This window comes from Leucopleurus acutus (genome assembly GCF_964270905.1).
Source record: "Leucopleurus acutus genome assembly, chromosome: 5".
In the NCBI taxonomy this organism is placed as follows: Eukaryota; Metazoa; Chordata; class Mammalia; order Artiodactyla; family Delphinidae; genus Leucopleurus; species Leucopleurus acutus.
Window position 1 is genome coordinate 90,351,956 of NC_139147.1, and position 144,179 is coordinate 90,496,134.

General features: G+C 37.6%; 1 pseudogene across 1 annotated transcript; it reads left to right on the forward strand.

Moving 5' to 3' along the window:
• Positions 1–44,769: 44,769 nt before the first annotated feature.
• On the forward strand, positions 44,770–98,647 carry LOC309961777 (acyl-protein thioesterase 2-like; annotated as a pseudogene). Its single transcript has 3 exons — positions 44,770–45,335; positions 97,129–97,223; positions 98,515–98,647. The product of its transcript is annotated as an acyl-protein thioesterase 2-like (transcript).
• The last annotated feature ends 45,532 nt before the right edge of the window (positions 98,648–144,179 follow it).

The following is a 144,179-nucleotide window of genomic DNA, read 5'->3' on the forward strand; positions in this document are numbered from 1 at the left end:
ATCAGGAACCTTATAGCCAAATTCAATGTCTGTAGAGATGATCAGGGCAACGTTTAGCATGGGAAGATCTAGCTAGATAAGAAGGAAGCCCCAAGCTGACATAGGAAGTCATCCAATCTTGACAGTAGGCTAGTAGTTAGATGGTTGCCTCATTTCTTAGCACTCACATTCTCTTTCATTTCACGCACTATACTTAACATCCGCTTTTTGTTTACTAAACCAGCAATTTTTCACTTTTCACTCCAGAGCTTTGTACATGCTTATCTTTTTATTTAGTCACTCTAGCTTATTTTTCAAATCTTGGCTAAACTAGGATTTTCAGAGAGAAGATAAAGTGAATGAGACAAAGCTTAGAAAATTATGAATAGAAAAATTAGAAATATCTCAACAACAGATTACTGGAAAACTATAACAGAGGAAATAAATTCAATTCAATAAGTATTTTTTCAGTATCTACTATTTTTAAGATTGTTTTAGTCAAAGGGACTACAGAATATCTGGATTTGGAAACTGAAATCAAGTAGGGGTACAGATTAATGAATTAAGGTAGTGCTTTCTGTGTTGTTTAGAAGGTAATATATCTGCAATTCATGGTGCTTATTAGGCAACAAGCAAAATAATAAAATATTGCTATACTAAATTTAAAGGAAATAAATAGAAAATGTTTTTCTTAATTAGGTATCATCTTATGCTATATTTTAGCATAGATGATCTCTAACATCTGTCACATATAGAAATGATTATAGAAGAAAAACTTTAAATGGAGAACATGGTATTCCAGTGGCTTCAAATTGTTTTCTGAATTAAGAGAAGAAATTGAGTATTTGATTTTAGTAACAGCACATTTTGATGGAGGTCACTGAGAGTGGTCTGAGAAGCAGTGAATTAGGGGTCAGACTTCAGGTATGCTCTCCAGGGGACAGTAAGATAAACTTCATCGCAATGTATATTCCTCACTCCTTGCCTTGTGCCTCCAGTTACATGGAGTTTTAAGGGTAAATAGCCTAGCACTACATACAGAATGTGTTCTCAACTCTGGCTATATATTCGAATCACTTGGGGAGATTTAAAACAAATGTAGATGACAGAGCCCATCCTAGACCTATTCACTTAGAATCTCTAGGGTGACTCATGGGCATGGCCATTTTAAAAATGCTTCCTAGTTGATCCTAATATGTAGCTAGTGTTGAGAATCACTGATGGAAGAGATGAAAAAGAATCACGAATCTCTTACTCTAGCAGTTAAGAGTTTTGAATTATTATTCACACTTAGGGCAGTGCAGTGCAACTATCTTATATCTCAATTTCCTTAGCTGGAAATGAAGGGATGAGACTAGAAGACCTTACGTATTTTTCTAGTTCTATGAGTCTTTAGATGTACTCTTGGAAATTTGTACATAAATAAAATGTTATATAACTAGACCCAATATAGTTAAACAAATTCTACAGTGAATCCTTCAATAATGCAAGTAATACATGTATAATGCCTATAATAATGTTTTTGTATATAATTCAGTAGAGACTACATTCAGAAATTAAATCATTCAGTATTTCCCTGCTAGAGATACTTCAACAAATTAAAAACAAAAAAAGATTGCACCCAGCAGACTACTCTCTCCCTGGTTGTCATCATCATTATGTAGAGAGGATTTTTATCAGTTCTTATAATTTTCCATTAGTCAATGTTTCTCAGTGACTGCCTATTAATTCCTTGATATTTTTCTTGAGAATGTTGAAGATATGTCATCACAACGGCTTACTGGGCCACCTTGTCAAAGGCCAGGAGACCCTTGAAATCATTTCCCCATTCTTTTCCTGGATTTAACCAACACGAATGAGTTCAGTGTAGATTTCATACTGTTGCCTGTGTGCATAACTTCAAAGAGTGAAATAGTGGATAGAATTCTTGCTTTACTTGAACTGTTATTTTTCTTTCTCGCACACAACCCATTTCTGATTTAATGCGACTATACTTTATTGTTCCCATTTCTAGATGAAGAAAGTGAGAGTCTGAGGGCTTTGTTACTTTCCTAGGTTTCACAACCAGTATAACAGAAATGAGATGAGAGATGATGGAACAAAGAGACTGGGTAGAACAAGGAGAGGGCAGGAGATAGTGACCTACCTCAACCCTAGTCAAGTCTAATGAGTCCTGAATACTTAACGTGAGTGAATTCCATATGGAAACTAGTAAAGACGTTTGGTTCTTCATCAAGAATGGAGACAGTTGGAGATGGAGGGCAATTGGAGATGTATGAGGGAGACTGTGTGGCCTAGAGATGCATAAGGAAGAAGGCAGTTAAGCACTCTTAGTTCAAACCATGGAACTGGGTTTAGGACAAGTTTAAAGATATGTCTGCCTGGCAGCAAGCGGGTGTAGGGGAAGGAGGGGTCATTAAGTGACATGTATTATCTCAAAATGAATAGGATAAGCTTCACCATCCTCAGCCAAAAATATAAGACTGAGTAATTTTAGGGAGAACAGCAACGTGAAAATGATTTACTTGTACCCTATGAAAAAGTAATTGCCGGGCTTCCCTGGTGGCGCAGTGGTTGGGAGTCCGCCTGCCGATGCAGGGGACACGGGTTCGTGCCCCGGTCCGGGAAGATCCCACATGCCACAGAGGGCTGGGCCCGTGAGCCATGGCCGCTGAGCCTGCGCGTCCGGAGCCTGTGCTCCGCAACGGGAGAGGCCACAACAGTGAGAGGCCCGCGTACCGCAAAAAAAAAAAAAAAAAAAAAAAAAAAAAAAAAAAGTAATTGCCAGTGGTAGAATAGCCCCACGTGTTTCAAGATATGTAAAGGATTATCAAAGTAGAAAAGTCCAGAAGTATAACAAGTCATAGTGGCATATCCTAGATTATTTCCTTAGCTGAGCAACACAGGTCTGCAGTGGTAAGAATGATGGAGGAGGTCAACATTTGTATGGTTATAAAAGATTTAAAATTCAAGGATTTAATTAAATCATTCTTTTCCCCTTAGACACACAATGTTTTGTCATGGTAGGCTTGTGTGTAATGTGTGTGTGAATCCACCTAATTTCTACCTCAAAATTAAGTTTTCTCAGTGTAGAATTGCTGAAATGGGCTTTATTACATTTACTGTATTTGAAATAACTACTGTGGCCTGCTTTATTATTTTTGGTGTTGAAATATTACTAAATTTCTCATAATGTATTAAGACAATGATTTAGATAATTGAATCGCATATTTACAAGGTGCTGTTCTTTTAACATGAAAGGTAATCTTAAATTACTTTAACAGAGCATATGCATCTGTAATGTCAGTCTCCAAGATTTAATTGTTTACAATGAATATGCCAGTTTCTTTAGAAGCTATATTGTTCTACTGGTTAAAAATATTAAGCAGTTCCCAAAGCACTTCCATTCAATTTCGTTTGATTAGTTCATTACAGTTTTTCACGGAAGCACAGAAGAGTCTTCAGGATAATGATTCCAGCCCCCAAACTTTCGTTCTAAATTTAGGTCAGGTAATTGGTTTGTGTTCCCCACAAGAAATAGGTAATTATAATGGTAAATACCCATTGGATAAATCTACCTGGAAGAGTAGATGTCTTATTTGTGTGTTTTAATGACATTAGAATAACTCTTAAAACCAGGATTGAACTGCAACTGTGTACTTTCAAAATCTGGTGTTTACTGCTTGTATAATAAATTTGTCATACCTGTTTCATACCTTCTTACAGAAATGGCACTTGGGCTGAATGCTACTTGTGTTCACTTTAGAAGAAAATCGAATGGGTATATAATCTGGCATGAAAGTACAATACCGTACTAAATTGCATTTTCTGACTAAGGAAGACCAGGAAAGATATTCTAAGCATCAGTCAATGAGAACCCTGCTTGAGGAGCTTGTGTTCTGCTGGGTCTGCAACTGTATAATCACTGGGGATCTGGTTAGCTTCTTTGTGACTTTTCTCATTTATCATCTACCTTAGATCCATATCCAAATGAGAGTTAATAGGGGCATGATGGAGAAGTTGTCATACTTCTCTTTAGCGATGTGACTTCCCCCCCACAGAAATGTAGCAATATTTTTTTCCATTTAGTTTTCTGGTACCTTAAAAAAAAATATATGATCTACTTTTATGGACCATTGAAAATGAATTGGTTCAATACAGTAATCATTTTAAGCAAAACAAACAATAAACTGGCCTTCTGGTTTGACATACAAGTCTTGGAGAACTTTCTTGTATGGAAAACATGCATAAACTTCTGAATTTATAGTGCTGTGGGCCAGAGCCTGGACTTTAGTGAACTTCCAGAGTAAATGCTTCCCAAGAACTAATTTTTTAAAGATAATTATTTGGTCTATGCCTGGTGATCTCTCTACTTCATCACACATCATTGCATGTTTTGCTTTTGAAAAATCTCTCCGTTATTCATTCTAGGCTACCTTTATCAGAGTTATTCATTCATGAACAAACATGAATTACAGTCACCTACTGTCTCTGATCCTCAGCATCATTTCTCTCTTGCCTAGAATGACTGCATTGCATTTTCACATTCAGCTAATTTGATTTAGTTAAACAATACATACTATATCTATTACTGTAAGAATATTTTATATTGGTTACTACCTAGATCCAAAGTAGAAAGCAAATGTACCTTAAGAAATGAATTAATTTATTGTTTGAAATCTTTCTATTCCTTTTCTTTCCCTAACATATAGTCTGCAAATGAACTTTTTCTGCCAAATCCAGAAGTAGGAGGTTCTCAAAAAAGGGATAAAGTAGAATGGAATTTGTTCAGGAGGAGTGCTGTAAAATCCAAATGATTGATTTAGTTAGGGATTTCCTCTGAAGATCATGTACAAAATGACCCGTTTCTTTTCTTTACATCTAAACCATTTTCAGAAGAGGTTTTTCCTAGGGTTCCACTCGTGATAGATCTTTGATGGGGCACATAAAGAACTGATGTAGGTAGACTGATATGACAGATGCCATCAATAAATGCTTTCACAAAAATACTTACCTGTCACAAGTTAATTTGATGTGGTATTTTCTGTCATGTGGGTGGATTAATTTTGTCCATTTTCTCCTCTTGTCGTAATTCTTGTCATGTGAATAAGAATGCATTATAAAGAAGAACGTACTAGATATCATAATTCTGTGATAACTCATTTTTGTGACAAAGAATATAATGAGACCAGACAATAGTGCAAATTCATTATATTCTTACAGTGAACTTAATATTGACTTCCTGACTTCTCTTCATGATTTCGAGGGCATGTCACTTATGGTTTTATCCCAACCAAATGATTAAAGAAACCACCATTGAAAGACTTACACTGATTACAAAAGCCTTTTCAACAGGGAAATAATGGAACCATTTTGACTTTCTTTCCTTTCCAGTTTAAACACATACTTAATGTATACCTGTGATTTCATTTTGATGAAGAAAGGTTCATTGATTTCATGAAGTTACTCAGAAAATGTTATAAACTTGAAGATTGGACTGCATTTGTCATTGAGGAAAGAGTGAATTTTCTCAATAATCACTATTATAAGTCATAAAGGAAGTTTTGTAATAAAGAACCTTTCCAAAATACTCTTCATATTTTTCCCAATAGCTGAAGCAAAGCAATCACTTTGAGTGGGGTCTGCAGCTGCAGCCAGGAAGCTCTGATTCAGGATCTACCTTCCTGGTGAACAGACTGTTTTTAATCACCCTCAGTCTCTACCACCTCCATCCTAACTCCATGGTTTCTCCCACTTCTTCTTTTCATGTTGGAACAAAGAGGGAAGCAATTATTTACAAGCAACCACTTCTTTTGTACAACTTCAGGCAAACATTTAAACAGAAACATTGGAGGTAGAATCTGTAGGGAATATTGGAGCTGGAAGAATAGTCCTACAATAGGCATGCCACCTCAGTAACATATTTGCTACCATTCCTATGCACATTATGGTCAGTAAAAATCATATATAATCACTCTTTTATTCTCATTTCAGACAGCTCCTCAGAATCCTTCTTAACACAGCATTAGAAATTAGCTGCTGCTAATTGGTTTTGTCTCAAAACCTATTTGTGATTTTTGCCATAAGATTCACTATCTTTATGCTTGTCATACAAATAATGTTAAGTAAATTGCTCATTGAATGGATGATTAAATGTTCCAGATTTACAAAAAGAAAAATTCTATATCTATGTAGCTGGGGTCTTCCTGTGACATAATGTAAGAGTGCTTCTGTTAACAAAATAGTTTACTATTGGACTCTCCTAACTATGGAAGGTGAGGGTCACACATAAAAATGCATGTGAAGACCTATTTAGCGGTCTGTGTTTATGCACATGAAATCTATACATATTGTAAGTAAATACACCATCCTAAATTCACTCAGAGTATAGTATAGTAGAGAGAATGTTAGACTTTTCTTCTGCTTCCCCCTTTATATGACCTTGGGTCTCAATTTCGTCAGTTGTAAGGTTTAAGCACAAAATTTTTATTTTAATTCTAGCTTTCTGTGTTTCTAAACACATGTGCAAAACCAATTATAGAATAAACCAGTAACTTTCACTTGATCTGATTTCATGGATTTATTTTTATGTAAGAGAAAAAATTAGCCATTCTACTTGAGTTTTTTGCCAAAGTCCCTTCATGAAGTTGTCAAAACCCAGTGTTTGATTTTTGTTTTCCTAATTACAATTACCTGTAGGAAGAACATGTGATAGTGTTCTTTTCTTGTTAGAACCTGGGGATTCTATTCTGGTATTGAAATTTGAATGTCTCCAGGCCCTTGTGAAGTGAATACACAGAATACATTCTGTGAGCGAGGCAGAATTCATCCAGTCTAGAGACCCGCTCCTGGAAACTCTGCTGCCTTCTGAGAACAAAAGGCCCAATCTGATGTGGATTCTTGCAAATGGTGCTCACACAGGGAACCTGAGTCACCCAACAGGGAAGCAGCTAATTGGCCAGACAGTCTTGGAATAAATTTAGCTGCTGGTTGGCAGGTGGGGTACACTGTAAAGCATCACCTCCATGCTATACAGTAATTTGTTTTTAATTACCATGTTTGCTTGGGAAAGGCTGTAAGGTCTACTCATTGCTCATACTGGTCTGCTAATTGACCATTTGGAGATTTACAAACTGGGTTTTACAGCATCCTTCTCGATCGCCTGTGGTGATCTGAATAGCATGTTATTCATTTAGTTTTTCTAAAACTTTGTCTCAATATCTCTAATAGAGATAAAAGAGCAAACCGCTCTGATTAAATCTCTTAACTTCAACTTGTAAAGAACATAAGAATGTATTACCCTTTAAGCCTGTCTTTGGCTTCATTTTGTTTCCTGGCTTAGAAAGTGGAATATTTTTGTGCAAAATGTTGATGGATGTCAACAAATGAACACTGATTTATATGCACACTCTTCCAGCCCAGCGAGGTGGGAGAAGGAGAGGTGGGTGTGAGGAGAGTAGCCAGGCTGCAAGGGAAGCCAAGCAAATGGTAAGCCAGGTGCCTGCCCAGTGGGAAGCGTGCCCAGGAGCAGAGCCTGGATGCCCACAGTGGGTCAGATAGGGTTCAGAGGAGCACATGCACTGGGCGAGTCCATGCCTACAAACCTGGGAGCAGTCACGGATCAAGCTGGGCTGGATGAAAATAGGCACAGAGATGACCTACAGGAGTTATGAAGGGGCAGTCAGAACTGGGCCAATCAAGGACGTGTTGCAAGTGGTGAGTGAGAAGGTGGCATTCAAGTAGAAAATGCTGTGTGAAATTCTGCCAGCCAGAAAGGGAGTCCCCTCCGCATGTTCAACTGAGAGGAGAGATTGTGTTGCTTATAACTGTGTCTCCAGGGTCTCAAAGCTGTTGGAGCAGGGGGGGCTGCAATGAGGGACTAATATAAACTATTAGCAATCTAAGAAGGGATTCTGTTGTCAGTGTTTGTTGCATTTGTAGTGATGTAAAAGTCCTGATACAAATTTTAAACATAAAAATTCCATGTTAAATAGTTAGCCTGGCTGTACTTAGGTTAGGGATACATTTGTTGGTTTGTTTGTTTTAATCAGGCATGCTGTAGTTCAGTCCTTCAGGGTCTGTAATAACTCTTGACATACAATTGGTGCCTAATGAGTTTCATCTAATATTTATTGGCCAGAAGAATGATTTTTCTTTCTGCAGTATTTTGGCCCTAGATCTTAAGAGTATAAACCGTGGCTCTAGGACCATAAGAACTCAACATAAGCACAATTAATTTTAGACTTTTCTGTGGAATTTAGGTACCAATTTATTTTGGTAATCTAAATATTTTTACTTTGCCCTTTTTAGGAAATGGGTATTGGTTATGCTTTCTGTGTAATTGCCTGAATTTTCAAGTTTGTTTAGTCATTGTCAGCACTGTTAGAAGTCATCTTTGTATTGTGGTGCTATTAATATCATATGGCAGGGATGCAGGAATTCTGACCTGGACCACAAGTCCCCAAAGTAGAAAGATTAGAGTCTCCACTCATGTGTTTGATAATACTTACTAATTTTTTTCAAAATGGCCCTCTTAAAAACATGGCTAAATCACTGCTCCTCGAACTGGAGCCACACCCTCCTCTTTGGCAGGGTCGGGGTGGTGGGATGGGATTGATAATGTGTAGGGCTGAGAGCAGCAAGTCAGATTTCTCTGGTTTCAGCTCACAGCTCTGCCACTTATTAGTTCAGACAAAGGCCAAGTGATCTCATCTGTACAATGGGAACAATAATGGTACTTAGGGTTGGTGTGATGACTGACTGTGTTCATATGTGGAATGCACTTAGAATGCTGCCTGACCCACAGTAAGCAATTACAGGTGTTAGTTATTATCAGTGAGATTCTGATTGCAATAAGTATTCATTATGATTCATATTTGAGAGGAGGAAGGTGTGGAGAATAGAGAAACTTTGACTGTGAACAAATGTCAACAAATATGATAGTAGATAGGATGGAAATGGAAACGTTCATTAGAATATCTGAGCAATTTTCTCTTCACCTGGATGTTTAACAGGTTTTATTTTCTGTTCAGGTGTTTGATAACATGGTAGGTATAATCTATACATTTTTTTTAAATGAATGAATATAATACAGTCATAGGCTACACTAAAAAAGAATTACTTATATACAGATTGATTAATTCTCTGTCCTTGTTTTAAATTGTGAGAATAATAACTAGGTCATGCTTTCATGACAAGCGTAATTATGAAACAATATTGACTGAGAATTCAAGCCTTGTGCAATTATACAAAATGGTAAGAACCAAGCATATTGTACTGTACTGACAATCATACAGCAAAATTATTCCACTAAAACAAGAAAAGAGATCTGACATGAAAATATACACAGAGGAGCCTCAAAGGTAAAGCAAAATTTGGATAGCCAAGTGATCAAAGTTGATCTTCCTAGAATAATCATGGCTCTAATAAAGCTGTTATCAGTAGATCTTTGCTGAGGAATATTAACCCAAAGCCTAAATGTGACATAATCAACACACCCACCTGTGTAATTTCTTCCTGGGATTGCTTCTACTGTTTGAAATCACATTTAATCCTTCCACAATAGGAAGCTGATATGCAATTGTGAAGGCCTGAATCACACTGGTTTACTCCGTAATTTCATTTGAGAAAACCATTTTATAAACTAATATCCTGATTCCAAGCAGAAAATAGGTGGAATACACAATAAAGTGTCCACAGGGGGTTTCAGCATTTTATTTGGGGTGTCATGTTGAACATTAAAATGCAATGTAATAAAAAGATGTGTAGAAGAGATGAAATGATGGTGTCCTGCTGAATAACTTAAAGACAAAAACACTGCTTCAACTTTGAGTGCTACATTTTATTTATAGCTTCAACTGATAGCTTGACTTCAATCACAGAACCTCTAGTTAGTTTGCAGAGATGGTTTTATAAGCCTCCTGGGTGAAGGGAAAGAGTCCGCCCTGACTGGTCCACCAATAGGAGGCTAGCTCAAGGAAACAAGGGAGGGAAGATGAAGAAAACTAGTCAGCAATGTGAAAGGTGGAACAGAAGTTTCCCAGGGGAAACGTGTGTGAGTGGAAGATCAGTTTCAAAAACCTAGATAAGCTGAGCCTACAGAAGAAAAATAGAAAGGGAGGAAAAACTGCTTCACTGAGAGCAAAGAGCTGGTTTAAAGGAAAAAATTCAAACTGGATATTTAAAAAAAAGGTATAGACCAAGAAAGGGAACATGGCAAAACCATGTAACTATTTGTTAATAGCTATATTTTGGAGCTTTTAGAATACCATGGATTTAAACAAAACTGAATTTGGTTAAGTAAATTTGAGAGTATTCCTACCTAGCTTATATTGGGTTGGCCAAAAAGTTTGTTCAGTTTTAAATAAAAAGTAAAAGACATTTTTCATTTTCATCAAGAACTTTACTGAACAACATATTCACTCCCTGAACGAACTTTTTGGCCAACCTAATAGTATGCTTGCACTAAGAACTTGTGTAGACTATATGTTTTGTTGCATATGTGAGTAGATTATATGTATTTTTGTGTTTATATATATTGTTTTATATTACGCTGTATTATATTGAACATATGATACATATGTTATACTGTGTTAATATATATTTGTGAGGTTCTAGCCTCCATTTTTCTTTAAGGTTAAGATGACTTCCTTGAAAAATAAAAGTTGTTAAAAAATGTTTTGTAGAGCAGAGTCGTTTCTATTTGGACGAATGCTCAGTTAAATTGAGTTTGAGGATCAAACCCTGTCAGCTCTACCTTTTAAATATATCCAGAGGCTGATGACTTCTCATCCCTTCCCCTGCTGCTACCCACCATCTTCCACTAGATTATGGAAACAGCCTTCGAACTGGTCTCCCTATTTCTACCTTAGTACCAACATCACAGACAGCGAGGTGCTGTGAAAATGAAAGTCACGTCTCACTGCTCCTCTGCACACTCTAAAGGCTCCCATCTTCTTCACAGTCCGAGGCCAGGCATGCTCAGCGCCTACAGAGAGACCCAGAAGCTCTGGAGCCTAGCCTACATGATACAGCCTTTGTATCTGTATTCTATTCAAAGCACTTCTTTTCACTGAATAATTCACTTCAAAGAAGCTGCTTTGCTTTCCAAGTTCCACAGACCTGGGCCTAATTTCTGGCACTGTGTTTCCTATAACCCAATTCTATTAGAATATAACCATGTGGCAGTTTTACGGAGTTTGTAATAATTGGGTTTCACCTGTTATACTTATTATAGTTTGTGCTGTGGTTTAATGATTCTTATCCAGGCCTCTCGCTGCCCGAGGGTTGAGAGTTCCAAACTGACTTTTAAAGGAGATGAAATAAATATTAGAATTATCATTTCAAGAGTGGAAAGTTTAAGATGGAGATGTTTGGTTGTAGGAATTTGAAAGTTGTTTTTTAAATTGTGAGGAGATATATCAATACTTAGAGTGACCCAAGGAGCTCAAAATAGAGGGAAATGTTTTGACTGAACTGATTCTTTTACGATGTTTTCAAGTAAAGGAGAGAATTAACGTCTATAATTGATGAGAATGCAACATTGCGTAATATTAAAAACACTTTTGGACCAGATGTAGTGGCTCCTTCCTAAACTTAGTGTTCACTGTTAAAATACAGATTCCAGAGCTTGCCTATAGATATTCTGATTTAGAGCCGGAGTGGGGCTTAAAAATAATGTGTTTATTTAAAAATAGTCCTTGGACCTCACTTTGAGAAACTTTACTAGAAGCTAGAAGACAAGAAGACGGGCTCTTCTCTTGACAGGACACTAAATGGCTTATCTGGCCTTTGACATGTAAGGTTGTGTCTCTTTTCAGTATCTCTGTCGATGATATTAGCAGTTCATAGTCATATATACATATTAAAGAATATAAATGTTTTTTCCCATGCATTATATAATTTAATATTCCTGGAATATTGCAAGGTACTTACTATTATCTGCATTTTATAGAAATAAATCCAGGGTTCAGAAGGGTTATCTGTTAGCTGTGATAAACAGCTCAGTGAAAGATCAGTGACAAAACCAAGGTGGAAAATCATGCTACTTTTAACCCTATACTGTGCCTGTCACTGTACTTCAGATGCAAAAGAAAGAGTGGATTCAGCCTATGTATACTTCCTACTAGTTACATCCTGTGATTTGGTCAGCCAGTATGGATAGAGGCAGAGTTATTTTCAGCCCGCATTTCCGCTACAATGGGGTTCAATCCCAAGCAGTTATTTTTCTGGTTAAATTGGTGGCTGAAACACATTAAGTATGAAGCTAATCTTTTTCTGGTCTAGACTATTCTGTTCTATTAATCACCGGCTTCCTTAATAATCAGATGGCTTCCTTAATAATCAATCCCATGGATTAGCACATGGCTTTGGGGGAATAAGAGACAATGGGAAAGGAAGGAACCAACAGAAATGAGTTGACTCTTGCAGCAAGAAATGGCTGAGGACGTCATAGCAGATTTTCCACTAGAATGTACATCAGTCAAATTTTATGACTGGGGAGAAGCAACAGTAACTCGCCCCTCCCCACCTGTGTTCTGAACAAATAGTGAAGTAAGGCAAACGGGTAGGAAAGATGTGTTCATTGCATGTAAAATGGTGGAGAGTGTGGCTTCTATCTGCCCACATGCAGGCTTCCTGATGCTGAAGTACAGAGTCACACAGCCTCCCCTCAGGGCAGAGCCTTTCAGCAGAAGCAGAAGCAGAAGTCCCTCCTCCGTGGGAAGGCTGCTCCCAAGAGGACAGGGCATGCAAGAAGCTGAGTTGTGCATGCTGGATTCCTCTCCCACTTTCACCAAACAGATGACTCCTCCTTGGAGATGAGAAAAGGTAGGGCAAGAGGCCAGAAGCTTTCGGGGGAAATCCCTCCTCCAGGGAACCGGAGGAGTGGGGAATAAACGTGCCCTCCTAGCAAACACATTCCATCCAATAAGATGTATGTGGAACTTGCAGTGGAAACGGGAATCCTGAGTAGAATTTGGAGGGGACGGGATTCCTGCTGGTAGAAGAAAGGGTGGAAGGAGAGTGGACCATTTCTCTGTCTTCTTCGTTGTTGACTTCAGTGGCTGCTTTCTTTTGCCTGCTCTGAGCTGAGAGAGTCTGCTTTCCTCCCACACCGTATTTCTGTCTTTGGAGGCTCCCTTGAGGAAACCTGCCTCCGCTCTAGCTTGAGATTTTGGCCCAGTACATCCAGCCTATTCCTCCCCATGCCCCCTTGCACACATGGCTTCATAATAGGAAAATACATCCTCCTGTCTTCAGCAGACAGAAATAGAAGGGCTATGTTTTTGAGAGGTTACTAAGTCGAAGACTTGCCTAGTAGCATTGTAGATATTTTATTTTCGGGAATTAGGAGAACATCTAATTTGAAGGGATAGGGAGTCAACAGCATTGCCCAAAACTTGCATCCTATTAAGCCCACACAGTCAAAACTCACTGAGTGACATCGGCTAGAGAGAACTCTATGGTAACCTAGGAAATAAGAATTTAGAGTGTCAGACAACAGAGAAAATCAAATCATTGTCAACTTGCTACAGGAACCCTGTTCAAGCACATATGTCACACAGTCAGTAGGCAGACATTTAAAAAAACATGCCTCCAAGCAGATATATTGCTTGGTTACTCCCTTAAAGCATTTTCATTTTTAATCTCAGCTCCAAGATTTTCTGTCCCTATTTTTGCTCCTGCTCTCCCGCCACAGAGCTTTCTTCTTACCATCACCAGTACAGATCCCACGTTTAAGAAGCAGAGCAGAGCAGAGCCGAAAGCAACCCGAATAGAACCCAAAAGTTCTATTCCAACAGCCTCATTTTACAAAAGGAAACTGAGTCTCGGTGACATTCACCGACTAGCCCAAGCGGCACAGCCAATGGTAGAAGGCAGCTCCCGCGGTCAGCCACTGATAATAAAAGAAGGTCATACAGTTACCTTACCGCAACTGTTTTCTATTTGTTCCCTTCTACCGCTTTAACATTTGAAAAGCAGTCTAATTTAAAAGCAATACATTGTAGTTTTGATTTGCATTTCTCTAATGATTCATGAGATATCATCTCACACCGGTCAGAATGGCCATCATCAAAAAATCTAGAAACAAATGCTGGAGAGGGTGTAGAGAAAAGGGAACCCTCCTGCACTGTTGGTGGGAATGTAAATTGATACAGCCACTATGGAGAACAGTATGGAGGTTCCTTAAAAAACTACAAATAGAACTACCATATGACCCAGCAATCCCACTAGTGGGCATATACCCTGAGAAAACCATAAAGAGTCATGTACCAAAATGTTCATTGCAGCTCTATTTACAATAGCCAGGACATGGAAGCAACCTAAGTGTCCATCAACAGATGAATGGATAAAGAAGATGTGGCACATACATACAATGGAATATTACTCATCCATAAAAAGAAACGCAATTGAGTTATTTGTAGTGAGGTAGATGGACCTAGAGTCTGTCATACAGAGTGAAGTAAGTCAGAAAGAGAAAGACAAATACCATATGCTAACACATATATATGGAATCTAAGAAAAAAAAAAAAGTCATGAAGAACCTAGGGGTAAGACAGGAATAAAGACACAGACCTACTAGAGAATGGACTTGAGGATATGGGGAGGGGGAAGGGTAAGCTGTGACAAAGAGAGTGGCATGGACATATATACACTACCAAACGTAAAATAGATAGCTAGTGGGAAGCAGCCGCATGGCACAGGGAGATCAGCTCGGTGCTTTGTGACCATCTAGAGGGGTGGGACAGGGAGGGTGGGAGGGAGGGAGACGCAAGAGGGAAGAGATATGGGAACATATGTGTATGTATAACTGATTCACTTTGTTATAAAGCAGAAACTAACACACCATCGTAAAGCAATTATACTCCAATAAAGATGTTAAAAAAATAAAATTAAAGTAATGCATAACCCTTTATAGCAGCTTCTAGGGTTGGTATTTCTGACGATTCTGTCCTTATAGGAGCTACTTGTTCTAATAATGTTGTTGCTACTGTTGATCACTATGTGCTTGACACTATGCTAAGTGCTTCTCAAATCTAATTTCATTTAACCTTCACAACTATGTTACCAGAATCTCCTAGAGGTTAAGTTCTTCAGGAGATAACATGTCAGATCTCATCAAATTCATTTCCAGCCTTTACCTTAGTATCCCAGTGAGGACAACGAAAGGATCATCCTTACCTTTAAAGCACAGACCCTGACTAATCATAACTGAATCCATTAGAGTGTCACGTAGAGGGCTGCTCACCCTGTGGGTGCTAAGTGATATTTCTAACGAGTTGTCCACGGGGGTGAGGGAGAGGGAGGTTTCTCTTGTTAAATACAGCTATCACAGAACTTATACAGAACTTGTCTTGAAGGCAGCAGGCCCAGGCTAAGGTGAATTACTGAGTCTATGACCCTGGGAAAGGTACTTAATGAGGAGTGGGGCCATGAGTCTTTGTTGAGGCCATGACACAGGCGCTTACTTTCTGCACCAGTATGTTGGAAATTCTGTGGAGTAGGTCTGTAGGCAAACCTTCAAATATCACCTCACCCTATTGAGTTAACCACACACAGTGCTCGTCACTGAAGTTCCACACAATCCCCTGTACTAGGTGCTTCAGCAACTTATTTTTAACTTTCATGACAACTGCATTATTGCCATTTTATATAGAAAAATGTTGAAGTTTAAAGAAGGCCTAATAAAAAGATCCTAGTAAATGATGGAGTTGGGATTTGTGCTTGGTGTGACTGGCTCCAAAGTGTGTTCTCTTTACATTATATCACAGAACCAACACCACCACTACCTCTGTTTAGCTCTGCCCCTTCCCACCCTACCCGGGAACTGCTCTGTCAATATAGTTTGTTTGGAATCTCTTGGACATGACTTATATTTTGAAAGAAAAATATTTAGGAATTCCACAACTGCTGGTGAAATTGATTTCCTAAGATTTCCCACTTGACTGATCGGGGACTGGCATTCCTAGTCATACCAGTTATTTGAGTACTTCATTGCAGGAACACTTACCAGCAATTGCTATCTGTAAAGTGTATCAAGTGAGTGTTCTTGCTGTGACAGCTCATGAGTTCCAAACTGCTTTTATAAACCCAGGGTTTGACAGAGCCAAGACAGATGTTAACAGTTCAAATAGTTTTTCACCAGTAATTTCTGCAGTGACGAATATGGTAACTTGGATGCATCTAATGGGTACAAACAAGGACAGATTAAGCAAATATAGTGCAGAGGGTTCACTTTATATTCTTACAGAAACTGGTTGGGTTTTAATCATTTAGTGTTTATTTAGTGCCTACTATGTGCTGAGAAATGTGCTAAGTGCTAAGGAGAATACAAACAGTTATTAGATATTGTTCCATCTCTAAGTGTATATCCTAGATAGAGTGGAAACACACACAAACACTAACACAAGCTCTATGTATTGTCAGTCAGCAAAATTTTCAAGGCACATATATGTATATAATACCATTCAGTCCTCATAACAGCCCTACAAAGAAGGTATCACCTTCCCTAAATTATAGTGAAAACATAGAGAGAGGTTAGGAAATGGAAGCAAAATGTTGGAGAGCCAGGATTTGAATCCAAGTTTTCTGACTGGAGGTCTACGCACTTTCCACTATTCTACTTTACCACAAGATAGTATGACCTTCAAGTGAGTGGTATAGAATTAAGTACTATAGAAGTTCAGAAAAGGGAGAAATCCCCGTAGGCCAGAATAGTGGGTTTGAGTGATGGGCGACACTCAAACAGATGAAGAGGGAAAAGAAAGGTGACTTCCAAGAAGAAGATGTGAGAAGAATGTTGAATAGAAATATGAATAAGGTGTGTTCAGGGCAATAGATAGGCTAAAGTAAAAGAATAGAGAATTGTTGTTGAACAGGGGTCAAAGACAATGATAAAGGGGCCAGTGGGGCCAGACCATGGCGAGTCATGGATGTCAGCTTACCAGACGCTGATCTTCACCATCCTAGGAACTCCCTGTGGGGTGAGTCAGTGTCTTCTCCGTGCCTCTCCTTTGCTTTCCCTCAGTGTATATTCTTGTTTTAAAGATCACTTGAAGTCTTCAGGAAGTTTTTACTGACTGTTACAATTTGGATATTCTCCCTTCAGGGAACTCCCAGAACATCAATTTTTGTCCTGCAAAACTGATCACTAAATAAGGTTCTATACTTTGTTTTTCCCTAATTGTTTTCAGTGAGTTTGTCTTATGACCTCAGCCAGACAATAAACGTCTGGAAATCAAGGAGCATGTCTTATGTATTATAAGCTACTGAGACTACCTTCAAATATGCATATTGTAAAACAATGATCAAATATATTTAAGAACAGAGAATCAAGAGCAGGGAAGATATAAATGGGAATGGGCACACGTTAAGAATGATAACATGAATTCCTATAGATGCCAAATTCAAAGGGAGCAAGGTGAATAAGTCTTAACCTTCAAAGAAGAAGAAACATTCTATGTCCTCAGATAAGCTGCCCTTTTCTTAGCAGTTACTTTTAAAAGATTAGTTTTGACTTATATCAATGCACATTATCTAACACATTATAAAAAGTAATATTCCGGTTATCAGCGTATTGCCTCTAAGTCCACTCTTCATTGCCTGCTATGCAAAAACAGAGCTGGACTAAATATTTCTCCTTTGCACACAAGCATGAGGTTAAGCTTTATCAGTGGAGTGCTCTGAAAAGACACTAGAGGAGGAAGGGGCTTCCGTCTTCCTGGTCTGACCTGCGCTTCTCCCTGGGCTCCTGCAGAGCATGTCATGTGTCTACGGGCAGCTTCTCCCAACATTCTGAGATCAGAATCCCAGTAACTGGCATTGCTCCTCCCAGTGGATGGCTTTCCTTTTACCTCTTCATGCCAAAGTTCTGGAACCTTGGTAGCAAGTTCCAAAGAATAGCACCTCCCCATGGACAGCTTCCTTGGAACACCCTCGGGTGGCACTTCTCTGTGGATGCCTGTTCCTAGCACTGCCCCTCAAGTGACTTTCAAGCAAGTTCTGAGACACCTCCAGAAAACAGCTTCTTGGTGAGTGTCACTTCTGTGGCACCTCCCTGCAGATGGCTTATGTTGGCAGCCCAGAGGATGGCTTCCCAGCGAATCCTGCCAATGCAGCCCCTCATGGACCTGTTGCACCATTCAGTAGAGCCCAGCTGCACCCTCAAAAGCAAGGCTTAGAGTTCAGCCGTGGATGGGGGGTGTCTTCCAGATTTCTTCCTTCCTGGGTTCTCTGCCTTGGCCCTAGGAATAGTGGCTTCTCTGTACATCTGCTATTTTTATATTCTCGAGAGTCTTCTTTACACTTTAGTAGCTAATCCTCCATTAATTTGTTACCTTGTTATAGTTAATATTTGTTCAGTATTAAAGTTTCTTGCTCAAATCACTGTGCAGCTTCTATCTCCTAAGTAGACCCAAACTAAAACAAGTGCTGAAAAGCTTAAGAAAAACGCCAGTTCCTTGTTCCAACCATCTTTTACTACCCACTCCACTCTCCAGACACAATATTTTAAAACACTTGTATACTTACCTCCACATTTCTACGTAAGGTATTTATACTGTTATTTCTAGAGTTGTCAATTTTTTTTAAAGTAAATTTATTTATTTTGTTTATTTATTTTTGGCTGCATTGGGTCTTCGTTACTGTGCGCGGCTTTCTCTAGTTGCGGCGAGCAGGGTCTACTCTTCCTTGTGGTGCGTGGGCTTCTCATTGTGGTGGCTTCTCTTGTTGCGGAGCACAGGCTCTAGGCGCACGGGCTTCAGTAGTTGTGGCAGGCGGGCTCAGTAGTTGTGGCTCTGGGGCTCTAGAGCACAGGCTCAGTAGTTGTGGCGCCCAGGCTTAGCTGCTCCGTGGCATGTGGGATCTTCCCAGAACAGGGCTCGAACCTGTGTCCCCTGCATTGGTAGGTGATTCTTAACCACTGCACCACCAGGGAAGCCTTAGATTTGTCAATTTTTGACGTTATCCCTTCTTACGTTTCTTCAATCATCCCAATAGTAATATCATCACTTTTGGTTAAATTAATAATTATTGCATACTTTTTATGACTATATTAATATTGCTTACCATTCAGCCAAGTTATGATTATATTTACTTTCTTGTATAATTTTTTAAAAAAATTAGTTTTAGATCTAATAAATAGCCTTGGTTATTATGTTTTTAGAATTCAGAACACCTGTTTCTATTTTTGAATTCTTTGACAGATCTGCCAAATAATATCTATGAAAATGTTTTCCACATGCACAAATGTATGTGTGAATCTTTTAAAATCCACTTCCCTATAGAATCAGTACAGATTGAATATATAGAAACCATTCAGGAATGTCTAAATATGCTATTTGTCCTCCAGCTATTTGACCCTCAACAGGGATGTGACCGTGGACATATTTCTTAAGCTTGTTGGGCTTAGTATTTTTTCCTGCAAAAACAGGCGAATGAAATTGTACATCTATGAAATATATTCTAACTCTTAGATTCATGGATCCCTAACTTGTCTATCCAGATATAACCCCTCCTCTGGGACTAATTGTAATTCTTAGTATTAGTTGATCTTAAGTAAGTACAACCCAACCTCTCAGAAACTCTATGTTGTGCCCTTTAGTCAGCTACTCTAGGTAGGAGAACTGGTATTCTTTGTCTCTGCTCTTAACATACACGCCGATCAAAGCTAACTATTGTGAACATTTTTCTGATCTGTATATAAATACAATTCTGCCTATATGACTTTAATTCTATTTCTTAAACTTGCATTAAGCAACTGAATGTTTTAAGCATTATGCTAGATGATATATTCATTTTCTTCATGGAGGATAGTGGCTTAACAATGTATAACAGAAGTTATGTAATCAAAAATCTCTGAAAATATTCTTACCTCATCTGTTTGTATATTTAACAAATACTTTTCATGCCTATGTCTCAGGCACTTTTCTAGGTTCTGGGGAAAAAACAGCAAAAAATACTGAGCTTACCATTATTGGCAGAGATAAATAACGTCAAATAATTACAGGAAGGAGTCGGTTTGCAACAATGAAAAGTGATACAAGGTGGTACATGAGGGTATGAATCTGAAAAATAAGATTTCACTTAAGGAGGTCAGGGAAGACTTCACTGGGAAAATGTTCCTTGAGCTGAGACCTGAAGGGTGAGTAGGAGTTAACAAAGCAGCAGGGGAGGGAACAGTCCTCCATTCAGAGAAAACAGTGTGTAAAGACCCAATGGCGGAAGACAGCCCAGCAACTATGAGAGGCACAAAGGCCTGTATGACTGGGGAGCAAGGGGAAGGGTGAAATAAGATGGGGTGGAGAGGTGGGCGTTACAGGGCCTCATAGTCTCTTGAGTGTTGTGTTTATCCCAAGGGAAAGGGGAGCCACTGAAAGATTTTAGGCTGAAGGGTGAACTCTGTCAAGCATTGTTGAAATTCACACCTTGGGTAAGATCTCTCAGGCAGCCTTGTAGAGAATGAACTGGAAGGGGCCAGTGTGGATTCAAGTAGGCCAGTTAGGAGGCTGTTGAGATAGAATTAATATTTTAACCATTAAATATTTTGCCTCAATTTTAACTAGAGACTGTTGGATCTTTAAAGGAAGTAACTACTTCCCAAACTGAACTTTTGTTGCAAGCCTCTGCCCTTGTCATCTCCCAAATACTTGTCCTTCCTTATTGGCTGGGTCTACCGCAAGCTCTTGGATTGTCTTGCTGTAGACAACTAAAGCATCCTGATACGGGATAGTAATTGCAATGTAAGACCCAAATCCTTCCCTCCAGTCATAAACCAGACATGTATTTCTAACAGCCAGGCAATTGCAAGAAGTATACTGAGACACAGTTGAACCAGGATTTTATATATCCTTGGTGAATAAATTGGCTTACCACACAGGCAGTCTGACGGTTAGCCTTGCAACCAATTACTAAGACAACAGAAAATTGGAAATCCGCTTAGCCAGTGAATTTGGCCATACCGTGTAGACTTGGTAGTAAACTCTATTTCCAACTGTCTTCATAAAAAGTAAACATGTAACGTTTAAAAATCACCCTGTGGGATGTAGAAGGCACTTTTCAAATTTGTTCTGATGATACTGATGGTGGTGTATTAAAAACTCTACTTCTGTCACTTAAATTAAACTTAATTTATCTTGAGTTGCCTTTTGCCTTGCCTCTCCTCAGCTACAAAAATTGGGATTGGCCTTTTTTCCCTAAAATTTTCAGTGGTGTATATAATGGCAGGGAGAATGATCTATTCACTAATCACGCTAAAAACAGATATATTCTTTCTATTGACATCACTATAGAGGCCCCCTTTAAACTCTCAAATTTGCATTGGTATATAAGCCTTAATAAGAACTACTGCCTGAGGCATGCTTGCTATATAGGTAAACAGGGATTTTCACAGTAGTGAAAACAAGAAAATAAGTTGCTACGTGCACTGCTTTATTCTAACTGGAAAACTCAAATAGAAAATATTTTGTGTTTAATTTAGTGAATACACAGGTTCACTATGAGCATGGGTTATCACATGAAAAATCCTGAGAACTAATTCACAAAAGAACTTTAGCCATTTTCCATGCCCCATCTCAGATGTTTACTAGTAGAGAGATTTGCTAAACAGTGCTCTCTTTAACAAGTTAAGAATAAAAACCATAGGTGTTACCTATTTTAAGTTCCAGGAATAATGGGACTTGGAGAAATTATGGTTTGGGAAAATGCTATCTAGAAGAAGTTATACAGGGACTTCCCTGGTGGTGCAGTGGTTAAGAATCCGCCTGCCAATGCAGGCGACATGGGTTTGAGCCCTGGTCCGGGAAGAACCCACATGCCACAGAGCAGCTAAGCCTGTGCGCCACAACTACTGAAGCCCGTGTGCCTAGAGCCCGTGCTCCGCAACAAGAGAAGCCACCGCAGTGAGAAGCCCGCACACCGCGATGAAGAGTAGCCCCTGCTTGCTGCAACTAGAGAAAGCCTGTGAGCAGCAACAAAGACCCAACGTAGCCAAAAAAAGAAGTTATACATACTTTCTCTCCTGTGGTTCAACCACAGCTAGAGGTTCCTAATGATTCCTTATTACTTACTGCTTATAGAATCTAAAATTCTTAACATGATATCTAAGATATTTCTTCAGCTCGTACCACACTAGATCATAATCTTTTGTTTAATGTAACCATTAACTTATCATTATATATTAATTTTTTATTACCATAATAAATTGCTACAAACTTAGTGGCTTAATATAGCATATATTTATTATAATTGTGTAGATAACTCTTACTGGGCTAAAATCGAGGTGTAGATGGGCTGTGTCTTTTTCTAGAGGCTCTTCCATGGGAGAATCCTCATCCAGGCTCGTTCAGGTCATTGGCAGCATTTAGTTCTCTGCAGTTATCAGACCAAGGTTCCCGTTTCCTTGCTGGCTTATAAGGTGAGGACTATTCCCTCCTGTCTTCTAGAGACCACCACATTTTTCAGTTCCTGGTCCCATTCCTCCATCTTTGAAACTATCTATGGCAATTCAAGTCCTTCTCATGTCTCATCTCTCTGACATAATCTTCTGCCTCTATTTCCATGTTTAAGGACGATTAGACTGGATCCATCTAAATAATCCGTAACATTTTCATTTCCAAGTCAGCTGGTTAGCAACTTAATTCCACCTGCAGTTTTAATTGTCTTTTGCCAGGCAGTGTAACATATGCACAGGATTAGGATATGGCCAACTTGGGGGTTGGGGTCATTTTTCTACCTAACACACACTACAACTGTTTTTTTTTTTTTTAATTGAAGTATAGTTGATTTACAGTGTTTATTATTATACAGCAAAATATTATTATACAGCAAAATATTATTATTACAGTGTTTATTTATTATACAGCAAAATGATTCAGTTATATACATATATATATATTCTTTTCCATTATAACTTAGAAGATATTGAATATAGTTCCCTGTGCTATGCAGTAGGGCCTTGTTTTTTTTTTAATAAAATTATTTTATTTATTTATTTATTTATGGCTGCATTGGATCTTCGTTGCTGCATGTGAGCTCTCTCTAGTTGCGGTGCGTGGGGGCTATATTCTTTGTTGCAGTGTGGGGGCTTCTCATTGTGGTGGCTTCTCCTGTTGTGGAGCATGGGATATAGGTACACGGGCTTCAGGAGTTGTGGCACATGGGCTCAGTAGTTGTGGTGCAGGGGCTTAGTTGCTCCGCAACATGTGGGATCTTCCCAGACCAGGACTCGAGCCTGAGTCCCCTACATTAGCAGGCGGATTCTTAACCACTGTGCCACCAGGGTAATCCAGGACCTTGTTGGTTATCTGTTTTATATATAGTAGTTTGTATGTGCTAATCCCAAACTCCTGATTTATCCCCTGCCCCTTTCCCCTTTGGGAGCCATAAGTTGTTTTTCTATGTCTGTCTGTTTCGTAAATAAGTTCATTTGTATCATTTTTTTAGATTTCACATATAAGTGATATTATATGATATTTGTCTTTCTCAGACTTACTTCCCTTAGTATGATAATCTCTAGGTCCATCCATGTACAACTTTTATTTTCATGGCTTTGCTCATTGCTGAGGGAGGAAACTATGAACAGTTTATCTATGTATCTGTAGCACATATAGTGTAGTGTCTAGCCTTAAGTTGTCATTCAAAACATGTTTAAATAATGAGTAAGAAATTAAGTTTTTAAATAATTAGCTCCAAATATAGAATTTCAATTACCATCCAGCAAGGAGTCTTACTTCCACTAATTAATATGGTAGTTACGAAGATGCTTTGAAACATAAATATTACATAATAATTATATATCTTTATTTTTATGTATTTATTTATTTTTAACATCATTATTGGAGTATAATTGCTTTACAGTGGTGTGTTACTTTTTGCTTTACAACGAAGTGAATCAGCTATACGTATACATATATCCCCATATTTCCTCCCTCTTGCGTATCCCTTCCTCCCACCCTCCCTATCCCACTCCTCTAGGTGGTCACAAAGCACCGAGCTGATCTCCCTGTGCTATGCAGCTGCTTCTCACTAGCTATTTTACAACTGGTAGTATATGTAAGTCCATGCCACTCTCTCACTTTGTCCCAGCTTACCTTTCCCCCTTCCCGTGTCCTCAAGTCCATTCTCTACGTCTGCATTCCTGTCCTGCCCCTAGGTTCTTCAGAACCTTTTTTTTTTTTTTTTTAAGATTCCATATATATGTGTTAACATACGGTATTTGTTTTCTCTTTCTGAATTACTTCACTCTGTATGACACATTCTAGGTCCATCTACCTACCTACAAATAACTCAGTTTTATTTCCTTTTATGGCTGAGTAATATTCCATTGTATATATGTGCCACACCTTCATTATCCATTCATCTGTTGATGGACACTTAGGTTGCTTCCATGTCCTGGCTATTGTAAATAGAGCTGCAATGAACATTGTGGTACATGACTCTTTGAATTATGATTTTCTCAGGGTATATGCCCAGTAGTGGGATTGCTGGGTCATATGGTAGTTCTATTTTTAGTTTTATAAGGAACCTCCCTACTCTTCTCCATAGTGGCTGTATCAATTTACATTCACACCAACAGTGCAAGAGGGTTCCCTTTCTCCACACCCTCTTCAGCATTTATTGTTTGTAGATTGTTTGATGATGGCCATTCTGACCGGTGTGAGATGATATCACATGGTAGTTTTGATTTGCATTCTCTAATGATTAATGATGTTAAGCATTCTTTCATGTGTTTGCTGGCAATCTGTGTATCTTCTTTGGAGAAGTGTCTGTTAAGGTCTTCTGCCCATTTGTGGATAGGGTTGTTTGGTTTTTTGATATTGAGCTGCAATGAGTTGCTTGTAAATTTTGGAGATGAATCCATTGTCACTTGCTTCATTTGCAAATGTTTTCTCCCATTCTGAAGGTTTCTTTTCATCTTGTTTATGATTTCCTTTACTGTGCAAAAACTTTGAAGTTTCATTAGGTCCCATTTATTTATTTTTGTTTTTATTTCCATTTCTCTAGGAGGTGGGTCAAAAAGGATCTTGCTGTGATTTATGTCATAGAATGTTCTGCCTATGTTTTCCTCTAAGAGTTTGATGGTGTCTGGCCTTACATTTAGGTCTTTAATCCATTTTGAGTTTATTTTTGTGTATGCTGTTAGGGAGTGCTCTAATTTCATTCTTTTACATGTAGCTGTCCAGTTTTCCCAGCACCACTTATTGAAGAGCTGTCTTTTCTCCACTGTATATTCTTGCCTCCTTTATCAAAGATAAGGTGACCATATGTGTGTGGGTTTTTCTCTGGGCTTTCTATCCTGTTCCATTGATCTATCTTTCTGTTTTTGTGCCAGTACCATACTGTCTTGATTAGTGTAGCTTTGTAGTATAGTCTGAAGTGAGGGAACCTGATTCCTTCAGCTCCATTTTTCTTTCTCAAGATTGCTTTGGCTATACAGGGCCATTTGTTTTTCCATACAGATTGTGAAATTTTTTGTTCTTGTTCTATGAAAAATGCCATTGGTAGTTTGATAGGGATTCCATTGAATCTGTAGATTGCTGTGGGTAGTATAGTCATTTTCACAGTGTTGATTCTTCCACTCTAAGAACATGATATATCTCTCCATCTATTTGTATCATTTTTAATTTATTTAATCAGTGTCTTATAGTTTTCTGCATACAGGTCTTTTGTGTCCTTAGGTCGGTTTATTTCTAGATATTTTATTCTTTTTGTTGCAGTGGTAAGTAGGAGTGTCTTCTTAATTTCACTTTCAGATTTTTCACCATTAGTGTATAAGAATGCAAGAGATTTCTGTGCATTAATTTTGTATCCTGCTACTTTACCAAATTCATTGATTAGCTCTAGTAGTTTTCTGGTAGCACCTTTAGGATTCTCTATGTATAGTATCATGTCATCTGCAAACAGTGACAGCTTTACTTCTTCCTTTCCAAATTGGATACCTTTTATTTCTTTTTCTTCTCTGATTGCTAAAACTTTGGCTAAAACTTCCAAAACTGTGTTGAATAAGAGTGGTGAGAGTGGGCAACTTTGTCTTGTTCCTTATTTTAGTGGAAATGGTTTCAGTTTTTCACCATTGAGGATGATGTTGGCTGTGGGTTTGTCATATATGGCCTTTATTATGTAGGAAAGTTCCCTCTATGCCTCCTTTCTGGAGGGTTTTTATCATAAATGGGTGTTGAATTTTGTTGAAAGCTTTTTCTGCATCTATTGAGATGATCATATGGTTTTTCTCTTTCAATTTGTTAATATTGTGTATTACGTTGATTGATTTTTGTTTATTGAAGAATCCTTGCATTCCTGGGATAAACCCCACTTGATCACAGTGTATGATCCTTTTAATGTACAGTTGGATTCTCTTTGCTAGTATTTTATTGAGGATTTTTGCATCTATGTTCATCAGTGATATTGACCTGTATTTTTCTGTCTTTGTGACATCTTTGTCTGGTTTTGGTATCAAGGTGATGGTGGCCTCGTAGAAGGAGTTTGGGAGTGTTCTTCCAGCTGCTATATTTTGGAAGAGTTTGAGAAAGATAGGTGTTAGCTCTTCTCTAAATGTTTGCTAGAATTCGCCTGTGAAGCCATCTGGTCGTGGGCTTTTGTTTGTTGGACGATTTTTAATCACAGTTTCGATTTCAGTGCTTGTGATTGGTCTGTTCATATTTTCTGTTTCTTACTGGTTCAGTCTCAGAAGGTTGTGCATTTCTAAGAATTTTTCCATTTCTTCCAGGTTGTCCATTTATTGGCATATAGTTACTTGTAGTAATCTCTCATGATCCTTTGTATTTCTGCAGTGTCAGTTGTTAATTCACCTTTTTCATTTCTAGTTCTATTGATTTGAATCTTCTCCCTTTTTTTCTTGGTGAGTCTGGCTAATGGGTTATCAATTTTGTTTATCTTCTCAAAGAACCAGCTTTTAGTTTTATTGATCTTTGCTATCATTTCCTTCATTTCTTTTATATTTATTTGTGATTCATCTTTATAATTTCTTACCTTTTGCTAACTTTGAGGTTTATTTTGTTCTTGTTTCTCTAATTGCTTTAGCTGTAAAGTTAGATTGCTTATTTGAGATGTCTCTCGTTTCTTTTTTTTTTTTTTTTTTTTTTTTGCGGTACTCGGGCCTCTCACTGCTGTGGCCTCTCCAGTTGTGGAGCATAGGCTCCATCTTATTACTTAAGGTAGGATTGTATTGCTATAAACTTCCCTCTTAGAATTGCTTTTGCTGCATCCCATAGGTTTTGGGTCGTCGTGTTTTCATTGTCATTTGTTTCTAGATTTTTTTTGTTTTCCTCTTTGATTTCTTCAGTGACCTCTTGGTTATTAAGTGGTGTGTTGTTTAGCCTCCATGTGTTTGTATTTCTTACAGATTTTTTCCTGTAATTGATATCTAGTCTCTTAGCATTGTGGTCTGAAAAGATACTTGATGCGATTTCAATTTTCTTAAATTTACCAATGCTTGATTTGTGACCCCAGATATGATCTATCCTGGAGAATGATCCATGAGCACTTGAGAAGTATTCTGTTGTTTTTGGATGGAATGTCCTATAAATATCAATTAAGTCTATCTTGTTTAATGTTTAATTAAAACTTATGTTTCCTTATTTATTTTCATTTTGGATGATCTGTCCACTGGTGAAAGTGGGGTGTTTAAGTCCCCTACTCTGATTGTGTTACTGTCGATTTCCCCTTTTATGGCTGTTAGCTTTTGCCTTATGTATTGAAGTGCTCCTATGTTGGGTGCATAAGTATTTACAATTGTTATATTTTCTTCTTGGATTGATCCCTTGATCATTATGTAGTGTCCTTCTTTGTCTCTTGTATACTCTTTATTTTAAAGTCTGTTTTGTCTGATATGAGAATTGCTACTCCAGCTTTCGATTTCCTTTTGCATGGAATATCTTTTTGCATCCCCTCACTTTCAGTCTGTATGTGTCCCTAGGTCTGAAGTGGGTCTCTTGTAGACAGCATATGTATGGGTCTTGTTTTTGTATCCATTCAGCCAGTCTATATCTTTTGGTTGGAGCATTTAGTCCATTTACATTTAAGGTAATTATCAATATGTATGTTCCTATTCCCATTTTCGTAATTGTTTTGGATTTGTTATTGTAGGTCTTTTCCTTCTCCTGTGTTTCTGCCTAGAGAAGTTCCTTTAGCATTTGTTGTAAAGCTCGTTTGGTGGTGCTGAATTCTCTTAGCTTTAGCTTGTCCGTAAAGGTTTTAATTTCTCCATTGAATCTGAATGAGATCCTTGCTGGGTAGAATAATCTTGTCTGTAGGTTTTTCCCTTTCATTACTTTAAATATATACTGCCACTCCCTTCTGGCTTGCAGAGTTTTTGCTGAAAGATCAGCTGTTAACCTTATGGGGATTCCCTGTATATTTTTGTTGATTTTCCCTTGCTGCTTTTAATATTTTTTGTTTGTATTTAATTTTTGAAAATTTGATTAATATGTGTCTTGGCATGTTTCTCCTTGGATTTATCCTGTATGGGACTCTCTGTGCTTCCTGGACTTGATTAACTATTTCCTTTCCCATATTAGGGAAGTTTTCAACTATAATCTCTTCAAATATTTTCTGTCCCTTTCTTTTTCTTTTCTTCTTCTGGGACCCCTGTAATTCGAATGTTGGTGTGTTTAATGTTGTCCCAGAGGTCTCTAAGACTGTCCTTAATTCTTTTCATTCTTTTCACTTTATTCTGCTCTGCAGTAGTTATTTCTGCTATATTATCTTCCAGGTCACTTATCCGTTCTTCTTCCTCAGTTATTCTGCTATTGATTCCTTGTAGAGAATTTTTAACTTCATATATTGTGTTGTTCATCATTGTTTGTTTGCTCTTTCATTCTTCTAGGTCCTTGTTAAACGTTTCTTGTATTTTCTCAATTTCCAAGATTTTGGATCATCTTTACCATCATTACTTTGAATTCTTTTTCAGGTAGACTACCTATTTCCTCTTCATTTGTTTGGTCTGGTGGGTTTTTACTTTGCTCCTTCATTTGTTGTGTATTTTTCTGTCTTCTCATTTTGCTTAACTTACTGTGTTTGGGGTCTCCTTTTCACAGGCTGAAGGTTCATAGTTCCCGTAGTTTTTGGTGTCTGCCCCCAGTGGGTAATGTTGGTTCATTGGGTTGTGTAGGCTTCCTGGTGGAGGGGACTAGTGCCCGTGTTCTGGTGGATGAGGCTGGATCTTGTCTTTATGATGGGCAAGACTGCATCTGGTGGTGTGTTTGGGGTGTTTGTGACCTTATTATGATTTTAGGCAGCCTCTCTGCTAATGGGTGGAGTTGTGTTCCTGTCTTGCTAGTTGTTTGGCATAGGGTGTCCAGCACCGTAGCTTGCTGGTCATTGAGTGGAGCTGGGTCTTAGCATTGAGATGGAGATGTCCGGGAGAGCTTTTGCTGTTTGATATTACCTGGAGCTGGGAGGTCTCTGGTGGACCAATGTCCTGAACTTGGCTCTCCCACCTCAGAGGCACAGGCCTCATACCCAGCCAGAGCACCAAGACCCTGTCAGCCACACAGCTCAGAAGAAAAGGGAGAAAAAAAGAAGAAAAAATTAAAATAAAAAATGATTATTAAAAATAAAAAATTAAAAAGTAATAAAAAATAGACTGAAAAAGATAGAAAGAAAGAAGGAAGAGGGCATCCAAACCGAAAAACAAATCCACCAGTGATAACAAGCACTAAAATGTATACTAAAAAAACAAAAAAAAACACGGACTGACAGAACCCTAGGACAAACGCTAAAAGCAAAGGTATACAGACAAAATCACACAAAGAAGCATACACATACACACTCAGAAAAAGAGAAAAAGAAAAAAAAAAAAAAATATATATCTTTGGTCCCAAAGTCCACCTCCTTAATTTGGGATGATTCGCTGTCTATTCAGGTATTCCACAGATGCAGGGTACATCAAGTTGATTGTGGAGCTTTCATCCGCTGCTCCTGAGGCTGCTGGGAGAATTTTCCCTTTCTCTTCTTTGTTCGCACAGCTCCTGGGGTTCAGCTTCGGATTTGGACCCACCTCTTCGTGTAGGTGGTCTGAGGGCGTCTGTTCTTCGCTCAGACAGGACAGGGTTAAAGGAGCCACTGATTCGGGGGCTGTGGCTCACTCAGGTCGGGGGGAGGGAGGGGTACAGATACGGGGCGAGCCTGCGGCGGCAGAGGCCGGGATGACATTGCACCAGCCTGAGGAGCGCCGTGCGTTCTCCCTGGGAAGTTGTCCCTGGATCCCGGGACCCTAGCAGTTGCTGGCTGCACAGGCTCCCCGGAAGGGAGGTGTGGATAGTGACCTGTGCTCGCACACAGGCTTCTTGGTGGCGGCAGCAGCAGCCTTAGCGTCTCATGCCCATACCTGGTGTCCGCCCTGATAGCTACGGCTTGCCCCCCGTCTCTGGAGCTCCTTTAAGCAGCGCTCTTAATCCCTTCTCCTCAAGCACTAGGAAACAAAGAGGCAAGAAAAAGTATCTTGCCTCTTCAGCAGCTCCAAACCTTTTCCCGGTCTCTGTCCTGGCTAGGTGTAGCGCACTATCCACCTTCAGGCTGTGTTCACGCAGCCAACCCCAGTCCTCTCCCTGGGATCCTACCTCCGGAGCCTCAGCTCCCAGCCCCCGCCCCCCACCCCCCACCCCCGAGATATCTCACAATCTCTCTCTCTTTCTCTGTGTGTGTGTGTGTATATATATATGTATATGTATAGTCAGCCCTTGGTATTCATAGGGGATTGGTTCCAAGATCCTCTCAGATACTGAAACTCATAGGTGCTCAAGTCCCTTATATAAAATGGCATTGTATTTTCATATAACCTACAAACATCCTTCCCATATAAATCATCTCTAGATTACTTTTAATACCTAATACAATGTAAATGATATGTAGATAGTTGTAAATACGATGTAAACGCTACGTAACTAATTGCTGGCTCTTGGCAAATTCAGATTTTGCTTTTTGAAACTTTCTGGAATTTTTTTTCTGAATATTTTAAACTGCAGTTGGTTGGATTTGCAGATGTGGAGCCTGTGGATGTGGAGGTCAGACTATTATATATATGAACACACATACAGACTTTCTGCACATGCCTATGCTGACTCTCCACCAGTTTCTCAGAAACAAATTGACTCAAATAAAATACGGATTAAGATACTTAAATTGGCAGAGGAAAAAGGACTTGAAACTTGGTGGAACTAGCTAAGTGGGGGAAAATCATCTATCAAAACCCTATGGCCTCTGAGAAAAATCTTTGGACGAATTTTAAAGGAGAGAATAGTATCCAATCATTTCTTTTCCACTATTAAAAGTCAAGAAAGCCTTTTGTTACAAGGCCTTCTTCCTTATTCTCTAGAACTAAAAGTAGGAAAACAGTTATCTACCTTTGATTAAAAACCAAGACAATTTATTCAATAACTTTCTTCTTTTCTGCACTGCTTTAATTTTCTTGAAGAAATCAATCCACTTGGGAAATTCTAGTTTCAATCTATAAAAAATCTTTGGGAGACTTAGGCCAGCTAGACTTAAAGAAAGGCCAAATGCATGCATAATTATAATTTTTTGTTTTATTGATCAAAGTATCTAGAGATCAAAGCTTGAATTGATATTTGTTAAGTTAATTTCAATAATAATAAAAATCTAAGGCTTCTCTGAAACATACGGTTATCTGTACAATTTTGTAACTTTTTGTTTTCAGATAGAAAGAAAGGATATAATAATTTAACAATGCAATTCATCTCTTCTGAAGTTTAAGCCTGCTATCTACCAGCAGGATAAACTCTACATAGAATATCAGTTATGTTAGACTACCAGCAGCATCTGGCAAAAAAGACTGTAGAAATCATCAGGCACAGTTCATAGGAATAATCATGTTATTATTGTTATAATAATAATTATATTATTATTATCTAGGAGAACTGAGCCTCTGTATGGCGAGGTTTTAAAACCAAACATATTGTTAAAAACTGTAAATTTTGGTCAGAGGGGATCACCGTGAAGCTGAGGATGCTTATGCTTCAGGTTTTCTCTCTTGATCTGGACCCTTTCAAGGTGCTGTACTTGATTTTGTACTAGTAATTTTGTGTTCTTTACCCAGGCCCTCCTGGGATCCCCTAAACTGTCCAAACTTCAGGTTCCTAAAGACTGAGTCTACCTCAGGTAAATACATTGTTTGCATTCAGGGCATTATTAAATAGTTTTAAACTATCTTAGCAATTTGGAAACATTCAGGCCAGTAAAAAAATTTGTCACAATCTTATCTAGTAATTATCATATGTTTTGTGGCCTCTCCTTAATCATAGCAGGTAGAGTAATTGGAATCCACGTTATTAAACTGAAAAAGATACCATCAGTTTTAGTATTAATCAGGCTTGACAACATTTTGTGTATCCAATGTGAGATGTAAATTACTATCAGTCATTTTTACACAAAAATGGCATTGGTGCTGGATTCTGGTATTATTCTTACCTCTACATATTTATCTAAATCCTTTAATCTTTCAACTTGAGGGGTAACAGGTGTATTTTAGTGGATTTTATGTCACAAATAATTCTTCTCCTTAAAAATCTATCTTACTCAGCAAAACGCTGGTGATGCTTAGAAAAATAAATTGTTTTGCATCTTCCTAATGTAACATAGAGATTGAAACTTTAAAAGTACAGTTTAAAAAAGCAAATAAAGGAATTAAGACCACACCACTTATTACCCCAAATGGGTGTGGGTCTGCTAATGACGAGTCAATAAACAGCTCCAAACCACCCCCCCAAAAATAAATAAATAAGAGTACAATAAAAAACCAAAAGCTATATCAGGTAATTGGCCTGCCTCTAAATGCTACAAACTAAGTTTCAACTTTTGGAATAAAAGGTCTCCAGATGCTATCACCTAAAATTAGCGGATCAGATGACTACTGATACAAACAATACAGGTTTGGCACACTACTGAAAAGTAATCACTATTACATTGGACTTACCAAGACTGCATCTAACATTTGAATATCAGTTGTGGCTTAAATCCAAATTATTATATTAGGAATCTTGGTAGATAGACAGGTGAGTATAAAATTAAGGGCTTACAATTTCAGGCAAAGAAGTTTGAGATTCTTGGATTTGGGCATGAACACTTAATTACATACTTATGTATTATAATGAAAGAGTAGAGACTTGTGAATAAACAGTGAATCACCTAACATTAAGGTCAGTGGGAACTTTTGCTCACAAAAGAACAGATGAAATAGGACTATTGAAATTAGCTTGAACTTCTTAGGCATTTTCTCTGAGCCTTTACGCAAGTCCAGTTAAGAGTAACTATAGGATGATTTAATTACTTTTCGTAACACTTTACCTGTACTTTTTCTGTAGCATTTATTAACAGTTTGTTAGGTATTTATTATGTATAAGTGCTTTCTCTCCCACTACATTTTAAGATCTTCCAGATAGGGCTTGAGTCTGAATGCTCTATTTTGTCCTTCATTGCACCTTTAATTGTTGGTGTTCAATGGATTGCTGTTAAATAAATTGACCTTCTGTTCAGTTTAGTGGGAGTAAAATTCAAGAGACCTGCATTTGTGTGTAGAGAGTATGGAGCTGAATTCTTTCAGCAGGTAAGACAGTCATTGATGAGCGAGATAGGTACTTCAGGAATGAATGTTAAAATTTCCTGGTTGCTAAATGATATTTAAGACCAAAGCATAGGAAGTGTAAAGTCTTAAAAAAAAGAAAGTGCACGTATATATCTGTTAAATGATACAAAGTAAACAGAGAAAAAGCATTCATTTACCTTTATTGGTTCATTCATTCATTCATGTAATGCAAATTTGTGAAGCATCTGCTATGTGCAGACACTCTGATGGGCGTCAGAATCAGCCCATTGAATGACAGGTGCTCAGGGCTCATAAGGAGACCACAACACGGCGGTCAGATTTACACCTAACACATTCAGTTAAAAAAAAAAAACAAAAAAAAACCACTAAGTGATTCCATCTAGGTGTTTGCTTACATTATTATAAAAATAAATTTAAACATAGTTTAATATATTTCTAACTGAATTGACTAACTTGTGCAGATTGTTAGTCTCTATGCTGATATAGACAAAATTGCTCCCCCAAGGTTGAGGGTGACCAAATGGTAATGAAGATGATACTGGGCCACTTGGCTTCTTGTCTGTAGTTCCCAGAAATAATCGTGAAAATAGAAGGGCACTTAGAATGCCACTCTAATACTTTTAATGCAGTTAGGCTTGGTATTATAGGCATAAGCCAATCAAAAAACAATCAATTAGTATGGCCTAAGGTAAATTAAAATAAAACTGGTCAAGCTAATTTCATGGTTCTATGTACTCCTGTCATAAATGCCTCTTCTTACAACTGAGTGGTTTGCATCTTGAGAATTTTAGTCCATTCTCAGCCAGCTTTTGACATTCTGAAAGAAGAAATAAGAAGGAAATCGGGTTATATACTTTAATTTTTAATTAAAAATTTAATTAATATTTAACAACTCTTAACTTACCAATATATTTCCTATTAATAATCTCAGTCTTAGAGTATCAGTAAGTTGGAATTTAGGGATCTTTGAAATCCTTGAAGAGCCTCTAGTTGTGTGGTTTCCATGCTACAGGCTGTGGATCTCAGGGGAATCTCAGGGTTGTGGTGTGAAGTCTGTAATTCCATATGGACACCAATCGTTTTCTTTAGCTGAAGTAAAATATCTCATATGTACTCTTTCTCACTAGTTTTCAAACCAATTTAAATGCTATTTTGAATAGTATCAAATGGAGTTATTTTAAAGTGTTCCTGAAACCATAATAGCGATTTGACGATACTTTCTTCTACTTTGATAGAATGTGAAATCTATTAGCAATCATGTGGAGAAGGTGGTGTGTAGAAGTTGTAGAATTTGAAAGGTCCCCACTGAAGAAACGAGTTGGAAACTTTAGTGCCTAGCACACAGTAGGCACTCAATAAATGTGTTTTGTATGTTGGAGTAAATACCTGCACTATAGATCTAGCCAAACCTTTTCATTTTAGGGACGTAGGTAAATGCCTTTTTCAAGGTCCCAGTGAAAGGTAGTGGCAGGTCCTATATAGAAGAACCTGTATTATCCTACGTCTGTCTCATATAAATGTAATTGAGTACCATTCTGAAAGGATCTTTATGCTCAGTTAAGCCTATTGAAACTTAGACCGTGCTGAGACTTAGGGATAAGGTTTGGCCTTCCCTGGAGGTCATTCCCAGAGACAATAACCAGAAAATAAATATCTGGAAAAGTCATAGCAAGGTCTCTAGTATAGAGTTTATCAATGTGTGACTCAAAGAACTTGCATTAAAATCTCCTGGAATACCTGTTAAAATACAATTATCTGGGTACCACCCTAGTTCTACAGAATCAAATGTTGTGTAGATTCTCATGTTCACTCATCTCTCTAGTGACACTTATGGTCACTGCATTTTGAGCACTGCTGTGCTGTTGCATGAACGGGAAGGATTAAACTCACTCCCTCAGGTTCCACTTTAAGGCATCTGATGACTATACCTTCTCGCTGATCAGTGAAAGATGGGGTCTTTCTATATCTTCACCATTTTACTGGGAAGAGAGGGATTTAGACAAGATGCCTCTTTTCTTGAGGCCATACAAGGGTACACGTGGCCTGAGACCATATTGAGTCAGCTATGCCTTACAAGTCAGGTGATCTAAAGCCAACATTCTCCACATTGGGTTTCCTTTTGTTATTCCGTGACCTCCCATGAGACTTATTTAAGTGTGTCAGACTGCCTCGGCAGTGCAAAAGGAGCACGGTATGAGCCCTGTGAAGGGGCTCTTCATCCTGCCCGAGGATAACCGCAGTGGAAATTAATGAGTCCCCAAGGGAAAAGGAGATCTTGGGGACAGCAGACCCATGCAGTTCAGATATCCTTCCAATAATTTTCCTTCCCTGTACTAACCATGAAGGATCTGTATATATTAAATTTTTTTTAAGAATGGCATTTCTTTTAAGAGGCAAGCCTAGGACAGAATATTCCCTGGTGTTGAGTCCTTGGAACTCATAGGGTGTTAGCTGCCCCTGGGAAACCACTATCTTTTATTAAATGATGTGAGAAAAGTTGCTTTTCGTGTGTTCATATGTGTAAACATCTTACCACAAGAAATGGGAGGTAGTGTTTTTGGTGAGTTATTGTTTTTTTTTCAGGGATCAATGAGAAATTGAGTTCACGTGAAACATAATAGGAAGCAGGAGTCTCAAAATGGAATCAAATACACCTAGTGGTTTGCATTAAATTGACTGAAATTGCTTTGAAAGAAACAACTCCTAATTGCCATTCTTCATCAAATTATTCATTTTTATAAACAAAAGCTTTTAGACTATGCGCTAATGAGATCCAAATCAATCTAACTGGGAGCACAGGAAGCTATTAAAGTTCAGTAGGGAAAAAATGCAAGGAAATTACTGATAGTATAAAAGTTTTCTCTGACTTAAGGAGAAGTGCTTTCAAATAATCATAAGGCCTCGCAAGATAATAATCACCATCTTGCACAAATATAGCTGCTATGAAATTAGCTTTCAAACCATTTAGATTCATCATTGTCCTTTTATTCACATCCTCAAAGCACTGGTCTGACAAAACACCAGAAATCATATTCTTTCCTTCTTTAATGTTTATATTGTATAAGCTAAGATTATGATAAAAATTGTAGTGGATACATCAGTACCTTTGTACCATTTGCTTTTATTATTTTATGCAGTCAGTAAAGATCAGAATGTGAACAATATCACCGCATTCCTTTTGCATGGCGTGGAGTGAGTCCAGGATAACACAAATGAAAACATCCAGTTTTAGTCTCACAGTCGCCTTACTGCTGCTTCTCCATTAACCCTTCTCCCTAATCATAAATCATAAACATGCTTTAAAACTTAGCTTAAATGTAGCTTCTTACTCAAATATTTTTCTGCTTTTATCACGTCACATCTGTCTTCTATAAACATTTTATACTTGTCTCATTATACTTATTGGAATTCATGTAATATTGTATGCATTTGTATACATACCTTATCTGAACTTATTTTCCAGGTCCCTTCTGGTAAATACCATGCCCTAACCGCCTCTGTACCCCATGTGCTACGTAGCACATACTGCTCAACAAATGGTGAACGAATGAATAGTGACCTTGAGAATGAATCAAGCTTGAGTTCCACTCTGCTTACAAGCTTGTGTGTCAAGTTGCATAAGACATGTCTGGTGATCTGGTGGGATAGACCTGGAAGAGGCCCATTTACATGAAGCTCAAGGAGCCTCTTGGAAGAGAACTCATCGTTAAGGGAGGAAAGAATCTGGCATGAGGAGCTTGCTAAGCAAAAGACCTTAGTGACTGGAGGAGGGTGCTGATTGTGAGGAGAGTATGAGTTTCGACACCAGTCCTGTGTTGCCTCTCACAGGGCTCAAGTGTGACTCTCATTTGAATAAATGTAAAAGAGCTCTTTCACCTGGAAACTCTCCAAGCCCTGGGGCATCAGCATTACTGCTCAGATACCCTGTAAAGTGTTGAAGATCACAGTAGGGAGACGCCTTGTTCTTCCTCACTGCATAATAGAGCAGAGATATGCAAAGTGTGGTCTGGGGACTGGAGCCAGTCTATAAATTGGTCCATGATGACATAAGGAACTTGAATCAGAACCTAAATCAACCACGTCAGTGAGCACACTGTTTACTTCAGCTGACATTTTTCTTTTTATGATAGCAAGACATTCTTGATAAAGGAAGAAGAGTGTTCATTTACATTCTGGCAGGACCTCCTTACTTTTGGTAACAGATAGATTGTGGACTGGCTATTTTGAGAAATGCGGTAATAGAAAACCATGTGGCTTTGGCATCTCCTGGGTCCCAGAGCACCACTGATGGTGGCAGAAGATACTAGTACTAGTAGCCATACTAACGAGGGGATTCACATTGGAGGAAAGGGCATGGTGGTTCCCAGAAAGAACTATGGGACCCAGTGGAGCAGCAGAGGCATCAAGTGAGTTTGGACTGGTTTGTGAGCACGTGTGGAATATCTCCTGGGGACTCTCTAATGCATGTGAGGAGTAATTTGTAGCAATATAAAGTTATATGGAGGAGACAGGAGCAAGAATCAGTGGAATGTGTGTTAGCACTTTGGCTTCTTGCAGTCATTTATGACAGAGCTTCTAAGATTGACCTCTTATCCAAATTTGGGCACCTCATTTTATCTTGGCAGTGTAGCTCCAAGAAATGACCAGAGGATGCACTTGCAGAAATTGAGAAAATCTTTTAGAATAGTGTGATGACAAAAACTATGGGTGAAGAGAGGAGCAGTAAGTAAGAGTAGCTAATAGAACAAATGAATGGAAGGGAAGCAAATTGAGAAAGAAAAAATATTAGAAGAATTAGAAACCAATGAGATGGATATTATATCTATCTATCTATCTATCTATGTATCTATATTCTGAAGTCTATACATTTTTTTTGAAGGAGGCAAGCCCACATTTTCTGTATGTATATATGTTTGCTATTTTCATATGCATGCAATTATTTAAAAAATAATTAAAAATAAAAAATAACAATAATCCATGAATGTTATAAATGAAATAAGATTTTTATAAACTCACACAGTACATCAAAATCAGTTGCCATTACTGGAAAATTATCTTTTTAAATTGATGAAGAATACACACACACACACACACACACACACACACACACACACACCTGTCTCTAGAGTCAAGATGACTTTCATAAGTGTAACTGAATTCCTCAAATCTCCAGCTATTCAAGTTCCAAAAGAGGAAAATTCTTGGGATGAAATTCTTTATCATCAGTGTCACCCCCATCAACAAAGGGCGTTCATAGAGTGACTATAAAAATAATTGTTTATACGCATTGTCTGTTCTCTAGAAGTGCCTACAACATAACATGAAAGTGGAAATGTGAGTGAAATCTTGTGCATTTACATGAAAAACAGAATTAAATCTATAATTATTAGCCATTAGTTTTTGGTGTGTATTTTCGCATCTCAAGAGTATTTGGCAGATAGTACTTACTAATACTTAATAAATGTAATTAAATGACCAAAAAATTAAAATTAGGACAGTTGAGTTTGAATAGACAAAAGGAATTAAGAATTCTGAGGCAAGTCAGCTGCAGAAAGTCCCCATTTTTCCTCTTGGATCACCCTGTTTGACTCTAATTGTACCTTTGTTTGCTGAGACCTAATATACCTGCAGATAATCATGGTTGTTTCCCTAGCCTATTCAGTTAGAGCTTAGCATTTTTATTATATCTGAATAGGAATACTTATTCCTGTTTTTTTTTTTTTTTTTTTTTTTGCGGTACTCGGGCCTCTTACTGTTGTGGCCTCTCCCGTTGCCGGGCACAGGCTCCGGACGCGCAGGCTCAGCGGCCATGGCTTATGGGCCCAGCCGCTCCGCGGCATGTGGGATCTGCCCAGACCGGGGCACGAACCTGTGTCCCCTGCATCGGCAGGCGGACTCTCAACCACTGCACCACTAGGGAAGCCCCTTGTTTTGTTTTTTTAGTGACCCTAGAGATAGTCAAATACTGGAAACCCAAGAATTGAACCTTGGTGGGACCTCAGAGACCCATTTAGTTTAATCATTTCATTTTACAGAGGAAGAAACTGAGGTCCAAAGTGGCAAACTGACTCACTCCAAATCATGCTATTGATTTTTTTCCCCCACTTAGACTCCTCATTTCTCTAAAGAGTTGCTGGTAAAAGATAATCTAGTGTCCCAGGCACTTTGCTGAAAAACCATGTACAAAGTGATTGTCTATGCAACATTCAAAATGGTCAGCTCCAATAAAATTGCCACGCTCATTTATTTAGTTCCAAATCCACTCGTCATTTAGTGTATTCCAAAAGAACTGTCAACAGACTCAGTATAGTTTTATAGTTTGGCAATTTGTCAATTGACTCCTTCCAGCCTCTTTTTACAACCTGAATTTGCAAATGTTTTCTGACTGACTCACCATTGGGCCCTAGGAGTCTTTTTGCAAACTCTTTACCATCTGGGAAACAACTACTGCCTCACAAACATCCTTCACTGTTTGATTTCCATGCCGATATTGGTTCCAGGGCCAAGGCACATTCAGACCCAAGACTGAATCCATCCTCCTTTTCTGTCAGGATGTCTGTAACTCATCTTCCTTTTATATCTCCTCTCAATAGAGCCTAAAGTACCTGACTTCAGGGTGGGTTTATGAGTGAAGCACTGAGAGCAATTAACATTTGAATGAGAGCTACCTGTGGATTCCCCTATTTTAACATCTGTTAAATGGAATTACTTGTCTGCTTCAAACTCCAGGCTGGTGGGTTGTGTGTTACCATGTGGGAATTACAATGCAATTACTCATGCAAGTGGGGATTAAATGAACTGGATAGCATAAATCAAACTGCAATTTTGCAATCCAGGCAGTAATCCCAGTGACTTCTGAGGAAACGCCCATGGTAATGGATCAGTATACAACATGTCAGGAGTATTCCAGGATATTTCAGTATTTATTTGTCCTAGCTCTACTTGCCAAACCAAGAATTGACTGAGATCATCTGGATAATCTAAACCAAAAAGAGCAGAAGCAATTTTTTTCTTTTGAGCTAATACTAATTCCTGTATTTCACATTTGTCGTTCAATTAAATGCTCTCTCAGATGGGTTATCTCATGTCGATGACTTTAGCCAAACCAGCCGTTTGGCCAGACATGCAAGATTTTGTGCAAGATTTCGTGTTATTCTTTATGGCTCTTGTGCAGAACAGACACTTATACTGGGTTGTAAATGGCCAGAGTGAAGAACAAATTAATAGGTTAGAGAGACTGTACTGACTGAACCAAAAATAAAAAATTCGGCAGTTACTCATGGGATGTAAGCAACTTAGAAACCAGATTACCTATATCTCAAAGTGAAAATTTTTACTTATAAAATCCTGCCTATGTTAATCCAAACCACACAGACATTGTCAAAACATACATTTGACCAGTGATATGTATGTGCCCACAAAACATTTGAATTGTCTAGAGGTAACGATGCTCAAATAAGTCAAATACTGAAACTGAAATAATAATATTTAGGATCTCATTTTGCCCCTTTACTAAAAAGTGCTTCAGTGTATTCTATCTTTTAATCCTGTAACAACCCACAGAACGCTGCTAGTAATAAACCCTTGTTTACTTGCAAGGCTGAAGCAGAGAAGGTGCGTGACCTGTGGAAGGCCACAGAGCTAGCAGGTTGGTAGAGCCCGTATTTACACTGGTAATCTAACTGTCCAAACTTAGTTCTCAATTTTTCTACCCTACATTGCAGTTACATTTTCTCTCTGTGTTTTTTCTTTTCTTGCAGACAAAACGTTTGTGAAGCTGACAACTGGAAGGGAAATGTAGATGTACACATATACCCCTCAGTAATTGCTTAGTGGTTGCATTCTGTGGCTTCATGTCAGTGGCCTATTGTAATTGTGGCAAGAGTCATGAAACGCCTGTCTTCATCTGAGCTCTCTCTTATCCCACTGGGCTCACCCTTCTCCTTTTGGGTCTTTTGTTCTGCCTTGGTTTATATCTCTGCCGATTCCTTTAATTGCTGTGTTTGGGCTATGGAGGTTGTTATTTTCAAGAGTTCAATAACAGAATTAACACCCTTGGGGAACAATTTTTTCTTTTTTCTTTTTTTCCCTAAAAATATCAAACAGGCCGACCCCCATCTGCACCACTCATATGTGAATGGCACAAGTTCTATTTAGCAAGATATATATTATGCAAATCATCCATTGTTACATTTGCCATTAATAGTTTTATTTACTCTTTTGTTTTCGAGTTAAAAAAAATCAAGTAGCTATTCATCATTATCTAGGCATTGAAAAATACTAATGCCTTCTTATTACAGTTACCCACATATAAATTACAGATGAAAGAAATGTAGTTTTTATATTTTATTAGTACTGAAACTTATTTTTGTTTTATTCTGGCATAAAAATCCATAAATAAAGCATAACTAGCAACTTCTTTGATTTAATTAAAGCTACAGTTTTGTACACAAAACTAATCCATAGCAGAGCCACATAGCTCGATTGTAACAAACATCCAATTGTGGAGTTAATGCAGTGATATTAATGGATTGTTTTACCCACGCTATTATTACTTAGAAAATTTCACTCCTGTCACATCTAACCTTCAGTTTAACTAACACTAAATGAATAATGAAAATGAAAGACATTTCTTTATTTAAAATGCAAAATACCTATTAATAAATAAAAACATAAGGTTAGATGTAAAACAATAAAACATTAAATTTAAGTTATTAGCAATATGCTGCTGTATATTAATTTCCACAGCAACTTACTAGAAGCTGAATAATTTACCCTAGGAATAACATCACAGGCTTCCTTTGGGCAAAGCCTGAAAACTTTTTCCTACTGCATGTCTGCCAGTGGCGTTAGCTGTCAGAAGAAGGCCAAAGAAATTGATGAGACCGAATTCTGCACTTCATTATATTTGACAAGAGAAGAAAAAAAAAAAAACCTACCTCTCTTTAACCCTTTGATCAGATCATCAAGTTTTTGTAATAATTCTTAGAACATGTAGACTGACCCAAATTAATTTTTAAATAAGAACATAAGGTAGCTGTAGAGCAATTTAGAGATTCTAAAGTGCTTACCAGTGAATTAATGTATCCATTCTCAAAATAACCATTTGAGAAAGGAAGGGCATGTGTTACCTGCTTCTTTTTACAGAATGGGAAATAGAGGCTTAGAGATGTTCACTGATGTTCCCAGAGTGGCATGGTTGGGAAGTGACTGAGGTTGAGTTTGATTGGTTAATCAGCATTTAGAGAGTTTAGTTATTGTCTTGAGATGAAAATCCTAGGCAAATACCTTTGTAAAGTGAAAAGAGTTATGTTTGGAGAAGGAAGGGAAAGAAGTGATGCGGGCCTATGTGGAGAGAGCCACAGTTACTTAAAAGTTTAAAAATCCTTGTTGATGGGAAGCTTCGTAGTGGAGCAGTGTCAATATTGGTTCTGCTGCTCCTAAAGCTCTCTTGTAAGGGGAGGGGGTGGAAGAATCTGAACTCTCATCACCACTCCCAGAGGAAGAGATGGGGGGACCTGCTCTGGGAGTGGGCTAATTCTTCTAGGGGTGCTGACTACCCAGGTTCCTACCCTTGATCTCATATAAGGGACAAAATCAGTTGTTTGATGCCTGTTTTGTATAAAAACATAGGTAGGGAATGACTGTTCTCCTCTCATTAAATTACACTACTAAGGTAGATTGAGTCACTGCACTTAATTTTCCATGGCTTTTCTGTAATGCATCCATGTTCTTTTCCACGTGACTTTGCGGTACTACCCTACTAAAGAGGGTAGAATATGTTTCCCTGCCTGATCAACGCTGAGCTTGGCCATGTGACTTGTGAAGGCCAGTGGGAGGTTGGTGAAGTGAAAGTGGTCAGTTTGGGGCCAAGGCTTTGAGAAGCATGATGTGTTTCTTCTCATTCTCCTGTGGTCTTGTCCAGTTGCCATGAGCAAAACTAATGGTTAGATACTGGTCCAAGGAGAATGAGAGACACAGGGAGTTGACTTGCACCTAATCTGCTGTCTGGAGCTCAGCCTACACAATCAGAGCCAATTTATGAAGCCCCAGAAAAATAAATGTTCAGTGTAGGCCACTGAGTTTGCAGTGGTTAGTTTTGTAGTATTAGTGCAGTAATAGTTAGCCATGGTAAACACCAGCCATCTAGTATTCCAAGCCAGAAACCTGGGCATCCTAACAGTTGAGTTTTGTTTTTAAGGAAAACTAGGTTATGGTTTTGAAAAAATACATGATTATTATAAAGAATTTATACAATAAAGAGAAGAACATAAATGAAAGTAAAAAATATTTTAAAAAAGAAAAAGGAAGAAAAATGTATAAGATGCCAACCTCCGGCCCCCCCAAAAATAACCGTTTTCAACATTAGGTGAATATCATGTCAGACATTCATTTTTTTTCCCATAAACATTTTATTTTAGAATAGTTTTAGATCCACAGAAAAAAAAGTTGCAAAGACAGTACAGAGAGTTCCTGTATACTCCTCACTGAGTTTCCTCTGTTGCTAATAGCTTATGTTACCGTGGTACATTGGTCAAAACTAAGGAGCCAACATTAGTATATTACTAAAAACTACACTCTACAATTTATCCAGAATTCACTACTTTCTCCCTAATGTCCTTTGTCATCAGAAGGGTCCCATCCTGGATATCACATTACATTTAGTTATCATGTGTCCTTAGCCTCCTCTGCTCTGTGACAGTTTCTCAGACTTTCCTTTGTTTTTTTGACCTTAGCAGTTCCGAGGTTTATTGATCAGATATTTTGTAGAATATTCTTCAATTGGGATTGCCTGACCTTTTTCTCAAAATGAATGGATTTTCTCTATGCTATATCATTACTACACTGTGGTGATTTCTGGAGCTTTGTAGCAATTTTGAAACCAAGAAGCTCTTGTTTTATGAATCAAATTTCTCTTATGATATTAATGGCAGGTTTTGAACATTTTCTTCTTTGTATAATCTGGCTCCTCTAGGTTTTGTTTGTTTGTTTTCCTGCTATTTTTCTTTCACAAAAGAAGCTTTCTTCAGCTGTCTGTTAATCCTTGGTTGTTTGCTCAGCTTTGAAGGTGAAGATAAAAAAATCTGTTCAGTTCAGGCAGGGCGGCACAGTGGGAAGAGTGTGTGTCTGGGCGGAAGAAAGAGGAGGATCTCCGGAGAGGTCTTGAAACCCCCAGGAGTGGAGGCGCCAGCCGTGGAGCCCTGCAGTGTATGTGTGGTAACACCATGTCTGTGCCCCTGCTCGGATGCTGCCACTGTGTCTGGAGCTGAGCAAGAAACAGCCGCGGTTATTTTTTTTACATGGCCTTGGAGACACAGGGCACAGCTGCGCTGACGCCCTCTCCACCCTCCGGCTCCCTTACGTCAAGTACACCTGTCCCCATGCCCCTCGGACCCCTGCGACACTCAACATGAAGATGGTGATGCCCTCCTGGTTTGACTTGATGGGGCTGAGTCCAGATGCCCCAAAGGACGAGGCTGGCATTAAGAAGGCAGCAGAGACCATCAAGGCCTTGACTGAGCATGAGATGAAGAATGGGGTCCCTGCCAATCGATCGTCCTGGGAGGCTTTTCACAGGGTGGAGCCCTGTCCCTCTTCACAGCCCTCACCTGCCCCCGCCCTCTGGCTGGCACTGTGGCCTTGTGCTGTTGGCTGCCTCTGCCCCTACCGGGCCTTCCCCCAGGCAGCCAACGGCAGTGCCAAGGACCTGACCACCCTTCAGTGTCATGGGGACCTGGACCCCAGTGTTCCCGTATGGTTTGGGACCCTGTTAAAGGTACAGTCCAACTTATCAAGATCAGTTAATGTGTGTGTCAGGAAGGTGGGAATTTCCCCCTTCCCTTCTTGCTTCTTTTGGCTGCTCTAATAGTTAAATTGACACAAGACAGATGAACAAGAGAAAAAAAAAATTTAATTTGTACCTGTGGAGGTCTCATGGAAATGAGACTTAAGAAGTAGCCAAAGCAGGCAGCTTTTATACTTTTTAGACAGAACCAATAAATTTGTGAGGAATTGACGAGACACAGAAACTTAGGCTTGGGTGCTTAATTAGTGAAGAATCTAAGCAGAGTTTGGGCTAGGGGTAGTAAATTAGTGAAGAAGTCACAGGGTTTGTTTATACAGGCTTCTTGGTCCTGAATTCCCTGTCTCTAGTGATGAGGCTGTATCTTTACCTCCTGGTACAGCGAGGGTACCTTTCACATGGGAGATTTATTTCAAGGGAACAGAGGAAGATTAGAGTTCCCTTCTTACAATGGCTGTTTCCCATGTAACTCTAATTCAAAATAATCAATATGCCACTGAGGCATAATTTGAGGTGAGCTGCCCTGACCCCCAATATATGCAAGTTACCAGGCTATGGAGCAGAGAAGACATGAAGATGAGTAAGACATATTCCCAGCTCAGCTCTGTAAGAATTTATATCAAATAAAGGAGATACATATACGTGAGAATGCACCAACAACTTGGGAAATAATTGTAAATGGGATAAGATGGTTTTCTGTTTTTTTGTTTCTTTTAAACTTGAATTGCCTTTAGAAGCAATAAGCTTCAATGTAAGTTAAAATCACTGTATGTCAATTGGCTTTACTTCCGGAGGGCACAGAACCTCCCTGGCCTTAGTTTTTATAGTTTTAAAATTGAAATAAAAATGCCTTCTGTAGATGACTTACAGGATATTTGGCAGAGTCAAAGAAAATAGCATAGGTGAACCAGTTTATAAACTTCTGAGTTCTATTGATGTAAGTGATCTTTGTGGTATGAAGAACTAAACTCGAACCCATTTGCCTCTGTCTTTAAATGAGTCTCAGTAAATTGTAAGTGCTTTATCTTCCCAAATCCCTCGATTATAATTTACATATTATATTTCTTAATGTATTCCTTAATGATGTAAAAGATGTAATTTCATAAAATAGGGTTCAGTTTGTCTAGGTTCAGTACACCGAGGTTCAGAATTTGCTTTCTGAGTAATCTATTTCAATCAGTTTAATAAAGGTTAAAAAAAAAAGAATTAGTCTTGCTTTAAGACACGCATATACTATGTCAGAGTTAGCCTTATTCTAAGTCAGGCAAAGATAATCAAATTACTGATTTATAAATTTCTTAATTAAATCTCCCAAACGAATCCCTCAAGTTAAATGAACTGACCTTGTGTAAACACAGTAACCTATAAAAAGACTCAGCACAGTTGTCTCTTTGTGAAAGATGCAGTGAGGTCAGACCATGATTGTCCCAACTTCAGCTCTTTAAGGGCGGAAGCCATGACAATGAGAACCAGACAGCCTCCCATGCCTTGGAGGAGTGGAAGTCATTTACCTGTCAGTCCCTTTTAAACGTGGGACACCCTCCTGCCTTGCCAACATTCTGAAGACCAAGATAGTCCCACTCTTACTTAGGTGAGGGTGTGGGCGTCGGATCTGCACAGGTCTCATGCTTTGGCTTGCTGCCGCAAGCAAGACCTTTCCTCTTAAGCAGCTTAGCTTTCCTCCATTTGTGATCCTGGTGCTTACGATGTTATTTCCTTGCTTAGTCAAACAGGACAGGAATGATTTGTCATAAAAGACAATGATCGTGTTTCATTTTTTAGTCCCAGGAAAACCTGCTAAGACTAAAAGCCTGTGCCTTATACAAGAAAAAATCTTAACCCAAGGGGAAAGCTACTCTTGGTTTTGAACGCCTCTATTCTCTCTGCTCAAAGGAGAAACAAGCGTGCCATCATATTGTATACCACGCTACTGAACTATTAGGTTTTTCCTGCCGTTTCCTACTTCTGCTTTTTATTGAAATATATATACATATGTATAATGAATATATATTGGTGTATATGTGTATATATATATGTTCTCACGCCTCTTTGAGGTATGATGTTTCAGAGATTAGCATATACATATAGCTCATTAAGCTGAATAAATGTGGATTCAGATGAAGAATCATTTGCGTTCCTGGAAGCCCATCCCTTAGAAGCAGGTGCACAACACATGATGAAGAGAAAATGTAATTGTGATGAGGAGGATTGCAGCAGCAGCATGCTAGCTTTTTGACTCATCTGCAGTTGCACCTGTGTGTTTGTAGCTTTTATTTTCGATCTAGGAACTATTCCTTTTCACAGGAGCTGGGTGAGTTTTTAGGAAGGATTGGTTACAAAGGAAAAGGTTAATGTGAGGCTATGATAATAATAGAAGTGAAATAAAATGCACTTGAAGAGGTTTTAAGATATATCTCACAGGAAGTTTTCAATAATAACAACACAGCAAATGATATGATTGTAATAAGAAGCATTGGCTTGAGCGTTGGAGGGCATCAATCACCTGCATTGTCTTGTAAATTGACTAATTTCTCAGAACCTCAGGTCTTTGCAGTTCATCTGATCCCATAAAGGTCCCTTCTTGTTTGAAAATGCTATGAGCTTGAGCTTATGGCAAAGTTCATAGAGCAGGCCCAATTTAGTAGGCAGTGAACTTCCTCACAAATTGAAAGCAATAGGAGGAAGCAGAACTGCAAATGTTAGCCATTATGCGGAAAGAAGATACTTTGTAAAAACGAAATAATTATGGAACTGAGGGCCTAAGAAAATTGAAGATATACTTGGGATTCAAATTTACACTTCAGGGCAAAATAACAGTCTTTCAAAAGACAGCAATGGGAAGCAAGTTCTGAGGGAGCGCCAAATAAGGCTCTCCGATCCAAAGTGTTTTCCCCATTACTTATCCTTAAAGCTTTATTCTTTTAGATCTTGGAAAGCTGCTATCTTTCTTTAATTTCTCTTAAAACCTTTAAGTGAAAGGAAGCACAGCATGAGCGATTCAGCGAATGCATAGGTTGACATCTAACACTTCGGGGGATTATGTCATGGTTAGCTGAGAATATACTTGGGTTAGAGTAGATGTCTGGAAGAGAGGATTCCTCTGGGAAGGAGAGGTCTCCAGAGGAAGGAAGGGGTGCTCATGGGGCAAGACCTCAGGGGAAGCTGAATTTGCTTTTTGCTTTGTATGCGGGGGCGGGGCGGCTGGGGAGAAAGTACTGATTGATCTATCAAAACAAAAACACCACAACTTGAATCCTTCAAGGTGGAATAAAGTACAAATGAAAAGTATAAAAATACTAAAAGTAGTACAAATGAAGATATGTATAGGACTTTTTTTTTTTTTTAAATTAGGAGGAAACTTGCAACAACTGAGAACTACAAGATGGTAGAAATGTTGAGAAATTTTGGTTGTATATGCTTTCGACGTGATCAGATTAAGAGTGTCACCAAGCACTGACATGCGTGCACCTCCCCCTCCTGAGAAGTGCTGAAATACCAGGCAGTGGGCAGAGGAGATCTGGACAAACTCCTCTGATGAGACCTAGATGGACCAGGTTAGGGCAGGCTGTGGAACAGGGCTTCACAGAATTTATGTTCATTATCCGTTGTAAGAAAGCAGCATTTAAGAGACCAGACTGCGAGGGAGAGAGAAACAGAAAGATGATTGATTTCAGCAATGAAAATTCAAAATAATAATATTTGGATATTTTTTCAGTTACCTGGGGTATTCTGTTGACAGGATACAATGAGACAGAGCCCCTTCTCCACATACTCTGCTTTGAGAGAGTACCAATTTTCTAGAAGTCAATATGGCAAATGTTTCAGAACTTTATACATATTCATTGATCATTGTCATAGTCATTGTGATTCTAGAAAAAAAAATTAAGGCAGAAATCAAAGATGCACGAAGTGTTATATGAACAAAGACATTTTCTAAGATACTCGTCAAAACTGGAATCTATATCAGTTTAGAATTGATTAATATAGCACTGCCCTATGATAGATTAACATTTTAATTCACTATTAAGGGACATAGGAAATACATAGGGAGGAGCAGATATACACAGCAGTATAAAGAATATGATGCTAAGTGTTTAAAACAAACAAGATATAAAAGGAGACGAGGAAATACAACAACATGGTAATAGTAGTTATATCTGTGTGGTGTGATCATGAATCATTTTTACTCTTTTTCTGATTCTTTACATTTTAAACTATTTATAATAAACATCAAATTATTTTTTAATCAGAAACAGAAAATAAATATAAAATTTTAAGTGCACACCACACTTTGTGAAATTCCAGAGAAGGCTTCAGCCTTCTGAAACCTCACGTTCTGAGATTTTAGGTTTTAGCCAGATGCCAGACTCTCTGACTGACATTTGGTGAAATGGTTTCTTGGTTTAAAGTTCCTTTGGCCCAAGTCTCAGAAGTTCATGGAACAGATGGCTTCAAATTGAAGGACGGATCTGGTAATAGACAAAGGCAAAGCTGTCCCTCTCTGCTAAGGAAATAGGGCATTGACCAGGAGACATTTCGAGTTCTGACATTTTTTCCAGCTCTTTCATGCAAAGGTTTTTGTTGCTGAACTCTGGCTCACAGAAAGGGTAAAATCAATGTCACAGGAGTTTCTGTAGATAATTTAAACACCTCTGTGATGGTTTCCATTACAGACTCTGGACCACTAGACAAACACAAACGTGGCCTGGAAAGGCAGTTGACACATGTTTCTACAGTATAGGGGCGATATTCAACTTGAGGTGTCCTTGTCAACTCTGCCTTATAATCCCTTTCACCCTGTGAGTGCACTTGGGGGCAACAGATCCAGGGAGATACCTGCAGGTAGCTGCCGTCACAATTGCTCATAACCCGTGACAAACCCATGAAGCTGTCCAGACTTCTCCCAGTCCTGAGGTTCTTCCCAGTGACAATCCTGTAGAAGAAGTAGGAAGAACAATGTGGATGCCCCAAACCCTGAGCTTAATATATCAACTGATAAAGCCAGTAGGAGATCCAGTTGACCTGTGGTGTCTAGGGATTTAACAAATGTGCTGGCACAGAAAAGAAGAAATCTCTTACAGTTGTATGATGTCATCCCTTGTCTTCGGCACCACTTTCTCCTTAATCCTTCCCTACAGTGGAGCTAGCAAGGCTAAGCATTGCTCTGCTTTATTTACTATTTATTTTATTATTATAACATATTTATCATGTGGAGGGGGAGGTTTAAGCATGCCAATGCTGAGGGGAACCTGTATCATCTGGGTTCTGGACAAGGAAAATCCTCTACTCACTTAGCCTGGCTCTACCTGTTTTCTCAGTTCACTCCATTCCTACAAACATTTCATAGCCTCCTCTCCCTTGTCTTACTAGGGTAATTTCAGCACAACCTTAAACACCTCCAGTTATTTATGTCCAAATTAACCCCTTCTTTTAAATAAGGCTTCTTAGCACATGTAAAACATTTTCCTACTGATTTTCCTTTTCTAATTCAGTAAATACATTTCCTCTTCCAATTTATCATTGTTCAATACTGCCGTACCATTCTACTGCTCTCAAAGTGATTAGGAAAATTGAGACTAGAGAAAGCTAGAATAATGGGAAATGTGTGGTCTATTCATGGTTATTTTCTGTATCAATCTTAAATCTAACTATTAGCTTCTTAGATCTAATTATTGATTCTAATCTAAAATTGAAGAAAATTTTCAAAGAATTGGTATGTATCAAAAGAAAGAATGAAAACAACATTAGACCAACAAACCTGAAATAGTTTGAGTCCTGACTTTCATAGTTTAATTGTGTGACCTTGAAGAAGTTACTTCATTCCTCTGACTTGTTTCTCGAATGTGGATGACTGCTGCTTTACTTACTTTCCATGCCTGCTGTGAGCTCAAATGGGGCATTGTTTGTGGAAAGGAACTGTAAATCTCTACAGAAACATGTCATCAATACTGAGATATTAGCTTTGGTATCTGCATGATCCTGGAAAACCGACAAGTAGTTTTATGAGTTGGGCTAGTTCTAAAGCACAACACAGACAAAAAAAGAAAGAAAAATTCCCTCAGAAACATTATCATCCTGTGTTTAAGATCTTTCCATTTTTGGCCAATAGATTTTGAACTTCTTGAGGATAAAAGTCATACGTCATTCATATTTACCTTCTCATTACTGAATGGAGTATTTCAATCTCAATAGATGTTCAGGTATGAGAAACCGCAAGGGTATACATGTGGAAATGTTACTGAATGCAAGTTTGTGTGCTCGAGTGCACAGTGAGGCCAGACAAACCCAAACATCAGAGTTTGGAGCCAAGAAATGTTTCTTGCAGGGCCATGCAAGGAGAACGAGTAGCTTGTGCCCCCAAACCCTGGACTCACCTAAGGGTTTCAGCAAAGCATTTTTAAAGGCCAGATGAGGGAGGGATGTCCCTGGGTATGTGATCAGCTAGTGCACAATCCTCTGGTTGATGTTGAGATAACAGGGTAGTTAACTTTATCAATCCTTAGGCACCAGAAAGTCTGGTGACTCCATGCACAAGATCATCAAGTAGTTAATTTCTTCCACTTGGTGGTAGTTTTTAGCATCTGAAAAAAACTCAGAAAATATGCATAAATACTGTTATCTAGGTACTTCAGAGAGGAGCTAAAGCAGAGGATACTGGGTGGGGGAGAGGGGGGTTCTGTCTGGGGAAGACCTCATAGGGTCCTGTTCAGTTACAGAAATGTACTGTTTCCCCCTTAGCATAGATTCCCACAAAAACAAGGCAGGATTTGAAGGATGGGTAGAGCATATTAAACCACTTCCCCAAAGACTCTGTTTAATTTTCATTGTCCGTTGCCTGACTGCCATTAGACTAATTCTTATTTCTTGAGACTGTCAGCAGTTGCTGGTTTTCACGGATTGACTGTACACATGAATAATCCCCAGCCGATTCACCTCTTCTTCATTGTTGCAGGTGGCGATCCTTAGATCCTCATTTCTACAATAGCCACCATAGATCACTTTACAAACCATTCAAACATGAGAGAAATCTCAAGGATTCCCATGTGTAGCAGTGTGTCGGTGGCTTGTGCCCATGCACATTTTTAACTTATACTGGGAAAAGGTAGCTTTAAACATACACATTATTGTACATTCATAAATATCTGATTTAATGAAGGAATAATAAATAAAAAATTGTCTCTAACATAGCAACCAAAGGAGAGGGTAACTCCTGGGATGGTAGCAGGTGAACCAAAGGCTGAAGGAAAACAAATAACAATAGGAAAAGAACGAAAGAGGGAAAACGCTTAGGAGCCACAAAGGCTCAACTGCTTCTCAAAAGTCACTTTTTGCTAATGGTGTTAAAACTCATATTTTTTTTTTTTTAAACTTTTTTTTTTTTTTTTTTTTTTTTTTTTTTTGCAGTACACGGGCCTCTCACTGTTGTGGCTTCTTCTGTTGCGGAGCACAGGCTCCGCGGCCATGGCTCACGGGCCCAGCCGCTCGGCGGCATGTGGGATCTTCCCGGACCGGGGCACGAACCCGTGTCCTCTGCATCGGCAGGCGGACTCTCAACCACTGCGCCACCAGGGAAGCCCTAAAACTCATATTTTTAACAAGAGTTCAGGAGGTACTATTGTTTTTTGTTTTGGATTTTGTTCTTTTGGGAGAATCCATCTGGGGTGAGACAAAAGGAAAGGCATTACAATTTGTTTACTTTAATCTGGAGAAATATTCAGCTGTCTATAGGATCTGAAGGAAGACATTTGCAAAGGAAATCTGTGCCAACCAGCTGCATCATTTACATGGAAATACCTAACTAGTTACTAACATAACTATGGTATGTTAGGATCAGTTTCAATTGCTTTGGGCAGTGCTGTTTAAATCCTCAAAATACTCCACTAAGTATATCTAAAAACACAGTACAGCCTTATATGTCGCAGGGAGTTGGAGTTCTATATTTTGCAGTTTTCTGTTTAAGGAGTAAAATTTATGAAAATGTTACATTTTATTTCATACTATGTTAAGTAATTTTTAAAAATTTATTTGTTTTCTTTATTATTATTATTATTATTATTTGACTGCATCAGGTCTTAGTTGAGGCATGCGGAATGCGGTGCGGGCTCTTCATTGTGGCACACGGGCTTCTCTCTAGTTGCAGCAGGCGGGTTTTCTCTCTCTAGTTGTGACGCACGGGGTCCAAAGCACGTGGGCTCGGTAGTTCATGGCACGCGGGCTCTCTAGTTGAGGCGCAAGAGATCAGTAGTTGTGGCGTAAGGGTTTAGTTGCCCCGCAGCATGTGGAATCTTAGCTCCCCGACCAGTGATTGAACCCACGTTCCCTGCTTTGGAAGGCAGATTCTTTACCGCTGGACCACCACCAGGGAAGTGGTGGTAATTACCTTAGTAATTGTCAAAGTAACATTTCAACTCAATTTGAGTAGATTGGAATGCCAGGAAGGAAAGCCTGCCACACTGATCCAATCTGTGTATTTGTAACAAATTTTACACAGTTAAATTTATGGACTTTACAGTGTAAACCAAGCAAACTGTTTAGGGTAGGTTAAATTATACTTTATTTTAGTTAATTTACCATATGTGTGTGAGAATACGATAGGACAGAAATAATTATGAGAATCTCTCGGGTTCATATTTTAGCTCTATTGATAACCAGTTATGTGACCAGGGACATAGTACTCTCAGAGGCTCCGTTTTCTTGTCTGGAAAATGGAATTAATAACTACCCTACAGATTTTCAGTGGATGTTAAGTGAGATCCTGCATGTAATGTATATTAAGTGTCTACCTGAGTGGAGACACATAGTGGCCATTCAGTACATGTTAGTTCACTTTTATGAGCTCATACATTGTTACTAATGAAAACTGCTGTAAAATGCTATTTTCATTAAATAGTTACAAAAACCTGATTATTAAAATCAATTATATTTTTGCTGAAAAATCAATTATATTTTACTGCAGAGTACAATGGGGATGCTGGGAGGGGAGGGATGGGTGACAGAATGGGGTAGTGTTCGTGATTCTCATGTAAGAATGTAGGACAGAGGGTGGAGTGTAATGCTGGGGTTAAAGTGTTTTCCATTACTCACTTCATGGCACCAGAATTCTTTACTTTATTAGATGCAGATACATTTTCTTGTTCTACTGAAGACAGTCTCCAGATCTTTGAGGTAATTTACCTAAATGCATGAGCCTGTGTATATAAGGTGTCAAGCAACCCTAACTCATTAGGCTAATGATTTTTCTATGTATGAGAAACAGCATGATCCAGGTGTTAGATAATACCTATGTGGGCCAATAACTCACTTTATTTTAGCAATCTAGCAACTGGGTACCATTATTGCCTTGGCACTCAGTAAAAATGTCTTGTTGCACTTAATCAGCTAGACTGCACTATTAACCAGTACTTCCAAACATCTGTCATGAATGTTAAGAGTCTTTTAGATCAACAAAGAATGTTACATTGTACACAGACTAGATTTAGTGGTACACCTATTTAAATGTATTACTACCACATGTATGAAAATTCTCTACTCAGAACATCTGATTTTTCAGAAGAGTTCTTTCGCAGTAGTAGAAAACAGAGAAATGTCTATATAGAAAATTCTGCTTTTTTTGCTCCCTTTACAAGTGTCAAGTGTCAAAACACCTACCAACGCAGCCGAGGAAATGAGAAAGTCACGATGATGTTAAAAGGAAAGAGCAGAAGTGAACAGTTTCACTGGGTGGAATTCATAATGTAAAGTGAGTGAAAGCACCTTTTAACTCCCTTGTTTTACACCTGCGTGATATTTTCTGTCACAAAACAGTTTAAAATAGTGGGCAGTCCAAAGAATAGGTTATGGGTCTGATGAAACGCCAAGTCTTCTAACCTGGGCTGCTACCTCCAATCATGAGGCTGACTGTTTAGAAGTCTGGATAAAACAGAATGTATTTTATTCTTATAGAGGTTGCACCTGACTCTTGTCATTCGTGGTGAAATTTTCCTGTTTCATTAGCCTGGTGTCTGCTGGGTAAACATATGGTAGCATTTACTGCTTAAACAAGTGCTTTTGTCAAGTCAGGACACGTTATTGCAAATTTTTAACTTAAAACTAAATGGAAAATGGAGTTGACATTTTGTTTTCTGTAATCTCTAACATGGGTATTGAGAGCATATTTGAATTAGCACAAATGAAGGCTTTTCTTTCCAAAACTGGCTAAATGACATTTTAATATATGGCATAATTTTTCTTATCAATAAATAGGCTTGACACCATGAAAAGTAGCTCAGAAATGCACATTTCTCTGTTATGCCGAGATAGGCAAACAAGCTCAGGTACTTGTCAAGAGAATGCATTGATAGGGCAATGTTCTAAGGGAGCAAAGTATTGCAGTGTGGACTTAGTTCCACTTAGAGGACGAAGTTCCGCCTGTCACAGTTATGTAGCCAGAAAATAATATTTGGAAGAGTGGATTGTTTCTGCTCAAGGGGAAGTGCTTTTGTTTTTATCCATTTCCATTTTTCTTCTTCATGCACAGACAGATACCAATTTGTGGCTTGCTGACAGTGGAAATAGAAACCAGCTACTGTGAGGGACATTCATTTCCCTCACAGATGACCCCTGATTTATACTTTTAACTACAGCTTTGCCTTGATGTAGGAAAGGGCCTAGGACTGGCAGTAATGCAGCAGAGGTTGCTAGGCCTGTAGAAGTCTAGTCGCTTTCCTTGGAAGTAGAGATGGAGTTTTGACATCTTTGCTGCTCAGAGTAGGTACATGGATCTGTAGCACTGGCGTTGGCATCATCTGGGATCTCGTCAGAAATGCAGAGTCTCAGGCCCCACCTCAGTCCCGTGAGTCAGAATCTGCATTTTGACAAGATCCCCAGGCATGTATATGCACAGTAATGTTTGAGAAGAACTGGTTTAAACAGTGGTGCACACGTCTTACTTTGTTATTATGTTAGATAACCCAGCCATTGGAAACATTAGCTGATTAGAAAACAATTGACAACTGTATTAGTCAGGGTTCTTTAGAGAAACAGAACGAATAGCATGCGTGTATGTAGAAAGAGATTTATGATAAGGAGTTGGATCACATGATTAAGGAGGCTGAGAAATCTCAATATTTGCAGTTGGCAACCTGGAGATCCAGGAGAACCGGTGGTGTAAGTCCAGTCCACGATCAAAGGCCTGAGAGCCAGGCAAGCTAATGGTACAAGTTCTAGTCCAAAAGCTGGCAGGCTCAAGACCCAGGAGGAACCAATATTTCAGCTCAAGTATAAAGGCACGAGAAGACCCATGTCCCAACTCAAACAGGCAGGAGGAGTTCCCCCTTTCTTGTGGGAGGGCCACATTTTTGTTCCATTCAGGCCTTCAGTTGATTGTATGAGAGCCACCAACTCTAGGGAGGGCAAGCTGCTTTACTCAGTCTACCAATCCAAATGTTAACCTCATCCAGAAATACTGTCACTGACATGCCCAGAATAATGTTGAGCAAATATTTGGGTACCCCGTGGCCCAGTCAAGTTGAACATAAAATTACCACAACAACTGTCATGGATAAAGTACCTTGAAAGAAACACTTTCTTGGCCAATTTTGGATACTTTCCCTGTTCACTTGGCCCAAGTTCCTGAGCTACAGCAATATTGTGCTCAAAAGCATGGGATACAGTTTTCCTTTTTCTATCACCGTCACTTAGCCCAACAACATCCCACTGTGTGGATAACAGCTGCGCTACCAGAGAGACCAAAACCCTCAGGGAAAGTCGCACAGGAAGAAAGTGGCTCTTTCACCTGTGCTTGCTTCGGTCTTCAGGTGTCTCATCTCAACTGTTTCAATTTTAGAAATTCCTCTTTGTGATGATGTTATCTGGGAGAGACCAAGAAAAAAAGGAAGCAAGGTGTTGGTCTTTGTATGGAGAGTAGCTACCATAATGTCATTACCATTTCATCTTCTTGATGAAGGCATAAAAATGACTCTGATTGTGTTCTAGGATAACACATGCTTTAGTTTAAAGTTGGCAGTAAGTCAAATGTAACTTTGTACCATTTAGCAATACTTGACGGTATGAATTAAAATTTTTTTTTACTTAAGATAGCTAAGTTAATGATAGTATACTCCCACACCTCTATTTAGGACTTAAGCAGAACTCAGTTAATGATTTTGATGGCAGAAGATCTTACTTCTAATACTCGACACTTGGTTCTGCTCTAGTATTTGGCATATGGGAGATTATACTTCTCTTTGTCCTTGAAATTAGGCCACTGAGTTGACTTGCTCTGCTCAAGAAGTCATCCTATGTGCCACATCTTGGTGGAAACATTTAACTGTTGATGCGCCATGCTCCAGTCCACTGCTACTGCTGTTGTGGTTTTCTAGATGGGAAAGATGTCATCAGTCTGGCAAAGTGAGGACAGCAGAAGTCAGAAATGCCCACCAATACCCAGAGGAGATATACAGAGAGTGATTCTTTAAAAATTATCACAGCAGAGACTAATCTATCCTGGTGAGTGCACAGATAGGTAGATACAGCTTGGAGAACAGAGAACAGATTGAAGCAGATCTGCTTGGTGTAGGCAGAGGATTATAAGAATCTGGATCCTGGCCAGGGGTTAGGGTTATACCTCTTGGTGGTTAAGATGATGTCTCCAGACCCAACATGAGTCCAATTACTCCCCCGGTAAGAACCAGCAAAGTAGACAAAAGTGGAGGCTCAAGAGCTGCTGGGTTTGGGTTCATGACGGTCAGTTGGCCAGCTCCTGCATGCTAGAGAGTGAACACCTGGATAATGAAAGTATCTTTCTGTTTGACCTACGGGAGAAAATGAAATATGGCAATTTGAATCAATTTCTACTTTTTTTTTTCCTTTGTCCACAAAACCCAGCCAATGGGTCCTACTTTGTTTTTTAAGTTTTTGGAGTTGTTAGTTTGAACTCTCCATGAGAAGGGATTATGGAGTAGGTAGATACACTTAGTCTTTAAATTCTTACATCAGTTTGGAAGCAATTCTATAGATACCCTCACACTTTTTGGGGAGATATCCTGGCTGTGATATTTACTAGCTTCACACACCTGAATATGCTACTTAATCTCTGTAAACCCCTGTGTCTTTTCTTTTTTCTTTCTCCTTTTTGTTTAAATACATCATGCTATTGCTATAATTAGCACGTGTCTCTTTGTCTGGAATATTAATTTTTCAATATATCGTTTTTTAATAAATATGATCCTCAATATCGTACATGTAGGTCAGTAATCCCTCACACCGTTTAAAAAAATCTTATTCTAAACATGATACAAGATCAGTTTTTAGTTCCTGTTGGTTCAGTTGATACTCAAAAATTTGTTCTATAGCGTGATGATTTTTCTTCTCTTTGCTGAGGGGATAGGTTTCTTTCTAGGTTAGATTTTTATCATACAAAAGATTTTCCTTTTCTTTTTACTGCAGTACCTTTGTTTAGTTGCCATATCAATTCTGTCATCTTGCTTTTGCTTGGGTGGTTCTGTGCAAGGCTTTAATTCAGTCTGGTGTAGTGTCTCACCGTCTTTGAGAATTGTGTCTTTTCTCCTTCAGCAACAGTGTGAAGACTGGCCCTTTCATAGGCTATTTTCTTGTAGCCTGGAGAATTGTCAGAGGGAGAGGGGAACTCAAATGCAGAGGTACCCAGATTTACTTGGTCTACACTTTTCTGAAAGTCTATGAAATGTATTGTATGACATTTCACTCCTTTTGGTTGGGAAGTTGGAATTTCCGTTCCCGTGGGGAACATGTAGATTTACTTGGTCTACACTTTTCTGAAAGTCTATGAAATGTATTGTATGACATTTCACTCCTTTTGGTTGGGAAGTTGGAATTTCCATTCCCGTGGGGAACATGTAGATTTTAGTCCATTTTTCCAGGTCCACATGTGGTTGGAGAAGCTTTATTTCTGTCCCTCAGTCCTTTTGTTCGTTTTCCTCATTTACCTGTTTTCCCCAATAAGTGTTTCCGTTACTCCTCAGTCAGGATTGGAACAAAAACACTACTCTCGCAGTTTCTTTCTTTGTATTTGAGAGATTTCCCGAGAGTTCTCAGGAATTTTGCCACACTGTTTTGTATGGGGCCTCTTCCCTCTGTGTAAAATCTTATCTTTCCTTCTTTGACTAGGAGTTTTGAAGTTTGGGGGCATAGACAGTGTTCACTTTTTGGCTGCTGCCAGGTAGTTTTTTTTAAAAAAATATTCTTTTGCTTGTTTGTTTGCTATTTTGTTAGTTAAGGGAAAGGGAGAGTAATTATTCAGGCTTATTTTGCTCTTTTTACATAGATTTTCCCTCATATTTAAATTTTATAATCCCATATATTGAGATTCAGTGGCCATGTGATGTGAAATCTCAATACCTCTAGAGATTATTCTGGGAAAATAGCACCAATCAGAAGGTTTGAGCTGGAGTCTTGTCTCTGTCACTTATTAGCTGTGTGACTTTAGGTAAGTTACTTTTCCTCTTTGAGTCTGATTCCTCATTAACAAAAAGTGAGTGAAAATGGTGATAACAATAACTTATCCACTAGGTGGTTGTGTGGGGTGGAGTAGAGGACCTCTATGAAAATGACAGCTATGCAAGAAACACTCATAATTTATAGTTTGAACACCTTTCAAAATATCACCAGAGCCATACTAAAATTTTAAATATTTTTGCTGCATTATGGTGATTTTTGTGTGTTTATTATAAAAAGCCAAACCTATAGGGTAAAATGAAATACAGCAATTAATCAAAATCTCAGGCTTTATTTTGACAGAATATTGCAAGTTTCTTCAAGTTCATCAGTAATTGGCTTTTTTTTTTTCCTGTAGCATGTAGGCCCTGTGAATTTAGTGGCTAGCTTTTGTTCTTCATGGGAAATTTCAGTTTCTGAATTTAGCTTCTTTTCCTTTGCCTCACTTCCTTAAGTAAATAATGCAAGGCAGCAGAGTCTGTATGAGTACGGAAGTCTCTGCTGACCTGGAAAGCAAGTCTGTCAGGTATATTTTCTGTGAGAAATATCAAATTTGCTGTAGAGGGAGTGAAAATAACAAGGTTTTGTCCAGTGTCACACCCCTGGCTGAATTATTCAAGAAATGATTTTGTTTGAATGCTTGTATATATGCAGGTCTGAGTAGGAGTAACAGGAGCTGTTACTGGGGGGCAAGGCTTGGACAATGGCCCCAGGGCCAGACTGCAAGCTCTGACCTGACCAAAGCTGACGTGCTCCAGTTTATGGTTTCTACACTCAAAACCATAAATGTTTGTCACGCTGCTTTGCATTAACCTTAATAGATGAGTGCTGTTGTTTTACAAATAATAATAAAATTAAAATGATAGCTGTTGTTTACTGAACGGCTGTCATGGACTGTGCCGGCACATTTACATTTATATTCTCATGCAGTCCTAGCAGCACCACTGCCAGAAGAGTGCTAACCCTCATTGCAACGATGAGAAAAATGGTCCCAGAATGGTCAAATTACTTGCCACTGTCAAGTGACAGAGCTGTAAGTGTCACTCAGCTGTAAATGGCTATCAAAATGTATATCCTGGTTTCTCAGATTATAAAGTTCTCATTTTTTGTTATTCTCTATTGCTTCCCAGAAATCTGTTAACAAGACGTTATTTTTTTTACTCCATGTCTTTACAGCTTTGTTGAGATTTAATTTAAATATCAAAGTTTCACCCATTTAAAGTGTCTAACTCAATGGTTTTTAGTATATTTGCTGAGTTGGCCAACCATCACCATCATCTAATTTTGGATTATTTCCATCACACCAAAATGAAACTTTAGCGAATAAAGAGGCAAACTGCACAAGCAAAAGTTAAAAAAAAAAAATCAAAGGCTAATTTTTATTGCATACTCAATAGGCATTCGGCTATGGTTATATCTTTTTCTATCATAGGATCCCTGACATTTGAAATGATGACCCCAGTGATGTGTCAGGCAGTGAAATTTATGGCATGGCTCTTGACCTTATCTTTCCAAACTGAACTCGTACTAGCTGCCTCCTTTCTCAGCTTCAACCATGCACTCTGATATTACCAACCATCTGCCATTCTTGCAGTATATGTGACACTTCTTATGCTGCTCCTTTCCTGGAAATTTCAGCTATGTGAAATTCTCTTCCCAAGAATCTTCTCTCTGTTGCCTGTTCCTTCTCCAGCAGGCTTCCCATTTTTACTACAGTTTGCTGATGATCATTATAATAATAAATCTCCTTATTTATTATTTATTATAAATGTGATACATTCCTTATATTTATCTCTTTTATTTTGTCATCATGACAAACATATTTGGTAGAAGTTATTACTTTTTTTTCATAAATGAAAAAACTGATTTTGAAGATCCCAAGGGTATAGCTATTACATGAAAAAGCATTGGGATTCATGTGTCTGACCACAAAATGGGTAAATCTTCTTAGCCCCAGAGCAATAAATCCGCCAGACGAATTGGCTAGAATTACAGTTACTTGTGTGCAAATCTGAATTGCCTACTAAGATGTGGACCAAAGCAGAAAATTTAGAGCAGATGTTCCAAGCCGGAATCATTTGCAAAGGAGCCACTAGGGCACTTGGTACTTCCGATGGCTTCTCTCCTTATTGATCCCACACAATTGCTTCACCTTGAATTTGAGACTGTCCTTCTCCAGTCTTCTCCAGGTTTCTGCTTAAGAGCTTCATAAGCCTTCTGCTGCTGTAAAACTCTTGGAAGGAAAAGGCTGTCCTATTTACATGCCAATCCTGCAGCAGGGCTCTGCGCTGGATGCCTGCTGCCAACTCAGTGCTAAAGGATTGAGCTCTAGGCCCTGCCCTACGAATGTACTAAGTGAAGCAAGTCTTTGCTTTCTTTACTGTGTTAATGGAAGTAAGGCCCTTTCACTAACACAGTAAAGACATGTGACCTGGATTACTTGTGAAGAGAAGTGCAGTTGTCAATTCCTGTCACAAAGATGAGACTATACGCCTGATACTTTACAGAATTAACTCATTTATTCTCACAGCAGCCTGATTATTTAGGTACTCTTGTTATATCTAATAGGTGAGAAAACTGAGACTTGGTGAGCAACAGAGCCAGGTGAGTTCCTAGGTCTGTCTGAAACCAAGTGGTACTCTTAATCAGTTCAATGTGGTGCAAAAATAGAGTCATCCCTATGTATATATATTTTTCCCATCTTTTGTTCCATTGTCTTAATATAGAGAAAGTGGTCATATTTTGAGTATTACTTACAGTATTGGCACAAAGTGTCAAGACATTAATTTTAGAGCACTTTATATTAATTTAACAAAAGTAAGTGTTTTAATACACTTTTAAATAGACTATGCCATGAGGTAGACATACAGTTGACAACAAGGGACCAGGTGAGGCTTTGGCCTTTCCTTGAGTACTTAAATCTAATTTATTATCTATTTTTATTAATCAAACTAAAGCATCTACATAATTAAATAAAAATTACATGACTTTCTTTGTGGAGACTCTAAAACCCTTTGTAATTGCTTTTAAGCCTTTAATTTTTATTTAATTGGAATCACTGTGCGACTAAATGCCTTTCTGCTATGTTCAATGTCTTTTCCTGGTTATGGAATATGATGTGCTTTCATATGAATTTATAGAATTTCTAAATCTGTAGTGTGCAGAGACTAATCTGTGCATTCATATATGTATATATATGAATTTGAAGTTTGGAAAGTGTATAAATGTCCATCATTGATAACTCTTTCAGTCATGCTATTTTTCTTCTAAGAATTCAAGTAGACAATTTTAGGTATTGCACTGATTTCTTTCTTTTAAATAAACTTTATTTTTAGAACAGCTTTTGATTTACAGAAAAATTAATAGTTACCATATACTCCACACCCAGTTTCCTCTGTTGTTAACATCTGACACTGGTATGGTACACTGGATACAATTAATAGGCCAATACTGATACATTCGTATCAAGTAAAGTCCACACTTTATTTAGATTTTCTTAGTTTTTACCTAATGACCTTTTCCTGTTCCATGATCCCATTCAGGGCAGCATATTACATTTAGTCATCATGCCTCGTTCCTGCTCCTCTCATACCTGCTTCTCAAAGCAAAATCAAGCAGAAGCTCCTTCATGTTTCCTGTGGTAAATTAGCCTTGCCTGCTTCTATTCTTTGCTTCCTGTCGCCACGCACAACTAAAAGTTTAATATTTAAGGCATTCTTCTTGATGCTGCTCTTTGTAAAATCAGAAAGTAATGAGAACAATATTATAACACTTGAAAATCCATAGCGCCAATGTAGGTGCTCTGTACATACTTCACTAAGTTTGTATAAGGATCCAGTGAGGTAATGTGTGTGGAGTCTTCCGACGTCGCAGTCTCTTGTGTTTTCCCTGGTGATAGAAGTAGGGATGTTCCCTGGCTGTCTTGGTCCTTCAAGTTTCTTTTACAAGTATGACTTTTACAAGTATGTCATTTTACAAGTATGTCCGTCTTTTACAACTGTGACTCCAGTTTAGCCAATGATATAAGAGAAAGACTTTGGGTAATGTTGCCAGGAAGTTTATATAATGTGCAAACTCACCTGACATCTCATTTGCCCTACTCCATGATTCCTATGTGGAATATCAAAAATGGTTTTGATTAATAGAAGTACAGAGGCTATCTTAACATCCTGTGGGTGAAAGCCAAAATTTTAAACTGGAATAAAATGACAGAAGGAACAGTGCCCCTCTTTGACATTTTTGCAGCTTGTACAACCCCAAACAGCCTACCTTCAGAATTTGTGTTTTAAACAAATAGTTTTCTAACTTATTTGTGTCAGTACTAGTCTTTGATTTTTGCCATTAAATACAATCCTACTTGATACTGTAAGTTAAATCTTTAGCATAAGACCTGATACTGGTACTCTGATTTTTTAAGATATTATCATGAAGACATCTACCAGTTCAGAAAATTAAAACTACCAAACAAAATACAAACACCCAGAATATGTTAAAATGTAGTTTTCTTTAACACGTATTTACATTAAATAATTTTGCCCCAAATGAACAAGGTCGGTCATTAGCCCTTTCCCATACACATCACCAAAAGAGAAAAGCTGCTATCTCCAGCAGAGTAGGAGCTCACAGGCCAAAGTACGAGATAGCTGAAGAAGTAATAAGTGATACTTTAACCATTTTGATTGTGTAAGTGGCTAAAATGTTGTTCTTAGAGTTCTTTTGCACTAAGCACAAGATCTTGGTGGAAATAATTGCTCATGTCCTCAACCTTCAATCTTGAAGTTTGAGATTGTGTATAAAGTAAAAGAAAAAAGTATTGTCACTTAAAAAATTAGCTTTCCAGAGATGGTTTTTTTGTTTTTGTATTCATAAGTCTACTTTCGTTTATTAGAAGATGAAGTACTTGAGAACAATGACTGTGTCTTATTCATAATTATAATCCTAGAACTCAAGATCCTGGAACATAGTAGGTACCCAAAGATGTTTTATGAATGAGTGGATGAATAATGAATAGCATATTGAGTAATTTGCATATGCCTATGAACTTTCAACTATAAACAGGGATTCTATATATAGCAGAATGATTTCTCTGTACCTAAGAAGAATGTTAAGCAGCATTCTTGCTCCTGTTTCCCAAGCTGTTTTCCCCTCAATGAATGGGACTGAGGATGGAGTGGGAGGGAATATTTTTGAGCTAATATTCTTGGTAGCTAGATACTTGCAAATAGTTCTGTTCAGTTCATAATAATACATTGAGAAGAAGGTATGGTTGATTTTCCTCTTGCCCCCTTTCTATCAAAATTTGGATTCCTTTTTTTCCTACTCTTAATGAAGTTTGTTTTCACTGTCATATAGACCAGCATAAATGTAGAACCTCCTATATTCACCTTGTATTTTGGAAGTTCTCTGATACTATCAATCAAAGTTCCTTTATGGATTCTGGAAAACTGATGCCTTTCAGAGGTCATATTATGCAAATTCACATACCTACATGTGACTTGATCTAGAGGTGGTGGCAATGTCAGTGGCAAATAGTCAATATATTATTGGTATATTTTGGAGAAGACTTGGTAAGACTGGCTTGGATTGTACAAGTGAACAAATGGGAAGAATCAAGGATAACACCAACTTTCTGGTGTGAGCCACTGTGTGGATGGTGATACCTTTAGCTGAGAGAGGGAGCTTGGGAGATTTATTGAAGACTAAAATTAAATATGGAATAAAAGTCTAATTCTACTTCAGTACAATATGGGTAGCAGGAATTGGATTTATCTTCCCACCTGAAACAACTAAAAAAAAAAAAAAAAGACAAAATATACAAAACAATGCATCTCAAAACATTGATCTTCAGTCAGTAAAAGACACTGATCCATTCTTGAGAGACTGAAAACAAATCAGGTGAGCACTATGCTTGCCCCAGCTTAATGTCCGGAGCATTTCCAGGTTTCTGCACAAGGAGGGGGAACCCAGGAAGAACTTGATGATCTTCCTAAAACGAAGAGGCAGAGCTAGGAATCTGGGGAAGCTAAGGAAGCTAGAGATCACAAGGTAGAGTACAAGAGAGAAGAGAGCTGCAGAGAGGAACTCAGGAGGTGTCTAGAAAAACCCATGGGGAATTGTCTTCAGACACATAGATGCAAACATTCTTAACAAAATTTCAGCAAATAGAATCCAACAATATCTAAAAAGGATAATACATCATGACTGAATGTGTTTTATCCCAGGAATGTTATATTACTTTTACATTCACAAATCCATAAGAGTAATCCACCACGTTAATAGACTAAAAATGAAAATTCCTATGATCATTTCAAGAAATGCAGAAAGAAAGAAACATGTAGTCTCCAACATACATCGCTGGTAAAATCTCTCAGTAAACTAGTTACAGAGGGAAACTTCTTCAACATTGTAAATTGGAGCTTAATTTGTTATGTTTAGTTTAGCAATTTTGCATCAGTATCTGTCATTGTTCTGTGATTTTCTTTTATATTCTTAAGGTTAAGGTGGCCTCTCAGAAGAAATTGGAAATGTTTTATCTTTTTTAATTTCTAGAATGTTTTGTATCAAATTGGTCTTATTTCTTCCATGCTTGACAGAATTTACCAGTAATGTTATATGGACCTGTAGTTATCTTTCTGAGAAGTTGCTATAATACAGATTAAATCTTATTATAAGATATAGAACTAATCAGACTTTCTATTTCTCCTTGAAATTTGTCCATTTAATCTCAATATCATACTTTATGACAGTTTTTCAAAGTACACTTTATTACCATTTTATATTTTTTGAGGTAAAGTGATTTATTATTTATCTCCCCTATCCCTTTTAATCATCACATACACAGGCACCGTGGAAGCTTGGCATTTGCCTTAAGAAATCTTTGAATTGCAAATCCTTCATGCTCTTTACCTTAGTAAGGAGATCCTTAAACTTCCAGTTTCATGATTCTTGCCATATGAGCATACTACCCTTGTAATATTTACTTTTATTTATTTTTAAAAATTTAATATTTATATAATTTTAAAGGTTACTTCCCATTTACTGTTATTACAAAATATTGGCTATATTTCTGTGTTGTACAGTACATCCTTGAGCCTATCTTATATCCAATAGTTTGTGCCTCCCAATCTCTCACCCCTATATTACCCCCCCTGCCATAGGTAACCCCTAGTTTGTTCTCTCTATCTGTGAGTCTGCTTCTTTTTTGTTACATTCACTAGTTTATTATATTTTTTTAGATTCCACATATAAGTGAAAGGATACAGTATTTGTCTTTCTCTGTCTGACTTACTTCACTTAGCATAATGCTCTCCAAGTCCATCCATGTTGCTTCAAATGGCAAAATTTCATTCCTTGTTTATGGCTGAGTAGTATTCCATTGTATACATGTACCACACCTTCTTTATCCATTCATCTGTTGATGGACACAGGTTGCTTCTATATATTGGCTATTATAAATAATGCTGCTATGAACATTGAGGTGCATGTATCTTTTCAAAATAGTGTTTTTGAGTTTTTTTTTTTTTGGATATCCACTTAGAAGTAGAATTGCTGGGTATATTTTTTAGTTTTTTGAAAAACCTCCATACTGATTCCCACAGTGGCTGCACCAATTAGCATTTCCACCAACAGTGTGCGAGGGTTCTCTTCTCTCCACATCCTTTCCGACGTTTGTTATTTGTGTTCTTTTTGATGATAGACATTCTGACAGGTTGAGGTGATATCTCACTGTGGTTTTGATTTGCATTTCTCTGATGATTAGCTATGTTGAGCATCTTTTCATGTGCTTGTTGGCCATCGCTTTATTTTTTTAAACATCTTTATTGGAGTATAATTGCTTTACAATGGTGTGTTCGTTTCTGCTTTATAACAAAGTGAATCAGTTATACATATCCATATGTCCCCGTATCTCTTCCCTCTTGCATATCCCTCCCTCCCACCTTCCCTATTCCACCCCTCTAGGTGGCCACAAAGTACCGAGCTGATCTCCCTGTGCTATGTGGCTACTTCCCACTAGCTATCTATTTTACGTTTGGTAGTGTATATAGGTGCATGCCACTCTCTCACTTTGTCCTAGCTTACCCTTCCCCCTCACCATATCCTCAAGTCCATTCCCTAGTAGGTCTGTGTCTTTATTCCCGTCTTGTCCCTAGGTTCTTCGTGACCTTTTCTTTTTTTTAGATTCCATATACACGTGTTAGCATACAGTATTTGTTTTTCTCTTTCTCACTTCACTCTGTATGACAGACTCTAGGTCCATCCACTTCACTACAAATAACTCAGTTTTGTTTCTTTTTATGGCTGAGTAATATTCCATTGTATATATATGCCACATCTTCTTTATCCATTCATCTGTTGATGGACACTTAAGTTGCTTCCATGTCCTGGCTATTGTAAATAGAGCTGCGATGAACATTTTGGGACATGACTTTTTGAATTATGGTTTTCTCAGGGTATATGCCCAGTAGTGGGATTGCTGGGTCATATGGTAGTTCTACTTTTAGTTTTTTAAGGAACCTTCATACTGTTCTCCATAGTGGCTGTAACAATTTACATTCCCACCAACAGTGCAAGAGGGTTCCCTTTTCTCCACACCCTCTCCAGAATTCATTGTTTGTAGATTTTTTGATGATGGCCATTCTGACCGGTGTGAGATGATATCGCATTGTAGTTTTGATTTGCATTCTCTAATGATTAATGATGTTAAGCATTCTTTCATGTGTTTGTTGGCAGTCTGTATATCTTCTTTGGAGAAATGTCTATTTCGGTCTTCTGCCCATTTTTGGATTGGGTTGTTTGTTTTTTAATGTTGAGCTGCATGAGCTGCTTGTAAATTTTGGAGATTAATCCTTTGTCAGTTGCTTTGCTGGCAAATGTTTTCTCCCATTCTGAGGGTTGTCTTTTTGTATTGTTTATGGTTTCCTTTGCTGTGCAAAACTTTTAAGTTTCATTAGGTCCCATTTGTTTAATTTGTTTTTATTTCCACTTCTCTAGGAGGTGGGTCAAAAAGGATCTTCCTGTGATTTATGTCATAGAGTGTTCTGCCATGTTTTCCTCTAAGAGTTTCATAGTATCTGGCCTTACATTTAGGTTTTTCATCCATTTTGAGTTTATTTTTGTGTATGGTGTTAGGGAGTGTTCTAACTTCATTCTTTTACATGTAGCTGTCCAGTTTTCCTAGCACCACTTATTGAAGACGCTGTCTTTTCTCCACTGTATATTCTTGCCTCCTTTATCAAAGATAAGGTGACCATATGTGTGTGGGTTGATCTCTGGGCTTTCTATCCTGTTCCATTGATCTATATTTCTGTTTTTTGTGCCAGTACCATACTGTCTTCATAACTGTAGCTTTGTAGTACAGTCTGAAGTCAGGGAGCCTGATTCCTCCAGCTCTGTTTCTCTTTCTCAAGATTGCTTTGGCTATTTGGGGACTATTGTGTTTCTATACAAATTGTGAAGTTTTTTATTCTAGTTCTGTGAAAAATGCCTGTGGTAGCTTGATAGGGCTGGCACTGAATCTGTAGATTGCTTTGGGTAGTATAGTCATTTTCACAATGTTAATTCTTCTAATCCAAGAACATGGTGTATCTCTCCATCTATTGGTATCATCTTTAATTTCTTTCATCAGTGTCTTATAATTTTCTGCATACAGGTCCTTTGTCTCCTTAGGTAGGTTTATTCCTAGATATTTTTTTTGTTGCCATGGTAAATGGGAGTGTTTTCTTAATTTCACTTTCAGATTTTTCATCATTAAGGTGTAGGAATGCAAGAGATTTCTGTGCATTAATTTTGTATCCTGCTACTTTACCAGATTCATTGATTAGCTCTAGTAGTGTTCTGGTAGCATCTTTAGGATTCTCTATGTATAGTATCATGTCATCTGCAAACAGTGACAGCTTTACTTCTTCTTTTCTCATTTGCATTCCTTTTATTTATTTTTCTTCTCTGCTTGCTCTGGCTAAAACTTCCAAAACTATGTTGAATAATAGTGGTGAGAGTGAGGAAACATTTCTTGTTCCTGGTCTTAGTGGAAATGGTTTCAGTTTTTCACCATTGAGGATGATGTTGGTGGTGGGTTTGTTATCTACGGCCTTTATTATGTTGAGGAAAGTTCCCTCTATGCCTACTTTCTGCAGGGTTTTTTTTATCATAAATTGGTGTTGAATTTTGACGAAAGCTTTCTCTGCATCTATTGAGTTGATCATATGTTTTTTTCTCCTTCAATTTGTTAATATGGTGTATCACATTGATTGATTTGCATATATTGAAGAATCCTTGCATTACTGGGATAAACCCTACTTGATCATGGTATATGACCCTTTTAATGTGCTGTTGGATTCTGTTTGCCAGTTTTTTGTTGAGGATATTTGCATCTATGTTCATCAGTGATATTGGTCTGTAGTTTTCTTTCTTTGTGACATCTTTATCTGGTTTTGGTATCATGGTGATGGTGGCCTCGTAGAATGAGTTTGGGAGTGTTCCTCCCTGTGCTATATTTTGGAGGAGTTTGAGAAGGATAGGTGTTAGCTCTTCTCTAAATGTTTGATAGAATTCGCCTTTGCAGCCATCTGTTCCTGGGCTTTTGTTTGTTGGAAGATTTTTAATCACAGTTTCAATTTCTGTGCTTGTGATTTGTCTGTTCATATTTTCTATTTCTTCCTGGTTCAGGCTCAGAACTGATGCGTTTCTAAGAATTTTTCCATTTCTTCCAGGTTGACCATTTTATTGGCATATGGTTGCCTGTAGTAATCTCTCAGGATTCTTTGTATTTCTGCAGTATCAGTTGTTACTTCTCCTTTTTCATTTCTAATTTTATTGATGTGAGTCCTCTCTCTCTTTTTCTTGATGAAATCTGGATAATGGTTTATCAATTTTGTTTATCTTCTCAGAGAACCAGGTTTTAGTTTTATTGATCTTTGCTATCGTTTCCTTCATTTCTTTTTCATTTCTTTCTGATCTGATCTTTATGATTTCTTTCCTTCTGCTAACTTTGTTTTTTTTTTTCTTTTTCTTTGTCTAATTGCTTTAGGTGTAAGTTTAGGTTGTTTGTTTGAGACATTTCTTGTTACTTAAGGTAGGATTGTGTTGCTATAAAGTTCCCTCTTAGGACTGCTTTTGCTGCATCCCATAGGTTTTGGGTCATTGTGTTTTCATTGTCATTTACTTCTAAGTATTTTTTGATTTCTCTTTAATTTCTTCAGTGATCTCTTGGTTATTAAGTAGTGTATTGTTTAGCCTCCATGTGTCCGTTCGTTTGTCTTTTTTTTTTTTGCGGTACGCGGGCCTCTCATTGTTGTGGCCTCCCCCATTGCAGAGCACAGGCTCCGAATGAGCAGGCTCAGCAGCCATGGCTCACGGGCCCAGCTGCTCTGCAGCATGTGGGATCTTCCCAGACTGGGGCACGAACCCATGTCCCCTGCATTGGCAGGTGGACACTCAACCACTGTGCCACCAGGGAAGCCCCTGTGTTTGTATTTTTTTACAGATTTTTTCCTATAATTGATATCTAGTCTCATAGTGCTGTGGTCAGAAGCAATAGTTGATACAATTTCAATTTTCTTTAATTTACCAAGGCTTGATTTGTGTCACAAGATATGATCTATCCTGGAGAATGTTCCATGAGCACTTGAGAAGAAAGTGTATTCTGTTTTTTTTGGATGGAATGTCCTATATATATCAATTAAGTCTACCTTGTTTAATGTATCATTTAATGCTTGTGTTTCCTTATTTATTTTCATTTTGGATGATCTGTCCATTGGTGAAAGTGGGGTGTTAAAGTCCCCTACTCTGATTGTGTTACTGTCGATTTCCCCTTTTTTGGCTGGTACTATTTGCCTTATGTATTGAGGTGTTCCTATGTTGGGTTCATAAAAATTTGCAATTGTTATATCTTCTTCTTAGATTGATCCCTTGATCATTATGTAGTGTCCTTCTTTGTCTCTTGTAATAGTCTTTATTCTAAAGCTCATGTTGTCTGTTATGAGGATTGCTACTCCAGCTTTCTTTTGATTTCCATTTTCATGGAATATCTTTTTCCATCCCCTCACTTTCAGTCTGTATGTGTCCCTAGGTCTGAAGTGGGTCTCTTGTAGGCAGCATATATATGGGTGTGGTTTTTGTATCAATTCAGCCAGTCTAGTTCCTTTGGTTGGAGCATTTAATCCATTTACATTTAAGGTAATTATCGATGTGTATGTTCCTATTACATTTTGTTAATTGTTTTGGGTTTGTTATTGTAGGTCTTTTCCTTGTCTTGTGTTTCCTGCCTAGAGAAGTTCCTTTAGCATTTGTGGTAAAGCTGGTTTGGTGGTGCTGAATTCTCTTAGCTTTTGCTTGTCTGTAAAGCTTTTGATTTCTCCATCGAATCAGAATTAGATCCTTGCTGGGTAGAGTAATCTTGGTTGTAGGTTTTTCTTCTTCATCACTTTAAATATGTCCTGCCACTCCCTTCTGGCTTGCAGAGCTTCTGCTGAAACATCAGCTGTTAACCTTATGGGGATTCCCTTCTGTGTTTTTTTTTTATTTTTCCCTTGCTGCTTTTAATATTTTTTGTTTGTATTTAATTTTTGATAGTTTGATTAATATGTGTCTTGGCATGTTTCTCCTTGGATTTATCCTGTATGGGACTCTCTGTGTTTACTGGGCTTGATTAACTATTTCCTTTCCCATATTAGGGAAGTTTTCAACTATAATCTCTTCAAATATTTAATATTTCCTCAGTCCCTTTCTTTTTCTCTTCTTCTTCTGGGACCCCTATAATTCGAATGTTGGTGCCTTTAATGTTGTCCCAGAGGTCTCTGAGACTGTCCTCAATTCTTTTCATTCTTTTTACTTTATTCTGCTCTGCAGAGTTATTTCCACTATTTTATCTTCCAGGTAACTTATCCGTTCTTCTGCCTCAGTTATTCTGCTATTGATCCCTTCTAGAGAATAGTTAATTTCATTTATTGTGTTTTTCATCACTGTTTGTTTGCTCTTTAGTTCTTCTAGGTCCTTGTTAAACGTTTCTTGTATTTTCTCCATTCTATTTCCAAGATCTTGCATCATCTTTACTATCATTATTCTGAATTCTTTTTTAGGTATACTGCCTATTTCCTCTTCATTTGTTAGGTCTGGTGGGTTTTTACCTTGCTCCTTCACCTGCTGTGTTTTCTCTGTCTTCTCATTTTGCTTAACTTACTGTGTTTGGGGGTCTCCTTTTCACAGGCTGCAGGTTTGTAGTTATCGTTGTTTTTGGTGTCTGTTCCCAGTGGCTAACATTGGTTCAGTGGGTTTTGTAGGCTTGCTGGTGGAGGGGACTAGTGCCTTTGTTCTGGTGGATGCGGCTGGAATTTGTCTTTCTGGTGGGCAGGTCCACATCTGGTGGTTTGTTTTGGGGTGTCTGTGGCCTTATTATGATTTTAGGCAGCCTCTCTGCTGATGGATGGTGTTGTGTTCCTGACTTGCTAGTTGTTTGGTGTCCAGGATGTCCAGCACTGTAGCTTGCTGGTCCTTGAGTGAAGCTGGGTCTTGGCGTTGAGATGGAGATCACTGGGAGATTTTCGCTGTTTGATATTATGTGGAGCTGGGAGGTCTCTTGTGGACCAGTGTCCTGAGCTTGGCTCTCCCACCTCAGAGGCACAGCCCTGACGCCTGGCTGGAGCACCAAAAGCCTGTCATCCACACGGCTCAGAATAAAAGGGAGAAATAAAGCAAGCAAGCAAGAAAAAATAAAATAAAATGAAATAAAATAACGTTATTGAAATAAAAAATAATTATTAAAAACATTTCTTTAAAAGTAGTAAAAAAAAAAAAAAAAAAAAAGGAAGAGAGCAACAACACCAAAACAAATCCACCAATGATAACAAGCCCTGAAAACTATACTTAAAAAAAAAGAAACAAAAACCAAACAGACAGAACCCTAGGACAAATGGTAAAAGGAAAGCTATACAGGCAGCATCACACAGAGAAGCATACACATACACCCTCACGAAAAGAGAAAAAGGGAAATATATACATATATATCGTTACTCCCGAAGTCCACCTCCTCAATTTGGGAAGATGCGCTGTCTATTCAGGTATTCCACAGATGCAGGGGACATCAAGTTGACTGTGGAACTTTAATCCGCTGCTCCTGAGGCTGCTGGGAGAGATTTCCCTTTCTCTTCTTTGTTCGCACAGCTTCTGGGGTTCAGCTTTGGATTTGGCTCCGTCTCTTGCATGTAGGTCTCCTGAGGGTGTCTGTTCTTCGCTCAGACAGGATGGGGTTAAAGGAGCCGCTGATTCGGGGGCGCTGGCTCGCTCAGGCCTGGGGGAGGGAGGGGTGAGGATGCGGGGCGAGCCTGCGACGTCAGAGGCCGTCGTGACGTTGCACCAGCCTGAGGCGCACCGTGCATTCTCCCGGGGAAGTTGTCCCTGAATCCCGGGACCCTGGCAGTGGCGGGCTGCATAGGCTCCTGGGAGGGGAGGTGTGGATAGTGACCTGCGCTCGCGCACAGGCTTCTTGGTGGCGGCAGCAGCAGCCTTAGCTTCTCATGCCCATCTCTGTGGTCCGCGCTGATAGCCGAGCCTCGCACGCGTCTCTGGAGCTCCTTTAAACAGCGCTCTTAATCCCCCCTCCTCTCACACCAGGAAACAAAGAGGCAAGAAAAAGTCTCTTGCCTCTTCGGCAGCTCCAGACTTCTCCTGGACTCCCTCCCAGCTAGCCGTGGCGCACTAGCCCCTTCAGGCTGTGTTCACGCCACCAACCCCAGTCTTCTCCCTGGGGTCTGACCTCCGAAGTCCGAGCCTCAGCTCCCAGCCCCGTGTGCCCCGGCGGGTGAGCAGACAAGCCTCTCGGGCTGGTGAGTGCCGGTCGGCACCGATCCTCCATGCGGAACTCTCTCTGCTTTGCCCTCCGCACCCCTGTTGCTGTGCTCTCCTCCGTGGCTCCGAAGATTCCCCCCTCCGCCCCCCGCAGTCTCCGCACGTGAAGGGGCTTCCTAGTGTGTGGAAACCTTTCCTCCTTCACAGCTCCCTCCCACTGGTGCAGGTACCATCCCTATTCTTTTGTCTCTGTTTTTCTTTTGCCCTACCCTGGTACGTGGGGGGTGTCTTGCCTTTTGGGAGGTCTGAGGTCTTCTGCCAGCATTCAGTAGGCGTTCTGTAGGAGTTGTTCCACGTGTAGATGTATTTCTGATGTATTTGTGGGGAGGAAGATGATCTCCACGTCTTACTCTTCTGCCATCTTGAAACTCCCCTCGGCCATCCCATTTTAATTTTTGTGGAACCTGTAGTAATGTGTCCTCTTTCATTCTTTATATTGGTAATTTGTGTTCTCTCTCTTTTTGCTTCTTTTGTTTGCTTAGGAACTTCTTACTTTTATTCATTTTTAGCAATCAATTCTTACATTTGTTAATATTTTTCCATTTTATGTCTTGTTTTGTTTCATTGATTTCTGCTCTTTTTAAAAATATTTTTTTGCTCCTTGAGGTGGAAGTTTAGGTAATTGATATTCAGCTTTACTTCTTTTCAAAATTTATATAGGTAAGGCTACATAAACACAGCATTTAATAAGTGGAAATATGTCATATTTTCCAAATATTTTCTAATTATCAATTTAAATTTTTCTTTGGCCCAGATGATATTTACATTTTACTCATTTAAAATGATCTAGTTATCTTTTTGTTATTTATTTCTTGATCAATTTTATTGTGGTCAGAAAACATACTTTTTATATATTCTTTTCTTCTTATTCTCTCCATTACAGAGAGTGGACTCCCTTTATTTCTATGGCAGAATCTTTCAGGGATTTTAATAGACAACCAGGGTTTTAGTCAGTTTCACTCCTCCTTGGTGAACCTTGAATTACAATATTTGTCTTCTAAGAATTGTGAAATTACAGAAACCTCTGCTTATTTTTATAGCCCTGTAGCAGCTACTTTCTGCTTGATCTTGGCATTTCATACTGTATGTGCACAGCTGGGAACTGGCAAATACCTTGAGGGGAAATTGCATACAGGATACGGAGCTCATTTCTCTGAGACTCCCTTTTTGCAGGAGCTTGGGATCTCAGCTCTTCAAATCCTGGGTGCCTTGTTTGCTCTACAATTTGTTCAAACCACGGTGTTTAATCAACCCAACTTTTAGAGTTGTTTTCAATCCCAGAGTAAGTCTGTTACCAATACTACACCATAGTTGCTGTACCTTGTTCATTTGAACTAGGTTGTAAGCCTTCTTGAGGATGAATGGAATGCTGTCTTAAAACTTTCCTTAAGTTTAGTACATTGGTAAGCATATTTTATTGATGTATAAAAAGGAATGTAATTCTTTTGCTTCTTCTCTCAATAGTTAAAACCCCAATGCTGCACAAAGGATAACAGAATGGAAAAAAATTAGTGTTTTATAGTTGGAAATCGTTGGATGCTTAATCAACATTTTATATTGCAAAGTGTGTTCCTTAACCAAATTATTTAACAGGGCTCTGCACAAAAAGATAACATTTTGCAATATTTGCATGAAAATTGAGTGTTATAACACATAGTAAGTGCTTTTAAATATTCAGTTGATTTCTTTGACTCTCCACTCAGTTTAGTAACACACATTTTGACTGCCATGGCAGCATCAACTTTTTCTAAATAATAACAAAAACAACAATTTAGGTACTTGTACAAAGTCTTAGTTTTATAGATTTAGTAATAGCCATGACCCTAAGGACAGGGAAGATGGTACTTATATGGAATCTTCCAATGCTGCTTTAATTTTAGTGGTACACTCCAGGGAATTGGGAATAAACCTGAAAGCACAACCCAGCAGAAAAGGAGTAGGCTCCTTTTTGCCTCAGACTTAGAGTGAAATTTAGCCTTGTGAAAAATAGAGCTAAAGTTCAAAAACTAACTTAAGCCTGTGCACGGTACCATTGATTCTCCTTGAATCAAAAGGCTCTATGTCAAAAAAGAGAAATGCTCAGGAGAGCTGTCCCCATGTAGCTGAGTTCAGCTTCTTTTGATCCAGCAAGGAAACATTATAACCTCAGAAAGACTAAGACTGGATGGAGGGTCCCAAAGACCTGAGTGTCGCTCACACCTGTTATCTAAATAGACACAGTTCTTGTCCATCTGCTTACGCAGTGGATAGGTGTTACATCTGGGAGGTGAAGGCTTGCTATTCATCTTATCTCTGAAACTAGTTTTGTTCCCTTTATGTAATTTATCATTAACTCCTCCACATTGATACTTTTGAAAACACACTTCCCCCTGAGCTGTTAAAACAGAATCTTCAGGGCTTGAAAAATGGTTTTGTTCTTGTGAACATAATCTTAGGAATTATGTAAACGTAGCACTTGAAAAAAGCTAAAATCATGTATATGAGAAATACAGTATTATGGAGGCATTTATATCTCTCCCTTTGTGGATTATAGTTAAATTTGAGGCAGGGATAGAAAAAAATGTAAATAAACCTATTCTACACCAAGTAAAGAGATAATATGGTCAGTAGCATAGTTGAGATTCTCCCAATTTAGATTAGTGCAGGGAGTATTAAAGTTTAATTGAAATGTTGATATTAAAATTTTCCCAAATAAAAAAGAAATAGTATTAGAAAAAGTGAGGAGAAAAACAACCATTGCTAGGGAAATATCGTTTAGTCTTCATGATCCTCTATAGCAGATTAAAGCCTCCCTAGAATGAGTTTAATTTTCTTCAAGTCATAAATCAAAATGACCCAAACAACCTGAGATACCCACAGTAAACTCTGAAAAAACTTAATCAGTTGGTGGGTGCCTTCTCTCTGGTCTTCTGAAAGAAGCAGTGGGAGGAGACTTACAGCCTAGCTTTAGTACCTTCACATTTTCTAGATTCTAACATAGAATTTTTATTTTCTGGTACTATTAAAGCTACCTACCTTACAACACGGGGAATCATGAATGGAAAACCTCCCTTTATTTTTTGTCTCTACACAAAGACCCCTAAATTTCTTTGCACTGACTCTGGAATATCTTTCATTCATCAAAAGATTCAGCAAGCAATCAATATTTGAAGTATGTACCTGATATTGGTTAAAATGTAAAAAAAAAATATTAAATGCACCATTAAAGACAATGTTGTAGTATGGGACCTTACTTCCTGTATAGAATGATACACTCTCTGGAAAAATGGGTACTTGACACAATGACTCTTGGTCATTTAGTTTGTTTTATTGTTTCTATGCATATTTAGGTATTGAAGTTTGCTAAATATTCAACTTAGGAAAAATATGCAGTGACTGTATTTTATGATTATTGAAGTACAGTTGATCCTTGAACCACAAGAGTTTGAACTGTGTGAGTCCACCTATACCTGGATTGTTTTGCAATAATAAATACTACAGTACTGAGGTCTGATTGACTGAATCTAAGGATGCACAACCTTGGATATGGAGGAACTGCATACAGGGAGGACTAGCAATAAATTAAACATGGATTTTCAACAGCATGGAGGGGCAGTGCCCCACCCCCTCATTATTCAGGGATCAACTGTATTTCAGCTATAGGGAAAAGTAAAGAAATAACATAGTAAAAGAACCCATTATAAACTTTTGCTAAATCATATAAGCATGCCAAATTTATTTTAGTGTTTCTTTTACACTTTTAAAGCAATGTGATACGGTTTAAACTCAGATACGGTTTAAACTCCCGTGTACTCATTCCTGAACACTTTATTTTCCTCCCTGTATTGAAATAATCATTATCCTAAATGTGGTTTTTTTTTATTTCTATGTAAATTTATGCTTACACATAATTATGTAACATAATGTGTATTATATATTTAAAATAAATATATTTCTATGTAATATACACACAATATATATTTGGGTAAGCAAAATATATACGTGTGTGTATGTTTTCAATCTTCTTAAAAATGATTCATGCTGTAAATACTCTTTTTCAACTTCTAGTTCAATCATTTTAGCTACAGTATAGGGTCCCCTAGTGTGACTAGATCAGAATTTGTTTATTCATTCTCTTGATGTTAGATTTTTAAGTTAATTCCATTTGTGTGTGTGTGTGTGTGAAGGTGTAAGTGTTGCAGCAACACATGGGAAAGTTTCTCTAGGATCTGTACCTAGGAGTGTGATTAGTGGAACAAAGAGCATATTATATCTTCAACTTTACTTTTTATTAGTAGTGGTACCAATTTGCGTTCCCACCAGCAGCAAATTAGCATCTCAGTTTCTCCACATTGTTGCTGACACTTGATATTGTATAGCATATTGTCGTGCATTGATTGGAGAGGTCATAAAATCAAATTAAAAAGAGCTCCAGAAATGTAATAAACTGCAACCCTGGTCTCATGGTCCCAAGAAATGTTTCTGTCTATACAGCACAAAAAAGAATCAAAACTAGAGGTTGCCTGTCTTGTCTCCTCCTTCCTCATTCCCTCAACTTTCCTCCTATCGGGCACTGTAGTCATTAGAAGAGGCTCTTTTGAAGGGTTAATCAGCATCTGTGTTTCTGTATCTGTGTTTGCAAGTAAAAAAAATATTGAATTATTTTCTACTTAGGGAAAGCCTGCGGAAGTTCTCGTAACAGGTCTTATTTTCATGGAGAAATGAAGTGGTTGAATGAGCCTGGTGATTTTAGGCTTTAAATTTTATTATTCTATGTCTTTAGATTCAGTTATTTTACAAATGAAAGCAAATCTCTGAAACTAGTAGTCTTATACATGGCAACTTTTTATAACAAAATCAAATTTGTTTTGCTTATATAGATTTTAGTCCTACCTAAAAAAAATTATTAAAAATTTCCTTTTGGGATTCCCTGGTGGCACAGTGGTTGGGAGTCCACCTGCCGATGCAGGGGACACGGGTTCGTGCCCTGGTCCGGGAAGATCCCACATGCCGTGGAGAGGCTGGGCCCATGAGCCATGGCCACTGAGCCTGCACGTCTGGAGCCTGTGCTCCACAGCGGGAGAGGCCACAACAGTGAGAGGCCCGCGGACCGCAAAAAAAAAAAAAAAAAATTCCTTCCTATTTTTTTTTAATTTGATGAAATCTCCTAAAGACCATATTCTCCTAAAGACTAAATTCAGTGTGGATTGTTTCTAAGGTAATAAATAATCATGAGGACATTCTCCAAAAGCCCTGCAAAGGCTAACCTGAAGCAATGAGCCAGCACCTGCAGTGTAGTGCTTGCTTAGAGGACTGACACTTGCTCTTATGTCCTGATTTCTCAAGCCAGTAGAGTGGTTTGTTCTTTCCTGAGTTCATGTTGCCTGGTCCCACATCACACAGTTTCAAACTAAGACTAATCCCCAAACACACTTTGTCACAAAAAACACATTACTGACAGCCTGTCATTTCTCCATTTACATAACTGAGCGTAGAAATGATATAAGAAAAGAACATTTTGTTTGCAAATTAGATCATTTTTCATCTCATTTTTGTCTTCATAAAGAAGCAAAGTCCTCCAATTTATTTTCCTCCCAGTGCTTTTCTGATGGTAACAGAAATACAATAAAAGCTATTGGGACTGGCATCTCCTTGGATAATCAAAAAAGTTGGCTAAAGCAGAAAACCATGAAAGTAATACAAGCTCATGGTAAATATTTTATTTTGGCTGAAAACGTATAAATGCACATTCATTTACACTACTTTTAAGTAGAGCTAATTTTTTTTCTTAGAGTATAGACCTATTGACTAGATTTCTGTTTATTTTTTGTAGCATAAACCATATACAGAATTCAATCTTTAATTTCCAGGTTTAGTTTTCTAGAGTAGTACATGATTTAACACTTGCAAAGAAATCTTCTAGGTTTTTATTAGTTTTCCTTAGTTCTCTGCATTGGCTCACCCACATATAATTCAATAGCATTTTTATTTAGCAACTTTAGATATCCAAGCTTTTTGAAACTTTTCAACTAAATTTTCAGAGAAATAAACCATTTTGGCACTTATATTTAATCAGTGCACATACTATTTAATTAAACAACAAAATCACCGTAACTAGTATGTATGCTGGCATAGTGTGTTTGAGAACTATCACAACTCACTCATGTTGAGCGTGGAATTCTACTTGTGAGCAGTAGTGGCGACCATACTGGCGGGGAGGCCACTTACTGAGGATATGTCATGTGTAGCAGAAATGGACACTATTAATTCATATTTGATTTGGTAAAGTAAATTTTTGTTTAGAGAATAACTTTTTCTATCACCACAGTCATAGAAAGTAAGACAATGTAGGAATCCATTTTTTAATTTTAATTACCCATTTTGCAGGAAAATAGGTTAGTCTAGGGTATTAGAAAGCTTTTTAAAAAATCAGAATTAACATTGCCTCAAGATGATTTTGTGATTCACACACCAAACAGAAACATGGTGCAGTATGTAGAGGCTTAACCTACAGACTTCTAGGACCAGGTTCTAGGAAGCAGGCTCTGGATGAGGAAGCAAGCAGAGGTGGCTGGGGTTCAGTGCTGTGTGTTCACAAGGACCAGACTGGCTCCCATAAGGCTTGCAGTCATGTCAATGGCATTAATCTGAGGCAAGATACACTTATGCACAGCAATTTTTAAAGTTTTGAGGGCTAAATCTGACTGCACCTGGTATTGAGCTGCTGCCTAGAGCAAGGGAAGGAAGGGAAACAGAGGCATATTGGGACCTAGACCAAAGGGCCCACTGACTCAGAAACTCTGTCTGTGGGAACCTCAGGGAAAAAAGGCCCAAGCATTCATTTGAAGACTTGTTTATGGAGTAGATACCTGTGAGCTGTTTAGACACAATTGTAAAACCAGACTCAGCCGTTGGAACTCAGGAGAGGGAAACTAATCAACACATACGTAAAAAACCAAAAATGACCACCACAACATTAAACTTTCTAAGAAATACCCCAAAAACGTAAGCTTGAAGAATAAGATTCCAAAGCACAAGAGGAAATCAACTCCATGACAGAGTCACAAATTCAACATGTATGTTTCCTTCTTAAATTCTGAATGGTCAGACATTATCTTCTCAGATAGAGTCTCTCCCTTATTCCCTGTACCCTCCACTTCTGAAACTTATATTAGGGGTATTCTGAAACTTCTGAATCTTTCCCTGGTGCTTCTTCCCTTATCTTTCAGATTTTTCATCTGTTTTCTGTATATCCCTTTGTAGTCCTCTGGATCAATTCCTTAGTACAGTGTTCCAGTTATGTCATTTTGTCTGTGGCTTTGGCCAAATTAGCATGCACCCCATAATTTAATGTTGCTATTTTCATTTCCAAAATTAAGAATTGACTTTAAAAGAATCTGCATCTAGTTTTGATCCATATGTGTGTTTGTTTCATAATTTTTGTTCTTTATGGATATTTTTTCTTCTTTTATCACTTTGAGCATTTTCAGTCATTTAAAGATTGTTTTTTCAGAGGATTTTTGAATTATTTACATTCATTCAGGAGGAAATTATCCTAGCCAGGTAGATTATCATTCAAGAGTGAGGAAGAAATAAGGTATTTTCAGAAGTACAAAAGCTGAGCATTTATAATTGAAAAATTCTTGCAGAAACATTACTAAGAGACGTTTTTCATCAAAAAAGTTATGAATTCGGAGAAATAAATGTGATGCTATAAATACTCATTGACAAAAATAGTGGTAAATGATGTTGGTAAGTCTATTAAGGGCAAGAAAAAAATATAACTCTAAATCTTAAAGAATGATTGCAGAGGAGTTGGAAGGTAGCTAAGTATATTAATTATCTGTTGTTTAGCAGGAGAAAGAATATACTGAGTAACTAGACTTTGTTGGAACTGTATAAAGTCACTGTTAATACTAAACATTTAAGAGAAAACTAAAAAATTTTGAAAACTCACATTTTTTCTTAGCGTGTTTGGGGAAGTTACATGTATGTGAGATAAAGGGATCTAAGAAAAAATTGGTAACAAATGGTAAAAAATGAAAAGATAAAAAGAAAAAGAATGGTAAATAAAAATGATTGAAAAAATAATTCCACACTTAACCAGTAATTATATGACATGTTAATGTACAAAATTTTTATATATAAAGATAAAGACTAATCATATTATACTGAAATAAAATTCAGAGAAATGTAGCTTCTGAGGAACACTTAAAGTAGTACAGAAAAGTTATAAATGAAAGAAATAAATATACTGTAAAATTCTAACTTAAATATACCTGATCTAGCAATATTAATGAGATAAAATTTAAGAGAAAAAAACATTATTAGGATCGGAGAGAAATTTTACAAAATAATGAAAGGAAAAAAATATAAGATACTACAGTTCAAAACTTGTACACGATTCTCCTGGATTTATATGTCAAAAGCAAAAGATCTACAAATACAATCTCAATGGAACATATTAACATATCTTTCAAAAACTAAATGGATCAGGCACACAAAATTAGTAAGCATTTAAACTACTTGGATGATATAGATACAACTGATTAATTTGATATGTTAGATCTAAAAAATATTTACAGATTCTTCCTATTTGCAGGGCAGGAATAGAAAGGCAGAGAATGGATGTGTAGAGAATGGTTGTGTGGACACAGTGGGCGAAGGGGAGGGTGGGATGAATTGGGAGATTGGATTTGACATAGATACGCTACCATGTGTAGAATGGATAGCTAGTGGGAACCTGCTGTATAGCTCAGGGAGCTCAGCTTGGTGCTCTGTGATGACCTAGATGGGTGGGATGTGGGCAAGGAGGGAGGTCCAAGAGGAAGGGGGTATATGTATCCATATAGCTGATTCACTTCACTGTGCAGCAGAAACTAACACAACATTGTAAAACAATTATACTCCACTAAAAAAAGAAAAAAATGTTTACAGATTCTTTTTAAGCAAAAACAGAAAACTTACAAAAACTGACAATGACAATGATAGACCATATACATGTAATTCACCACACTGACAGACAATTGACAGATTGACAGCCATGATTATATTTTAGATATAGGTAAAATATTTGAGTAAATTCAACATGTTTTAACCAAATATTGCTTTAGCATCAATTCAACATGTTTTAAACAACTATTTCTTTAGCATAATTTACCCATTATGATGGATACTTTTCCAGGCACTGGGGATGCTGTGATAAATAAAATAGAAAATCTCTGCCTTCATGGATCCTACATTACAGTGGTCAAGACAACAAAACACAAACTACTTGCATGTATAATGTTGGTGGGTAGCAATAAGTTCTGTGTAGAAAAATAAAGGAGTAAATAACTATGGCTGTGTGCATTTTGCATGAATGTGTGTGCTACTTCAGGTATTTTAGATAGTTTGGTCAAGGACTGCCTTTTTGAAGAGATAGCATATGGGCTGACACCTGAATGAACAGAGGAAATAATCCATGAGAAAATCTGAAGGAGGGGGGTTTCAGGCAAAGGAAACATCAAGTACAAAATCTTTAAACTTGGAACAGCTTGATATGCTTAAGAAATATCAGAGAAAGCAATGTGTCTGAGGCAGGTTGAGAGGCATAGAGTGTAGTAGGAGATGTCAGATCACATAGAATCTTAGAGGTTATGGTAAGGATTTAGATTGAATTTTGAATCTGATGGAAGGCCAATGGAGAAATTTGAGCACAGGAATGACATCAGATAATTTACATTTTTCAAAGGTCATTATGCCTGCTGGTAAAATGGACTCTTGGGGCAAAAGAGCATTAACGGAGGTATTGTAGTCCAGATGAGAGATGGCTGTGGCTTGTCTGAGTTAGTATGAGCTGGGGAGGTGAAAGTGGCTAATTGTATTATGGTTTTAAAGTTAGGACTCATTGGATTTGCCAGTAACTTGGATATGAGAAATGCAAGAAAGAGAGAAGTTTGGAATCACTCCTCAGTTTGTACCTGTGTGAATGACAGTGCCATTAATCGAGATGGGGAAGTTAGGAAAGGAGAAGATTTAGGGAGGAAATAATACAAATTTAGGCACATTAAGTTTGAGGTGACGATTAAATGTCAAACAGGAGATGCTGAGTAAGAAATTTTTTAACTGCTAGAAAACAAAGACTAAGTAGGGATTTTCCTTACCTTACAAATGGCATCAGCCAATCAGGCAACATCATATAACTCAGAAAATAACATCATTTCTATCAAGGTAGCAATAATTGAGGTGCCTAGTATTACTATTTCCAGTATTATGTTGGGTGTTCCAGTCAATGTAGCAAGACAAATATATCAAAAATGAGGTATTAGTATTAGAAAGGAAAAGATAAAATTATGATTATTTGTATTCAGTATGTTTTTAGACACGTAAAATCCAAGGTAAATGTCACAAAAAAACTGTTAGAGTTAATAATAGTTTAGCACATTTACTAGATACAAATTATATAGGTTTCCTATTGCTGCTATAGCAAATTATCACAAACTTAGTAGCTTAACATTAATTCATTATTTTACCGTTCTGGAGATGAGACATCTGAAATGGGTCTCTGGAGGGCTACATCCCTTCTGTAAGCTCTAGGGGGGAATCTGTCTCCTTGCTTTTTCCACTCCTAAAGGCAGCCAGCATTCCTTGGCCCATGAGCTCTTCCTCTATCTTCAAAGCCAGCAGCATGGCATCTTCAAGTTTCTCCTTAACTCTGACACTTTTGTCATCTTCCTCCTCTTATAAAGACCCTTGTGTTACAATGGACCTACTGGGATAGTCCAGCACAATCTCACTGTCTCACCTTCTCAAGGTCAGCTAACTATCATCTTAATTTGATATGCAATCTTAATTCCCCTTTGCTGTGTAACCGAACATATTCTCAGGTTCTGGGAATTAAGATGTGGAAATCCTTGGGGTGGGGGGCATGATTCTGTTGACCATGCCAATCAACAAAACAGAAATATTTATTATTCCGCTACATCAACAATAGTCATTTAAAAATGTAAAAGACACTTTATATGGGCAGCAAAGATTATTAGATAACTGGAAAGAAATCTAGCTAAAAAGTGTGGAGACAGTTAAATAACATTAATGCAGAACCTGAAGTCCTGAATAACAGAAAAGATATACCGTATTTATAGTAGATAAGGCACAGTATCATAAATATGTTAGCTTTCTCAAATAAATCTCTGAATTCAATACAATTCTAAACTAGAAAACTGATTCCAAAGATCATACAAGGAAGAAAGCATCAAGAATGGCCAAGACAATTGTGAAAAAGAAGGAGGTGGAGCCTTACCATATATCAATGTCTATTATACTGTAATTAAAATCACATGGTGTTGGTGCAGGAACAAATACATCAGTGGACCAGAATAGGTAATCCAAAAGAAAAAAAAAAAAAAAAAAGACCTAGGAATTTGACCTATGATATAATTGGCAGTTAAAATGAAGGGGAATCTATAGGAATCAACATGAATATATTTCAAAAATATGACATTGAGTTAAAAAAAATGGCTGACTGATACAATAAGAAGCAAACCATATAATTTTGAAAAGACTTTGTTTGTGGGTACAGTATATGTAGCATAAGTCCAAAAATATGAAATGGAATGAAATACGCCAAAATTTTGCCTTTGGGAAATGCTGAAGGGGAGTGGGGCTGGACTTGTTAAGGCCATAGCAGAAAAAAAAAATGGAAATTTCAATTTCATATGTCAATATTTCAATTGTTCGGTAAACAGAATATTTGAAGCAAACTGGCAAAGTATGAACATTTGTTTACTCTAGGTGAGTGATAGGGTCGGTTAAACCCTGTAATTTTCTATATTTTAAACTATTTAATGGGAAAAAGGAAAACATCAAAAATACTTTTTATATCTCAGAAATACATAATTTACTCTGCCAAAAGCCTTGACAGTACATGTCTTTGAAAGCACACTGTTCACTAAACTTAAAAAAAAAAAAAAAAAATCCATGGAAACCATTGCACCATGCTGCAAAGGCTCTGTGAACCTATTGTATCCCTAAGAAAACATGGAGATTTGGGAGTATGGCTGGAGTGTGGTAAAGCAAGTGTTTTTATAAGAAAATTAGCTTTCTCTTACTGTTAATTTTTTAATGTTTCCTATTTTCAGTCTCTACAACTAATGGATATAAAGCAAAATGAAGTCTCTTTTAAAGGCAAAGAAATGTAGCATTTAAATAAATAACTGAAAACACTGTTGTGGGTTGTAGCCTCTACACACGTAGGTGTTAAAAAGCAACATGACACAATCTCTGGTTTTACAATACATAGTTCTATCATAGAAATGACTGCTAGATAATTTATGGAGAATGTAGATGTAAGGTGTGTGTGTAAGAGGTGGAAATGTGAAAATAGAGCTAAGAGGTTTTCTTACTTTTGAGTTTCTCTTAGTTTTTCTTTCTGCTTTGGAAATTCTATCCTCTCTTTCATTTCTTTCTCTAAGCACATAGACTCAATTATTCATTCATTTCCTCTTCAATAAATATTTTTGAGTACCGATGTGTCACAAGTTTTGTGCTATGGGTTAAAACAACCAAAAAGCAAAACTGAAAACCCATTTGAGGTTATTTACTGTTTTCTCACTCCCAGAGACATATTGAAGTAGTTAATGTTTAAGGTCCACGTGGGGATTTTAAATCACTGGGAAGGCTTCCTCTCAAGAATAAACAATCAGTTACCTGAAAAAACAAAACTCTGTATCATGCTAAAATGTATTTGTCAGGTAGTGCCCAGTTCCTTTGATGTCAGGTGCTTAGGTGTGGAACCTAACATTTCCTTAACACACTCTGCTTCTAGCTCATGGCTTGTAATTATGCACTCAGGGTCGTTTTCCTTCCAGATATGGAGACCACTAGATCATGGCCGAGATCTGATTATCCATTTCCATAACCCTACTGCCTTGTATAATACTTGATGTACATTAGCCCACAGTAAACATTTGGGGAATAAATGAGTGAATATAAATCTTTTGATGCATGTTTTGTTGTTGTTTTTTAAAGGGAGGTTGTCATTTTAATTTATTTATTATTTATTTATGGCTGTGTTGGGTCTTCATTTCTGTGCGAGGGCTTTCTCTAGTTGTGGCAAGCGGGGACCACTCTTCATCGCGGTGCGCGGGCCTCTCACTATCGCGGCCTCTCTTGTTGTGGAGCACAGGCTCCAGACACGCAGGCTCAGTAGTTGTGGCTCATGGGCCTAGTTGCTCCACGGCATGTGGGATCTTCCCAGAACCAGGGCTTGAACCCGTGTCCCCTGCACTGGCAGGCAGATTCTCAACCACTGCGCCACCAGGGAAGCCCCTTAATGCATGTTTAATGGGTCTGCGTTTGCCTCTTTTGACAGAGCCAAGTAACTCGTTTTTAGAGTGAGATTCAAGGTGAATCACTCTAAAGTAACACCTCTAAATTGACAGTGTATCAGAAGAGATGCTGACATTTTAGATTTATTTTTTTATTAATGCTTTTGGGGTTAAAATTTTTGGAATACGTGACACTATTTTTACTTGCTCTTTAAAGAAAAGGGCATGTTAGTCTTTTAAAAAAATAGGCATGATGTATGGGGTAACTAAATCTATGTGATTATATATAGGTGTAAACATATGCATATGTATACCCATGCGTACAAACATATATGATCTTATGTCTAGGTCAGCATGTGTCAAGAACAGTTCTGTGATGGTCTAGGTGATCCAGCACCCCTTGGTCAGGCTGCAGCAATGAGTGCTCTCAGACTGTTACTTTGCCATTTTTCATTGCATGAGCACTGTTGTTTTGCACAAACTGTGGCTTTTCTAAAATCACTGCTATATCTGTTTTCTTTTTTATCTTAGTCCAGTCTTCCCTGTCGATCAGCACATTCTGCTGGCTTGAGACTCAATTTTGAACGTTTCAGCTTCTCTGCCATTTCCGCTGCTAACGCTCTGGTCAGAACAACCATCCTTCCTCCTGGGACTGAAGAGTAGTCTCTCATTTGTTTCTCCACTCTTGCTCTTATTGTCTAGTTTCCATTGAAAGCCACAGTGAGCCTCTGGCAAGGTCATGCATGGCAGCCCTTTGCTCCAAGCCCTCTACTGGTTTCCCGCCCCCTTAGACAAAAATGCAAAGACCCCTCCATGTCCTGTAAGTCCCTATATCATGTTATCTAACCCTGGACACCTTTGGACTTCATTTTGGACCTTTTTTTGGCCTCTGATACTTTATTTTCTCTGTTCCTTTTGCCTGGAAATCATTAACTGAAGAAATTTAACTGGCTTGTTCCCATCTTTATTTAAATCCCACTTTGTGTTACAACTTGAGAGAGGCCTTCCCTGACCTCCCTAATAAAATAGCTCACCTTGTCATTCTTTATCCTTTTATTATGCTGTACCATATCTTGCTATCTATATATCTATCTATGTATCTATCTATCTATATCTATCTATCTTCCTCCCTCCCTGACTAGAATTTAGCTAGGGGTCTTATTTTGACCTCACTGTAACCCCAGGGCACAGGAAGTGCCCGGTATATAGGAGATGCTCAGTAAAATCATTTCAAATACATTACCATTTTTTCTCTTCTGTGAAGGCTGGAGCCATTCCTTTTGCTCCTCGCTTGTGCTGTCTAGCTGGCATTGTCAGTACCATTTTTTAAAGTACTGCTTTATCCCTGTAGCAGATTGCAGTTTTCGTAGACAGGAGGAACTTGCCTTCCACCCCTCTGGTGCTCTTGTAATTTTGCTTCTAGTGGTGATAATTGGGTTGTCACTGCCTGCTATTTATAGTTAAATAATAAGTAGAAAATAATAACAAGAAAGAACCCGTTATGGCCTGGCATTTTAACCTGCCGTCATGTTACCCTGCAGTGTCCAGGTTGTTTTAGAATTTTGCCAGTGCTTAATGGTACTTGACTGTTACATATTAGCAAAGACTTCCTATGTGAGGCAGCTTCTTAGCTTGTGAAACCTGATATTTCCCCCTTTTACAGAGTTTCTGCTAGTGTTTTTGCTAATTATTAGACATTTCCAAGTTTTGCTTGTAAATTATCTGCCTTTGGGAGAACTAAATCTTAATATAAAAGACTATGAAATGCAAAGTGTACAAAGGGGCAGTTTTATAGAAATAATGATTAAGAGTGTTGCCTCTGGAGTTGGACCTACTCAGTTCTCATCTCAGTTTGTCATATTGTGACTTTTGTCAAAATGTTTACATTTTCTGTGTCCAAGTTTCCTAATCTGGAAGCTGGAGATAACAGTTCCTACCCATGGGACTGTGGTAAAGATGAAATGAGTAAATCTATGCAAAACACTTTTAACAGTTCCAGAAACATCACATTACTGAATAATTATCATCTCTTATTAATAACATAATGACACAGTTATTATTGAAGATCTGCATTTGTGAGAAAAAAATTTTATTAGTATTTATACTTGGCATATAATATTGACACTCATGCAGCATATTTGAAGAAAAAAACAACTTTGATCCTCTTAATTAAACTATATTTGGCTAATATTGTTTGACTCTTTTGCAAATTACCCTTGAACAGAAAGGTAGATAAGAGGTCCTAAATAATTCATTTGAAGTAGTGATCGCACTTTATTTTCCATGTTTGGGAGATGATCATCCACTTTGCTCTTGTAAGAAATAGAAAAAAATATAATGACATTTGAAAACTGCAAAATATAACCTGCTTTGCAAAAACTTTGTATTTATTTTTCCATTGTATATTTTACAGTTATTTTGTAAAATGCTTGTAAAGCCTAACAAGAAGATCTTCTGTAAAATTTCAATGTGTTGAGAAGTCATTCTTTGTTGCTTTTAGCCTATGAATTGCCAAATCTAATGTCATAATATGAAAAAAAAAACCATGCGTCAGAAGCAGAAAATAAAACCAACTGCAAAAAGAAAGGTGAAATGACAAGTAAATTTTCTACTCTAGGTCAGATGAAAAGCATAAATATATTGGAAAGAAATTATATTAGAAACTAAACGTTTGCTTTAAATTGCATTGTTTTTGCATTTCTATGATACCTCTTTAAAAGATTATCTGTGCTTATTTAAAATTTATTTAAATCTGACTTTCTGTACTTAACCCTTGTAAACAGTGAAAAATTTCTGTGAGCGTTTTTTTTTTTAAAGAGACAATTTGAAAACGTTAAGGTAATTTTTGTTTTACTTAACTTACTGTAAATTTATTTTTCCTTTGAAATTTAGTGAGCCTCTCCTATTGAATTATTTCATTTTTTAGCATAGGCACCCTGCTTGCTATGATTAAACCTACAGCAACATTTGCGTAGGAACTTTAATTCTGTAAATATATCAGTTTATCAATATAATGGAAACAACAGTGAAACATTAACAACAGTGGAAGTGTAGACATTGCCGGTAATACTGATGCTATTAAACTCACTTTCCCTGTCTGAAGATCTTTCCATTTACCATCTCCCTACTACTTGAAATAAAAATTGCTCACATTTCTTCCCAAAGAAACATCATTCAACATACATCTGACTACAATTCTGAGTGCCAGTGAATCAGTGAAGCCTTGTTTGTTCAGTCCCATTATCTTCAGGGCATAATTGGAAACTGTACTGTAAATAAAATACAGTACAGTTGCTCTTGTCAACAGTATCACTACCTGACACTTTTATTAAAAATGCTAGTGAGGGCTTCCAAACATTCAGCCTATTCCAGAGTGTGAAGTACTGCATGGAGAAGTTATTCAATCTATATAAGTCATAATTCTTGATCACTAAAAAAGGACATTAGCCACAAATCACACTACCTCTATCTACCCATATGCCCCATATCCCAAGACATCAGGCTGCTTAAGGTCTGGTCTGTCTGATTAAGAGCTGGCGGAGGCTGAGGAGTAAGATAGGTAAGCTTTGACTCAAGCAGAAAATCCTAAACAAACCTAGTCTAGATCCAGATCACATACATCGAACTTCCTTCTGTAACCTGGGCAGAGGAGGGTGGAATAGAAGAGGTTTGATTCATGTCTGGGTTGAACTTACACAGTTCATTGTTTGATAGTCTTTGACTACTTGTACAGCAGAGGCAAACCCTAAAGTCCAGTGTTCCCACAGACAATTGACATATTTGATGGCTTTTGGGCTAAAACACAGCATAAATAAAACCATGTCGGCTTGTAGTATATAAAAACCATAGACAGAAAAAAAAAAAAAAACAACGTTTTTCCAAATAGGAAAGGATGAAACTCATGTAGAAAAGAACTGATAGTATCTAACTTTGGGTAAAGGCAACACAAGCATATTAAGAGTTTAAGACTACTTTTATAGTTAAAGACGTAGATAAGTAGATTTTTTTTTTTTTTTTTTTTTTTTTGCGGTACGCGGGCCTCTCACTGTTGTGGCCTCTCCCATTGCGGAGCACAGGCTCCGGACGCGCAGGCTCAGCGGCCATGGCTCACGGGCCCAGCCCTCCGCGGCATGTGGGATCTTCCCGGACCGGGGCACGAACCCTTGTCCCCTGCATCGGCAGGCGGACTCTCAACCACTGCGCCACCAGGGAAGCCCCAAGTAAATATTTTTATATGCAGTGAGAGATTGGACTGCCAAATCTGTAAACCATCTAGTTACCTATTAGAGAAGACAACAGTTAGGTTACATAGTGCTAACACTGATTTTGTGAGTGCGTGGTATGGCAGTGTAAGGAAACAAAGATCAATGTTAAAATCACTGTAAGAGTCTCTGCGGAGTACACACAGATCAATACTTGTGTAAGTCATAGACGATGATCCTCTTGCAGGAATCTTTTAAGAAAGCAAAGCCAATTCTACTGAGATGTTTTCCTACTCTCCCAATGAACTGTAAATTATCATAGTCAAACACAATACTAAAATATGCCTGTCTTGGAACTTGAAGTCCCTTGGAATATTAACTGCCCTGAGAAATAATTAAATGAATGACGTTTTCTTTGACTTTCTTACTAAAGTGGGCTTGAGTCAAGATCTTTTTACCTCGGGGCATATTGACTATGCTAATGACTGGGTCTGCAAAGTTGGGCAAACCCAGAGCCATCCAGCTAGTCAGCTTCAGTCACATCCTCCACTGGTGGTTGGGGATTTAGGGCAAATTACCAAGTTCTTCTCCAGCCCATGTAACTCCCAAATGAAATGGCTCATGTGAAGGGTCTTCAACAAGCCAAAGCGTAGTTCTAAATTAAAGCTTCTACTCCCTTTAGATGTAATCAGTAAATAGATTAATAAATGGACGCATAGAGGTGTTTGGCTTCCTGACTGGGGTGTCCTTCCCCGCATTTGTTATGCCTCTTTTATGCAATGAGGACTGTGGGTGGGTGTCTGATGGGAGTGTTCTTACACTACAGACACCTTCTGAGTATGGAATGGAGGCATTTGTATACATAAGCAGGAGCTCATTCTCTGCTTCATGCTCTACTGCAGTTTTTCATTCCCATTAACTATCTACTATACCCACACTTGAGCCCCTGTGCAAACTTTAAAGTAAGTTCATCTTCAAGGGGAAAAACATCTCAGGAGATACATTTCAAATAGAGTATTTGAATAACATTAAGTGAACCAAGCAAAAATAAGATGCTAATGAAATTAGGATAGTCAGATTTTAAACTTGATGAATATAAACAAATCCTCTGCTAAAGTATAACTGCGACACCTAATATTGTTTCTCATTACAGTATTTGGGGAAAAATACAATTGTATCTTGAGATAATTCTACTTTTTAAATTTTTTTTTTTTTTCTTTTTGTTGCTGTTTCCAAAATAAAAAGTCTATTGGGAACAAATTAGATTGTCCTCTATAACTAAATCATTAAGACAGCTGAATCCTTTTTTCTCATTCACTCTAGCATTTCAAAGAAACCATAACATAAGCATCTTTTTATTAATCCCCTCTGGCTATATACTTAATAATATGAATAGTTAGCATAATGCATTTGAAAGAACTCTCCACTGTGCTCCATGGAAAACATTTAATATAATAGTCACATCAATCATGAAGAGTTTTTCTCCTTTTTATAGATGAGGAAACTGAAGTTCAGAGAGGTTAAGCGATTTCACCAATGGCATACAGTTGTAAGGGGAAGAGTAAATTCTAACCTGAAAATAATTGCTCTGTAATTTTATTCAAAAGAATTTTTAAACCACTTTTTAGGCTTTGTACAAAGTGAAGAGACTGCAGAACAGAATACAATACAATATTTGCCTTGGTGGAGCTACCAGAGAAGTGTATGTGTTTTCAAGACAGCTCGTGCACATGAGGGGGAGATAGAAATCTATAAGCAATTATAATGAAATGTGATAAAAGCTAGATGTGAAAATAAATTCAAAATGTATAGTATTGCAAATAGGGAGCAAATATAACTTTGAGGAAGTTTCAAGGAACCCTTAGAAGGGAGGTCATTTGCTTTAAGTTGGGAAGGAAAAGTGGATTAGGTATCCATCAAGCATAAAAAGCAAAGAAGGCATTTCAGGCATGAACAAAAGATGTGAAGTGAAAAGAACCAAGAAGTATTCTTGAGTGGCTGGAGTGTTTGTGCGGGGTTCTGCAGCCCTGATGTCACTGTGAAATAATAAATGAGAATATAAAACTGAAAACCATCAAGAGCCTCAGAGGGTTTGCATGTCATTGTACGGAGTTTGGATTTCACTTTTGGTCAACAGGGGACCATTAAAAGTGTTGAAATTCCTTCTAAACCCCAAATTTCTTCCCCAAAAGTAAATACAGTAAGCATTAGTCTTGATACAAACATTGTATTTTGAGCCAGAAAAGGACGTTAATAAACAAACTGTGCTGGGGGTGGATAGATAAAAGCAACACGACTGCTTTGCTGGAGATCCCACCCCAACTGGAAACAGAAATGACAACCTGTCATCTCAGCATATGATATGTAATCTGAAAAAGATCAAAGCAAATTTTCAGAGAGTGATAATTTGATAATGTTTTTATTAGAGATGTAATATGTCTACATGCCCTCATACTTTGTGTCATTTACTGAAAACCACTTGTGTAAGGAAGAGCAGCAAAGTATGACATTTTGGAGAAAAAGAAGTGTTTTTGCAGTCTTGAGGTCTTTGTCATACAAACTCACAGCCATAGGCCAGAAAACAATGTTATGAAGAACTGCATGACATGTTTTTAAATTTAGCCTATCAACGCTTGAAATCCTACCCCCCTAAGGCTTTTTTCATAGGAACTCTTCCCTCTCCAGCCTCCTCCTGGTGATTGACAATACTTCTGGCCTGTTCTTAAGAGGTTGTTAGAAGAAGAAACATCTATGTGGAAGAAGAAATATCAATAGGAAAGGGGTCCTTCTTACCTTGGTTTCCATAAACAAAAAAGAATTTCAAGGATAGCCTTGATGGAGATAATTTTAAGACGATAGCACTTAGGAGTCAATGGAAAAGAAGAAAATTCAGCATGATGAAGACATTGAATTTTATTAAAAAATCATATATATGTATATGCAAACCATAGTTCACCAGTAGGAGGTACCCAAAGGGAAAAACAGTGGAAGCTTTTCATGCTTTTGAAAACTCCTGTCTTTTTGAAAAAGCTCAACTCTAATTATACAGAGGGAGTTAGTCCATGGAAGGAAGGTGAAAAACTAAATTAGAAAAGTTAAGAACACAGTTAATTGTGTAGCCTGAAAATTAGGCTATATTCAGGTCAGCAGATGCAGAGGAATGATTCTTATAGAATTTTTAAGGAATTAAAAAAATGTTGTAGATTTGAGTTAATTATTTTTAAGAATGTTAGAAAAAAGAGAGATGCTCAGAGTGCTATGAAGAGTAGATAGAATGCCTTTCAATGTAAAGGGATGAGAAATGGGTGGGGGGAGTATGCCTGTGATAATTTTATGCTTTTCTGTCTCACTTTGACAGTAAGACAGCAGAAATAATTTTCAATTATCTTTTTTTTTTTTTTTGCGGTACGCGGGCCTCTCACTGCTGTGGCCTCTTCCGTTGTGGAGCACAGGCTCTGGACGCGCAGGCTCAGCGGCCATGGCTCACGTAAGTGAGGGCCATGTGATGTATACCATACTGATCACTCCAGACACAGTGATGTGATGTATACCATACTGATCTTCCCTTAGTGTAGCACCTTATAGTTCATCATAGCATGCCGTTCTCATACTGTATCATTATCTCCTCTAATGCCATCATCTGTAATGTAATTGCACAAGTATGCGATGAATTTTTAGCAGTGTGAATTAGGTCGGGTAATTTTTCCAACAAAATAACACTTTGTTTATATCCTTGTGTTTGTATTTTTCTTCAATACCACATAATTTGATTTTGCAATTACTTAGCCAGCGATTTATTGCTGCCTAGGTCATTGAAACAGAGCACAGATATATTAGAGCATTTTATTCCATTGTCACAGAGGCTAGTTCCTAACTAGTGCTAACCTGCACCCATGCTGTAATGATGGCGCCAGATCTTTATGACAAAGTTGTATCCTATTCAAGTACAATTGTGTTGATTGATAAAGATGTCGTATTGATTTTAAATGCTTTGTATATTCAATGGCCATGATCAGTGCTATTGAAGCTTAACTCACAAGAGCCTTTTACATCCTTGATTCCCAATGTGACTCATCAGCCTAATGGTAGTGCTTCACAAGGCACATTTCTAGTGTTTCCATTTCTCCTATGTGCTACACATTCTGGGGGCTGGGAATTGAAATTGCCACTAAGTTCACAGGATCATGTAATCCTGAAAGAAAATTCAAGATGAGCCATTTGGCAAATAAGACAATAGAGCATCAAAAAGAGAACAAGTTTTGAAAGATACAAGTAGGAAGAGCTAAGTACCTCAGGTCATCATAAATCATAGACTATCATGAGAAAAATATGTTACTAGTTCTTATTTAAACCAGCTTACAGGATACTAAGATGTATACAGTCAGAGAACTCTAACCTTCTTTCCTTTGAGAAAGGATATTAGTGTTCTTTTCCTAGTCTTATTATCATTTAAAGGTTGATAGAAATATGTGAAGTTCGCCTGGGGACTCCTGATCAATTCCATTTTTTTTTTTTTTTTTTTGCGGTACGCGGGCTCTCACTGTTGTGGCCTCTGCCGTTGCGCAGCACAGGCTCCGGACGCGCAGGCTCAGCGGCCATGGCTCACGGGACCAGCCGCTCCGCGGCATGTGGGATCTTCCCGGACCGGGGCACGAACCCGCGTCCCCTGCATCGGCAGGCAGACTCTCAACCACTGCGCCACCAGGGAAGCCCTGATCAATTCCATTTTGAGACAGTCTGTTTGTTATTGGTTGTAAGCCCTTGTATTGTAGCCTCTTGTTTATTTTTATCTGAGAGAAGCTCTAGCTTGTAAAGGAGAGGGGGAAGGAAAGAAGATTACATAGGAGGATGCTAAGACTCTTCAGAGAAAGTTTCAACCAGAATCATGGGGAGCCTTTAAGCCAGCTCCCAATAGAGTAGTCCTACTTCACCATGGGAAGGAGCCTACACTAGTACCTCTGCTGTGCTCAGTCTTTGTGGAAGGCAGCTCAGAAGTGTGACCTTGGTGCAGACATGGTGGTGCTGGATCCGGAGCAAAGAGCTGAGGCTGTCAGAATAACACGTTCTTGCAGCAGGAGGTCTGAGCAGTGCATTTTCATGGCCACCACATGCTGGGAGGCAGTGAGGTGTCCAGGGAAGAGGGCGAGATTTGGGTTTACTCCCTGGCTCTGCCACTTGGCAGTTCTCCGACCTTAGACAGCTTTGGTTAATCTAAGAGTATAATGGGGAAATTACTGCGTATTCCATTCATTGTAATAGTTAAACCTTTGAAAGGGCATGGGGGGAGGGGAGAAAGAGTTTTGAAACTTCTAAGATCCAGCCAAAGGCATAAGTAAGTTTAAGAGCAATAAGAGAACATGGTGGTTAAGAGCCAGACTACCTTGGCTGGAATCTCGAGTCCGCTCTCGTTGGTTGTACGACTTTGTTTCCAAATCTCTGTGCTCTATTTCCTGAACTGTTACATGGAGATAATAGGATTGTTGTGAGAACTGAATGCATTAATTTATATGAAATGATTATAGCCTATATATGTGAACTTTCAATGCCATTATTGCTTGGATTGTTTACTTAAATGTCTGTTTGGATCTTCTCATTTTGTGATTTTAACTTCTTATTTTTACTATAATTTATTTACCCTGACCTCCTTTTCCCCCATTCAAAATTCATTTCTTATCCATGAGAATTTTCTTCTCATAGATTTATCTGGGATTCACTTTGAAGGGGGAAGGTTTCTGGGCTAGTGGTCAGCTGAAATACAGAAATGGAGTGTTTTTGAAGGGTCTTTCCCTTTGATCTGCCCTCGGTATCTGGCTTCATCAGGTGATCTAAGTGTAGGTACAGAAGGTCATCTCCTCTTGTTCTCCCAGCTCGTTCTTCAAGAATTTGGCTTAGCTAGGGATGAGGCAGGCAGGCAGGCAATGTGAAACTTTTATAGAGGACCATCCAGCTGCTTAACTGGAGTGATTTCATGCTTCAAAGCTCACATCTGGGCTGATGTCCCAAACATTCATTCCTTTTTTACTTTAGTATAATAGCTTAGTGATCTTGAGCTAGTGAGAGGGAATGGAATTTAGGTTAGGTAAAATATCTGTTAAAATGAGATAAAAGTGAAGCAACAATAACAACAACAGCAGCAACAAAGGATTTCTCTCCTTCCTCCAAGGAATGACTTCAGAAGAGTTTTTGAAAAAATGTGAATCGTCTCGATGCTTTCAACCTATCTTGGGGAAGTTAGTCATCATGTTCATCCTTGAAGAAATGATTAGTTTGAGAGGATGACATGTCAAGTCTCAGAACCATGTGTGATGTAACATCCTGATCTGGAGGGTAATGACTTGAAGCCATATCTCATTCTCCTTTTTCACTCAGTTGCAGCAAGAGTTTGCACCGGCACCCTGGAGTACAGCTTGCAGACTTCAGTGACCCCGAGCTCATAAATGGCTCAGCTGGCATCTCAGGCAAGGAGTATATGAACCAGCCTCAGATGCAGCTGATGATCTGATGTCCAGATGTGAGGAAGGGAGAAAAGGGAGTTCAAAGCATCAGCAACAGCTGATTCTAAAGAACAATAGCAAGAGAGAGATTGAAGAAAAACACAGCAAGATGACAAGGTAGGTTGGAGGGGGGAGTATCATTCATCTCCTGTGAAAGCCCCTGCAGCAGAAAGATGGATTAATGCTGTCAGAGCTGTTATCCATTCCATCAGCTTTATTACATGGTAGAAAGCTACCTGTCACTTTCTTGGCTGCATGCGGTGGTATAATCCTGGCTCCTTTTCCCCAATGCCTTGCAAATATTTTCTAGGTTTTCTCTTCGAAGTGGCTCTAATACTTGTTTCAATCACAGGTAGATCCATCGTATGCATTTAATTTAAAAAGTCATAACAAGCAGAATTTCTGTTCAGTATAAAGAGCTCATAAAACAAATGCTACTATTTATCAACTCTAATGGATTTTTGTAAGGGTCTTATAGGAATAAAGAATAAAAATCCAGTGATGGTCTTACAATAAATATTCAATACTTTATTGCCTATTTAAGAGGTAATCTTGCCTTCCCCCAATATATGGCTGTTCAAAAAGACTGAAGTGGTGGTCATGTGGTTTATTTGCCAGGAGATGGCAATAGTGATCTATTTCCATGTTAAGCCTTACAAAGGAGCTCATTCTACCAAAATGAAACTGAGTACCAAAATGATTGGGATTTCCAATTCTGTTTTCCAGTGCAAAATTACCCATTTTAAATTCTTGAATTATTAAGTTGTTTCTAATCATGCACAGCTTGATTTTTACCGAAAGCGTTGTCATGACAGCTTTCCAAAGACCCAAAAATAATCATTTTGCTCTCCTGGAAGCAAAAACATAATTAAAAAAAAAAAAATCTAGACATACAATCAGAAATTTTTCAAAACCCACAAGGAATGAATTAAAATGGGAATTTGATAAGATTATGATGATTAATACTCAGACAGATCACTGAATCTTTAAGTAAGGAATTGGATCAGTATCCCTTGAATTTATTGCATAGGCCTCAGCACTTTGATTGAGATCAGGCCAACTTTTTTGTGTCAGAGTTCAGTGCGATGCTGTCACTGTCTAATCTGAGCAAAGCTGAAAATGTGACTGAAACTCTACAGCCCTTTTCATCAAGAGTATATACATTTCTTTGTATTGGACATTGAGAGCTATACAACTCTTTGTTTCAGATCCTAGGAAGCTCAGGCTTAATTGTCTTCAGTAAATTTCATGAATGTTTTATTTTTCAACCTTTTACTATTAACCTATCTTTAATTCTGGGCTAATGGTTCAGTTCCATTACATTGTACTTTCATTTTAATCCACATTGAATTTCTTTTGGAGATACCTGTGATTTAAGTTCAAGAATGCAATGAAACTGTGATCACTGTGGATAATAATTACAGCCATTCTTTGCTGTGATGGTTTGCGGCTCTACCTGTAGACTACAGCACAAATTTTCGTAGCAACCACCATAGCATGAAAGCCATCTTAGTCTTTTATTGGTGCAAGATGACTGCTTGCTATTTCTCAGCTAAGCTATATTTTAAAAACAAAATATCCACATCTAGGGTATCTTTCAATAAGATTGTTTTCAGTTTGTTTTCTTTAACATTTTTTTCAATTGCTGTATTTTAGTCATTTTGCTCCAGCTAATGGTCTGTTGCCAGTGGGTTACATATGGTTCATGAGAATTCCATATGAAGCACTTTTAGCCAGTTTGAAGTTAAAAAAAAAAAAAAAGAAAGAAAAGCCAAGATTCAATCATCTGTATTGCCACAATGACTAAAAGTAATTGTATATTATAGAAAGAAACTAAAACTTTATTATTAAAGTAATATCTATTACGACAGTATTGGATCCTAGCTTTTTTAGAATACATGTATGGAAATTTAAATTTCTATGGTAGAGTACTAGTTGTGTTGACACATGTGATTAAAACATTTTACCAATAATTGCTGCTACATAACGCTGTTGAGAATTTATATCTACTTGATTGCAAAGAGATGCTGGTAGACTTGTAATTGAATATTAAAATTAGTCATATGACTTTGGGGGTGAGTTGAATTTAATGTGATTCTCTTTTTGTTTTTAATCTTTGGTTGGACTTACTGTCATAACAGAAAATCAAGGCAAGTGTTTATGTGTTGGGTATAGTAAATGCCCTCTATCAGCTGGGCCGATCCTGGGACTTTTTGCCTCTCCCCACTCTTCCTAGTCTATGTAGTGGAGGGGCTGACTCCTGCAGGGTAAGTTTCCCAGGCTCCCATGTCAACACATTCAGCTAGTGGGAGGCACTAGTGGAAGCTCAAATGGGGGTGAAGAAGGAAGAATATGCCCCCATCTCTTCTTTGGGCAGTGTCTCTGGCACTGGCTGAATCTCTTTTGTGGTGGGTCCCCCTTCTGCCAGGCATGGTTGGCTCCTGGGCTCCTGGGGTTTACCTGCAGCCCACAGTGTCGCAGGGGCTTCTTGATGCCTCTCGTCTCTGGGCTGCCTCACTGTCCTTTGGTTTCTCAGCTTCTCCATCACCTGTGTAACATATTTTTGCATTACATATTCTCTGTTATAAAAATTTAAAATGGTTTCTATTTTCCTGGTGGACCTTGACTAACTTATAAGATTTAGCATAGGATACACTTAGCATGGAAGTTTTAGATGTATCAGTGTTATTGTAAGTTTATTTTTTGTTTACATACTTTTAAAATCAGCTTAAATGTGTTTACAATTTATATCGTGTCTGGAGTGCCAGATGCCATCACTCCTGTGTCTTGGAGTAATACTATATTGTACTAGAACCAAAAAGACCTAGGTAAAGAAGAAAATAGCAAGAGGATAGAGGAGAAAGAAAGAGTAAAAAGGACCCAAAGGGTACAATATTTTTAAAAAAATTAATTATAGAATTTAATGTGATTTTTAGAGTATTTCCTTTTTTCTAAAATATTTTACACAGGATATTAATTCTATTTTTGATGTTACATGGGAAAATAACGTGCCATAGTCAACTAACTTTGGGAAACAAAGTGTTCATCAAAATGAAATGGCTTTTTAAAAACAGCATTGCCTCAGAGAATTTAATTTACTGATGAACTTTGTGAATCTCCAAGAGACTATTTTACTCCCCTAGCTCATAGCTATCATTGATTTCAAGATTCAGTCATTTACTTACTCATTCAACAAATATTGATATTTATTGATTCTTTAGTGTGTCTTAGGTACTGCTGTAGGGATTGGAGATAGAAGAGTAAAGAGAGCAGAAAAATAAAATCTCTGCCTAAGTTCTCATGGGAAGAGATGGACAACAAATAGATAAATAAACTACGTGATATGTTAGTAGGTGATAAATGCTATGAAAAGTAATAAAGCAGGGATACTTTTTTCCAGATACCTCTCTATCTGGAAGCTGAAGAATTTCTTTTGACATTGATTGAGGATAGGGAGTGCTAGACAAAGGTGAAGAGTCTCATTTTTTAAAATTATTTTTTGAAAATTAATTTTTATTGGAGTATAGTTGCTTTTCACTCTTGTGTTAGTTTCTCGCTGTACAGCAAAGTGAATCAGTCATACATATACATATATCCACTCTTTTTTCAATTTCCTTCCCATTTAGGTCACCACAGAGCCCTGAGTTCCCTGTACTATACAGTAGGTTCTCATTAGTTATCTATTTTATGCATACTAGTGTATATATGTCAATTCTAATCTCCCAGTTCATCCCACCCCTGCTTTCCCCCTTGATAACCATAAGTTTGATCTCTACCACTGTGACCCTATTTCTGCTGTGCAAATAAATTCATCTCTACCATTTTTCTAGATTCCACATATAAGTGATATTATATGCTATTTATTTTTCTCTTTATGACTTACTTTGTATGACAGTCTCTAGGTCCATCCACATCTCTGCAAATGGCACTATTTCTTTCCTTTTTATGGCTGAGTAATATTCCATTGTATATATGTACTATATCTTCTTTATCCATTCCTCTGTTGATGGACATTTAGGTTACTTCCATGGCCTGGCTGTTGTAAATAGAGCTGCAATGAACATCAGGGTGCACGCATCCTTTCAAATTATGGTTTTCTCCAGATACATGCCTAGGAGTAGTATTTCTAGGTCATATGGTAGCTCTATTTTTAGTGTTTTAAGGAACCTCCATACTGTTTTCCGTAGTGGCTGTACCAATTTGCATTCCCACCAAGAGTGTAAGAGGGTTCCCTTTTCTCCACACCCTCTCTAGCATTTATTGTTTGTAGAAGTTTTGATGATGGCCATTCTGACTGGCATAAGGTGATACCTTCTTGTAGTTTTGATCTGCATTTCTCTAATAATTAGTGATGCTGAGCATCTTTTCATGTGCTTTTTGGCCATCTGTATGTCTTCTTTGGAGAAATGTCTATTTAGGTCTTCTGCCCATTTGTTTGATTGGGTTGTTTGTTTTTTTGGTATTGAGCTTCATGAGCTGTTTGTATATTTTGGAGATTAATCCCTTGTTAGTTTCTTCGTTTGCAAATATTTTCTCCCATTCTGAGGGTTGTCTTTTCGTTTTGCTGATGGTTTCCTTTCCTGTGCAAAAGATTTTAAGTTTAACTAGCTCCCATTTGTTTATTTTTGTTTTTATTTTCATTACTCTAGGCAGTGGATTGAAAAAGATTTTGCTGTGATTTATGTCAGAGAGTGTTCTGCCTATGTTTTCCTCTAAGGGTTTTATAGTATCCAGCCTTACATTTAGGTCTTTAATCCATTTTGAGTTTATTTTTTGTGTATGGTGTAAGAGTCTCATTTTAAACAAGGGGTCAAACCAAGGTTCTATTGAGCAAAAAGTGGCAAGTCACGTAGCTGTCAGACAGGTGTTTCACGTGGGCAGCGCAGGGCTGTTAAGCCTCTGAGGCAGGGTGTGCCTGGGATATTTGAGGAACAAAGAGAATCCCAGTGGTCAGGACGCTAGTACATTTTAAGAGACATTATCAATTTAAAAATAGCTTTGGGAGCAATGATTTAAAAGAAAAACAAAAAAAATCTGTTATATTCAATGTATACATATTTTAAAAACTGACTATAGCATGCATTTATCATCACACACCACATGTTTTTGTTGGGTTGAGGCTAAGGATTTCTTCACATGTGACATCTAAAATCTCTTCTGGATCACTTACAGCCTGTAGTTGTAATGTATAACATCAACATGATGTGCCGTTTTTCATTATTTTGGCTTGCATTTGTCCCTTCATAGAACTGACAGTATAATCTGGGCTCACGTTGAGATATACTAATATCTAATATTATACTAATATAATAATTATAATTATTATAACATTATAAAATATTATATTATAATATTATATAATATAATAATATTATAAAATATAATAATATATAATATAATATTATATAATATATAATGAATTATATATTATATAATATTATATATTATATAATAATTATAATTATTATAGTATTAGTATACTAATATCTTAGTATAAGATATAAACAACGTAGACGTACAAAGTACAAAATGTTATATAAAAGTCTTATTGTTGCTAGTCCCATTCTGGTTCCTATTCCCAGAGATGGCTTCTGCAAACAGTTGTGTGTTCCTCAGAGCCCCCCTTTCTGCGCACTTACAGGTATATACACATATATATGCATATATGTATATATTCTTTGTATGTCGTATAGACACACATGCACATATAAGCAGCATTAAGCAGATGCTCTTAAAAATATATACAGAAAACCTAAATATAAATTTATAGAATATAAATATCCACATTGCTTCTGAGTAGCTTTGTTTGCATATGTTTCAGAAATCGTTCCATGACATTGCATATTGATGTATCTGATTTTTTACTATGCCATCATATGAATGTACCACAAATAATTTAACCTTTCTTTCATTAAACAATATTTAGATCATTTACATTTGGAGGGGGTATTATAAGCAATGTTTCTTTTTGTAAATGTAGAAGTAGGTTATATTTAAAAATAACAGACATCTAGAAGCAGAATTGTTACCTAAAGCCCATGTGCATTTTTGGATCTGCAAGCCAGGAAGAGAGAGACCTTACCCAGAACCAAATCTATTGGCACCATGACCTTGAACTTCCCTGTCTCCAGAACTGTGAGAATTAAAGTTTTGTTGTTTAACCCACTCAGTTTATGGTATTTTGTTAGAGCAGTCTGAGCAGACTGGCAATTGCTTAGTTCACAGAATGACTCGGGAATCCAGGCCAGTCTCGATTCTGCCACTTTGCAAATGTGGTTTGCAAGGGTTGAGTGTATTTTTTTTCTTTTCAACCCAAGTTTTAAAATTTATTAAAATTTTAGTTTGTTATTATATTTTAATTGACATATAGTTGACTTATAGTATTTCAGGTGTAAAATATAGTGATTCGATGTTTTCATAGAATACACACCAAGGTTATTTCAATATTATTGACTATGTTCCCTGTGCTGTACGTTACATTGTCAGTGTGAGGGGAAAAATGGGTGTGTGTGTGTGTGTGTGTGTGTGTGTGTGTGTGTGTGTGTGTGTGTAAGTTCTTCTGAGCTGTGTCTGCAAGTGCTATGTGCTATGTATTACTTCTTAGGTGACATCCTTTAGGACCAACCACAGAGTCATACTGCATTCCCTAGAATACATGGATTTAGCAAACAACTGATACCGTCTGCCAAAGAATTCAGATTTATTTTTCTTCTGTAAAATACTCATTTACTGAGTAAGCCAACACTTGACTTGAAATAACACCTTTACCTTAAATTAAATTGACATATACACATGATCTATTAGGGACACTCCTGTCAATTGTTTATTCCTACATAAATTCCACAGAGTTTTATTTCATGTACTTTATATAAGTTTTCATCTTAGTTTTCTTTTTCTAAATGTGTTTGATTATTTTCAAGCATTATTTTTTCTAGATTATCTTTTGAATTGTTAATTTTCATTAAAAAATCTTGTTTTGATTGAGAAGACTTTGAATTTATACATTGATTTGGGGAAAATAATTTTAAATTATTGAAACTCTCCATCTCCATATGTGTATCCATACGCACACAAGACTCCAATGTGTGTATCCTTCAAAATTTCCTTAAGTTTTTCAGAGTACCAATAGGTATTTTCAAGAATAAATATTTGGTTTTATTCATCAATTCATTACTTTTCTCACCTCTTCCTCTCATTTAATATATTTTACTTTTACCTTCATTACTTCTCTTTTTTTCTAAAATTTTTGAATTTTATTTAATTTATTTTTTTATACATCAGGTTGTTATTAGTTATCCATTTTATACATATTAGTGTATATATGTCAATCCCAATCTCCCAATTCATCCCACCACCCCCTTGGTGTCCATATGTTTATTCTCTACATCTGTGTCTCTATTTCTGCCCTGAAAACTGGTTCATCTGTACCATTTTTCTAGGTTCCACGTATATGTGTTAATATACAATATTTGTTTTTCTCTTCCTGACTTACTTCACTCTGTGTGACAGTCTCTAGATCCATCCATATCTCTACGAATGACCCAATTTCATTCCTTTTCATGGCTGAGTAATATTTCATTGTATATATGTACCACTTCTTCTTTATCCATTCTTCTGTCGATGGGCATTTAGGTTGCTTCCATGACCTGGCTATTGTAAATAGTGCTTCAGTGAACATTGGGGTGCATGTGTCTTTTTGAATTACAGTTTTCTCTGGGTATATGCCCAGTAGTGAGATTGCTGGGTCATATGGTAATTCTATTTTTAGTTTTTTAAGGAACCTCCATACTGTTCTCCATAGTGGCTGTATCAATTTACATTCCCACCAACAGTGCAAGAGGGTTCCCTTTTCTCCACACCCTCTCCAGCATTTGTTGTTTGTAGATTTTCTGATGATACCCATTCTAACTGGTGTGAGGTGATACCTCATTGTAGTTTTGATTTGCATTTCTCTAATAATTAGTGATGTTGAGCAGCTTTTCATGTGCTTCTTGGACATCTGTATGTCTTCTTCTTGGGAGAAATGTCTATTTAGGTCTTCTGCCCATTTTAGATTGGGTTGTTTCTTATTTTAATATTGAGCTGCATGAGCTGTTTATATATTTGGAGATTAATCCTTTGTCCGTTGATTCGTCTGCAAATATTTTCTCGCATTCTGAGGGTGGTTGTTTTGTTTTGTTTGTAGTTTCCTTTGCCGTGCAAAAACCTTTAAGTTTCATTTGGTCTCATTTGTTTATTTTTGTTTTTATTTCCATTACTCTAGGAGGTGAATCAAAAATGATCTTGCTGTTATTATGTCAAAGAGTGTTCTTCCTATGTTTTCCTCTAAGAGTTTCATAGTATCTGGTCTTACATTTAGGTCTCAAATCCATTTTGAGTTTATTTTTGTGTATGGTGTTAGGGAGTGTTCTAATTTCATTCTTTTACATGTAGCTGTCCATTTTTCCCAGCACCACTTACTGAAGAGACTGTCTTTTCTCCATTGTATATCCTTGCCTCCTTTGTCATAGATTAGTTGACCATAGGTGTGTAAGTTTATCTCCGGGCTTTCTATCCTGTTCCATTGATCTATATTTCTGTTTTTTGTGCCAATACCATATTGTCTTGATTACTGTAGCTTTGTAGTATAGTCTGAAGTCAGGGAGTGTGATTCCTCCAGCTCGGTTTTTTTCCCTCAAGACTGCTTTGGCTATTTGGGGTCTTTTGTGTCTCCATACAAATTTTGAGATTTTTTGTTCTAGTTCTGTAAAAAATGGTACTGGTGATTTGATAGGGATTGAATTGAATCTGTAGATGGCTTTGGGTAGTAGAGTCATTTTCATAGTATTGATCCTTCCAATCCAAGAACATCGTATATCTCTCCATCTGTTGGTATCATCTTTAATTACTTTCATCAGTGTCTTATAGTTTTCTGAGTACAGGTCTTTTACCTCCTTAGGTAGGTTTATTACTAGGTATTTTATTCTTTTTGTTGCAGTGGTGAATGGGATTCTTTCCTTAATTTCTCTTTTTGATCTTTTGTTGTTAGTGTATAGGAATGCCAGAGATTTCTGTGCATTAATTTTGTGTCCTGCAACTTTACCAAATTCATTGGTTAGCTCTAGTAGTTTTCTGGTGGCATCGTTTGGATTATGTATAGTATCATGTCATCTGCAAACAGTGACAGTTTTACTTCTTCCTTTCCAATTTGTATTCCTTTTATTTCTTATTCTTCTCTGATTGTCGTGGCTAGGACTTCCAAAACTATGGTGAATAATAGTGGCGAGAGTGGACATCCTTGTCTTGTTCTTGATCTTAGAGGAAATGTTTTCAGATTTTCACCATTGAGAATGATGTTTGCTGTGGGTTTGTCATATATGACCTTTATTATGTTGAGGTAAGTTCCCTCTATGCCCACTTTCTGGAGAGTTTTTATCATAAATGGGTGTTGAATTTTGTCAAAAGCTTTCTCTGCATCTCTTGAGATGATCATATGGTTTTTCTTCTTCAATTGGTTAATATGGTGTATCACATTGATTGATTTGCGTATATTGAAGAATCCTTGCACCCCTGGGATAAATCCCACTTGATCATGTTGTGTGATCCTTTTAATGTGTTGTTGCTAGTATTTTGTTGAGGATTTTTGCATCTATATTCATCAGTGATTTTGGTCTGTAATTTTCTTTTTTGTAGTATCTTTGCCTGGTTTTGGTATCAGGGTGATGGTGGCCTCATAGAATGAATTTGGGAGTGCTCCTTCCTCTGCAATTTTTTGGAAGAGTTTGAGTAGGGTGGGTTTTAGCTGTTCTCTAAATGTTTGATAGAATTCACCTGCGAAGCCATCTTGTCCTGGACTTTTGGTTTTTGGAAGATTTTTAATCACACTTTCAATTTCATTACTTTTGATTGGTCTGTTTATATTTTCTATTTCTTCCTGGTTCAGTCTTGGAAGGTTATACCTTTCTAAGATTTTGTCCAGTTCTTCCAGGTATTCCTTTTATTGGCATAGAGTTGCTTGTAGTCTTCTCTTACGATGCTTTGTATTTCTGCCGTGTCCATTGTAACTCCTCCTTTTTTATTTCTAATTTCATTGATTTGAGTCCTCTCCCTCTTTTTCTTGATGAGTCTGGCTGAAGGATAATCAATTTTGTTTATCTTCTCAAAGAACCAGCTTTTAGTTTTATTGATCTTTGCTATTGTTTTCTTTGTTTCTATTTCATTTATTTCTGCTCTGATCTTTATGATTTCTTTCCTTCTACTAACTTTGGGTTTTGTTTGTTCTTCTTTCTCTAATTCCTTTAGGAGCAAGGTTAGATTGTTTATTTGAGATTTTTCTTGTTTCTTGAGGTAGGCTTGTATAGCTATAAACTTCCCTCTTAGAACTGCTTTTGCTGCATCCCATAGGTTTTGGATCATCGTGTTTGTTGTCATTTGTCTTTAGGTATTTTTTGATTTCCTCTTTGTTTTCTTCAGTGATGTCTTGGTTATTTAGCAACATAATTTTTAACCTCCATGTATTTTTGTTTTTTACGTTTTTTTCCCCTATACTTGATTTCTTATCTCACAGTGCTGTGGTTGGAAAAGATGCTTGATATGATTTCAGTTTTCTTAAACTTACTGAGGCTTGATTTGTGACCCAATATGTGATCTCTCCTGGAGAATGTTCCATGTGCACTTGAGAAGAAAGTGTAATCTGCTGTTTCTGGCTGGAATGTACTATAAACATCAATTAAATCTATGTGGTCTGTTCTGTCATTTAAAGCTTGTGTTTCCTTATTAGTTTTCTGTCTGGATGATTTATCCATTGGTGTAAGTGAGGTATTAAAGTCTCCCTCACTTACACCAATGGATAAATTGTGTAAGTATTATTGTGTTACTGTCGACTTCCTCTTTTATAGCTGGTAGCAGTTGCCTTATGCATTGAGGTGCTCCTATGTTTGGTGTATATATATTTATAATTGTTTTATCTTCTTCTTGGATTGATCCCTTGATCATTATGTGGTGTCCCTCCTTGACTCTTGTAACATTCTTTATTTTAAAGTCTATTTTATCGGATATGAGTACTGCTACTGCAGCTTTCTTTTGATTTCCATTTGCATGGAATATCTTTTTGCATCCCCTCACTTTCAGTCTGTATGTGTCCCTAGGTCTGAAGTGGGTCTCTTGGCAACAGCATATATATGGTCTTGTTTTTGTATCCATTCAACAAGCCTGTGTCTTTTGGTTGGAGCATTTAATACATTCACATTTAAGGTAATTATTGATATGCATGTTCCTATTACCATTTTCTTAATTGTTATGGGTTTGTTTTTGTAGGTCCTTTTCTTCTCTTGGGTTTCCCACGTAGAGAAGTTCCTTTATCATTCATTTTAGAGCTGGTTTGGTGATGCTGAATTCTCTTAGCTTTTGATTGTCTGTAAAGCTTTTGATTTCTCCATTGAATCTGAATGAGATCCTTGCCGGGTAGAGTAATCTTGGTCGCAAGTTCTTCCTTGTCATCACTTTAAATATATCGTGCCACTCCCTTCTGGCTTGTAGAGTTTCTGCTGAAAAATCAGCTGTTAACTTTATTGGAGTTCCCTTGTATGGTATTTGTCTTTTTCCCTTGCTGCTTTCAACAATTTTTCTTTGTCTTTAATTTTTGCCAGTTTGATTACTATGTGTCTTGGACTGTTTCTCCTTGGGTTTATCCTGTATGGGACTCTCTGCATTTCCTGGGCTTGGGTGGCTATTTCCTTTCCCATGTCAGGGAAGTTTTCGACTATAATCTCTTCAAATATTTTCTCTGGTCCTTTCTCTCTCTCTTCTCCTTCTGGGACCCCTATAATGTAAATGTTGTTGCGTTTAATGTTGTCCCAGAAGTCTATTAGGCTGTCTTCATTTCTTTTTGTTCTCTTTTCTTTATTCTGTTCTGCAACAGTGAATTCCACCATTCTGTCTTCCAGGTCACTTATCCGTTCTTCTGCCTCAGGTATTCTGCTATTGATTCCTTCTAGTGTATTTTTCATTTCAGTTATTGTATTGTTCATCTCTGTTTGTTTGTTCTTTAATTCTTCTAGGTGTTTTCTCTTTAATTTTTCGAGGTCTTTGTTAATCGTTTCTTGCATCTTCTCCATCTTTGCCTCCATTCTTTTTCCAAGGTCCTGGATCATCTTCACTGTCATTATACTGAATTCTTTTTCTGGAACGTTGCCTATCTCCACTTCATTTAGTTGTTTTTCTGGGGTTTTATCTTGTTCCTTCATCTGGTACAGAGTCCTCTACCTTTTCATTTTGTCTGCCTTTCTGTGAATGTGGTTTTCCTTCTACAGGCTGCAGAATTGTAGGTCTTCTTGCTTCTGCTGTCTGCCCTCTCTACTTCTCTTTTCTACTCTTAAGAGATTTTTCTTGCAATATTTTGAATTTATTTTGGTGTTTTTCTTCTATCATTGAGTTGTATTGCAAAATGTCGTGCTTGATGATTAATGCAATTAATTTAATTCTCAGACATTTTCATATTTGCCTGCATTGTCATTCATTTATACATATTTTTATTTAAAATTTTTTTCTTTATCCTTTATCCCAAGGGATTTTGTTTTGTTTAATTCCATTGGATTATATATTGTTCTATTACATATTATCAGCAATATTATTTGTGTCATGGGAATTTGTTAAGATTTTCTTTGTGATGTAGTACATGTTCTTTTAAAAATGTTTTAATTGTCTTTTAAAAGAATGGGTATTTTTCATTGCATATAAAATAGGGAGTTGTTCAATGGGCATTACTTTTTATTATGCAAAATGAACAAGTTTTAGAGATCTGTTGTGCTTATAGTTAACATTGCTGTTTGTATAGTTAAAATGTGGTGAGCGTAATTTCATGTTAAGTGTTCTTACTACAACTAAAAAAAATTAAGTTCTCTATACATCAGTGATGATTACATTAAAAGTATTCTATTCACCTACATTCTTACTTATTTTGGACAATTTAATTTTCTAATTTCTGAGAGAGTTTTATTTAAATCTCTAGCTATGACTATAGAATTTTCCATTTTTTTTCTTGCCCCTCCATGAGTATTTTATTTAGTTATTTTAAAGCTGTTCATTAGATGCTTGGCAATTCATGACTATTGAGTTTTCTTGGTTAATTGTATATTTTACTAGTGTGGACACATAATTTTTAATACTATACATTTTGTGTTTTACTTTATTTGATAATAATGCTAATTGATTAGTATGGCTACATGTGTTACTTTTACATGCTTATGTTTGCTATTATTTTTCTATTTATATATTTTTTCTGATATTACATATATGTAGTTGCACTTTTTTTAGTTTCAGTCATTCTGTGTCACTTTGCTTTATCATGTATCTGATTGACAGCTTAGAACTGCTTTTTTTCCTAACCAGTATTACTCTTTGTCTTTTCAAGGAGTAATTTAATCCATTTTTATTTACTCTTATTGTGTTTGAGTTTATTCCATGACTCTCTTATTATGATTTCTATTTCCTATGCTTTCTTGTTGATGGTGTTTCATGTCTTTCTTATCCTTTCTTAGACTTTAAAAAAGAAAAGCATTCCTTTTTCTTTTCTTATAGTTGATTTATAGTTATGCATCCTAATTCTATTCTTCTGATGGTCACTCTTGACATTTTAATACACTATTTAAACTTAGAACCTTGTATTACGGATGAAAGGGCCAAGGGCAGAAAGTATAAACGATTTTTCCCTTGTTACTCAGGTGACAGATGTGGATCAAAATCCTTAATCTCCTTAGGTTCAAAACTATTTTCTTTCTTAAATCTCATCCTTTCCACAATATTTGACATGATGGATCATATGTTATTATACTTTATTCTCCCTTGATGTGTCAGCAAATATGTTGGTTAGACAGTGGTTGTATTCTCCCCTCACGATTTTCACCAAGGTACTAACATGGTCAGAGATGGTACATTATTTGTTAGAACAATACTTTTCTTTGGTGAAAGAAAACTAGTTACATATCATCATTTATTCAGCTATCTTTTATTGCACAAATGAGTAAGATGCTATTCTTGTCGTAAAGGACGCTACACATAGCCTACTGGAGTAGACAAACAATTGAATAGAAAAAGTACTAGCCCAGAGATGTTAAATACATCTAAAAACTCCTTGATATTCAGAGTGTTGTCCATGGAACAGCAGCACTGGTAGCCTCTGGAAGGTTTCTAGAAATGCAGAATCTCAGGCCAGACTTCCTGAATTAGAATCTTCCCAAGATCCTAGGTGATTCATACACACATTAAAGTTTGAGAAGCACAACTACAACTAATCTTGTTTTCATTCTTCCCAACACCAAAGAAAATCAGAAGAAAAGAATTGCAGCAAATCCCTCACAAAGTATACAGGACTTTATGACATACAGTTGGCCACTCCTGGGTTCATAATTTTTATTATACTTACCTTTTTTTCTATTTTTTCACTAGTTTTATCATCTTATGACACTATATGATACTTAGTTGTGTAAAGATACAACTTTTTGGTAAAGGTAGAATGTAAATTTTTCAGAGAAGTAGTTCTTTGTGATTAAATGCTGTGCAGTCACAGTAGATTCATAACCAGTTTTTCTCTGGGTATTAATTATTTTTTTTCCATTTTTGGGATAGTAAAGGGATTCATTCAAGTGTCACCTTTCCAGTGCCTTGCACACTGGATGATTTCATACACATAAGCTAAAATACCCTCAGTCCCTCAGCAAAGATACTAACTTAGCAACCTGCCATAGTTACTCTCCCAAAACTGTTTCATAAGGGGTGTTTTTCCCATAACTAAGAATGATTTGAAAAGAAGGCTGAAGAATACGCTGAACTGACTTTGTACATCATCTTTAGTTGAGCGTGCATTCTCAAAATTATCAAAATGACATAAACCCATGATTGAATACTTTCTTATTCTGAAGTACCCACAGATTTTTAAAAAAAATATTGAGTGGAATTTTATATAGCTTAATTCAAAATAATAATGAAATGACTTTACACATGCTTTCCAGGTCTGTTCCATCTTTCTAGGCTATGCCAAAAAATGTATCTCATCATGATGCTTTCTTTGATCACTATAATATTTCTGAATATCTATAAAGAAAAAAATGTATTTGGTTAATTTATAATGAACTTCTTTAATATTTCTTTTATTATTTTGAATAGTTATTTAACTTCACGTTTCATTCTTGTGTCTTCTTTACAGAATTTGACTGCAAATTCCTTGAGTACAGGGATATATTATTTTGTATTGTTTTGCCTTATAGTTAAAATATTCTGTGAGTACCTGTTCTAAAACTTCTGTGGGAAATAGAGACACAGATGTAGAGAACAAATGTATGGACACAAAGCGGGGAAAGTGGTGGTGGGATGAATTGGGAGATTGGGCTTGACATATATACACTAATATGTATAAAATGGATAACTAATAAGAACCTGCTGTATAAAAGAATTTAAAAAATAAATAAAGCCCTCTGTTTAAGAACTTCAAAAAAATAAAAATAAAACTTCGGTGGCTCTTCACTAATTAAATCCTGCTTCTTAAACTTTTTCACTAAAGTATTTTTAATAAAGAAGGAATATAAGATATTATTTCTGAGGACTTAGGGGGCTAAACTGAAGCAGCAAATAGAACTTAAAATTTATTTCAAGTCTTATTCTGTCCTAAAAATTTGTTCATATTTCGCATTTTACTTCATAATATATCCCTTTTTTGTTGTTTTATTTTCAGATAAAAATAAAATAAATGTTCTAGAAAAATAAGATATGCTTGGGCCATGGCTTAGCTTTCCTCATGGCCATGGCTATAGAAACCAGCAGTAAGTTTTCTCCATTTTAGAATGTACAAGAAACAGAGGGAGTTTAAACTCTTTTCCTGAGGATTCTAGACCCTTTATAGTCTTGCCTCAGATCAAAATATTCCAGTCTTTTCCTTTTGGCATCTAACTTTGGCTAGAGCCAATTCTATTAGTTTCCTGGGGCTTCCATAACAAAGTATCACATGCTAGGTGCCTTAGAACAACAGAAATTTAATGTTTCACAGTCCTGGAGGCTAGAGGTCTGAAATCAAGGAGTTAATAGGGCACACTCCCTCTGAAACCCATGGATGAAGGAAGTGTCCTAACTTGACTCTTCCAGCTTCTGGTGGCCCCGGACATTCCTTGACCTATGATAGCATAATTTCAATCTCTGTCTCCGTCTTCACACCATCTTCCCTCTATGCATGTCTGTCTCTATGTCCAAAATTCCCCCTTTGATGTGGACATTTTGAATTAAGGACCCACCCTAATGAACTTATTTTAACTTGATTACCCCTATAAAGACCCTATTTCCAAATAAACTCACATCTGAGGTACTGGGGACTAGAACTTCAGTATATCATTTTGGGGGGACTTAATTCAATCCATAACACCACTTGAACCACCGTCTTTCCCAGTACATCACATGCGTTTTCCTCTGTAGGTAGAGTTGCCAAATTTAACAAATAGAAGTACAGAAGCCTCAGTTAAATTTTAATTTCAGATAAACAACAAATATTTTTTTGTGTAAGTATGTCCTAAATAGTACATGGTGCATTCTGATACCAAAATTTGTTGTTCTTCTTTATTTCAAATCTGAATTCACCTAGGAATCCTGGATTTTATCTGGTGACCTTACTTCCAGGTTTTTGCCTACCTTAGTTTGGTTAAACTATCTTTCACAACTCCCTGTCTGACTTTCCCTTCAAGATTTGGTTCAAATACCACCTAATCCAAGAAGGCTTCCCTGATCTTTCCATCTGGAGGTAATCTCTTCTTCTTCCTAACTTTGGCAGAGCTTAACCTACACTTAACCTGGGGTGTTTAACAGATTCAACCTTATATTAAAATTATTTATATATTTATCTTAACTACCCTACTAAAAAGAATTCAAGGGCCAGAGTTTTGTATGATTGAGTTTTCTATCCTATTTAGCATCTAGCTCAGCTCCTTGGGATGGTAGACATTCAAAAAACAAACAAACAAACAAAAGACAAAAAGAAAAACCTTGTTCTTATTTGATTTGACTTGCTGAAGTAAAACAACAGCACCACTTAATAACAGGAGAGAGACATACGTGCAAAAATCTCTACTCTATAGTAGAACTCCAAGTCTTTAACAAAATGCTACCTGTTTTCTAAAATGCAGCCTCTTCAGAAAACCGCTGGTTTGACCTATACTAAAACTAAACTTAAAACCTACCTAAACTAAAACTTCATCATCAGGCATAGACTCCCCATTTCCCTGATTTATTATAAAGGATTAAAGTGCTCAATGGTATTTACTTTTGATGATTTATGCCTAGATTATATTTACAGTCAGTGTGGAAAAAATTTTGAAGGGTGTATTCATACCACATTTTTCAGAAACAGCCTGGCTGTATGTGGGTTGGCAGTGCATAATAAAAAGAAGTCGGAGGGGGGCTTCCCTGATGGCGCAGTGGTTGAGAGTCCGCCTGCTGATGCAGGGGATGCGGGTTCGTGCCCTGGTCCGGGAGGATCCCACATGCCGCGGAGCGGCTGGGCCCGTGAGCCATGGCTGCTGAGCCTGTGTGTCCGGAGCCTGTGCTCCGCAGCGGGAGAGGCCACAGCAGTGAGAGACCTCAGCAGTGAGAGGCCCGTGTACTGGAAAAAAAAAGCAAAAAGAAGTAGGAGAACCAGACTCATTTTCAATAGCAATAGTCCTGTTCTGTACTAATTGTGGGATAGAGATGCTCTTTATTCATTCTTTCATTTATTCAGCCAACCAATGGGTCATTAATCATTGAGTCAGTTCAAAAGCATGCTTAAGTTTTGAACTAGGTAATGCCATCCAGGCCTTTCTTAGCATTGATACTTTTACAATTAAAATTCAGTGGAATTCTTTTCTATTATTCATGCCAAGGGACAGAACAAATATCCTCCTTAAATTGTAATGTAAAATTTTAATATTTAAAAAAATGCTCTTTTTCCTAAATTGGCAAACTGTGGGTCATCAGTTTGTTGAATACTACTAGGTATAAGCCATCCCCTACACTTGAAAAAAAAAGTAGTTTCTGTCTACAAATAAGGTTGGAAAATACCAGGTTTAAGGGAATTCTCTATTGCAGAGCTTAGCTATTTTAATATGTATACTTGCTTGTGTAATAATAGGTCTAATCTTTGTGTGCTTTAATTATCGATATTCTTTGGGAAACAAAACCATCTTGTATTAAGTTTTCACTGTAGGATTAAGGCTTGATCTGTATATATAAATCTATATGGTAATGTATGCCATACAGCTTCTTTTGTTGTTAATATCTGCTGAATGTCAGCTTAGTAAACATTTTTGTTCCTCAAAAAAAAAAAAAAAAGATGTGTAAGATACACCAAATAATGTGTTAATCGGGTGTGTCAGTCAGAATTCAGTCAGGGAAACAGAAATACTATGAGCATCGTGGAATGAGGAATTTATTGTGGAATACTAGCTCCCGCAGGTGTAGGAGTCACTGGGGAGGGGAAGTCTGCAAGGAGGAGTTAGAGAATCAGAGAAAAGTCACTAACAAGCCTTCTAAACCTGGGGACGTCCAGTTACTAGAGTGGGATCACAAGGTAGCCCTGGTAGAGAGGACCATGGAAGGCTGTTTTTCTGTGTCTGGGGTCACTACCGGTCAGCAGCATCAGCAGATGGGAGGGAGAGCTGGACGTGGAGTGAGGACCACTGAGGACAAGTTGGAATCTGCATGCCGCTTTACTTTCCTATTCCACACATCTAATCGTGGTGACTTTCAAAGTTTAATGGCGACTGCTTTGCTTCTGCCTTCCAAACCTCTCACACACTTCTTTTTGGGCCAAGTCTAACGAGAAAATAGTCAAGGAATGGGATTGTGGGAAGTGTAGTTCCAGCTCACATAAACTGAATAAAGAATAAAGAATAAAGCCACCACAGTGTGGTTTGCAATATAGTTGCTCTCAGAGAAGAATACTTTGCATCATGTTTCGTAATTCTGGTCCCATCACTGACATTAGAGCTGTATGATCTTGGGCAAGTGACTTGTTTTTGGCTTCTCTTTCCATATTTTCTGAATGTGTGTTGGGGAGGAGGGATGCGTAGGGTATCTCTCAATTTTGAGATTTGAAGAGAATTAGGGGCATCGTCAGCCAACCCTGTATACAGTATATTAAAACAGATTTTGTAGAAGAATAATAAAGATTATATAGTCATATTATAGGAGTGTAATAAATACTACATACAAGTCTGGTAAATTTCATTTGCTCTTGACCGGAACTCAAAATAAGAACTCTCTAATTAGACATTGACTGTTTTCTAGAACCACGAGGGCAAATTTAAAAAACAAGAAGAAAAGGAAAACTATTTCATTTTCAAGCTGGACGTTTTTTTAAACATTTACTTCCCAGTGTTATTTCTCCCCCCAGATTATTCTATGTTATGCTTTTTCTGAGAAGTTCTAAATGATTGGTTTTTCTTGCTTTGCAATTTCTTCAGCAGTTATAAGAGATAAAACTTGCTTCATTGGTAAAGTTAATTTCTATATGAATTTAGATGATTAATAGAGAAAATAGTTTTGATATATTGAAACAATGTTGCCTTTTCTGTAACTAAAGGGCACGTGTATACAGTCAGCCTTCTGAACCCATGGAATCCAAGGGCTGATTGTTCTAGGCCATTTTATCTAAGGGACTTGAGTACCATGGGAACTGTTATCCGGGGGGTTTCTGGAAGCAATTTCCCATGGATACCAAGGGACACCTGTCTGATGTATTAGTTTTGTCAAACATTTATGTGGCGCCTACTGTATCCTAGTGATCCTGGAAACGCTGACAATACAGTTGTTCATAGAAGCACAAGCAACAGGCTAGCCCTATTGCTGTACAAACATACAGATAATTTCAGTGGGAGGAGCTGGACTCTTTAATAGATTTAGTCACACAGTCTTATGAGTGCACAGAAGAAAGCCAGGAAGGACATCTTTGAACGGGTGATATCTCAGGTGAGGTGCTTTTCTTTCCTCTTAGTTTTGTTTGTTACAATTTAATGAAAGGGAGTTAGCCTGGTGAAGGGAAGAGAATAGGAAAGGGAAATCTAGTCACAAGAACATCAAGTGAGAAGAGGCTGGAAAGAATGGCTCTTTGTTGCACTGTGTGCCAGACATTGGGCTGTGCACCTTGCTTAATTTCAGTAAAAATCCCATAAAGTAGGACTGTTTTTAAGTTTTTCTGTGAATGTCAGATATGAGGGGAGAGGAGGCAAGAATTCAGCCTCGAGTGTTAAGGAGAGCCTGGGCTCATCTAGTGAATAAGCTACGGCTGTGTTTTCTGAAGGAGGAGACATCGAAAAGTGTTGAACATAAGTTCGGCACAGTATTTGGAGGATGAAGTTGAAATGGGTAAGAGTTGTAAGGCTGGGAACCAATTCAAATGTAATAGTAATAATTCAGGCCTACCTTAGAATGTATCAATAGAAAGCATTTTATGACATGGTCTGATTAAAAACATTGGGCTATGGGGAAATCAAATTTAGTCATCTTTTTCATCATTGAAATAGTTACGGATCTACATACCTTATAACATGTAAATTATAACTAAAATCTGATTGTGGTTTCAGGTTTTCTTTAAAGTTGGTTGCTCAACTTATGTGCCATTAAGCTTCAAAGTAGTTGAGCAGAGGCATAAATTACATCACAAACAGTATAAGTCGCCAACCCTTGTCTTTTGTCCCCTTCTTCATTATTAAAAGAAGATAATAAGGCAGCAATCCACACAGTTAAAAATAAAATTTTTACTTTATTTCCTGTAGTTACAAGTGGCCACGTGTCATAAATCTGCCTAATGAGATATAAGTGGGAGACTATCAGGACTTCTGGGAAGATTTTGTTAGCTTGATAAATCTACCACATTTATTTTTCTGCCCACAATTGAGCTGCAATGGCCAGACAGGCAGAGGCTTTTTTGTGACCACACATCAGGAGTAACAAAACAGGAAGTTTGAGAGAGACTGCGTACTTGAACATGGGTACCAGCGCTGAATTGCCGAACCCAGGTCTCTTGTTATATGAGAAGATAAACCCCTTATGGTTTTCATTATATAAAGCTGAATGCAGCCTGATTTCTTATTACAATTGTATCACCTTCCCCAAAAGGCAACCTCAGAAGAAGCAGGCTCAGGAGGAGATGGCGGTGTAAGTTATCTCCTAAGTTTATCTATTTAACTCGTCTTGACAGTCTCCAAGCAATTGAATATTGAGTAGCACTCTGTAAAATGTGCAAACATTTTTTTTTTCAGTAGGTGACATCTTTCAGCAACTTTTCTTATTGGTAGATTATAATAAGAAGGTATGAAAAGCATTTGGCTCACTTGATAAATTTATGTTTAACAGAAAGAAGGGAAGAGTTGTGGAAGCAGCCTGAAAAGAAGGGCCAGAAATGACTAAAACATCCACTGGACAAGACTGAATTCTACTACCTAGTCAGAATGTTGTCAAAAGATATGATGATAGGTAATGTGGAGAATGAGATGAAAGAGCTAGCCTATTTTTTCTTGAGCTGGAAAGAACACACTTCAGGCAAGTAGTTGACAAGCAATTATCTAATGCAATTTTTTTAAAAGACCTTGAGGCTTGGACCTTCCGTGGAGATTATTTTCAATTTCTTATTCAATTTTATTTTTGCAGCAATTATGAGCATTATCTTGTAGGTCACAAACAAGAAAACATCACCAATCATTTAGGTCCAAATTGGAACCCACTCTTTGTGTTGATTAGAATACGCGGCCCCCCAGTAGTAAAAGTATGTGCAAAACTGCTAAAGAGAACTCAATCAGTGTAAACTTAAGCAATTTGAACTGAAAAAAAAAGTCTAAAAGACACAGGTAAATGGGATCTTTTCAACAAATGTTGTAGGAACAATTGGATATTATCTGAAAAATAAATCTGGGCATATACCTTATACCTTTCACTAAAATCAATGCAAAATGGATCATAGACCTGAATGTAAAATACAAAACTATAAAACTTCTAGAAGATGAAATAGGGAAAAATCTAGGTGACCTTGGGTTTGGCAATGAGTTTTTAGATACATCACCAAAAACATGATCCATGAAAGAAAAAAGTTAAGTTGGACACTGGGTGCAAAATACACTGTGAAGACACTGGTGATCACTTTGTAGTTTATACCAATGCTGAATTATAATGCTGTACACCTGAAACTTACATAACAAAAAATAAAATTGACCAAAAAAGACATTGTGAAGAGATTGAAAAGATCAGCCACAGACTAGTAGAACATATTTGCGAAACACATACTAAAGGACTTGTATCCAAAATATACAAAGAAATTTTAAAACTCAACATTAAGAAAATGAACAACCTAATTATACAATGGGCAAAAAGCTGAGCAGACACCTCATGAAAAAATATCTACAAATGGCAAATAAGTGTATGAAAGGAAGCTTAGTATCATATGTCATAAGGGAATTGCAAATTAAAACAAGGATAACAACACACCCCTGTTAGAATAGCTAAAATCCAAACAATTCACATTAGCAAGTGCTGGCAAGGATGTGGAGCATTGGGAACTCTCAATCATTGATGCTGGGAATGAAAAATGGTACAGCCATACTGAAAGACAGTTTGGCATTTTCTTACAAAGCTAGACATAGTCTTAACTGTATGACCCAGCAATCATGTTCCTAGGTATTTACCCATTTAATTTCAAAACTTATGTGCACATAAAAACCTATGCTCAAATGTTTATAGCAGACATTCATAATTGCTCAAGTTAGAATTACCCAAGGTAAATGGAAAAATTGTGGCACATACAAACATACAGTGGAGTATTATTCACTAATAGAAAAAGAAATGAGTTATCAAGCCATGAAAATACATGAGAGAAACTTAAATGAGTCTTGCTAAGTGAAAGAAGCCAATCTGAAAGTCTACATACTGTATGAGTCCAACTCTATGACATTCTGCAAAGGACAAAACGAACTGTTCCATTTTTCTATAAATCTAAAACTCTTCAGTAAAATAAAGGGTCTATTAATTTTAAAATCTTAATTTTAAATGTTAGAGCAGTAATTTACTGTAAGTAGCACCAGAAATCGTCAACAGGTCAATTCTAAAAGGAAAGAAACAGTAACCGCATTAAGGCCATGTTTTTAAAAAAATTTTTTATTATACTTACAAATAGTTGCAACAAACCTTAAAAGGAAATGTTATCCTAATTTCTACAAACAAAGACACTTAGTTTTAAAAGTACTGCAAGTTGCCTAAGATCACATGACTAGGAACTGTTGGAGCTAGGCCTAAACCCAGTTCCTTCTGATGGCAAATCCCAAAGCTGTCTAAACCTACCATAGTTATATACTTTGGCTCTGGAATGAGCAGACCTTGCTTCACATCCCAGCCCTGCCACTTCCCAGCTAGTTAGCCCTAGATAAATTACTTATGTCTATGAACTTCAATTTTCTTAATCTCAGAATAACTTAGTAAGAGTTCTGCTTGATGAGTCTACTGTTGGAAATAAAGTTAGCCTGAAGCCTGTAACACGTTAACCAGTATGAAGTTCTCTCCTATCATCCTCATCATCATCACCACCATCTTCTCTACCAGTGGCAGTGGGTGAGTTAATGATCCGAGGAAGTATTGTACATAGAAGAAGAACAAGTACATAGAAGAGCCCACAGTTACCAAAAACAGAGAATTAATTTTTACAAAGGAAAAGAGTGCAAAACTAGGCATAGCTGGCACAAGTCTGGGATCATGCTATTCTTCATCTTTTTTCCTTCAATATCTTCATGTAGATAAAGCCAGGCCAAACAAAAAGGGCTGTTACCTTAGCTGTTACTTTAACAGGAAAGTGAGCCATAAAATTACAGCTCTAGGATAGATATGAAGCCGGAAAAGGCTCTTTTATTTTCCTACTTGACTCTGGTGTTAAGTGGGTGTGGTGGGGAGGAATCACATGACAGTCTTTTCTTTTGAGATTTTAGAGCAGAAACTATTAGAAATGCCTCTCCATTTTGCTGCTTCCCTAAAGCACAAGTGTAACTGGAAGTTTGGATTTCTAGAATAATGATAAAATGGAGTTAAATTTCTAAGATGTTTCAAATGCTCAAGAGGGAATTCTGATACTTAAAGTGATGTTTCTAGAGTAGTATACCACTTAAACCCACTTTGATATGTGGACAAAGGCTATGACACAATACCTGGCATATAGTAAGTGTGCTATCAACATTGAATGAATGAATGACTTACTCTTCCACTCTCACCTCAATTGTATTGATTTTCCTGGTGTGCCTCTAGAAACAGCTGCCATTTAACAACCTCTTCTGGGAGAATCTGAGGATAACTGAGCAAAGTTTTGGAAGCATCAGTTTTGGAATCACTCCATGTATGTGTGGCCTCAAATCACAATCCTTATAAGGAGGATAGGCAATAGGTTGATGGCTGTCTTCTCTGGACCAAGGAAAGGAGGTGATTTTCTCTGACTCCTGTAGTTAAGGTTTTTAAAATGAGTGGAAGCCCAGGTAGGAGCAGAAATTGATTCAGGCTCTTCACATGGACCCTGTTATGGACTGCATATTTATGTCCCCTCAAAATTCATATGTTGAAGCCCTAACCCCCAGTGTGATAGTATTTGGAGGTATGGTCTTTAAGAGGTAATTAGGTTTCGATTAAGTCATGAGAGTGGGGCACCAATGAAGGGATTAGTGTCCTTATAAGAAGACGAAGGGAAAACAGAGTTTTTTTCTCCCAGACATGTGAAAACACAGTGAGAAGGTAGCCATCTGCAAACTGGGAAGAGAGCTCTCCCCAGAACCTGACCATGCTGGCATCTGATCTCAGATTCTATCCTCAAGACCTGTGAGAAAATAGATTTCTGTTGTTTTAACCACCCATCAAGTCTATGGTATTTTGTTATGGCAGCCCAGGCAGATTCAGACAGACTCCTATTGGGCTTGGTGATAGGCACAGTAGAACCAGGAGAAGGTGAAAGAAGAAACAACACCTGGAGTGTGTGAGTCTTGCTTTAAATAACAACACAAAGTGTATGACACCATTATGATCCAAACTGGGCTAAACAGGGCTGTACAAAGTAACCAGAGAAAGAGGTTCTCAGGGATTTGTGCTATCAGGTAGTTATTGTGAGGCTTTAAAGCTCATTAGTTTTTTGTTTTGTTTTGTTCTGAGATCACTGTAAAGTGATATAATTTAACTTAGATAACATATATCATTTTTCATTAGTTGTGAGACACATTTGGTTTTGTTCATATTTTCCCATATCTGAAACTAGAATGTGTTTCACAATCAATTGTATCTTATAATATTTTCCCTTTTGGTTTAATTGCTCGTAAAATAATAATGGATCTTACAATTGAGCCTCTTAGATTTGATGAAATATTATGTGAAGAACATAACAGTACTTTCATTTCCTTCTCATGTGATTATTTCGTTATTCATTCAGCAAATATATATTTACTTAACCAATAGTATTCTGGATTCCATCTGTACTTGGTGCTGGGGTCAAAGGTGAATCAGACCCCTGTCTTCAAAGAACTCACTGCTGACAAGGCAGACTTGTACACAGATAAAAAGGTGAAGGGTAATAAGAGCTTGAAATAAGACAGTCACAGTAAGGATGAGAAAGATTGGATAGATATAGAAACTTGTAAGGAGGTAGAATTGAGAAGGAGCTGGAAAAGTTTGGGTAATGGCGTGGATTTTCAAGATAGAGAATACAAAAGGAAAACAGGTTTTTTTGGTTTGTTTGTTTTTTCTTGTCTGTATCTTTTTTTTAAAAAAAACATCTTTATTGGGGTAAAATTGCTTTACAATGGTGTGTTAGTTTCTGCTTTATAACAAAGTGAATCAGTTATACATATACATATGTTCCCATATCTCTTCCCTCTTGCGTCTCCTTCCCTCCCACCCTCCCTATCCCACCCCTCCAGTTGGTCACAAAGCACCGAGCTGATCTCCCTAGGCTGTGCGACTGCTTTCCACTAGCTATCTACCTTACGTTTGGAAGTGCATATATGTCCATGCCTCTCTCTCGCTTTGTCACAGCTCACCCTTCCCCCTCCCCATATCCTCAAGTCCGTTCTCCAGTAGGTCTGTGTCTTTATTCCTGTCTTACCCCTAGGCTCTTCATGACATTTTTTTCCCCTTAAATTCCATATATATGTGTTAGCATACAGTATTTGTCTTTCTCTTTCTGACTTACTTCACTCTGTATGACAGTCTCGAGGTCTATCCACCTCATTACAAATAGCTCGATTTCGTTTCTTTCTATGGCTGAGTAATATTCCATTGTATATATGCGCCACGTCTTCTTTATCCATTCATCTGATGATGGGCTCTTAGGTTGTTTCCATCTCCAGGCTATTGTAAATAGAGCTGCAATGAACATTGTGGTACATGACTCTTTTCGAATTATGGTTTTCTCAGGGTATATGCCCAGTAGTGGGATTGCTGGGTCATATGGTAGTTCTATTTGTAGTTTTTTAAGGAACCTCCATACTGTTCTCCATAGTGGCTGTACCAATTCACATTCCCACCAGCAGTGCAGGAGTGTTCCCTTTTCTCCACACCCTCTCCAGCATTTATTGTTTCTAGATTTTTTGATGATGGCCATTCTGACTGGTGTGAGATGATATCTCATTGTAGTTTTGATTTGCATTTCTCTAATGATTAGTGATGTTGAGCATTCTTTCATGTGTTTGTTGGCAGTCTGTATATCTTCTTTGGAGAAATGTCTATTTAGGTCTTCTGCCCATTTTTGGATTGGGTTGTTTTTTTGTTATTGAGCTGCATGAGCTGCTTGTAAATTTTGGAAATTAATCCTTTGTCAGTTGTTTCATTTGGGAAAACAGGTTTTGATAGGGACCTAATAAATTTTAGATATCTATCAAACATATAGGAATTGATGTGAAGGACTGGACCTAAGAGTCCTGGGATGGTCATTTGGATGTTTGAGTCATCGGTATGTAGTTGCCATGGGTGTTAATAAAATTGCTTAGAATGAACATGCTGAGTAAGAAAAAGCCAAGGATAGAACATTGGGGGTACACCAGGGCAGGAGTGATCAGAGAAGGAGGGAATCTGGATGCAGTAGTCTGTAAGAAGTTACAGAGGAGAGTTACAGGAATGTTGCTATAGAAAAAAATCAAATGCGATCGGTCTGCAGAGTCTGTTAGATGCGGAAATTTAAATGACTGTTGATGTTAGTATTAAAAGCATTCTCTGGACTAATATTTAATATTGTTTCCTTGGTTTTTAATTAAGCAATCATTGAGAAATGGCTATGTAAAAAACATGTTTTCATCTGTTTCAAACTGCTAAGGAAAACTTTGTTTTATATGTTACACAATATGTCTTGTATAGGTAATGTCAAATTGAACTCCTTCAAGATTTAGTGTAAGGAAAGTTTCTGTCAGCTGAAGAACTATTACATTTCCTTTCATCAGACATGAGAATATGTGATCCATTATTCCAGTTTTTATCTTGGCTGCCAGCAAGATCAGAGCTAAACGAAATGCTAAATCTTAGTGACCTTCTGACCTCAGATTCTGAGTAGTATCATCTCTACCCCTTTTGCTATCTCTTTCCTGATCTCTTTTTGCCTTTATCTTTTATGTTCTTGTGTGTTTACTAAAAGGAATTTCAAATATGTTTTGGAAAGATGGGAAGTATAAATTATAAATAACTAAAAATAAATAAAAACACCATCATGATGTATTTTAGAATTCATTTGATTTTTCTACTGAAATAAGGTCTAGGGCATGAGTTAGTAGTTAATATTAATGTATAGAAATGAAAGTTTGCATTTTTAGTCTCCCTTTGCATGATATGTGACAGCAAATCTTTTTTCAAACTATTTTAAGAGTTGAGCTCATATCATTAATTATTCAGGTGAACTAATCAAATAATAAACCCTAAATCCACATTGATTTCAATCTCTATTCAGGACACTAGGGAAAATAATCAGTGTTTGCTGAAGGAATGAGGAAAATTGGAAAGGAAATAAATGTTATTTTTAAAACCCCTTCAGAATATATTAAATAGGGAGAAAAATTTGACAGCTATTTTAAAGGTAATTGACAGCATCTCTTAAAAAAATATCATATTACTTTCTAATGTGACAGTTATACCATTACATATAGAACTTTTGGTATAGGAAATAGTATGTTTCTTAATTGTTTTAAGTGTTGGTTAAATTTATCTTATTGGTGATTAGTGAGGATTAGAAGTAACCCAATTTCTTCTTTTTTAAAATTAATTAATTAATTTTTGGCTGCGTTGGGTCTTTGTTGCTGTGCACGGGCTTTCTTTAGTTGTGGCGAGCGGGGGCTACTCTTCGTTGCGGTGCACAGGCTTCTCATTGTGGTGGCTTCTCTTATTGTGGAGCACAGGCTCTAGGCACGCGGGCCTCAGTAGTTGTGGCACACAGACTCAGTAGTTGTGGCTCGTGGGCCCTAGAGTGCAGGCTCAGTTGTTGTGGCCCACGGGCTTAGTTGCTCTGCAGCATGTGGGATCTTCCCGGACCAGGGCTCGAACCTGTGTCCCCTGCATTGGCAGTTGGATTCTTAACTACTGCACCAGCCAGGGAAGTCCCAGAAGTACCCTAATTTCTTACAGAGTCTTGTGGAGCATGTTCCAGGTGGCTCTGATGAGTTTTCAACAGCGTTTAATAAAAATCTGATAGGAGCAGAAGATGACCTAATAGTGGTTAAAGTCATAGCTACAATTTTAAAGAAGTTTCAAGATGTCAGGTACTGTGCAAACAATCTTATGTGCATTGTTGTATTAAGTCCTCACAGCAGAATGATTACCAGCACTGTTTTTCATATGAGGAAAGTAAGGCTTCGAAAGACCACCCAGCCCAAAGTGCCAGACTTAGGATTTAAACCTACGATTTTAACTTTTATATTCTATTGACCTGGAATTCATTCTTCTCAAATGCAATTATTCTTCAAGTTTTGTCCACTTTACCTTTTAAATATTTATTAAATCCACTCTATAATCTTTGTCAATATTCACTTCTAGTTCAGGCTGTCTGGTGTTTTCCTGAACTTTTGCAAAAGCCTCATAATTAGAGATTTCCATCATGGTAGAGTGAAGAGGGTACCATATTTTTTCCTCAAAAAGCAACTATAAAACTATGGAAAATTATCAGAATCAACCATTCAGAGCCCTGGAAATTGATGATGATTGAAAACAAACTGAGAAGCACTGGTTAGAAAAGTTAACTTTCAGATAAAGAAAGTGGGAGTCCAAAGAATGTTTACTTGTAGCTGCATCCAGTTTGATAATAAATAGCAAAATGGCAGACATAAATCCAGCCATACCAGTCATTACATAAAATGTGAGTGGACTGAGCACCCGAACCAAATGTAAACACTGTCAGCCTGAAAACAAAGAAAATAAGATTCAATTCTATGCTCTCTACAAAAAACACACTGTAGATTCATATTCAATTAAATTGGAAGTAAAAGGATGGAAAAAATACACCATGCAAACAGTAATCATCAAGGATCTGTAATGACTACATTACTATCAGACAAAACTGACTTTAAGATAGATATATTACTAGAGACTAGATTACTAAAGAGGAATGTTTCCTAGTGATAAAAGGGTCAATTCTTCAAGAAAATACTGAGAGTGCCCCTGAGTATGTAATGCAAAAACTAACAGAAGTGAAAGGAGAAATAGACATTTGAGCAATAATAACAAGAGACTTTTATATCCCACCCTCAAAAATTGACACACACACTAGATAGGAAGTCAGCAAGGATGTAGAAGACTGAACAATGCTAACTACCAACTTGACCTAACTGACATTTATGAAACACTCCAATCAATAAACACTGAATACATGTTCTTTTCTAACACACATGGTGAATTATTCAGATTAGACAATGTGTTAGGCCATAAAGCAAATTTCAATGAATTTAAAAGGACCAAAGTCATACAAACTGTGTTCTCTGAACACATTACTAGTAAGTTAGAAATGAACCAAGCCCTATGCATCATCCCAAAGGTACAAAATTCCAGTTCACTAGGTTTTAAACCTTGTTCATCTATAACTTATCTATGCGTGGTGATTAGTATCTATTAGTATCTCTAAAAAAATTTAGACTGCCACGTATATAGAATACTGTTAAATCTACTATTAATACCCAGTATGCAAAATAACAAGGGATTAATTTAATTGATTCAGTCATAAAATATTTCTTGAGTGCCTACTCTGTGCCAGGTGCTGTTTTTGTTGACGATGCAATAATGAACAAGTGCAAACTTCAGAAAAAGGAATTCCTGCCTTCATTTAGCTTTTATTTTAGAGGAAGGTAAAAGAAAATAAACTATGCCAATTTAATGTGAGAGCAATTTGATTTGAGAGCAATAAGTGTTATGGGGACATATTAAACGGGGTATGAAGATAGGGAATGCTGGGATGGTGAGGTAGGGCTGCAAATTTAAGGTTAGGAAAGACTTTATTGAGAAGGTGGTATTTGAGCAAAAGTTTGGAGAACTAAGCCATATAAATGTTAGGGGGAAGGGCACTCCAGGTAGAAAAAGCAGTAAGTGCAAAGGCTCTGGGGTGGAAGTAAGCTTCTAGTGTTGGCAGAACAGCAAGAAGGCCCTTGTGTCTGGAGCAGAGTGAGCTGGGGGAGGATGACAGGAGATGAGATCAGAGGGGTAAGAGACGGTGTGACAAGGATGTTTTTTGTTTTTTTTTCCCACTGAGTGAGCCATTGGCGGATGGGGTTTGGACTGAGGAACAACACCATCTGGCTTTCTATTGTTAAAAGAGCATGCTGGCTGATGTGATGAGAGTAGAATGTAGGAGCCCAAAGATAGTAGCAGAAAGGTAGGCGAGAACACTGCTGTAGTTATCCAGGCAAGAGGTGATGGTGGCTTGGATGGGGAGAGTGAGATGTGGAAGGATTCCACATATCCAGTGTTGTGAGGGAAAGACAGAAAAATCTCCAGATACATTGGGGGTGTGGAACGAGAAAAAGAAAGAAGTTAAAAGTGACTCCGAGTTCATAAACAAAACCCTACTTTCCACGTTCACTTGGGTGACAAGCCAAGCCGCTGCTGTCGGCAGCTCGGCAGTGTGTCCTTTCTGAGCGCTCACTGACCTTGCTTGTCCTGTGCGTTCCTCACAAGGACATCTGACTGCCTCCAGGGTAGGGGTTGACAAACCTCTGTAAAGGGCAAGAGAGCAAATACTGAGGCTTTTCAAACCAAACTGAACTTCGCCACTGTAGCAAGAACATAACTATAGACAGTACGTAAACAAATGGGTTTGTCCATGTTCCAAGAGAACGTTATTTTCATAAACAAGTGGTAGTGGGAGTTGGCCTGCCTGCCACAGTTTGCTTACTCCTGCTCCGGAGTGTAGCTTAAACATTATATCTCACTGTCATAAGCAACATGCACTTATCCAGCCCTCCAACCTCCTTGTGGCTCCTCAAATAATCCAATTACAATTCCTGGCATAGAGTAGATGCCCCATGTTAGTAGAATTCATGGATGCTGGGGCCTCCTATACCCACACATACCTGACCCTCCAGGCCCCTCTGCTACGGTCATGACTTAGACCTGAACTGCTTCCAGTCCACTGTCAATACCTTCTCCACCAATACATGGCATGAACCAAGATCATTCTTATAACATTTTCACACTATTTTGAAATTATTTATTTATGCTATTCCTTATTTCCAAGGACAAGAATGAGGACCAGATATCACTCATCTTTCTGTTCTCAGTGCTTAATATAGTGAATGGTGCAGATATAGGTTCAATGTGTGTTTCTGAAAATGAATTGGTTGTACATGTATATAATGGTCAGTGAATAAAGCCACTGATGATATTTCTTACCAATGAATTTATTATGAATTGATAATACTTAAAAAATGGAGCTAGGGAAGAGGCAGGAAATCACATTAAAAAATAGACCCCTTGGGCTTCCCTGCTGTTGCAGTGGTTAAGAGTCTGCCTGCCGATGCAGGGGACGCGGGTTCATGCCCCGGTCCGGGAAGATCCCACATGCCGCGGAGCGGCTGGGCCCGTGAGCCATGGCCGCTGAGCCTGCGCGTCCGGAGCCTGTGCTCCGCAATGGGAGAGGCCACAACAGTGAGAGGCCTGCGTACCGCAAAAAAAAAAAAAAAAAAAAGACCCCACTGTTCTTGAGCTTTATGCTATTTGGTATCATTTTTGTGTGACTGGAACTCAGAGGTATCTTTCCCTAAATTTGTTTAATGCTTCATGAAAAAGCTATCTTTTTTTTATGTTTCTACAATTAATTAATGAAAGAAATAATTTTTCTTATGATTGGCCATACGAAAGCTGCCAGAATGATCAACCAAAATGTCCAGTATATTTTTCAAAATTTAGCTATAACTTTGTGGGTCTGCTTCCTAATAAGAACCCCTAATGATAAATTGCATGTGACACAAGGCCAGTGCCGCATTTGATTCGGAGGCTACATGGAAGCTTTCACACATGAGGGTCCATCAGCAGTGGCCCCTTAATTATACCTGTGTGGGGAAAAGTCTGCTCACAGTGTTTAATATGATGCTGAATGCTCTTGCTTAGTGCTACTGCTTATCTGAGGAGAAAGGCAACAGGGGAAGGATCGTGGACAATCACCCAGTGTCATGAGGATGAGGGACACCAGGATTTGTTGTTGTATAAGCAGGAGAAATGTATATATTTCTATATATAGAAATATATAGTTATTTATAGGCATTTGCTTATATTATCAAAAAGATACAATGTGTAGGATAAGCCAAAAACTAATGAAAAGTATTGTATAGGAAGTGCAGAAATAGGCTGTAGGAGGAAAGTGTTGGAAATTTAGACTCTCTGAATGTCTAATTTCTAAAGTTTAGAATTTTGATTCTGAACCATGTTTGTTTGATTTTTGAACCATGTAACTATAGATGTTTTAGAACATTTGTATTAAAGAAAAAGCAGTCCTTAAAATCTAAAACAAACAGAAACAAATTAATCTAAGTTGATAAGCACACAGAGAAAAATGTTTCAAGTTATTTTGTAGTACAGTATATTGATTGTATATCCTTACTGGATTATATTCCAAAGATAAAAATCATCACAAAAATTTTAGACTGCTTTTAGGAAGCTTGATTTTTGTAGCAATATTAGTATGAAATTATTAGTTGAAATTATTTTTATGGATTATATGTCTATCATTATACAATAGGATAAAGCAAATAAGTAATTAAGTTGTTATTAGGAATTAAGATTATCAGCATAAAAAAAAGGAGGGTCAAAGATAAAATTTAAACAAACACTTAAGTAAAAACCCTGTATTTTTAATTTTGAATAAGAATACTGACATGTATTTGTAGCCATGATTTCTTTTACTCTTTCTAACATATATATTAAAAATGTCTATATGTAATAAACATGTATGCAGATTTTCTAGTTCTGACCACAGAAAATCCCTAGAAGGAATGCCAAACCAGTAGAAATGTACACCCCTAGAATCTACCTCATACCTCTTAAATACAATTTTTTACTAAAAGGTACCAGATTACCTCAGAGAAGTGATTCATTCCAGGTCTGGGATAGAAGATGTTCAAGAGCAGCCTGGGGACATTAGGTTATGTTAGAAAACAAGGAATCTATCAAACAACTGGAGTCATACAAACAGACATAGGTGCCATCTTGATGGGCCTCACACCCGCCAACAGTGGGAGAATTTTAGCATCAGAATAGTAATACTCAAAACGGATTAAAACACATCAGTTACATAAATATCTTTGAATTCATAACGATGCAAAAAGAAAATTCACCATGACTATTGAAGATTTTTAGAGCACCAATTCATATTTCTGAAAACTGATAGCTGTTTGAATGGTGCTTTAAAAATAAAGTTAATAAACAGCTCTTTATGAAATAATTCCAACTGTTAACTGAAGACAGTGTCATGAAATCAACATCAATGAATGGTTCTAGGCATTGATCATGAATGGCTCCTAAAACCATTAAATGACAGATTGATGAGAAACTTATTACAGGAAGATTAGGCTAACATTAGTTGAACCCAGTGATTAGTCTTTATATCACCAAAGGGATCAATCAGTCTGTATGCCCTTTCTGAAGTGATCTTCTAGGAAGGACGCAGGACAACCACCTAGTAGTATTCTCTACAAAAGAATTCAACTTAAATCTAATGAAACCTTTAGAATCTATCAACTGGTTTGCATGAAATACAGGGCATGAAGTTTTGTGTTAAATGACATAACATGGATGCTGTCATCCAAATCCATAATATAGGAATTTCTTTGGGACAAATGCTTCATTTTCTTCAACAAATAAATGGCATTAAAATAAAAACTGGGTGGTAGGTGAAAATGTTTTCCATTTAAAGACATTCAGTAGTCATATCAACCAAATGCAATGTGAGGAACTTATTTGAATTCCAACTCCAGATAGCCAATTCTGAAAGGACGTTTTTGATGTAATAAGGAAAATAAGTTCACAGTCTGAGTATGAGATATAGCTAAAGAATTAATAGAAATTTTGTTTGGTGTAAGGCATTATTCATTAGTGATAATACTGAAGCACGTAGAGGTAAAATAATACAATAACAGAAATTTTCATTAAAATAAAAGTGGTGGGTATAGATGAAAAGTGTTGATAATTGTTGAAGCTAGATGGCAGGTACATGAGGGCTGTTATGCTGCTCTGTCTACTACAAGAATGTTTAGAAATAATTATAATAAGCTAAAAGAATGGGTTTAGGCTTTGATAACCCAATTTTCTTCAAAGGGAACTGGTGAATTTTCTTGGGGTTAAAATTATTTCTTACAGTCTTAAAAATTTCTGGCCTGTCTTTTAATGCTCCCATGCCTGGCCATAGACACTGGCCATTAAAAAACCAGCAAGTCAGGATAATGGCCATCATCACTGTATCCTAAGCACTGTAATAGCTTATTTTAATATTTAAACAATGCTGAGAGCTAATGTGGCAGAAGTGACTGGTGGGCAAGAATACTCATGCTCCCATTGCAGAGTGTAGATTCGTGTGGGTAAGTTGCTGCCTATTCAGGACCACATTTCTAGTCCCTTTTGCATCTAGGTGTGGCCATGTGACTAGTTCTTACCACTGGGATTTTAATGAGAGTGATGAGTGTCTGCTGGCTTTGGGCACTAAATATTACTGTGCAGTGCTCCAAGTTTTCTCTTTCTTTCACCTGCCCCCTCCTCATTGGCTGTTGGGATGACATCAGGACAACCTTGAAGACACAAGGATGGTGGAATCATAAGATGAAATCAGCCTGTGCCTTTGAGTCACTGGTAGGAGAAAGTTGCCTTAAAGATCTTCCCAATCAGAAAGGGTTACACTGAAATTTGTGTCAGCAAGAAATCTACTTTTTGTGTCAAGCCACTGATATTTTGGGGTTATTTGTTATAGCACATTACCTATCCTGACTTATATAGTTGTGTATTATCATCCCTATTTTTAGATAAGGAAACCAAGCTGGGAAATGTTGGATAACTTGCATACAGAACAACAGTTAGCAAAGGCCAGAGCCAAGAACTGAACCTTGGTCCACTAATCCTTAAGAATATGCTCTTGACCATGACATACCAAAATATTCCATGGTATGGAGACTTTCTGGTAGATGCCCTGTGACCTATACTCCAGCAGCCTTATTACTCCTTACATTATATCTCAAGTCCTGGCTTCAAAGTCTGGATCACTTTTCAAAATCCTCCTTAGCCTTCAAACTAAGGCCTCCCTGAATCATATCCTTTTATTGTTTTGTTTTGTTGTTTTTTACTATGGCCTGACCTATACCTTAGAAATAAGTTGGCCATGAGGATTCCCACCTTTAAGAACTTAAACTTCTGATTATTTACCAAGCAAAGGCTTTGTCTCTAGAAAAGCTTCCCCAGGGGAAACACACTGCTATGAGCTGGTTATTTTACAAATATTTACTTAGATGAGTTGTTCTTAATATTTTTGAGACCAGTAGTACTCAAAGGGTAGTCCCAGGGTCAGCAACGTATGTGTCATCTATCTCTGGGAACTTGTTAGAAACGCAGATTCTCAGAGCACAGCCCAGACCTACTGAATCAGAAACTCTGGGGATGGGTCTCAGCAATCAGTCTTTTAACAAGCTGTCCAGGGGATTATGATGTACGCTACAATTGGAAAACCATCCACTCACCCATCTACTTTCAAACTCTGCTTGGAATTAAACAAACAATGAAACAAAATAAAATACATTGTTCCTTCAAAATTTCTATAATTAAATTATATCTTTCAAGGGACTCCTAGGAAGTCCCTAAGTGTCTTTATCAGCATATGGACGTTATAGTTTGCCTACCCTAATTAGGAATCCTCTTACAACTATTTAAAATTTCTCCTACTTTCTTTCTTCTCTAAACTCTTTTTCATTTTTGCAGACTTTTTCCCCATCTACTTTCTCATTCCATTGTTTTTATAGAGTTGTTTTTGCTGCTTCTCCCTGAGTTCCCTTTGGCTTTGCTCTATTTGCACTAAATTCAGACTTCATTTTGCTGCATTTATTTCACTTTCACTCTCTGCCTTTCTATCATTATTTTCATTTGCTGCTTCATAAAGTCTGCACCTTGCAGGATTGCCTGTTTTCCAAGGACAAACCTCAAATTATCGACATCACTGAGTGGTCCCAACTTGACCTCCTGGCCATTTAGGTCACAGGTGTCCTTGGTTACATCTCCGTAATACCTATTCTTTTTTTTTTTTTAATGGGACTGTACGTGCAGAAAGTTTACTTAATTCTAATTCCTGCTTTGTGACACACTTATTAACCGTCTATGCTAAGTCCCTCTCATTAATATTACCTGTTTGATTTTATTCCTATTACCCTTTTTTTCCTCTTTTTCGAAAGAACCCACTTCTACTAGGTTTGATAGATATCTTTGAATTTTTATCTTTGTAAAATAGGCACTTTTATGTATATTTGTTTTAAATTTAAATAAATTATATTAATAAAATTCTGTTTAATATTTTCACTGCACGCTGTTTTTAAGAGCTCTCCATGATACTGAGTATAGGTCTTTTGTGGTTTCTAGATACTGAGTTGTACTTGATGTTGTACAACAAATATTTTACTCATTTCTTCCTACTTTCACTCTCAAAAAGTAAGGCTACTTAACTTCCTATGGAAATGTCCTTTGTTCGTATGGAAAATAATTGGTCTTGGCAGAGAATAGAACAGAAGCCCATTATGCTGGTAGACCAAATAGGACCTGTCTCTGTGGTACTTCTTGGTTTTCACCTGTGAATATGTTACAGCTCCAACTTGGAAGGATTTATCAGCTTTTTATTTTTAGCTCTGTTTCCCATTAAGTATGTGGTATCTCAGTGTATTTCTTTCTCTTTATCCTTAAATGAAGAGTACAGTGGATTATTCTTCCAAGTATTTATTTTTCACAGATGTCTCCATGACTTTTTCTCTCCTAGTGGCAAGTGGACACATTCTCATTTGTTCAGTCAAGTTCTGGCTTTCAAAAAAAGTATAATTCCGACAGTTTTTTCCAACATCAGTAAATACTTGGGCAGTTGCAGTCACACGTGTGTTTCACAAGTAAGAGTTAAGAAATGTAATTGCATCCCCAAATAGATAATTAAAAACAGGAAATAAAAAACTGTGCATCAAAGCACACTACCAAGAGAGTGAATGGGAGAAAATATTTTCAAATCATACTCTGCTAAGGGATTGGCATCTAGAACATATAAAGAATGCCTACAACTCAACAACAAAAAACAGGCAAAGGATTTCAAGAGGCATTTCTCCAAAGAATATACAGAAATTGTCAATAAGCACAGGCAACTATGCTCAACATCACTAATCATTAAGAGACACAAATCAAAACCACAATGAAATACCACTTAACACACGTTCAGATGCTATTAAAAAACAAAACAAAACAAAAATGTTTTGGAGAGGATGCGGAGAAATCGAAACCCAGTGTTTTGCTGGAGAGAATATAAAATGGTGAAGCCTCTGTGGAAAGTGGTATGGTTACTCCTCAAAAAAATAAAAATAAAATTACCATATGATCCACCAGTCTTACTTCTGGGTTTATAACCAAAAGAACTGAAAGTAGGGTCTCAGAGATATTTGAACACCCGTGTTCATAGCAGCATTATTCACAAAAGCTAAAAGATGGAAGCCGCCCAAGTGTCCATTAATGTATGATCATATAAGCAAAATGTGGTGTGTGTACACACACACACACACACAGTGGAATATTATTCAGTCTTAGGAAGGAAGGAAATTGTAACATATGCTACCAAGTGGATGAAACTTCAGGACATTAAGCTGAGTGAAAAAAGCCTGGACCAATATTGAATAACTCCACTTATATAAGGCACCTAGAATAGTCAACTTCCTAGAGACAAAAAATAGAATGGTGGTTACAGTTACCAGGGGCTACGGAGGGGGTGGAATGAAGAATAATTAGTGTTTATTTGGTGTAGCGTTTCAGTTGGGGGGGTGAAAAAGTTCTGGAAATGGGTGGTGGTGATGGTTGCACAACAATGTGAATGTACTGAATTTCTCAGAACTGTACACTTACAAATGGTTAAAATGGTAATTTTTATGTTATATATATTTTACCACAGTAAAAAAAAAAATACAGTTTCATCTAAAATTAAAACAGCCCTTTTGCTATGTGCCTTTGAATAAGAAGAAGACTTGGTAGAGGTCAGTGATAGGCTTTCACAGTTTTTTTTTTTTTTCATAATCTCAAATCACAGCATTTTATGGTGTCTAAACGAAAATAAACCTGATTAACTCATAGTGACAAAATTCACATTGATGGATTCTGGCTTTAAAGAGGTTCTAGCTTGTGAAGATTTTAATAATTTCACTTTTTAAAAACATTTTGAATATTAGAGAATCAAGATAATAGTACAAATGATAATAATAATAAGGAAATTTTACTATTTGCCTTTAAAAAAATTTTACAAATGTATCTTATATACATTTTGTGATTTAATCATTGTGTGGCCACAATCCATTTTCTGGAACACTGCCTGATACAGAGCAAGCAATCAAAATCATAATTCTCTGGTAGATATAATTGGCTTATTTTAGAAGTGAAGGACTAAACAAAGAAATAATCAGTGACTTTTACAAAATTGCAGAGATAAGTTGTAGAACTAGACAGTTATCCTGCTTTTCTGACACAAAATCCAGGAAATAAATGTAATTTTAATTATATGGACATGCCAGATGACATTTTCTCTCTGATTATTGCTCTGCCACCCAAACTGGTTTAATATATTGACTATTAAAATATTTGAGGAAAGATATAATTTCAGGGTAGTGTGATCAAATGATATTCACCTTCATTCAACAATAAAATTAGGGCGATAGAGAAGCTCTTTTATTTTATCATTTTTAGTTACATTGGTGGATTACTGCTTGTTTTTCTCTGTCTTGCTATGTTGACAAATTTAACCAGATAGATAGAAAGATGCCTGTTGATTGCCAACTGCTTAAGAGATCACCAAAAAAATCTACTGGTTAAGCAAAGCTAAGTTTATTAGCCCTTCTGAAGTAAGAACAAACACCTGCATAACAGAGTCTCCCTAACAGAGTCTCAAAAGCAATGCAAGGAAAAGATATTTCTAAAGTTATGTGGTCTGCCTCAAGTAGTTTAGGATCTTCCAGGCAGAACACTGATTTGGACTGAGCAAGTTTAGTGGCATAATAAGTTAAGGTTGGTGGACACAGCGAGGTGAGAGTGCTCGAGTGTCTTAATAAGTAAACTGCTGTTTGATATGCAAGCTGTTTGCCAGGTAAGCAATATATGGTCTTGAAGGGAGAGCTGTTTTCCCAGATGAGCAAACTATTTTTCCAGACAGATTGGTTGCAGGAATTTTCTGAAGCAAAGAGCTACATTATTTTTTGGTCTACTGGCTTATATTCCTGGGTAAGAATTTCCTAGAACATATAGTTAAGTCCTTTTGACACAAGCGACCCCAGTTCTCTGTCCTAATAGTTAATTTAAGTGGATGTAGGTGGTCTCAGTTTTCAACTCTTGCTTCCTGTTCCCCAGGATCATTCTTCAGCATGAGCTGAGGAAGTGATCAGTACAGATCTGCAACCACTGTTTAAGGGATGATGATTGTGTATCAGTTTTCCAGTGGTGGCGATTTCAACCTCTATCAAGTTTTCCTGCTCTTTTTGTTGGATGACTATTTTCAGAATCATTTGATTGGACTGCATGGCACAATGGCATGTAAACCTCTAGAGATCTCACCTTTGAGAATTACAAATAGGCAAATACTAACAGGATATTTATGATCAGAATTTGTAGTCTACTTCTAATCCAGAAGACAAGAGTGGTCATTTAAATGAAGAGAACAAAACTTCTTCCCAATCAGAATTGCTGACAGAAAGAGCTATGGGGGTATAAGCCAAATGACTTAATTCTTCATCACTTCTTTGCTTTTTTGTTTGTTTTTATACAGAGAAGTCTGTGGTGATATCAGTAAAACATTCTTCCCCAAAGATGCACATGTTTTCAGTTAAAAGAAAAACTAGAATCTTATCTAAATTGGTCTGTTTTCATCCACTTTCTGCAAGGGAGGAATTCTATGGATATATTGACATCTTTTCGTGCTACACTTTACACTATATCATGGAAGCTGACAATATAATTTGTGCGACCCAGTAGAAAATAAAAATGTGAAGGCTCTTGTTCAAAAATCTAGAAAGAAGTATAATTAAGAGTACTAAAATATAAGGCTTTAAAAAATATTTTTTTACTTACAAAACGTAATAGGGGTAGGAGTAATACATATATAACAGCTTATATTGATGTTCAACATAAGTGCTAATGCCAGAACAGGGATTTGCCCTGTTTAAAGTGAATTTAACTTTGAGAGGCAATTGAGCTTTGGGGATTTATGACTGTCCAGAATGGAAATAAATTGGGTCATAAAGAGAGGAAGGAGCAGAGGGTACTGGAGAAGCACAGGAGAGGGGAAGAAGACGAGTGGGTAATGGCTGTTAGGTTCAAGTTGTGCTTCGGGAGATCGAAAATAGATACATTTGAATGTTTACATTTTCCTTGTGTCTTGGCTAAGAACTCTTTTTAGGAAATAGTTTTGGAATATGAATTTGGGGAGTTCTTCATACAAAGAAACATTCATTCAATGGGCATTTTCAATTTTACTCCCTATTTGCTTTATGGTGCCACTGTTATGAACAAGTTTGCTAAAATTAAAAATTCTCCCAGATATCCATTATAATTCTTAATTATCTTCGGTGTAATTATGCAACTTACAAAGATAAGCACTGGAATTTGTGCAAAACCATGTAAGAAACAGAAATCTGGCCAGAGGGTATATTAAATTACATTGAGAGGCACTCAGTGGGTGTCTGCCAATGGTTGGTAGAATAAGTTGCTGTTGCACTTTGTGTCTTGGACCCCTCAAATTAATAGTTGGCTCTCTCTAATCAGAGATTGATGAATGGGCATTTCTTTGTAGATGGACTGTTTCAAGAAGAGACCTTTTTTAGAACCGTGCTCTCATGAACAAAACAAGACAAGATGGAGGAAGGTTTTTGTAAGATATTTATAGGTGACCCAAGACAATGTTTATCCTATAAGGACACCAGTGTGCTGAGTCCTTCTGACCTTCTGAACCTTTGGAGTCTGACTGAGAGATGGACTTGTCTATTCTCTTCCCTATGAACTTCCCCACATAGACTTCCCACAAAAGATGGTGAGAACAGATAAAGACAATCAATAGTGTTATCAACAACTAAGCAGATTTCTACTAAGAAAACATGTTTTAAAGCTTCAGTAGATAATTAAAGAATTATCTATACGGGGTTCCTCATTTCTAAGAGAGAAACTCAGAATTTGAGTACTCAAAGAAAAGAAATGAGTTCAGACTCCACATCAGGTTTACTTCCCCTTCACAGCTGGAAGGGAGGCGTGCTATTTCCAAGTGAGAGGTCCTGAGCTACAGTGGGCATAGCAGTGGTGGTGGAATCTCAGCTGGATCTTAGGAGCACATCTAAGATCCTCACTGCGGACTCCTTAAGTGACTACTAAAACTTGTCAGTCAAAGAGGGTTAATTTTCTTAGATGTACTGCAGTAAGGGAGAGTACTACCTGAGCAGTCTTAGTAGTTTTTCAGAAGTGAGACATCAAGGAAAAATGTTTACACAACTTGAGGGTCTACGCTCAAGGATTTTATGATGGGATTTTCAAGGAAGAGAACTGATGGAGACTGGATGGAGTTTGTGATGTTATATATAATTTAGGATTGGTAGACAGAGTAAGATGATGGTCCTGCGTCAAGGTTTGTTAAATAAACTTTTGTGTTAACTATTTGCCCAGGTGAACAATCTACTATGTTGACAGGAGAGATTTTGTCCAGAGAAATTGGTTTATGAGAATTCCTGAAGCAAAGAGAAAATAAATTTATTTCTTATCTAATAATGACTTTTCCCACTAATCTGTCCAAATAGGCACGTGAGTATAGAATATCTGTGAAGTTGAGCAGGTATTTCAGGAGAAGCAGAGCACATTAACAAATGATAGACTGTTTAATGAATGAATATCCCTCATTAAAATTAACATATCATAATTGCATGTTCTCTTTAATTTCTTTGCATCAGTCAAGTGGTATCTTAAATATATTAAAAATTAATTTTATAGGGGCTTCCCTGGTAGCGCAGTGGTTGAGAGTCCACCTGCCAATGCAGGGGACATGGGTTCGTGCCCCGGTCTGGGAGGATCCCACGTGCCACGGAGCGGCTGGGCCCATGAGCCATGGCCGCTGAGCCTGCACGTTCGGAGCCTGTGCTCCGCAACAGGAGAGGCCACAACAGTGAGAGGCCCGTGTACTGCAAAAAAAAAAAAAAAAAAAAAAAAAAAATTAATTTTATAAATGTTCACTTTGTGATTGATCAGAAGTAAATGGAATGAAAATAGAAAACAAGTAGGACAAAGAAATTGCTGAATAGATGAGTTGTAAAGTTTAAAAACATTGATCTGGATTTGAGCTAGAGCAAAGTGAAAGAAATCAGGCGGTAAATTATTTTCTCAGGCCCAGAGCCCCAGGGAAAACTAATCATTAGCACTCTTCTGGGTATAGTCTGACTTGCTCCTTGTGGAATCTCCAAGACTCCTAAGGTCTAACTCGGCAAGCTTTTTATGTGTGTGTAAGCCATGTTCTCTTGGTTATTATGCAGCATAATCCTCTGCTCTTATAGATCCTATTGGTGATGCATGCTAATGAGGTTTGCTGTTGTCTCTCCTGTTGATGCCCAGCATGAGTGCCAGCACCAGTGGTGTGCTCCGGGTCCTCTCCAAAGCTATCAGCACTGTATCTTCTTGTTGTCAGTGCCACTTGCAGGTTGCAGTCCTGATGTGCAAAGGTCTTTCATCATCCTGCTTATATGTTCCTCTTAGCATCATATTTATTAGTTAAAAAGAGTTATTTTAACTTTTATTCTCCCTAAGTTTCAAATGTGTCCATGGTGATCTTGGCTGGGACAAATCCAAGTGTGATCATAATTTTCTTTTTCTTTTTCTTTTTTTTTTTTGATGAATTCAGTCTTGTTGTCAAGCCATACTTGATGTTTCACTTTTCTTTTTAAGATGTGTTGTTCTCCAGAATTATCTTCAGCCCCTCAAGCAGGTGGTTACCTGGCAGGGTGTCCCACCTGGGCTTAACCATGCTGTGATATATGAGTCCCAAGTATGAACCAATAGCTTAGGCAGGGACTTAATAATGTCCAATTAAGAGTGGAGGATGCTTTCCTGGGAGGGATGGCTGGGTATAGGTTTGCTCATGAGATTTCAGGGGATAGGACACAGACGGAAAAGATAAAGTATGATGTCATCACGGGTTGCTGGAAAGAACAACTCCAATAGGGTATAGTGCCAGCAAGTACAGACATTCTTTCCTCAGAGACATGGGTCTGTGGGAGAGAAAGATAAACCGAGGCAGAGTGAGAGCATGTGGAAGGGAAAAGGAAATCTCTCTAAAATCTGGCATCTAAAAAAAGCTAGGTATCTGTATGACTTTGGGCAGATGTCAGTGCTTCCTTATATTTATTTATTTCCTCATATTAAGAGGAAATAAATGAAGGAATTTGAATTAGGTATTCTCCAAGTTTCTTTTCAGTTATAAATATCAATTCCTAAGAGAGAAACCAAATTAATCTGCTAAACTGGGTAAAGTCAGATTCTAAATATGCCACGCGTCTAACCTTTATATAATTTATAACATAAAAATTCCCTACTTCAATAAAATATTTTTTCTCAGTATTCTATTTGGTAGACTAGGTATATAATTGTTTGGATGATTCATAAAACGTGGGATGCTAAGAATTAAGGGCTCTGTTGTATTTCCCATGATTTAAGTCTTAAAGACTAAAATCTCTTTAATATCTTAAGTGGTATAGCAAGAAGAAGGTTGAATAAGGAGGTGGGTTGCTTTTTAGGGATATCTAAAGCATTTCATCAAGGTAGCAGAAAAGTCAGAGATATCTGAGGTCAAAGCAGTTCTGATTCCTACTATAGGAAATTTTTAGAAATGAGGTATATACATTTTGGGAAGAGGAAACTGCAGCCAACATAATTTTGAGTCTGTGTGCTAAAAATTCAGAGACCAAACACACTTTCCATTGTCTGTGCAAAATAACACTGGAGCTAGGAAGAAATAACTTAGCCACTTGCTCCAGGAAACACTTTCTCCTGGAAGATAAGACTGTAAACCAATTTAAAAAGCATACAATTTGGGGGGGAGCTTCAAGATGGCGGAAGAGTAAGATGTGGAGACCACCTTCCTCCCCACAAAGACATCAGAAATACATCTACATGTGGAACAACTCCTACAGAACACCTACTGAACGCTGGCAGAAGAAATTAGACCTCCCAAAAGGCAAAAAACTCCCCCACGTACCTGGGTAGGGCAAAAGAAAAAAGAATAAACAGAGACAAAAGAATAGGGATGGGACCTGCATCTCGGGGAGGGAGCTGTGAAGGAAGAAAGGTTTCCACACACTAGGAGCCCCTTTGCGGGTGGAGATTGCGGGTGGTAGAGGGGGAAGCTTCGAAGCCACGGAGGAGAGTGCAGCAACAGGGGTGCAGAGGGCAAAGCAAGATTACCGCACTAAGGATTAGTGCCGACACCGGCACTCACCAGCCCGAGAGGCTTGTCTGCTCAGCCGCCGGGGTGGGTGGGGGCTGGGAGCTGAGGCTCGGGCTGGGCTTCGGAGGTCGGATCCCAGGGAGAGGACTGGGGTTGGCGGCGTGAACACAGCCTGAAGGGACTAGTGCGCCACACCTAGCCAGGAGGGAGTACAGGAAAAGGTCTGGACTTGTCTAAGAGGCAAGAGACTTTTTCTTGCCCCTTTGTTTCCTGGTGCGCGAGGAGAGGGGATTAAGAGCGCCCTTAAAGGAGGTCCAGAGACGGGCACGAGCCGCAGCTAACAGTGCGGACCCCAGACATGGGCATGAGACGCTAAGACCGCTGCTGCCGCCACCAAGAAGCCTGTGTGC